Source organism: Coturnix japonica, chromosome 12 (genome assembly GCF_054131305.1).
Source record: "Coturnix japonica strain WE chromosome 12, WE-NBRP24, whole genome shotgun sequence".
Taxonomy (NCBI): domain Eukaryota; kingdom Metazoa; phylum Chordata; class Aves; order Galliformes; family Phasianidae; genus Coturnix; species Coturnix japonica.
Window position 1 is genome coordinate 7,369,452 of NC_140674.1, and position 144,179 is coordinate 7,513,630.

Genomic DNA, 144,179 nt, shown 5'->3' on the forward strand with positions numbered 1-144,179 from the left:
GAAATTGTACATGATGTTCCAGTCAAATTCTTGTACTGCAGAGCTGTTTAGGAAACAGAAAGCAACACTTAAAGTACTGCTTACATTGTAGATGCTGAATACTTTTATTAATAGAGTCAGTTGTTGTGGAAGAGTATGGCTTCTGTCCTGAAACTGTGTAGTTCTTTTAGCTACTTTTGCTTCTGCTTCCCTCTGCTATGGTCCCTGTAATATCTTAGCAATATGGAGCTCAGCATGAGCAAACCAGCTGAAAACATATTGTAGACAGTTCTGCCACGGCTTTGCTATTCTCAGCTACCACATTACCTAAGATCAGCAACCACTTTTGGTTGAGAAGAGTGGTATGCACACTTACAGAGCTGAATGTATATGTCCCGATTCTCTTTTTTTCACCCCTCCTGATCTCTTAGCTGTAATGTCACATCAGTATCCAAATATTTATGCAACCTTATATCAATAAATATTCACTCATTTAATAACTATGAGGGATTAGTTATTCCAATACCTCTCCAATAGGTAAATCCATATTTTACTGGGTGTAAGAAATGCAGCACAGTGTTTTGATCAATGCTATGAAAAGTTATTTATAGAGATAAGAATTAAATCTAGACAATATGCAGATTCTAGTAGATGAGTAGCTTTCCAGGGGATAAGATAATGTGTGAACTTTGTCTTGACTGTATTAACTATTCAGTGTTATTTCCTGCTTATGTACTCCTCTGTTTCAGTACACTATTGTAAATATTAGGGGGTTTATACTTTGCCATTTCCAGCAGTTGCAACCTAGAGTGAATTTCCTCATATTAGGTAAAGAAAAACCTAGAAATGCTGTGAGATTATTTTGCATTAAAACAAGCTTAAATGTTATGAAATCTTGTGAAGCTGATATGTAAGATGAAAGGTTAAGCACTTATGGAGTCTAGTTTGTGCTCCTGAAGCCATGATGAAATTAGAAGCAAAGCGCAGTACGTGAGACTGGCTTCAAAACCAAAATCCTGATCCAAATTGAAAAGATAATGTAGACTTCTAGAACATTCCTGTCCTTTTTGACTAGTGGAGACCTAAATAAGATCTGACTCAAATGGCAGAAATATGCAGCATGAACTTGTCAGAGGATCTCTTATTAAATTTGCTCAACTTTCAGAGACAAGCTCCATTCAGGGCAGCCCAAGCACCTTTACAGTACACCTGGGAAAGAGGTCTCGATGTTGATATCTGCTGCCAGCACAGATGCTCATGAGCAGCATGCAGGCCACACATCCACAGTAGGCATATAGGCACCCAGGGGTGTACTTGGGTGCAAGGGGTTTTGATGAGCAGTCCTTCATCTGAGTCTGCTGTTGGCATGTTGGAATACCAGAGAGTACCCCAAGGACACTCTGAATACCCCCAGAAGCAATTTGTGTGTTTAAGACTTGAATCTAAAGAATACCTAGAGGGTCATGGTACTGTCTATGACATACACACATGGCTTTCTCAATGATGTGATTATGTATTCGAAGGCAATATAATTCTAGAAATTGTAGAGAAGGCTATTGTTTTTTGACAAATGTAGAAAGTAAAGTGATCTTACCTCTGTCAGACTTGCTTTACCCACAGACTGGACACTTTTCTTGCTCAAGTATGCGAGTGAAATTGAGCATTTAATAAAACACTAATTAGAGTAAATACTGTAAAAGCATTAACCTCCATAAGGTGTTTAAATTGAATTCCTGGGTACTTTGGCTCAGTTCCAGTTTTCAATGAGTTCCGATCTAACAGTATCAGATCACCAACTCAAAGGCTCTGATTTTTAGTTTATGGAATATTCCCGTTAATAATGATACCTTAGACATCCATTAAGTCTGGAACATTAATTTTATGGAAAACTTCCAATACAACTCCATTAGATTTTTTTTTTTTTTTTTTTTAGCTAAATTAGCAGCATAGGCTTTTAACAAATGTCACAAATAGCTATATTTAATAGGAAAGATTGTCCAAATTAAAGCCAGACCAGAATAGAAAATACTGCTCCCTCTGTTTAAGTCATGACCTTCAGAATCTGTTTAAAAGTTACAAAATAATGAAGCTCTGAGTGATTCAAATACCTTGTTGTTTGATTGTTGTGTGGGCTTAAGTGGGTGACTTCTGAATCACTGAGGACTTATGAACAACTAAGGTTTGCAGTTTTTTTCTATCTTTCTTCTGGTAGGTGAAATCCCATTGTTTACACAGGGTCATACAGTACTTTTGAACATTTAGTTCTCACGTAAGTGCAGTGTATTACGCTATACATTTAAAATACCATAAGAAGCACACAAAAAATTTGTAGGGTATTCAGAAGCTTTATTTTCCTTCTCCAGTTCTCATGTTTGGATCCTATATGGCATGTATGAGCTTCCCTGTTTTCTCCACCAACTTCATAGCTGCAAATCACCTTCAGCTAGATGCAGCAGAGTAGGACAAGAATAATCACACCTTCACATTCTATGAGAATCAGCTACTGGGGAAAAGGAAAAAGATTCAGATCAGTGCTCATAAAGGAAAGAACAAGGGAGGCTTAGACATCATGTGCTCTGCCTGGTAAAAGTTGCTCGCCTACCAGCAGGCAGAGAACCTGGCAGCACAGCTTCAGGCTCCGTGAGTTCTTGTTCACAATTGATACTATGGGAAATGGAGGACAGATTTGCCACCATGTCCCAGTTACAAAAGAGCATAAATCTGAAGGGAATCAAGTTCCAGTTACTTCTTTGCTCTCAGGTTCACTTATCCCATCTGAACCAGCTGCCATTTTTGCTGTTAAAGGCTCATCCAGAATGAAGGCATTCAAAACAACTCGAAATATGTTAATATTGTCAGGGTCAGCCAGTGTTAAGTTTCCACCAGCTAATGTCAAACATAGACAGAACTAATGTTATTAAGTTAAATTCCTTCAAACTGGACTTCTTTATTAGATCTCAGTGAGACTGAAACTTTAAGCCAAAAACAGAGTGCATTGCATTCATTTTGTATGCACATGTATGTCAGACTGTGAGAAATTCTAGTTAGAATTTTCCATATAACCTGAATAAATTATGAAATGTAAAATTACTAAAGTCATATGACATATTTCAATGTATAAAGCAGGAGGGACAAAATTAACATTGATCTTTTGGCTGTAACTCTGCATTTACTAGCTTCCAAGAAGTAGCTTTTAGTGATTATATGTTCTCATCTGTAACATGTTCATTTTAAATCATAAAGTGATAATAATGCTAATCACATATATAACTTTTTTTATTTTTGCATAACAAGACGTTTTTGTGTATTACACTTCATGCTTTTGTTCTTTTATTATTGTTTCATTCTCTCATTCTCTCTCTCTTTTGATAAAATCCAGTCGCCGTCCCTTACCTGTTGTTGGTACACTGATGTGGAGAGAGGCTGACATCCCTGCAGCTCTGTACTTTTGGAGATATTTCTCGTTGTTTGGTTTTTTGTTTTTGTTTTTGTTTTGTTTTTTGTGTGTTTTTTTTTTTTTTTTGTTTTGTGGGGGTTTTTTTTGGTTTTTTTTGTATTTTGAGGAGGAACTAGAGTCACTCTTGGTGAGTCCCAGAGTAAATGTATCATTAGTATTCACTAGATTACAGTTTTTGCTTGTGCTACTGACAAAGCCCAGTGTGTATTCTTGTGTTAAATCTTAATAGTCTTTTATTAATTAAACTATATAAATACTAGCATCACTAACACTACATAACAAAACATTATCAGTAGAATCCTGCTTACTGTGAAATAAAGAATTGTTTAGTTTTCTCTGAAGTATGGATTTCTTAAAGTGGCATTTGCTTCCATCTTGTAAAGTTTTTTATTAACATTGAAATGATCTACTTAAAGTTATAAGCCAAACACTCTGAAGGTAGGCAATCAAAGCTAGTAAAAATTATGAATAAGAAATTGTTTTGTTCTGCTTAGGAATCCACAATCATAGCTATACTTTGTGCTCCACATTACTGGACAATCAAGATAGCCAACTTCAGGAACCAGCTCTGTCAAGAACTTACAGTATCCACTGCTTTGTTTCCCCTTGTATGATAGATAATATATTTTTGCCATACAACAGGTCATTTCCCCCACTCAGGTGATGGACAGAAATTAACTCTTACACTCTCTCATTCCTGAGATTAAAGAAGTGTTGAGGATGCTGCTTCTCAATCATTTGAGTGCACACTGAGCAGAAAGCTCTTTACGGGATTTAGGTTATTGAATGCGGTCACCCAGGTTTTAGCAGGAAATGTGAGTTAACATTTAATACCATATATAGCATTTTGAAATCCTTAAGCAAGGGTTGTAAACATGCAGTGAATGTATTATTTGTGTTACTATAAAAAGCTGTAAGGGATAAATGTTAGTTTGGAAAACTAGAGTAGAAAAATTATATTCCTGTAAGATAGTGATACAATAGTGTGGCTCTGCTCCCATGTAGAGTAGCTTTTAAGGTAAACCTTCCACAGTTCAAATGAGCAGTTTAGTAATGTGTTGGTACAGCTTATACATTTGAAGTTCACTAGAATAGTAAAGAGATATATCATAAACAGTTACTTAGAATAGTTGTTTTACAGATATAGTTCTAAGAGGTTATCCCATGTTATCAGAGTAGGTGAATCTTCCTAATCTTCCCAGGACTTTCAAATGCTCTATGTATATGTTATTGTGTACATAAAGTCACAGATCTTATTTGCATCTAAAATAACTATAAAACCTCATAGTTTAACAAGATTCCAGTGTCTTCTTGGATGCATAAATGAGGTTTTCTTGTGAATAAAGTAAACAACCTGGAGACACCAATTCTTTGATATTAGGATATCCTGTTTTATGTCAGCAATCCAAGCATTGCCTGAAATTTTTCTAACTTACAGTTTTCAATTTTGCTTCAACAAGAGGCTTGATCCAGGTCTCAGTGGAATCAATAGGAGTATTTCTGTTCACTTAAACAGGAGCAGAGCCAGGGCCAAGGTCAACAATATTAATTTGCTATAGCTTCAGGCAGACATCCTCCTTTTTTTTTTAAAGCAAATCTTCACTTCACCTTGCATGTAATTTAATAACTGTGTATAAAGCTTGAAAAGTTACAGTTTCTCCTAGGGATCTGAGAGGATCTAGTTTGGGTGAAGTGCACATCCTGTCTTCAGAGAGCATACAAGATATTTCTCTCTAGGTGGGATTGGTCATTTCTTTGAACTGGGACCTGATGCAGTGTTTTTTCACTGTCTTTTCCTTTAAGGATTAAAGTTTTTTAGTCCTGTCTACACGAATCTTCAGTAGTTGGTTGGCATTTTTCCTAATGCAATTGCCTAGATAATCCACAGTCCTGAATTGAAATTAGAAAATCATTTTCTGTCTAGGCTTCCAAGGTTCTGTCTGTCTGTCTGCCTCAATCTCTTCTTATTTTTTTTCTTCATATACTGTCTGTCTTTTGGCAGGCTTAGAGATTCATAAAATGTTACCTTCAGCACATCAATACAAAAGCGTTGGCAAGCTGGTGACAGCTATTATTTCCCAGTGCCTCAAATTTCAAAGTTCTGATTTACTGCAGTGTCCTCTCCTTTTCTTGTACTTCATTTGTCTCCTGGGTCACTACTGCAAAAAATTAGCAGTAGTTTAGCTTTTTGATGTTTAGCAGAACTCCTAGGAATAAAATAAGCCAGGACTTACCAGTCTAAGATACATGTAATCATGTTATATAAATGGGGATGAAAGCAAAAAGTATTCAGTAAGTTTGGTAAATAGAAGGAACATATTATAAAGCAAAGGAAGGTTCCCAAAGATAACAGGCTGCAAAACAGTAGAGAGAGCTCTTCTCAATTTGAGAAGTAGTAAGTGGTTTATCTTGTCATGATGACATATTTTATGTCAAGTGTAAGCACCATCACTTTTTTTCACCTTCATCGAGTTTTGAAGCTAAACTGTTGGTTTTATCAGTTGAAATACAAATGTGCCTTGATTTCACATTTCTGTAGGGTGTACCCATAGTGTGGTATGCGTTATTTTATAAATATAATAATGTGGATCTGATCCAGTAAAAACACAGCCAAGTGCTTGCTACTTGATGAAGGAAAGATGAGACCTTACATCAGTGCCTCGCTAAAAGTGCAGGGTGCTCTTTTCCTACAGATTCCTCAAAGGAGCTGAATGCCATTCAACTGAAAAACTGAAAGTTCTCTGTACTCTCAGCATTTATGTCTTTATTTACATCAGTCCTATTGTATTAATTATATTCCTTAAACCAGGCCTTCTGACTGAGAGGGCATAACTGTCAAATAGTTACCTGTAGTGCAATAATATAGAAAAGACTGAGGATTCCTATTGGAAATGTGGCACATTATTCTACTCTTGTTGCTGCAATATACATGCAAACTGTGGCAAGAATGCTCAGTCTGATTTCATCTGCAGAGTAATAGGTATAAGAAAATTGTATCCACTTTGCATATAAATCTAAAAATGGTGATGTGTATCATTCAGATTGTTTTTCTGAAAAGTAACTCTGAATAATTCTCTTTTTGAATACTTATACTGAAATCTCTACTAAAAGAAGATTATAGGCAATACAAACAAAGAAGGAAGTTCTTACGTTTCACAGGAAGTGATTGATGACTTGTGGGGGAAAAAGGCTCAAAACCAGTCAAGTTTCACAGCAGAAATACACATCCCATAGAAGTCATTAATAATCCTAGTTGTGATAAATTTTGGCTGCAATATGAACGCAAATATTTTGTATTGCACTTGGGCTGAAATTCCACATTCAACTGCTCTAAAGCAGTTTCCAAAAAGGGGAGTAGTCATCATCAGCTGACAATGACATCACAGGAACAATTTCTGCCACCATACCTCCTGTGCAGCTACCATACTCATAAACTAACAATTAATAACACCATTTGAGATACAAGAAGTTAAAAAGTTTAGAACAGTGACAAGTTTCATTATTAATCTTTAAACTCCTACCTAAAAAATAGAAGTGGGGGATCTGTCTGTGGCTTTAGCTTTGAATCAAATGATTTCTTTCTGTCTGTGAATTGAAAATGGCATACCAACAAAATAAACATTCTGATCTTTTTTGGCAGATTTTTTATTTTTATGAGAACTATGAGATCAGGTTGGCAGTGAGACAGGGAAAATGAAAGAAAATGTGTGTCTCTGAGGGTGGTGAAGCGCTTCAACACATTGCCTAGAGAGGTTATGGATACCCCTTCCTTTGAAAAGCTCAAAGCAGGCAGGGTCAAGTTGGAAGAATCCCTACCCATGGCAATGGAGCTGGAACTAGATGGTTTTTAAGGTCCTTTTCAACAGTCTTGTGATCCTATGATGTGTTTCCAAATTAGGAATGTGTTTATGAAAGAAAACGTAGCTGTCGCAAATACGCTTAATCTTTTCTCTAAACTATCCTGTTTCTCGAGGGACAATAGCAAAGGATCAGAATGAGCATTTATGTCTTTCTATACCATGCAGAATTTTCTGTTTAATGTACTGAAAAAGATATACAATAACAGTCAAAGGTGACGTTGCACAAAATGTGTGATGATGCACAGGTACTTTTTAAACTGTGGATGTAAAATATTATCATAGCCTATTAGTCTACAACTGTGCAGTAGTTTCCTGATCAAAAGTCAATGAACTCCAAGTTTCTATATTACTTGGATGCTTTTGAAATGCCTTCTTTTCTAAGGAAGTATTTATATTTCTTTTTCCGTATGTTTGTAGAAATTTTCTTCCTGCTTTTGTGATTTTGCTAGGATCAACATTTAAAAAGTACGGCTGAAAAGATCTTTAGTTTCAATGCCTCTGCGTAAGTGTAATGATACCTGAAGTAGTTATGAAGATATTGTTTAGATATTGAACAAAATGCCCATGCCAAATTTTCCGGACTTATCAAGGTCAGACATCACATGTTTTTCTGAGGATAAAAGCTGTATATGAAACAGGAGATGTCTAAAAAAGGCGCAGCAGACACTTGCTCTCTCTTTTGTGAGGCTACTGTGAATGCTAATCAGAACGTTTGAACACTGACTGAAGCAGCACATGTCAATTATACAGTTACAGACAGTAAATAACACTAGGATCATCAAACCTGAGCTGCAGTTGGCAGACTTGCTGCAGTCACCCAATGGGACACAGAACCATGAGAAGGAAAAGGGGCCCCATGACAAGAAGGCTGTTGCCCTGCTGGGTATATTGATCCTGGGCAAAAGCCTAATAAAAGCAAATAAGGAAATTTTCATTCATCTCTAAATTCATGATAATATTGAGAATGTCAAACTCCTTAAAAATGCTTCCATAAAGAGTAATTTCAAATTCTGGAATCAGTATAGGAATTAGAGATGGGAGAATTTATGTGAATAAGATGGGGAACAAGGAAAATCGTAGTTTGTGGTGTCTGCCAGTAGTGGTTCTTTGGGAGGGCTGGAAAGAATTGAAATGATTGTAAGAGTGGTGTGTCTTAACAGCTAGCAACCTAGCAGCTGGTTGATAGAGACATGATTTGATTGCAATTTGTCTAAAGTAAGCAGTTATTTGGAGACTGAAGTAGATCACTGAAGTAAAATAGAAACTGCACTCCTCTGTGATCTCCTTTATCACCCTTTGAATCCTCTGTGAGTTCCCTTGAAGTTCTCCAGCATGCTTCATTTTTCTTCATCCTGCCCTTTTCAAGCAAAATTTAATTCATGTACTTTGGTTCAGTTCTGACTCCCTGTGTGGTAACTGCTGAGACACACCCTGAACCACTGATTGAGCACCTGGGGAAAGGACCCGGTCAGCCCTGGGAGCACAGGTGAAGGCAATTTAGTGGTGACTAGTGATCAGAAGGGGTAGAGTCTGCCTGCACCTCTCTTAGACTTCACTTAAGGGTTGACTGACAGTGTGGAGGGATCTCTGGTTGGAGATCCATTCCTTGTGGAGTTTTCCTTGTGAGCTTAGACCTTCAGAGATGGGTGAGTACTTTCCGTTTTTCTTTGTAATGCTTTTTCCATTGTGCTAGTCCTTTTGTCATTGTATCTTATGCAGCATCGTTTCATTGTGTTGGTCTGTTTGTCACATTCTCGAAGTCTGAATGCTTGGAAAGTCTCTGGCAGTTTAAATGCTTAGTTAAGCCTCCTAAAATTTTAAAGTTATCTTAGAACGCTGTAATAATATCTTTTGTGAAGGTCTCAGAAGCCTGCTTGTCTTCAGTAGTAAAATGCATATGAATAAAAACAGTATTTCAAAGTGTTGCTCCACCTGTGGTTAACTTCACTTTTTCAAGCCCAAATATAACTTGAGTGTATGTTGCTAACAACTAGGTAGTAAAAGGCATGTGTCCCCATATAGGGTAAGTTTTGCATAAGGCCATTGTTTCTCCTTAATGTGATAAATAAAGCCGAATTTAGATATGCTTTAGCTTAGTGTATTTCTCATGAATTCTGTGAAGTTTAAAAAATAAAAAAAAAAAGTTGAGGATTGTAGAAGTTTCTTGTTAAACTCCGCTAAGGTACAGTTGTTCTTGCACTGCTGAAGAACCAAGGGCAAATAAAATTGACACAAACTTTAATGATGGTAAATAATGAATTACTGAATTGTGCAAATGGTCAGAAGTGGTGAAAGTCTTTTTGCACACAATTAATACCGGATCTGACCTTTTACAAACATCAGTTGTCAATTTGTTGTCTTCTGGCAAAGCTCTTTTGGTAAATGCAATACTTTTAAAGGTTGAAGTCTTCAGTCCTTGAAATGTTGTGAAGTGTAGAAGAAATTGATGCAGAGAAATCATGAGTACAAATACAGGACCGTTCTTTTCTTTGTCTTATTAAGAGACCAATGAATATTGAACAGCTACAAATTGGTCTGTAAATTGTAATGCTCGTTATGACATTGCCCTTATTTTTCTAATCATTGTATGTATTTGTTACTTTTTTCCAGCAATGAAGGTGTTAACCCAAGTTGCAATTGGAGAGTGGTAGAAAATTGGCACAGCTGTAGGAGGTGAAGAATCAGGAACAGGTGAGTCAAACTTTCTCGATAGAAACATCATTGGAAAAAACAACTCTAATCTGTTTTCAGGAAAGAATAGAGAAACTTCTGGTAGCTGAATAATGGTCATAAGGCTCCAGGTAGGATGGATTTCTAAGAATAGATGGTTTTCTGTTTCAGGGTAGTAGTATGTATAGTGTGATCTTTGAGAATTTAGGCAGCCAACTGGCTGATTAAGTTGGTTTGTTGCAGTTTGAGCAAATGTTCTTTTCCAGCTCAGTGTTCTACAACATTGCCCTGGAGGACTTCTGAAGTGGTGTGTGTGGACTCTCTAATTATAGAGTTGTTAAGTGTATGCAGAATTGCTTATTTTTCGGCATAGAAATATTATTGGTGTAGAAGTTGAGTGTTGCTGTTATCTAAGCCTGTCTGGATATTCAAAATGTGAACTAGGTAATTCAACTTTTTTATGTTTTGGTAGTTGTTTTTTGTGCCACACATCAGGAGTGAAGCATGGGTGCTTTAGAAATGCTTAAAGTCTGTGCGAGAATCCTTAAAGGATTAGAAGCAAAGTAAGAAATGTAAAGTCTGTTGTGCTTCATAGACCTTAGCTTTGCTTCCTAAATAATCCTTTTCAAGAAGAAAACATAATTTTTTTATGTTTAATTTTTACACTGTTAACTTGCTATTGTTTTTGCTAACAGTCATCCTTAGGCATTGCCCTGGTAGCACTTCTGAGGACCTATGTGCTCTTGGTTCCCCTTCCAATAACAGCTGGCTTGCAGCCTGTTCTCTGCTTGTGTGATACTTGTTTTTAAAAGCTAAACATTTGTATAAAATGTGGAAGTGCAGATCATTTTGCAGTCAAAAGCTTTCTGACAAGCTCTCTTTCATTTTCTACACCCAACAGTAATTTATGCTGTAACTCACAGCATAGAAGATGGAATCTTTATTACAAACAAATGACTGAATTGTTTAAGGCTTAACTCTTCCTTTTTGAAAGTGTAAAAGGTTGAAGGTTGTTCTTGCAATCATGAGTTTCACCCTTACATTTAGAATGGCAAATGTGTGTTTGACCATATGGTCCTGGCTCAGTAGAGACCCCAGGTGCACCTTTTATCTTGCTAATACTGGAAGAAACAGCTGTGTCAGTGTTGTTCAACATTTGCTACTTAACTGTGAATGTTTCTCTCAAGTAATAGGTTTGGTAGCTTGGATAAACTTGTATGGTGTTGCATGCCTTCTATAATGCAGATCTTAAAACTGTCTGTCCTGAGTTCAACTGAATTCTAAGTAAGCCTCATGGCAATGGAAAGGTATAATAATTTATTTGAACAGCTTCTCAGCTTTCAATGAGGCAGAAGACTAGGTATGATTTTCTATAGTGAATAGGTTTAAAATGAAACTTGTTATTACTGTTGTTTGGTCTAGAAGCCCTAAGGATGAGGCATTTGCATTGTTCAGAAATACTAATTAACTCTGTAGCTTGTAATAAAATCATAGAATCGTTAAGGTTGGAAAAGACCTCTAAGTTCATTCAGTCAAATTGTCTACCTACCTTCAATATTGCCCACTAACCCATTTCCCTAAGTTAATACTACCCTTTCTTTAAACAACCCCAGGGATGGTGACTTGTTATTGAAACCTTATTAAACTTTATCCTTTAATGCTTAAAATATATATTCTTCTGCAGTGTATGTTTCTTTAGTACATGTTACTTGTGTATGTGTAAAACAGGAAAGGGAACAAGGAGGAATAACGATGGTAGTTATTCTGGCATGGCTATTTATTATAAAGGGGACACAAACTTCTTATGGAGAAATTTGGAGGTAAATCTAGTACCTTCAGAACCAGCTCTATGTGTTTCTTTTATCCTGCACCAAACGTCCTTTGTCTCAGATGGCAACAAAGAAATCTCAAAAATCCCAGTCTTTTAGCAATGGTGCTGTATGTTCCTCACTGCTTGTTGTCTTGAAATCATAGTACTGAGAATCAAGAGTCAGTTGTCTGCTGTAATCAGATTGCGGTGAAATATAGATGTGCAGCTAGTGAGGCAGTTAGATATACAGGATGTAAGGCAGCATGGGAACAGTCTGCATCTTCCCCAGTCAAAACTGGTAAAGTCAAAGGAGCTTTTTAACTGTGTATGATCTATCTTTTAAAAAAAAAAAAAAAAAAAAAAAAGACAGAGGGAACTTGATGTGCCTGTTCACAGTCCATAATTGAAAAGGATCGCAGTCAGTGATGAGGGGTTCCAGAGGAAGTACTGCTGTGACTGGGGTTAAATCCATTTTTATGATTAAAAAGACAAAGTAACCAGCATACTAATAATGCTTTCAGTTTAAGACATAGCAAATAGCCCTTTGGAAAGAGCAAGTTTATACATAAGAATGCAGTAAAAATAAAAAATAACAAAATAGAACTTGTAAGAAGAGGAATGTGGTTTCTGTTTTAAGGAAAAACAAACAAACAAAATAAAACATCTTTCATGTTGATATTCCACTGGGAGAAGGAAACTGGCTACTACTGAGGTCAAATGCTGGGGCTGCTAGTATGTGCATGATATGTGCTAGAATTTTTGTCAGTAGTGGACACCATTGAAAATGTGAGCAGTATTTCCTTCTGTTTTATTTTGCAACATGCCACTATGTGGCTGTGTGCACAAAACACGGAAGAGCATGTTATCACTGAGATAATTCCACTCTTGGAGAGGAAGAATAAGGGTGGTGAATGCCATTCCTTATCCTCCTGATATCCTGTCAAATAGGAATACTTGTCTCTTGTTCTGCTTAGAGTAGAATGAAGAGTGGCATCATGGAACACATCATCTCCATTTGAATAGGTTTGAATCAGCTGGAGACAGTTTCTTATAATTAAGATGATAAAGAAATTAGAAAAGATTAGTTAAATCTTTTCTAAGATATTACTTTTGTTTTAGGAGTGTGTGAGGTTTTAGGGTATAAGGCTTAAAGAAGCACGAAAGGACAGAAGTCAAAGTTAATAGGAGGTCTGGAATGGATGCCAGAAGGCTAATGTGTAAAATCTACGAAGGATTTGGATTAGCCACTTCAGGGACAGGAAGAAAGTCCTACAGTGAAGGATTCTGAAATGAAATAGTATTGGCACAGGGAAGAATCTGCGTAATGAGTGTGTGAGGAAGACAATAAATGGATTATAAAGCTGTACAACTGATAATATTTAACCTCTATGGCATACGAAGTGATCTGTTATTCTGATTATTAAATTAAAGGTCTAATTTCAATATTTCTGACTTCGCTATAAAGATGAGAAACTATTATCTGATTAAGAAAGCAAGTACTTCTCATGCAATGCAGAATTAACAGATATTTTTGTTCCTCTTAACAATATATTTGTTAACATGATAAGTTAGAATTCAGTGCATGTGTTCTTCCATTCACATATCTTTGCTATGTGTGTGTGTGGAGGGGGGGGGGGGAAGATGTCAATTTCCTGAAAGTGTATCGTATCAGCAAATTCACATATTGCTCATGCTTTGTTAATGGGCTTATGTCAAGTAAACTAAATTTAGAGAAAGCTAGTGGGTCAAATATCTGAATGCTTATGATTAATAATGTAATGATTGTTACTTGAAACAGGAATTAGTTACTGGTAGAGGGTGGTGTTTTTTGTGTACTAAGACTCAAAAAATCCTATTCCCAAATTTAGAGGGTATTTTGAAGCTAATAGATTAAGCAGCCTTAAATACATCTGAGGTTGTGTGACATGTCAGAGTAAGACTTAGGGTCCTGAGTCTTTTTTTTTGTGAGAGAGAGATTTGTATTTGAAGGTTTTTCTTCCTCAGTCCTTCTGGTTCTTAAATTGAGGACATTTAATTGTTTCTTCTTGGTCACGTCTTCTGAACTAGTCACAACTTGTGCTGCCATCTTTTGCACTACGATGCTGTTGAGCCACATTTCCCTTCACAGACAGTATTCTAGCTGAAATCTTATCAGTGCTGCAGAAAGCAAAAAGACACCATGCATCTTGCAGTCCACGCTCATGTTTATGTATCCCACTGTGATGATTGCCCTTTTGGAACAGCATGACATTTTCTTATGTTCTCTGATGCAGCTACTCAAATAGACACTCTGAGGAAATATTTGAGTCGCAGATAACACAAAAGAACATGATTAACTGCACTCAATTCACAGTGTCCACAGACAAGGAACCTTTAGTTTTTCAGGTCTTTTTTTATGTCCAAGTTGTTATTTAAGTAACTTCAGGCCTTGTCATTTCATCCTGGTATTAATTTTTTTCTTGATGAACAAGTATTTTTGTTTATCGAATGTTGTCTCTGATTTATATACTGGGAATTGATTTAAAGCTATAGTAGCTTACGTTGTGCTGCCTAATTGGTACTATTCAAGGTGCATATTTAAACAACAGTAATCTAAACAGAGATCCTACATAATGGAATGAAAGGGGTAGTCATGTGGTAGACTCAGGTCGTTTTTTGGATAAAGGATACATGTGTTATGAGGTCCACTGGGATAACGTTGCACAGTCTGGTAGTTCCCTCAATGCTTCTTAATTTGATGAATGGTAGAGATTAAAGAAAAAAATGGTGACATTTTGTTACTACTGTAAAATTACTGAAAAATCCTATGCTACTTTTCCTAATCTAGCAGTCTGACGCTAGCTCTCTGCTGCCAGGTGCATCTGTGGTATAATGTGGTAATAAACAGTGTATCTGTGGCACGTATTGCAATGTTTATCTGAGTAGCTCAAGAAATAGTTGGTACATATTAAAGGCTTAGTGCGATAGGAATTTCTCTATTTTTTTTCCACTTACTCCTTCCACCCCCCCCCCCCACCCAGTATCTCTTATTACCCTAATCTCTTCTTTCTTTTCACCAGTATTTTGTTAGTGTTAGTTTCTTATGTTTTGGATGGAAAGGGAATTGAAAATTTCTGTTTGGTTGCTGCAGTTGGAATTACTAAGCCAGTTAGAAATGTGTTATCTGAATGACTTCCATCTTAGATTAATTCTTCTAAGTAGAAAGTTACTAATTGAAGAATATGTGCATAATATCTGGAAGTAAATGAGGTAAACTGTTTCCACTGTGTAGTCAAAGTACAGAAGTGAATACAGCCTGACTTTTTCCTTGCTGGTTACTAATCTATTTTACTTGTAAAACTGAGTGCTGATCAGGTCTCTTTATATTTTTCTTTCTCCTTTGACCTTGTAATGTAATCCGATGGCAGACTGAGATTTTTAAATGGTCAAGTGATGGGCTCTTGCAGTGGAATTGAGTGCAGTCTGAATTTGGTTCCTTTTTTCTACATAGTATCACAGACCAGCTTCAATGAAATCTGATCACATAAGAGTTAATGGCTTTTCCCCCACCCATTGGACAAAGAACAACCTCTGGTGCATTTAAAACATTCATTATACAACTATTGAAGCATTCTCTGTGTCCTGAATGCTTAGAAAACTGTTGGAAACAACCTATTTAACAAAGGAGGCTCTCATTCATTCTACTTCATGTAACTTTAAAAAAAAAAAAAAAATAGACTAAGCCATTGCTTTTATAAACCATTTAATACAGTTTATGATAGCAATAATCCCCTTGAAATTGGTTATATTACTGTAGTTTGTTATAGTGTTAACTGCCCTTGTCTTCAGCTTGGTCCATTAACTGAAAATCCAGCCATTATCTTATAATAGGATGATTCCTCCAGGATTATTACCTTACTCTCAGTTTGTTGAAGATTAATATTCTTGTAGGATAGTGGAACAGTATCAAAATGTGTAAAATAAATAAATAATATAAAAGTAAAACTGGGATTTTTTTATTATAAGTGATATATTTATGCAAGGTATCTCTGAGGCTTACACATAGTGTCACAAATAACGAAATAAACTAACGATGGAAAGCAGCAGGTTTTTTAATGAAAAAGAACATTTGTTGCCCCAAATAATTAGTGGCAAGTGATGAGACACGAGGAAGGTAGTGTTAAATGTGACAGTCTTAATAATGGGGAATTAAAATTTGATTCCCACTGTTCTGCTCAATGGGAATTTTGCCAGCGACTTTTTTGGAAAAAGATCCAAGGCCAAGAAGACAAGGAGAGAATTATGCTATATCTTTTCTAAAGCATTGAAATGAGGTGAGAGAAAAGAAGTCATAAGCAAAAGACTATTCAAGCTATTGCCATCTCTATTAGGAAGAAAAGCTGTTCAGTGAATTTGCAGATCTGTTCACTTCTGATGGTGGAAATCCTGAAAGGGCTCCTTAAATTATGTCCTTACCATACTTTCATGACCTATATTTTCAGTCCCTGAAGTTATCTTTTTTTCTTTGAGTAATACAATGCCAAATCTGAAAGGGATTAATTATTAGCTATGCAACACAATTAATCCTGCAATTCACTCTATCAAAATATTCTGTCATTCATAAAATTCTGGTGTAAGCTGTGAAACTACTGCTTCCTCCAGCTGCATCAGACTTGCATTTTCTTCTCATACTCTTCTTAAATGTTGTCAGTTCGTCTGCTAGGAGCTGTCTACCCAAATGCAAGGAAATTATGAAGCAGCGTAAGGATGCTTAGCGTACAGCCTCTAAAGTGTACTCATGATTGCTGTTACTAGTGATTATTTGAGACTTGCTTTGTCTGCAGTGTGTTTCTCGGAGCAGGGAGATTTCTGGAAATCCTTTTTCCTGCTTTGTACAAGGTATCTTTATTTTGATTACTTCCCTGAGACTGAAGAGGAAAGCTTGACAACATGAATTTACTTGTATTTATGCCTGGTGTGTTATCAATCTTTTTCACAAATAATGGTACCTACCTATTACAGTACAAAATATATTTCTGTACATTCGAGAGAGTTAAACTGGTAATTCCATATGATCAAGAAATCGTATATTTGGAAGCACATTGCCAGGTGTTTGCCTGTGATCTCCTGATGAATAGCAGATTAAATAATAAGTGCTGCATGTTCTTTTATGCCTATCTGCTAAGGAAAGCTGCGTTATAGACTGAAGCGCTGTCATTCTTCTGGAAACAGTTGTATTATGGCTGAGAAATTACTCCACAATGCACTTCTTTTTTTACTGGTTATGGTTGTGTTGTATATGACAGAAGACTAAGTCATGCTTTTGAAAAACATGCGTGTTTGTCTGTGCTTACTATGTGCTTTTCTGTATTCTCTTCTGCAACTAAAATCTAGCAGAACTCTCTCAAGTCTGAGATAATGTACTCTTTCTTTAAACCTGATGTATTCAGGAAGCTGTGCCTTGTTTGTCTCCAAATAGGAATCTCAAAGTGCATTTTGTATTTGAATTATAGGTAGTATGTTTGTGTCAGCATCGTGTGTTGGTCATGAGTCTTCTGGAGCTGTAGTTGTCTAATAGTCTGGAAGCAGAAATGGCTGCTATGTTCAGTGATATTTATTCAAGAATTTTCCCATTGTGTTCTTTTCCTTCTCCAAAGCAATAATTGTGAATAATTAAACAATCTTTAGAACACTCTCCGTTTATTTTCACAAAAGAGGACATCTGAATTAAGCTCTCATTTGAGTTCGTATCTGTATTCAGGTGTTGTCTCTATGTAATGGAATTGAGGAGCAGCATCAGCGTTAAGACTGTGGAGACTTAATAGGCAGTATGTACAATGTGATACCCCAGCTGCTCATAAGGACGCAACTGAAAAATCTCTCAAGTCCTACCTGACGTGATCATCCAAATTGGTTGAGCATTCTTTTGCTTGAATGAATCAGCCAGGAACCAATGTAACCACTCTTGCTGTGGTGTAAGCACTTCAATCAAATTGTTATTAGGTCATAGATAGCTCATGCTGTGTTCAGTAAGCAGTTTGCAGTGGTTTATTTGATCAGCTGTAGTTAGTGATGAAAACTTTCTTGTCATATGGTGTTTAGCAGTATGATGCCAATCTACCTTGCTAACTGATACAGATGGCTTTTGTAGGTTACAAGGTACAGTAATGAAGCTGCTGTAGATCTTGCTAAGGGTCCTTTAGATGTGTAGATCAAAACTCCTATCTATTAGGGGAATCGGAAAGGTTGGAAGCTATACTTTATTTGATGCTTTCAAATTATTTGACACGATGTATTCTGGGGATTGGCAAGGCCCCATGTTCATGTAGCTCAATACTATAATTTAAATTTTCCTTCTTATGATAGACTCCAACATAATAATAATAGAGGGGAAAGAATAGTACCACTTATTCTGGAATTGAAATTATTATTCTGGAATTGAAATTATTCATCTAATTTTATAAGTCAGGTGAGCAATTAATCTTCTGAAGAACAGTGGCAATGCAGAACAGTTGCATCCAGCTCTGCTTCTGTGTTGCTGTCAAGGAAGATGTGTTTGAGATGGTCGTAACTGTGTATATACAATGTGTTAGGGAAATAAGTAAAAATACTACTTTGCATTTTCTAAAACATCTGTGATGAATAAGATGCTTGCAGAAGGACAAAAGAAATATGAATTGAAGTGCTTGCTTGGTCACTGAACAATTATGAATGGCTATGGATTTGTATCAACGTGATTCAGAAGTTTTTAATTACCTTCTGCAGTTTTCAACAAAATGCATGTTGTTAGCATAGGTATATTGTACTGAATCTTAGCATGCTGGCCATAGTAAGTATTTCACTGACCAGAATTTTATCTAACCAAAAAAAAAAAAAAACCAAACCCCAAAAATCTAAAGTTGGTTATAGTTGCCACCTCTGACTTTTCCACTTTTCTCATGGTCATGTGCTCTAAAATATAAAAACCTGTTTATTCAACAAGATACTTGAGATAAGCATGTCTGAGCATTCTATATTATATTTAGGTTAAATACTGTCTTCACGGCTTCAGTGAAAACTTTTTTTTTTTTTTGTCAGTGGCTGAGCTGAGCTCTATTTGGGAGCCTGTGTGGCTTCTGACCATAACAGTTGTGGTCAGAATTATCAGAAGTTAGTTTGAGGAGTTGGTTCTTCAAAAGCTTAATGACCTGTGCCTGGCTGAAAGCCAGACAGTTGTCACTGATCATCAGTAGTCTGTCAAGTTGTTTGAATGCGACATCTCATTATTTCTCCCCTATGTAGAAGGACTGAACAGTCACACTTGACTCACAGGCACAGATGTACAAAAAGCTGTAGTGTCAAATGACCCAGGGATAGCAAAAATATATGGGTATTATTGTACTGAAGCTATTAATGACGGCAGTGCCTAGTGATGTTGTGTTGCAGGCCGAAGTGGGAAGAGAATGTTTGTGGAGATTTTCTCTTCCAGCTTTTTCACCTCCTCAGACCTTCACTTAAGCTAACTGGCACTAATACTAATGCATGAAATGTGGACATAAAACAAAGAAGGGCTTAACGTGGGAAAATGTAACTCAGCTGGTTTTGTAGAAGTTTACTGATTTTGAAAAATGTTCAAAAACTAAAATGATATGTATTGAACAGCTGTATAGAAATAACTAATTATTTTGCAGGCTCCTTTCTGTCCTTTGATCACTCTGATTTGACCTGCAGTTGTAACATGAAATGTGTGAAAGTAGTAACCTTAATAACTAATAAAAAATAATCCTGTTTTCTGTATTTGTAATGGAGACGCTCTAATGTCTACTACATTATAGCTGCATCCTTCCTTTAGTGTTACGCTTCTCCTGCAGGAAATCATAAATCTCCCAAATCAACACAGTAATTTGAACAAACTGATTTTGAAATAATGTAAGGATAAATGTGCCTGTTATCCTTTCATACACTGACACCAATGGATAATCTGAAATATATTAATCTCAGAAAGGCAACACTACTGAGTAGTAACTTCACCCATCCTACTTCCATCTATCTCTTTCTACTATGCATATCTATGCAGAAGTCGAGATGAGATTCCAGAACTGTGTTAACCTCCTTCAAGATACTGAACCACCACACAGTAGAAACTTTTGTATGCATACAGTCTGCATATTTATATCTCATACTATGATGCATATGCATAATTATTTTAACATTAACAGAAGTAGTAATGAATATTCATGTGTATCAGTCATGTTCTAATTAAAATACTTAGATATTGACATGTAAGGCCTAACTTGCTGCTTCTGAGTTGTTAAAAGAAATTGTTCTAATATTCCATATGTTAAATGGGTGTCTTGCTAAAAGCAGTAGTAACAGGAACATCAGTGTAAATTAATGTAATTAATGTCCCAAAAGAAAAAGACTGTTTTAGAGCATTGTATGATGACCACAAGTGGTCTTCTCACAGATGTGCTGTGAGAATGTCTTCATGTCTGTTTGTGTCACAAGGTCACTAACACAGAGGGATTAAGATCTAAATTTCAGTAATTATTTGGCTACCAAATGCTGTAATACAGTGTAGTTTTTACATATATGAAGGTGCTGGGTTGAGTTTGTATGATAGGATGGAGAACTTTTTGTTGTGTAGTTGTTACTTAATTTTGAACAAAACTTTGAAGGAACTAAAGAGATTAAATGCTAAAGATGATAAATGTACAGCCAGTCCATAATTAGCAGAATCATCTGAAGTTAGGTGCTGGGGGCGGAGGTGTTTTAAATACCAGCCCATAGCTACCTGAATTGCACTCCATCCACCTGTATCTCATTCATAAATACATTACAAACAAGCTTTGTCACAGAGCAGGGAACAAGTTAGCCTGAGTTGAGGCTTTCTGTCTTAGTTTCAGTCCCTCTGATGAGGTATGATGATCGTAGTATGGAAAATACTGTAAAGTTGTCACTTTCAGAGTTAAGGATTTCTTCTAATGTTTATGTGATTATGGGAAACTTTGAGGGCTGTTAAGCTGTTCTCCTTCTAGTTGTCCTTTTCAACCCTGTATTTGCTAATTTGGTCTCATTTGTACCATTGTACTGCTTTACTTTTGCTTACGAATGACATTCATTTTATTTTTTTTTTCATCTTCTAGATGGAATGTGCTCATTGTGGTAGAAGTTCAGTGTTGTCTGAGTCTTTGTCAATGCAGGGTATCTCAGTATCGATATCTCTCAGCCAGTTTGAGGTGCAGAACTCAGTATTTTTCTTTTATTTTTTTTTAAAGGAAGGTTGTGTGGTTTTTAATGCTTTAGGCATTTTCCTAAGGTTGTGATATAACTTATTATGAGCTCCAAAGTGACAAAACAATGTACAAATGTACTCAAACTGTAATTTTTTTCCACTGGGTTTTATATCGTTGCCTTGCTGATTTATTTCAAAATGGTGGGGAATAATTAATCCAGACTAGTGTAAGTGATAGTTAAAAGTGTGTACCTTTTCAGAAGATACCTTTACAAGCTGACAAGAAAGAAAAAGTCAGGAAGTTCTGAAACTCCTGCATAGAGACACTCAGTTTATGTAAACCTAAATCATCTTCAGCCAGGAATAGTTGTTAGCATATATTGTCCAGGTCAATGTAGAAGATGCTCTATTTTTCCATGACTTATTCAAATGGATAATAATTTCAGTTGATGTAGCTGAATCTGTAGTGCATTTTCAACTGAATATCTTCACACAAGCAGAAACTAGAAGAAATTCCGTTCTTAGTTTCTTCATATTTTATACAGTAACACATATACAACACTAGAAAATGTCTTGTCTTGGTGGAGATAGTCAGTGAGAACATGTGCAAGTGAAAACAGATATTGCAATTTTAAGACACGATTTTCTAAGGATTTCTTACTGTTTCACAACTAGAAATTACTACATCAGTACCTGAACTGGTGTAACCAATGAGTGCTCCTTTATTTACCACACTGCAAAACCAGCTTTGATGTATGAGCTTCAACCTCCATTTGCTTTTTGAGCCTTCAAAATTGACTTGATGTGTTGCCTGTCTTGTGGATTACATTGTTAACAAACTGATGTATGTATTTTCATTACTGTAGTATTCGTGTCATTTGTGAGCAGGGGTATTTCTACTCTATTATTACTAGTTTTTTAACATTTAGTCTACCTGATAGATAAAGTTTACTACTTGGAATTTGTCTATGGTTTCAAGAATTCATAGGCACTCTGTTAGAGAATGTCAAATATTTCTCTTCCTCTTTTCTAAGATATATGTAAGTTTAGCATCCATAAAGATTAAGAAATATGCACCAAAACCTAGAATTTTCAGTCTTTAATAAGCCAAACTTGTAGAAAAGCAGATATCAAGCAATACAAAAACAAAGAATCAAAATCCCTCCTTCCAGAAAGTACTGATCTTATGATCATTATCTTGTTTTCCTCAGGTTGGAAATCTATGAGAGCATAGGTTTTGTATTGACTATTAACTGCAACTACTGGCATGACTGGACAATAATGAAGTTTCCGATGATTTCATATGGAGAGCTTTCTAGAATTAGCAAGTTAATAGTGTGAACATAAATTTTGTGTATGTTCCAATGTTTGAGATCCAGCACCTAAGAAAAATATATTTTGGGTATGACAGCATAATTAAAATATTGCAGAAAAAAGCCAAGAGAACAATCCAAGGATAATAGTATAAATATTCCTCCAAAGGCTCCAGATGAAAGGGGCCACATTCCTTAGTTTAGTGAAAGATGAATTAATCAGTACCAAAGACTAGGTAGATCTAGTTGCACTTATTTAGTTGCTTATATAGTTGCTGCTATTTTTATGAAATTGTAGAAGGTCTTGGTTCGGAAGGGACCCTCAAGATAACCTCATTCCAACCCTCCTGCCATGGGCAGGGATGTTTCCCACTGAGTAAGGTTACCTGGGGCTCCATCCAGCCTGACTATGAACACTGCCAGAGAAGAGAGATCCTCAGCTTCTCTGGGCAGTGCCTCACCACCTTTTGAGTAAGTGGAGATATTAATTCTGCTACCTAAACTAGAAACTGCCAGCGTAAATGATAGTGAGTCATGTCTAAGGAAAGACCACAGTAAAGAGATAGGATTGAAGGGGTGGGAGTCTCTGAAAACCTGGTTCCCCAACATTGAGGCATGCTGAAGGGAGTAAGGGGGAAAATATCTATTGCTTTCACAGTTGCTATGCGGCTCACATGGCTGAATCACAGTATTCAGTTTCTGGTGTTATTATTTCTGAACTGCTAGAAATAAAGATTACCACAATTATGAATTTACAGATAGGAAATATTTTGTTATGCTTGAATGCAGATAGATAGCTTTCAAACCCTGACTTTATTCCAGTGATTATAAAGCTCATCTTTACAAGCAGCATGAATAGAAATGATTTTACTTTCCCAAGGTCTTTCTAAAGGTGACTTTTTTTTCCTCTTCAACATCTGTTTGATTGGAATGTGACCTCATCCTTCCAGTACCTCACACTCTACTGGTGTGTTTTGGTTGCATTAGGCAAAAGCGATCGTGGGAGGTGTATTTCTCAGTGATGAGGTGTAGAACAGTTTCTCAGAGAAGAGTGAAGGAGCAGAAGCAGCAAATTTCTTCTGACCTTGTGACCCTTCAAGTATTCACATATGCTGGCCCCAGTCCCAGCCCTTTTGCAGCTGGAGTGCAACAGTACACAATGGGACTGGAGCATCCCCTGGAGAATTCCATAAAAGTATAAAGGGGCAGGAAAACAAAAAAATGAAATTAATGTAAACTATGTGCTGGGGTATTGAATGAATCCTCTGAAATGGGAGCGTTGCCAGTAACAATGTTGTTCAATCAGCTTGTACAGTCTTTGTAAAGAGGACGGTTCTTAGTTTAATGTATATTTATATCTGAGGAAATCTGAACTAGTCATAAGGTTTGCATTTGTTTGACATAAGATGTGAATAGGCCAGTTTTCACATAAATATTCAGCCTCTGAGATGGTAGGAACAGCTAAGTTATAATAAATCCCATCTCTTCTGTAGTGTTCATTTAGTAGTTTGATCAAAATGTTATTTTTTTCTGCCATCCCTTTTCTACTCTCATAAGAAATACTCAAATTAATATTTCAAGTTCCAGTTCCAAACTGGATGTAATTTTTAAAAGAAGTTCTTTCTCTGTTTTCAGGAATTTATATAGTCTAATCTCCTTGCTCCTGATTTTTTTTTGCCACGTTATCTGTTTCTCCAGTTCTGCAGACTGTTGGTTGCTTTGCTGTCAAGGTAACCTGGTCTTCAGCAAGTAAAAAGGCTGGTGCTGGCATACTCTGTCCCCTGACGAATTTAGGAAGTTGGATTTGGGTGGCAGTGCTACTTAAAGAGAAACATGCATGAACTCCTATTCTGAGGAAATGTAGAGAGGAGTTTTTTCTTTTCTGTAGAAGATTGTGGAATAATATCAAAAGTCCACCCTAGAATTTAGCTAGCATAGAACTGAATAAATATATCCAATTATTCAGTACTTGAAAACAACCATAGATTTGAAGTGTGCAGAAGTGAATATCTTCCTTAAATGTGTGTGCCATTCGTGGTATGGAATAAATCAGAAAATGCATCTTACTGCAGAACATGGTTTTGGGGTTCATATATGAGTTCTGTAATTATTTGTGGATATGACAATTAACTGGCTTTAAAAAAAAAAAAAAAAGCTTTGTGAAACGTTGCTCAGTGTAAGATGTTTGCAAAGGTTAAAGATAGTTTATTCTTTTTTTTTTCTGCTGTGTGTGAGTTTAGCTGTACCTGGTGTATATATATGTATTCCAAGAAGACATGCTCCCTCTATGTGGTGTCAGTAATGTAGTTAATCTCAGTAAATAACCAGTAATGTTGGTTTTTGTTTGTTTGTTTGTTTTTTCTCCTAGAACAACAAAAAAAAATGTTGATAACACACTGTTTATAGTTGCTGCTAAGCAGCATTGTATGGAGCCAAGGCCATTTTCAGTAAAGGGCTGAAGGAGCTGGGAGGGGACAGAATAAGAACAGCTGACTTAAACTCGCTGAAGGGATGGGGTATTCCCCTGTTGAGCAATTCTCTACTGGTTCACCCTCTTAGTCCAGTGTTCTGCATGTGACAGCACTGAAAGAAAAATAGGTATTCTTTTTGTCTAGTAACAGAATACTTCATGAGAAATTTAACACAATTGAAAGGGCTGCCCTAGAAGGCAGACTTCATGAACTGAATGGCTGCACTTTTAAAGAAAATTGCAGCGAGGAGTGAGACAATGGATCTTTAGTCTTTTGTTTGGAGTTTTAGTGGTTTAAGAGAGATCAGTAAAACTTGTGGTTTTATTTTGTGATATTGTGGATAAAGGTAACGTACTTCTAATTACCACATTATTTATGCTATAGTTTGAAGTTCTCTAGTCTGCAAAAAAAAAAAAAAAAGTCAGTTTCAATTTCATAAAGTCAGAAAATGACTGGAATAGATGACCAAATTTACAGTTTAGGTTTTTTAGCTTACAGTATCTCCACACTTAAAATAACATGAATTTATGGGTTATTGCTGTCATTTCTTCTCAAATGTACTTTGCAGGGTAGGAATGAATGAATTTCACAAACAGTAGCTGCTAAATACCTCAAGAAGGTATGTTTGCTTTTCATTGCTTTCATCATGTCCTCCCTTTGCTCTCTACAAATATTTGTCAAATTTTGTTTGCAAGAAAATTAGAGAAGGAGAGTCATGAATTTTCACAGAGCTTGTATTTGTCAGAGAGTTCTGAGGGAAATATATACTCACAGAAATTTATACAGTTTTTCTCAAAGGCATCTTGATGTTTTTAATCTTCTAGGATACATTCTAGCAGTGAAGAGAGTAGTACAAGGTAAATGTTTTAGTAGCATTTTGTATCCTGACTGATGTTTACTTTTCTTTAATGAAGTAATTTGTTTTTTTGCTATTAGTTGTGAACTTTGCCATTTTCTCCTGCTGTGACATTATGACAGTGTTTCACGACTCCTTTGATAGAATGGCAAAGCAAAATACAGTTGATCATTGATGTAAATAATGGGAGATGCCATTCTACTTAGCTCCCAGTGCCTTCACACCAGTTTCTGAACCTGGCCTCCCATCGGATTTTATGTTGAGCAACCTGGCCAATCCATAGCCTGTTTTATTGTAAATGTGAGCAGCTTTTATCATCATCTTCCAGGTTTTGAGAATGTAACTTTCTTCTGCCTGCACTCATTAAGTTTTTCTCACCTATAGCTGTGTACAGAACTTCCTTTGTTCTACCACAGCTATCTGTGGGAGTAAGTAAATTGATGCTTGCATTGAACCCAGCAACAATTAGAGGGTTAACATACTAAGTTTGCTGTTGTGATTACCAACATTTCCTTGGATTGTTTATTGTTGTCTCTGTCAGTATTCTTAATTTACTGTTCCTTAGCACAGGGTACTAGGTTTCCTTTGTATTATTACTTTGAAGTAATTGAGGCCTGTCACTGAGTGATGCTGTTTCTGGTCTAGAGACCCTGTGCATTACTTTATTGTCAAATGGAATGTGTCATTGAATAAGTTGAACTTCAGAATGAAATTCAAGTCTCATCTCTAACTAGAGCATAGCTCAATAATGAATTTGAATACATACATCGTAGCTGTTTGCATATATAAACAAATAATGAGAGTAAAAAACAACAAGAAAAAAAAATTAAACATTTTTGCTAGGGGTCAATTAAATAGTCCCTGAAAAGGCCCAAAATATCCTTACTCATCTTATACTCAGCAAAGATAGTTTAGTTTTAGTTATTACTGCAAGGAGGGAAAGTAATTCAACATGACTCATCTTGACTTCTGAACAGTGTTAGTGGTTTTGAATGCTGCTGACCACAAAAATATAAGAGTTAAATTTTTTTTTCCTTCCTCAATCTATTGGGTGGTGTTCATTGGCTCCACTGTTGATGTGCTTGATATTTTTGGAGAAATTGAGCTGATTGTTCTGTTCATTACCTGAAATAATACTCTACAAATGATGATTCCATTAGAAAGCGAAATTTAAACAAATGAAATCAAACTAGATTTATTTATTTATAGATAAATGAGGCAGAAAATATCTAATTTACCTACATTAATTGTTCTGTATATTTAGTGCTATAGAATGGAATGCTCTCTGCCTAGAAAACTGATTTCATTGCAGACCCAAAGTATGTGAAGTCTGCTTAAGCTTCTATCTTTGCTTCTTTGTCTTTTACAGACCCAACCAGAACTGCATATGGTGCAATTATAGTAACTATTTTTATATAGGTCTGTTTTACGTGTTATCTTGTGCTTGAGTAGCAGTAACTGCTTAAAAGAAGTATCTAAATCATTCACTATGATGAAACGTAGAATGCATTTCATCTAAATAAGCAATTTTTCCCTTGAGTTAGAACAACTCTTTTAACTGGTTTTTGTTCTTCCTTAGTTGTGCTATCAAGAAAAAAAGTCTTCAAATTCTGCCAATGTATTTGCTGCTTAAGCATGCAATCCTAGGCACAAAGCACATGGGTCTTAATCTGGCAAAAAAAGATAAATTAAACATGACCATGAAACTGACTGATTTGTCTTTTTGTTTACATGTGCTGGAAGGGGTGGATTGTTCAGGAACCAAGTTGTTGAAGTGGACAGGCTTAAAGTAGCTAGAAGGGCCATTAGCTTTACCACCAAAGGTAGAGGATAAATCCTGGCAGCAGTTGATGTTCCAGGATAAGGAGCAGACTGTTTGCTGATGCAGAATTAAAGCAATCAGGCTTTGTCTGACAATGAGTTTCAGGCAGCGTAAACTGAACCAGTGCAGCTGACTCCAGGGTGAGCTGAATCAGAACTATGGTCTCAGCAGTAAGTCTGAGTATCCAACTGCCAGAGTAGCAGGGAAGCTGCTACCTCCTGTTACCTGCTCAAGAGCTGCAGCTAGAGAGAGATGGAGTAAGGGGAATTGAGTCTCGTATGTCATTAATCTTAAAGTAAGCTTAAAGCAGTCACACATTTATTTCTCTTTCAGTACTGAATTAGGCTATTGTCACTACACTTTCTGTGGCTTTCCTGAGAGTATCTTGTGTCCCAGATGGAGCTATCAAATGTCTATTCCTGTGAAGGATGCTGTTTACGCGTTTGATCAATTTGGACACCTCTGTTGAATAGCCTATTAAAATACTGTATTGATCTTAAAGGTCACTTATTTGGAGTCTCAAAACTGGCAGACAGATTTTAATCTTTCCTAATTTTCTTGCAAATTCCACAGAATTGCAGGTTGGAAATTCTAAACTATTTCTTGAGCAGTTTCTCTGCAGTCAGAAGGAATGTTTTGTCTTGATTACTCTTGGCTTCCTGTTGTAGCGCATATCAACACACTCTCTGGTGGAAAAAAGTAAAATTGTATTGAGAGAATTGATAATGAATCATTTTCCACTAAGTGCTTTCATATGGGACTTCCCTTGTTTTTATGGTGCATAAGGATTAATTTACACCAGCTTTATTGAATGTGTATCTCTGAATGTCCAAATTTGGAGTAATGATTAGTGAAGGATTCATTTTTAGGAGCTCAGAACATTTCCAAAGGGAGGGAGCAAAAAATAAAAGGCCACTGAAGTATTTGCTTTTGCTGGGATGGAGCTACTTGAGACATAAAGGTGTTGAGAAGCTTTGCTGGCTATTGTTCTAATAAGGTGAATGTCAGTGGTGTCAACGCTGTACTGGGGAAATGTCACACATGTCTGCAATTGGCTACCTCTAGCTAGCTGAGCACAGCTGGAAACCTGGAAAACAGATGTTGCTTTCAATCAAGTAAGGGTCAAAGCAAACTGGGGACTTAGAATGTCTATATTTCTCTATCTTTGGGTTGTTTCTATGGAGCAGTGCTTATTTTAGCAGTCTCTCTTAAATGTACAAAATTATGCCTATAGACCAGAGCAACTAAAAACAGTGGGCATGGATCCAGGCAACTCAGGAAAATTACTGAGAAGGGTATGAAATAAGCAACATCTTTGGTTAAGTTGTGAATTTCACCTGGTAACTCTGTAATACTTAGTGGTATTAAACAGTTTCCTACTGCCTGAAACATAAAAATTTGAAGCCACCTGGCTAAAACCTGCTTTGTCAGCCTGAGAATAGCAATTGGTTTATGACTTCTTATCCTAAGAGGTTTCTCTATTCTTTATATGTACTCCTTTGCCTACCATCCTCAAAAGATTGAATAGTACTGACTTGTGGTTGGCACAGGGAGAGGAGAACTTAGAAATAATGTACTGTATCGGTTCCAGTGTGGACTGTTCAGAAGTTTTGAAAGTAAACTAAGACTTTGCCTTCATAGCTACAGGTGTGTACTGTAAACCTTGACTTTGTTTACAGAAAACCAGTGTTAGATTTCTTCTCCTGTTATGAAGGAGGAACAGCATGTGGAGGTTAGAATCTGAGAATGGAGTAATGTCAAAAAAGGCAGAAGCCTTCTGAGCAATCTATTAATGATGTTCATGGTAGGCAAAAACTTCATTACCTCTGCAGCTGAGAGTAACAGGGAATGAAAAATCTAAAATCATCTTAAAGATGTTGGAGAAACTTCCAATAAGGAAAACAACTCTCCCATGGATATGAGAAGCAGCAGGTATTTTGCCTTAGAGCCTTTCTGTTGTAAATAGACTAATCTAGTTGCATATTTTTTAACTTAGCTTAGAAACAGCTTTCCACATTTTGCCTCTTTCTGTGTTTTGTTTTTTGTTTTACTATGCAGTCATTGTGTAAACAGCAGCTTTTTAGTTCAGTTGGACAGCCAGTTAGACTTTTTGAACTCTACTACCTCTGCCAACAGCATAGCAGTCTTAGTTCGAACACAGCCTTTAACATCTCTAGAATTTATTTTGCTTCTCATTAGAGTATTTGTTCCTATTGGAGGTTACTTCTGTATATTCTCCTATGCATTGCTATCTCACTTTACTCTTCATTTGTGATTTATTTATACAGTTTTCTTCACAGGTTTGTCTTTTGTTTTTGTTTACCCTTTCACTGATCTTTATTCAGATCATTTAAATCTTTTTGTCCTCTTTTCACTTTTCTTTATGTTGTGACCTATTTATATATTTGGACTCCCATTGAAAGTAAGCTCTAATTGTAGCCTTGCTTACCTGCATTTGGAAGACTTCCAATGACAAAAATTCCCTGGCCTGTATAGGTAACTCACTGCAGTGCTGCACTAGCATTCTAGAGAAAACAATTGTACTATGGGTGTTCTCTAGTTTTCCACAGCTTTGTTGTCCTTTGCCCAAGTCTGAGCATTCTTATCAAAATGTCAAGTAGCTGAACCAGTATAGTCTGGCATAATGTTGTATGTTTAGGTGGTAAGAAGTCTCTAGTTGGAAGCATAAATTGATTTATCCAGCTTCTCCTATGCAACATCAAATGTGAATATCATAAGAAACAGTGATTGGGGTGTGCTCAAATAGTCAATGGAATTTTCAGTGTAATGAATGACAGGATGAAACCCATTTTCAGATGACTGTCTTCATACTCCTGTATGAGGGAAAAAAAGTCTTGTGTTGTCTGCATTATAGTGTACTGACACAGGAAACTTGTGATGTATACAGAAATTTTGTACGGAACTTTCCATGTTAAAAGTATTTTGTTTTATTAGGCAAGCAACTGGAAATGTACCAAAGAAACATTAGTCAGGATATTTTTCATCAAATATCCTATTATTCTTTTGTATCTTCTAAAGATTTTGATGCCTTTACAGCTTCTTTAGAGATGTGTACCATAAACTGTTAAGGAAAAGATTCCAAACTCGAATAATTAGACTGGTTATTTGATGTTCAATGTTCTCTGATGAAGCTAGGCTACTTATGTACTGTTTAGTTTTCACAATTACTCACTCCTGTTACCAGAAGAATGCCAATACGTTCGTTTAAGGCTCATATGTTTCTGAAATGGGTGTTTGCTTTCTAGAAGCTGGCCAGATTACTTCTTTGTTTCACATATATTATAGTGCTAAGTGGAAGTGACTTGAATTTACTATTGACCCGCTTGGGATTCTAGCCAATATCAAGCAACAAAAAGCTCTATATCCCTCACCAATTTTTGAATCTGCTTCTCTCTAGAGGTGAAATATTTTTAAACACTCATCCAAGAAATAATTTGATTGTACTCCCAGCTTATTCCCTCTCCTCAGGAGTCAGTAGCTGAAATTGATTCTATTCCCAATTCAGCCATCTTGATTTTATTTTGCATGCATAGAAACTTGTCAAACATTGGGTTAATTCAGTGCAAGTCTATTTGGAGTTAAATTAGCCCACTGTTGTTAGAAATGAAAATAGATCTTGACAGACTTGAGTATGACTAGTCATAGAAGCAAATGGCATAAAGAGATGATTATTTAAAAAATGTGGGTAGTTATCTTGGAAGTATTGCTGTTGACCAAACTGATTTTTAATTTATTTATTGTTGGAAGCTTTAATTATTTTTCTTTCCCTCTGATTGCATAATTTTCTGATATATTGGGTTCACGCTGTGTATTGGGAAAAATTCTTTAACATGAGTGGTCAAACATTGGAATTGGCTTTCTCATGTGATAGTTGATGCCCCATCCCTGTTACTGAGGGATTCCCAAAATGCCACTTACATAATTCAACATTTAGTTAGTCTTGCAATAGTTAGGCAGTTAAACTTTGGAGGTTTCTTCCAACTGAACTATTGATTTTTGCTTCAGCAGACTGCTTGTACTACTAATTCTACTAGTTTACTTACAGGTTTTATATATGCCTGTACTGCTTGATCTTTCCATGACGAAAATGGGACTCTTGCTATATTTCAGAGGTTGTTCTGGCTTCTCTTTTATTATTATTATATATTTCTTTAATTTAGTCGAAAAGTTGTCTTTGATTTCTCTTTACTATAAACACAGGAATTTAGAAACTGAAATGTAGTGGACACTTTGAATAGAATCTGTCTAAATTCCAAAGGAGGCAGTATGCACATCAGAATGCAGGTCTCAACGTGGAAGACTGCTCCTCTAGAATCTTTTGCTTGTTTATTTGTTTTAGTTTCAGAAGCTTTTTTTAACATGTTGATCCTTTTACCCTGCTTCAAGGATGGCAATCACCAAGATTTCAATTTAGAAAACTTTTTCCACCTGGAATTTCAGGATACTTATATAGAGAGGCTTTATCATCCATATTGTAATCTGGCCTAGATACTGGAGTTAGTATCTTTACTAAAGAGTAATACAGTAATTCTGAGCCTCAACTCTTCATGAAATTTTACATTTTTGCACAGTTGAAAAATGACAGTTCAGATCTTTAGTTCCAATAGTTTCAAATACCAGAAGACTGCAAGATGCTTTTGGATTTCAGCTTTGAATCTATAGTATTTAAGACGTTATTTGATAATTTTTCTGTGCAGTTACTGAATTTGTCTTGTATGAAGTTAGACTACGTAGTCCAGAAAGACAGATTCAGCTGTTTCATAGAATCGTGGAATGGTTTGGGTTGGAAAGGTTCTTGAGGACCATCTACTTCCAAGCCCCTGCCCCAGAGTGAGCAGGCAAGAAAACTGACAATTGTTTTCATCTACTATATAATGAGCCTTTGTGCAATGGTTGCAATTCATGTGCAGTCTTCAGTTGTTAATGTCAGTGTTCCATATGAGTTTGCCAAATTGATATAGCAGTCTTAAACTTCAATTTGCAAGAGCAATGGAGAATGGAATTCTGTCTGTTTGGTCAAGGTGCCCAAGTTGCTTGAGTAGTGGTTGAGTCCTAGCTAATGTTTGGTCATTCTCTTTCATTGATGAAGAATAGGAAACATCTGATTCCCTTATACTAATGTGATTAATTTATCCAGATAATGCTGCTTTATTAATTTCATGTGTTATCCTGACAGTTTTTGTCGGAACACTCCCTGTTTGGTTCTCATCACAGTATTGTTTGACAAGTGAGCCTACTTGGCTTTTTCCCTTCAGGTGTCTGAGCACTGCTTCCACAGCAAGAAACAGTCTTCTCATTTGGAAAGGCAAAGTGGCAGTGCAAGTTGCCAGTACTGCTTCAGTTCCAATTATAAACGTTGTATGGGTTTTCTATATATCTGTGCTACACTACATATATTGCACTGTTTCTCTAGAAGGACAAGATAATGCAGGTAGCAAACAGTTCTTATAGTGTGTTTAGTAACTATGGCAACCACAGAATGAGCTTTAGAACATAAAGATTGGCTCCTTTGCAGATTAATTGCCATGCCCTTTTGTCAGACAATCCAGAGTTAATAATCTGGATTTATATATGCACAGAAAACTCTCACAAATGTCCCCAGTCCCCCAAATGATTTGAACAACAATAAAAAAAAAAACAAAAAACTTGTGCTGCAGGCATTCCTTGGGCATTGTGCCTCATTGTCCCTATTGAACTTGCTCAGCTGGTAAATAAAACTCTGCCATCCATTATCTGTGAGCTCTGCCCATCAAACTACATACCTTGATTTTTATACATCATTAACATTTTATCTTTTAAGTATGTATAAAATGTGTCTGCCCTTTCTGATGGGTAAATGACCCGCCAGTGTCTTATGGCTATTTCACTGAATTCAATCATTCAATGGGTGGCAAAGCTGAGCATTAGAACAAATGTTTCAGCTCCATATCAGGTTCCTAGTATTAAAGTGACCTTGTTCTAAGGCCATCACAAGTTATAACTGAAATGACAAATTAAAACTATTAAAGTACTGAATTTGTGATGAGTAATTAACTAAATAAGTTGTCTATATATAGTACAATCAGAAGCAGCTGCTTTTAAACAGGCAGATGCTACCTATGTCTCATCTATCTAATCAAGACATTTTGTTATGCTTGATATTGGTCTTTGAGTTTCTCGAATATATTTAATGTAAGCCAGAAGATCTTGGTGACTGTGTGTTTTGCAAAAGCTTCTGTTTGCATAGTTGGTGGTATCCATTGGAAAGAATAAAATATGATTCATACTTTTCATACAACATTTAGAGTAATCCATTTTAAAGTTGTCTTAGAATCATTATTTTTCATAACATTCCCATCTACCAGTAAGATCTTTTTTTCAGAACAAGTCAAACAGCTTAAATAATATAGTCCTATTAGTGAGTCACAACCTCATACTGAAATACTTCACATTCAGAAGGTTAGTCTGCTTCTGTTCTATGATCTTAGCAAGGCAGTGTTCTACCATATCTATGACTGACTGAGATCTCAGTAGACTTCTTTTTCTTCATTGTTTGCATAGATCTATAATTAAAATACGAAGGCCCTGCCATTTGTACCTATTAAGATCATAGATGCTGTTGAGTAATGACGGGTGATGAGCAGAAATAATAAAGGAGCTGATTTGGAGGAATGACAGCTTATTTTTTCCCCAAAGAATAAGGTCCTTGATCAGAGCATTTAGAGTTGGAGAGAGAATTTGAAGAGATGAGCTTCTACTTAAATACTGACAGTGGGCTCTGCCTGCAAACAGCTGCAGAGGAAGAAGTTTTGTTTCATTATTACCTATTATTATCATGTCAAGGGATTACGTATTTATAATATTGGAGGGAAAAAAAAAAAAAAAGGAAATACAAAACCCTCCACAGGTGTTTGAGTTGTCTCTTATATCCTGGATTCAGATGTCCTTGACCAAAACAAAAAGTCAAAGCATTGCTATCCAGAAGACAGGTCTCCCCTGTGACTCCTTTTGATGATAATAATAATAATAAAAATAGATGCCTACATTTGTATATTGTTCACGTGCCCTGAAATGCTTTGCTCCAAGGAATCCAGCTCCTGCTCAGTCCCCATTAGCTTTCTTATGAACGGCAATTGTAGGTGTTCTCTTTAAATTAAAGAGGAAGTAGTACTCCCTTAGGCACCATCTGATAGCTGAAGTTGCTTGCCCAAGACACTAAACAGTATGGTTCATCATTCTCCTCTGGCTGAGGACAAGTAAATTCACACTGTTCTGTCCCAAGGAAGAGCCCCTCAGTTAACAGCTATTTGGGTACAAGCAGGGCATTCTTTTAAGGCACATCTAGTATCCAAAACTATTCTGCTTATCTCTTGTTAAATCTAGGTCGCTATGCAACAAACAACGCAATATTTAAAAGGGGAACCACTAGCAGGATCAACTCCAAGTTTAAATTATCCAAGTGAAAGAAGCAAGTTTTTGCTGGCAAATCCAGCCAGCAAAACTGATTTCTGCCTTTTTCTTTTTTTCTTTTTTTTTTTTTTTAACACAGTACTTTGAGAAAGATGGGAAATAATTCTAGAGTCTGAAGGTACCTCTGTGCTCAGCATTTCCTACAGGCTAATTCTGACCAGCACGGGAGTTGGAGAGGTTTAGATGCTTCCTAGAATGTGTAGAAGGCCTAGAAGCCTCTTATGGTTTTGAATTTCACTTTGGGGACAAAGTCCTTAAGTATGGGCTTTACAGTGCCTAAATTGTAGGCAGTGAAGTCCTTTACTGAACCTGGCCCCGTGCTTTCTTATGAGATGGTCATGGTTTTATTCCCAGCAGAAACCAGGTGTGCTTACATCTGTGCATTAGAGTCAAAAAGGTTATGGGAGAATATATTCCCCATGTATTTTATTTCCTTTTCAAAAACTCACCCCCCACTATTTATTCAGTCATCCTTCAAAATTGTGGATTAGGAAACGTATTGACAGAATACTATTTCACACAACTATTTTCTGGTGAGGTAATTAAAAACTGAATAACTATTACAGCACTGGTTACTAAGTTTGCTTAAAATGAGATTTTTATCCATAGTAAGAAATGCATACCCCAGTTTTGGAAGAAACTGGGCTGGAGTATATGGGCAAAATTCTGGTCTTATGTGATTAAGTTTTAAGAAATGTATCTCCGTATACTCAGAAAATTACAAAGGCCAAGGAAATGCAATACTAATTCTTTGAGAGAACTGTAGGATGTTGATTAGGAAGAAATGCTTCTTGTTTGCAAAACAACTGCTTTTCTATTGACAGACTTTAGTTTTACGTTGTCATCAATTCTGACAAAGTGATTAAAAGCCATCAACGTGCTAGAATGAGACTCTGATTGTGTAAGACATTGTGGCTCTACTTTTTCACCCAGCTGAGGAGCTTGTTTGTGTGCTTAATTTCTTATTATTGAGCCATAACTCTTGGACTGTTGCTTCCATTTTGCAACACATTAACAGCCACATCATGTCAGACTGAGCACCAATCCATCCCTGCCTCTTGGCTTCACAGGACAACATCATGCATTGATGTTTTCCCATAGTAGCTGACAAATCACTAACATTTAGCAGCTCGAGGATTTTTTGGTCATGGGTTATTTTATTTTGGTAGGGTTTTCTTTGCTGTGTTGTATTTTTTGTTTATATATTTGTTGTTTCAACTCTTCTCTCTCTGGTTAATCCATGCTGAAATCACTAAATGCATTCCCACTATGAGCATAAACCCCCTTGTTGTTAGCCCAGTGTGCAGATGAACCCTCTGCTGAGGCCTAACTAAAAAAGCCCACGTACAGTGCCAAGCTGGGGCATGGGAAGCACTAGCTGATATGTAGGGCAGCTTAACGTGAAACTGAGGCGGAATTTAGACTGCCTGATTATAGCTGTACTGCTTTGAGACCTCCTTGATGCAATGAGTGATACCCCTGTTTCAGAGAACAATTTAAGCATGGAAGTAAATCAAGTGCTATTATCTCAGTGGCAGTCCATGTGACTTCTGCTTGTTTCTTGAAAGCTCCTGTGGAGAAGCGTTGCTGAAATGCCAGAGGTTAAAGTACAATGTTCCAAAGCACTTGAAAGAGACTGTTGGAGATCAGAGAGAGTTTAGCAACATGAATCCTTGTTCTCACTTCAGGGTTACAAACCTTTTGATTCTGAAACCTTTTGACTGGCTCAGAATCCACTCAAGTCTGCCTTTTAAGAAGCTGAAATATATGCAATTTGCATACCATATACTTTCCCTTGAGTTTTTTCCCCTCCTTTTTTCAAACATAACAGCCAAGGTTCAGGGGCTGTGGCCAGAAAGGAAGGATGCATTCTGTTTTCCTTTTCCTTTGGAAAATGTACAAATGGGGTCTCTGTAATGAATGTGAAACCTCCACTGAGCACTATGAATCTGGACTCATAAATTATACCTTTAGCAAAAGAAACTGTAATTGCTAAAAGCCTGAGTGACTCATGCTAATGCTTCGTATTCTTTGGGCAGTGAAGTTGTCCTAACTTTGTTATGATTTTCTGCTAGGAATTTGCATGGCTTCTAGGAAAGAGACACTTAATATTTACACATATGTAAAACATGCCCAGAACCATGTTAGTCCTTCTGTCTCTACTGCATTTTTAGTACATTATCAGGATTGGCACCTGCCATGAACACAGGAGTTTCAATGTAGTCAAAAGACATTGTGAGCTGCTAGATTAGGAGTTTAAATGTAACTAGCAGCACAACAGAGCCTCAGGATCAGGACCTGACTCTTCAAACTGATAGAGTAATTTGTGGAAAAACAGCGCTTCTGCTTGTTGGAGATTAAATAAATAGTTGTTTAGCCTAAAATCTTTTCTGAAAGAGTTTTTGGAGTTTTATGTGTTCATCTAGAGTAAGATTGGAGGCAGCAGGAGCTGTAGCAACCATGCCCTGAGAAAGTTCATGATCTCGAGGGACACTGGCCTGGCAAAGTGGTGAAGGTGTTTGTTTCAGTGTGTGTGATTGACCATTGTGTGTCAAATGACAGAACAGTAAGAGAAAATGTGAAAACTGAGAATTGATTTGGAATTTGCTTTTTCTGAAGAGGTTCTTGCTTCGTAATCTGATGCTGAATTTTAGTTTGTCTGCCAAAGATAAAATGATAGCATCGGTGCTGATGAAAAGAGATTTACAATGGTGAAGTGTTTCTCTATATAAATATATATGTATTTTTATCATGTGGGTAGGGAGGTTATTGCAATTGTATGTGGAAATCTAAAGTCTTGAGACAGAGATAGGCCTCTGGACCAGAGGAACTTAAAATTGTCAGTTTAAGCATTGTGAGATACCATCATGTCCCTAATTCATTTTTTCTTTTAATCAACTCATTATCAAAGCAAATATGGCCCAAACACAATGGTATAACTGTCTTAAGGTTTCCCCACTTCTGTGTATTTTTCTGATATGCTTTCTATCTACTTTTGAGTCTCTTCTCATGAATGTGAAATAATAGCCAGTGTGATCTAATGTTAAATTGCATCTAGGTGCAGCTTATTAGTCAAGATGTTTTTGTTTGTTTGTTTTAAGAACAAGCTAGTCCTCTTGTACTTGACTAGATCCTTGCTGCTGCTTTTTAACTCTCTCCCTTGAGTTCTGATTTGTCCTAACGTAGCTTAGAAATTTCAGGTGGTTTCCCTCTTTCACCCCACTTCCCCTTGACAGAACAGAGAGCAAAATCTCAGTCCAAAACTCTGCCTAAGGATAGTGGGAATCACAGTAAAAGGATGCACTAAGCATATATAGATTCTGTAAAATAGTTAATATGATGACTTTTGTGACACAAGGATCCCTTGAGCGATGATAGGAAATGGTAAGGTCAGGCAGAAAAAATGAAATGGATACTGCAGTTTCTATTTTCTTCATGACTCCAGAGGCACTGCAGCCAGCTGTTGCAGATTCAAGCTGACTTATAATTTGCTTTTGAGTCTTGTAAGGGATTTAGGGGCAGTAATCAGTCTCTCGTGAGGTACTCACTCTTGAAAACTAGCATAGATACAATACGAAGGCTGTATCTTCAAAAATGTTCAACTACTGTATGAAATGGATGGTCATATACCTTTATGTTGAGGTCTAGTCTGCGTGCTTTTGTTTTTGTTTTGTTTTTGGTGATGCCCAAGCTCTGATGCTTTTTGGATTAGGTAATATTTCTGTGCACCCTGATGTTCTGCAGCTTGGTGCTTGTTTCATATCCCCAAATTACTTATTTCAGCTGTTTGGGGAAAGAGCCTTAGCAGAGTATAGTTCCAAATCACAGAAAAATGACTGGATCTTCTTATTTCTTAGAGCTGTGTTAAAACAGGGCTGTCTAAACTGTCCACTGATATGCAACAGTACAACTTGAGAAGCTCTGGAGAGCCAAGGGCCATTTTTTCTTTATAACTAGAAGTGATAAATTACAGTAACATATGAATTTGATTGCTTTGGGTTTAACTTTCAATAGTACAAATATTATACTGTAATGGTAGTACATGAAAAATTATAATGCTTTAAACATGATGTCAATATATATAAATATAGCAGCTTTTTCCTGCCATAACTATGTCCTGCAAAGTGCATTTAAAAAACAAACACACACACAAAAAAAAGAAACAAAACAGATATTTAAATAGACATATAGTTGCTGCCTTCAGCTCTGAAGGGGGAAATTTGAGGGTTACAATGTACTTAAGACAGGACCAGTTCTGACTTCCTTGGTTTGTTTTTTTTGTTTGTTTGTTTTGTTTTTGTTGTTGTTTGGTTCTTTTTTTCTTTGCTGGTAAGGCAAGCTTTTTTTTCCTGTTGATTCTGACAACTGCTTATACTTAAGCACCCCTTTGTTGCTTCTATTTGGAGTAGATTATAATGTAGCTTTGATATTTATTTTTTGCTTGTGAGGCCCATTCATACATAGTTTATCAGAAGTAGGCATGCTGAAAATCTACCGGATGTAGCCACATAAACAGTTGGCATTGCCAGTGGCAGTGATCACTTCAAACCCCTTGAAAAATCACCATTCCCAGGAGTTTTAAAAGATCACCATTCTTCTAATATTCTTTGAATTTAGCTGTAAGAAATTCAAATGCTTTCAGGAATTTATTCAATATTTCAGTAGTAGTTTAAGAAAAAAAAACACTAGATTTTTTTCTTCCAAGGGTAGGAGGAAAGAACAAGTCAGTAATATCCCCAAGACTTTGTCTCTTTTTATTTGATGAAGCCTCAAACTCTGAATTTTTTACTATCATTCTTCAAATTAGCTGTACTCCACATGATTTAATAGCATATTTCAAGGAGAATATCATCACTGGAAATTAAACATCAAAATGAATAACATTTTTGTCTGAATGATTGAACACCGTGAGTGCTCGTACCTTATCATCTTTGTACGAACTGTCTTCCCAGCAGCCATGTGGTCACAAAATGTGGGCAAGGAAAGGGACAGAAACTGTAGCTTACCTTTGACAGCTTTGTTTCCTCAACATTTTTCTTTCTTTCTTTTTTTTTTTTTTCTTAGAGTAGATCTGATGTAGTTACAGACAAAGGATGTGTCATTTCAAGGCTTGCCTCAGAACAATAAACTTTTCATGTAAATGCTTCATTGAATAAGTGAATATATCTTGCTCAATATCTTGCAGGAACAAAGTTTTCAGTATGTCAGTATAACAATATGCAAAATTGACATGTTGAGAGTATAAGTATTTTCTGACCAAAGATGCCTAACAGTTTAAAAATAAATTTTTATAATCTAATTTATTGTCTGGATAGATTGTTATTCAGCTCTTTGCTACTGCAATAATTCATTAAATATTACAACCAATTCAAAGTGTTTTGTAGAAAATAAGTGCCTGGTGTAAATACTCAGTTTATTTGATCTACTCCCATACTCAGAAAACAACTTTTAACATCTTTAAACCACTTGAAGACAGAATTGTTGTCTAATTCAAACAATTTGACATAAACAGATCTTTTTAACAAGTATAAAATAAATTATTTAAAGGGCATTTCCTTTCTTCTGAAATGAATATTTAGCCTGCTGTGAAATCAAAGCTAATCTTTACCTGTTGTGCAGTAAGATGAGAAAACAGAGTAAATGTTTCCTGCAGCTACTGTGCTATACCAGAGCATCTGCCTCTGCATGAACACACTGCCAGAGAGCCTTAGTGAGCAGTCAATTTGTGCATATGACAGTTTTATTACTTTATCAGATATTTGCTCAAGGACTATTTTATTATATGCAAATTATTGACATAAATTGAAGCAGAATTGATTTATTAAGGAATCTGAATGCATCTTACACCATTTGGTATGTGCATTTTTATTACGTGATGTGTTTAATTCTAGAATATTGGCTTGTCTGAGAGCTATTCTTGTAACTATAGTATTTGTTAGTGTAAGGATAATGCTGATTTATGTGCTTTTAAGCTGGGCAAACTTCTAGCTGGTTTGAGCTCAGCATATGAAACAAATAGAGTTCTGACGAGATTCTGGTGTTAAAAACAAGTGTTTTTAACAGACTTGATGTTTGATAATTCAAGAAGAGAAAGTTCAGATCTTTATGTATGGACAAAAAGGGCTTCTGCCACCTGGTTTCCTCAACTAATTCAGTACCCAGTCTGTTCAATTCACTGGGTAGTAGTTCTTTACCTACTTTGAAAAAAACAATTGCTTCTAGTTTGTTGTTTTTTTTTTGTTTGGTTTGTTTTTTTCTTGGTGCTTTTTTTTTTTTTTTTCTTAAACACGATTTCTGATGTTTTAATAAATAAATGAATAATTATTTTATTTTATTTTATTTTATTTTATTTTATTTTATTTTATTTTATTTTATTTTATTTTATTTTATTTTATTTTATTTTATTTTATTTTATTTTATTTTATTTTATTTTATTTTATTTTATTTTATTTTATTTTATTTTTTCAGTTTAAGCACTGTAATATGCTGGCTCAGGTTCCATGTTGGTTGGGGAAAAAAAAAATTCTTAGATGCAAGTTTGTGAGACTTACAGAGGATTCTTCACTATGTTTTCCGTCTGAAGTTTGAGTTACAGAGCCCTGAGAGAGTTTTGTATCCTTCCTTTCTGAAAAATTTCTGCTCCATCTCTTTCTACTCACACTTAGCTGGTAGAACATTCATTCATGTTAGAAGATAGTCCCTTCTTCTCATGTGAAATTACAAAGATTTTCTGATTTTTACCTGTATTGGAAAGTAGTGATTTGCTTGAACCAGGGGAAGTATTTCAAATGCATAATGTAATGCATAGCAAAGGATGGAAATTCCAGAAGTCTCTAAAATTGTATGTTTTGAGAAACGTAGGGAAGAAAATGAAAAATAGATTTCGAAAAATTTGTGTCAGAAATGCTTTGCTACATTCTTTTTTCCTCCATAGGTTGTACCAAAACACTTGCATTATTTTTAAGGGGATAAATTACTGCTACAGTTTCTAAATTACAATGAATACAGTTCAACACTTCTTAAAACTTCTTAAATGTGTTAATTGCACCTGATCAAAGTTCTGTCTCAAAGTTGACCAGTATGTTAAATTTTCATTCAAGCCCAGACAAATTGACCTGAGATTTTTCATGCATTCCAGAGCTGACAAACTAACGTTCTAAGGAGTCTTTAAAGATTTTAATGGATTTTCCACCGATGCATAATTAAGTAAATTACAGATACAGGATGTAAACTTCATATTGTTTTCTCAGTAATCCCTCATGGTTTTTGGTTTATTTATTTATTTATTATGAATTATAAGTTATCTACTCAAACTGTACCTATATGGAGAGAATTATTATTAGGATTATTTCTTAGGTTGAAATCTCATGAAGTCATAGTTCATACTTCACATCTTTTTATTTTATTTTTTATCTGAAAATAAAAAAGATACTTATGTACTATACAGAAGTGTGTCCAGAACTTTCAAACCTTGGAAGACTGAATGATTGACTTAGCTCCTACTGCAGTGGTACAGGCTGAAGGTCTGCTATTACTAGCTAAAGGTCTTGATAACATCCTTCCTGATAGGATGCTTATGCTGCCATTCTGCTGCATAATTATCATTATTGTCATCAATTCATACTTTATTTAATAGAAATAAAAGCATTTAATGGAAATCAATAAATATATGCTAACATTCAATGATATACATCTTCCAGATTTGGTGTGCTGTCCAAGAATGGAACTTGATAATTAAAGAAAAGCAAAAGGCATTTTATGGAGAACATCATGTTACTGATAGTCTTGTAGTCCTTTTAAATTTGGAAATACAGACTTTGTGGAGGAACAGACTATATAAATTTTCTCTCTTAAATGTCACCTTAAAAATAAGGAGTATATATTAGCTGTGTGGTATTAGGGAGCTATTTTAATTCCTAGCCTAGACAAGAGCTTTTCTCTCAAACTCTTCTGAAGTTGATCTTACAATAACTCCTCCTGGGTTTTCAGTAGTTTTTCTTTGTACTTGTGCTGTTGAGAGCACTATTGCAGTTTCAAGCTGCATTTTTTTTTTTTTTTTTTTTTACTTAACATTAAAATAAATGAAACTCCAGCTGATTTTAGAAGTTGTCTTCAAATATGCTGTAGATTCCAGACTTTCATCTTGCTTTTGGGGAGTTCTCCCTATCATGAATGATACTTTGAGTAATGAGTATTTTGAATAAAAAACATAGGAGTATTTGGCAGGCTAGAACAAGTACACAGTTCTCTAGTACAAGTGGTGTGTGATGGCATACTGTACCTAGTGGCTTCACAGTATGCAGGGATTTCCAAGCTTCCCTAAGCACTCAGAAGTGCAACTCTGATGTAAGTCACTATCAGTTGTATGCTGGGCTGTCTACAAGACAAGCTCCTTCTACCTTTTCGGCATAAAGCTTTTCACCTTCTTTGTTTTAAACTAAATTTATATACTACATAAGTAATACTCATGGGTATAAAAATGCATATATGTACCTAACTTGCATGCAGTGTTATGCAAAAACTGTAGCAGTAAATACCACTGTATATGTTTTCCTAATACTTACATAATTATATGAAAAATCCCCTGTGTTTTTGAAGGAGAAAGAACTTCTCTCTTTCCTTTTCCCCAAATTCACAACTCCCGACTTGATATGATCATTCAGTGATACAAAAACTTCAGTGTCTGATTACTTCCCATAGTATCTATGGGTGCCTCTGAACCACATCTCTGAACTTCATCCTTCCCATCTTCTTTGTCTCAATTAAGAGATTTCAGTTCTTTAAAATAAACCCTACAATGCATGTCAGATAGAAAATATAGCATTCTGTTTAATCTAGTGTTTTAAAGTATTCTAAATTTCTAGTTGCTTTATGGAGTGTATAAAATTTATTTCCCATTATATCATTACTTAATCACTGCTGTCTTCTGAAAATAGTTCTCTGATCAGTAAATGATCCAGTTTCAATCTAAAAGAGGAGATATAGACTGGATATAAGGAAAAAAATTGTTACAATAAGGGTGGTGAGGCACTGGCACAGGTTGCCCAGGGAGATGATGGGTATCCTGTCCCTCAGTACGTTCAAGGTCAGGCTGCACCAGGCTCTGAGTATCTGATGGAGCTGTAAATGTCCTTGTTTGTTGCAGAGAAGTTGGACGAGATGGCCTTTAAAGGTCCCTTCCAACTTGAGCAATTCTGTGGCTCTATGATAATTTGTACTGATTGCTTGACAACAATAGCGCAGAATGCTCTGGCATATTGTAGCTTTTCATTTACATCCATAATTCACACTATCTACATTTGTCCTATGCTTATGTGAAGTATTAAACTATTTTAAAGTAGAATCCTCATAGTAAGTTGACCCGTCTCTGAGGAAAACAAATCTGGGACATATGCTGAGGTTAAGAAGTACACAAAGGAAGTATGACCTTGAACCTTAATAGCATCTTCAGTTTCACTATTGAGCTACTGTTGATCTGAACAAATATATTATAAAGCTTGTATATGTATTTTATGGGGTACAGAAGACATACTGTATGTCTGTTTAAGGCCTTATGAGTCAAACCTAGAGCCTTAAAATGAAACTCAAATGAATAAGGCAAAAAGGACAGTAAATTGTTGACTTAATGTCAAAATTGAAAAAAAAAAAAATCACATTGAAATCCATTAAGTTTTGACAGTTTGCAATTTTTACATTAATGTAAAGTGATTGTGATTTATACAAATCTAATCAATGCATATCCCTTATAATATTAAAGACAGTATGTTTTGATGCCCTTTTGTTCTAGCATTATATCTCAGTTTACATCTCTCAGCCCAGTCTCATATGGGTGTTTCCAGTTGCCCAAAATAAGGCTCCAATTCTGCCCTGAATTTTTAATCACGTAGACTTAAGTAGTGTACATATGAACAACCTTTTTGAAGTTAAAATCTGCATAGTATGCATCAATGGTAATAGCAATGCTTTCACACACTAGATTTCATATTTTCTGTTCATTTTTTGTGTTGCTGATGTTGCAAGCAGATAAATGTTTTGTTTTTTTTAAAATGCTTAAATAGCACTTCATATTTTATAAACTTCCAATTTTTAACAACAGTACGTGGAAGTAAAGGCAAGATATTAGAACTAATAAATAGTTCATTTAGCTACTCTGTTTACTTTAGTGGTTAATGTCACTTAAGTGGTAACTTATATGGAAGTGAATGATGCATGATTGCTGACACAAACTGTTCATGCCCTTTGCGATGTTATGTCTTTGAAGTGTTTCCTATGAAAAATATCCATGTCTTGATAATAAAGAGACTTAAAGAGGACCACTGATATGATTACAGTTGAACTGGAAGCCTAATTGAGTTTTGACTTTCTCAGAATGCTTTTCAAATATTCTTCAGCAAAGTGATTTCAAATTTGTTGTTGATAAAAGTATCTTCTTGCACCTCAGGCAAGTAAATAAATTCCTTTCAAATGAGGCCAAAAAAACAAGTACAATTTGTTAAGAATACTCAAAATACTATCTTCTATCTGTATGATGTGGAAAGACTGTGAATAACACAATTTCTTTGAGTGTTCATAATCAAGACTAACAATTTATGATATATTGATCAAATATTTATAGTCTTAATAGTACTTTCTCTAGCTCCCTCACCTCCTTAGAATTTAACTCAATTATACATATGGTCAATATTTCTCCTGCTCAGAAGATTAGCCTGTTAATCACTTGGAATTAAGCAGGAGTTGGATAAAACTCGTCTCCCACATGCAGTGCATTTGGCATACTAAGAAATTTTAACTAGCCATGATTTTATAAGAGAATATTTTCTTCATGCGTAAACTAAGCATTGTTTTAATTGTTCAGCATATTGAAAAATAACAATGTCACTAATTCACAAAGTGTTTTTCTTAATTATGTTTGTATGCATATTTCATAAGTCTAAATTATGGACAAGAGAGAGGCAAGGCTAAGACAAAAAAAACCATAATTCTTCACAAAACATAATATAACCAGGCAAGGTCTTTAATAATGGTTATTACTAAGGTGATTTATTATTGTGTTGTTTTGTTGTTTTTTTTTTTGTTTGCTTGTTTGTATTGCGGGCGGGAGGTCATAGGGCTAAATAATGTCTTTCAAATAGTTAGAAAATCTCAGTCTGTATTATCTTGTGGTAAACCATTCTGTACTTCTATTAAACTATTCCTCTCTAAGTATGTAAGAACATAGTTGAGGAAGATCCATCCAACAAAAAGTCGGCTAGAAATGCTCGTCATGTTCATGTAAGATGTTGAGGCCTCGTAACAAAAGGGACTTGTGGCTGCTCTTTATTTCACAGCCTGGCCTCTGTGGGATGGTGACTCAGTCATTCAGCTTCTCAGAACATATTGGGGACAGCCTGTATTTTCTGCAGACAGCAAGCTATGTGCTGCATAAGCTTAACATTTTTAATCAAAATAAATTTTATATTATGTGTTTGCAGAATGTGACTGAAGGTCTGCTAAAAGAGTCTCTGTAGTTTCAGGGAATTTAGGAAAAATTTTCAGTCTGAAATCACCAAAGTTATCTTGGAGCAAAAGAGTTGAGAGGTCAGAAAGTGCTGTAGATACATAAGCAGATGACTCAGTGTGTTGGATTATATATGGATTTTACCTTTACTTGTATGGAAATTCTATTTTGTGATTCCAGTGGGTTGGCCAGCCTAAAAGAATGATCTTCCCTCATAATAATACTAATGAAATATCTCAACAGAAAATTCATTATTTTAACATACTTTGGGGAAGGGGAGTTGTCTTTATGTGGTTGGTTATTTTCTTTTTAACTGTTTGGATCAGCCAAACCTTGCTGATGAATACTTTATCTTTGAGACCATGTTGAATATAGTTTATGCAAGTGAAGGTTAGGAAGAAGATTTTACAAAGACCAGCCAGCTTAACTTAAAAGTTCTGTAAGAGTACTGAAGGTATCAGTCTTTTCAAACTCCTGAAAAAGTAAGGGAGATGAGTAACAGTCAGCATAGGTCTGTAAGCAAGTCAAGTACAACTAATGACAGTTTTTTGGTAATGTAACAAATTCTTTAGATAAAGTGTCAGCAGAAATTTACTTCCATGCTGACCCTTACGCATTGTACCTTGGAGTAAAGTGTCAAACTCTCATGTGGGTGAGGTGTTTATGTATTTGTTTTAATTTATCAGTTTTATTGGTTGTGGTTTCCCCCCCAGTTCATCCACAGTGACAGGTCTCTAAAAGTCTGTCATGAATTTTAGGGGCTATTCAATATTTTTATGAAGGCCTATTAAAGTTGCGGATGACAGCAATGTGAATTGAGCCAAGGATATGCTGAAGAAAAGTAAAATGTTCAAAATGACTAATTCAAGATATACGTTAAAAATGTATTGCATTTGTCCTCATTGAAAATCAGTGTAGATTTTGATTAAAAATAATCTATTCATAGAATTAAATAAAACCAGAAATCTTCCTGAGAAAGAATATAGAAAAATACAGGATATGGCATATCCTAAATCATAATTAACAAATATTGCATTACTATAAGAGAGTATGCTTGTAATATATCGCAGTGAAGATATATATTTAAGGTATTAAATATATATTTAAGGTATTAAGGTATTAAGATGCAATGCTCAGACTCATGATACATTTTGCAGCCTGCCAAGTTCAAGAAATCATTCAGTGCTATACTTAGCATTGGGAAGGACTGGCCATGAAATATAAATTGGCTGGACAACTCAAAGGGAAATCAGCAGGAAGAGAATGAAGGGAACAGAGATGTGAAAGTATGAAAAAGTTTTCTAGTGTTCAGGAGATTAAGGAAACTCATTATCCCTCAGTATTAGGGTGGGTAAAATAGGCAAAAATGATCTTAAAATATACAGCAAGGAAGATTTAAATTAAACAAAGAAAGACTACCTAGTGATAAAAATTATGAAGCAGTTGACTAAATTATTTCAAGGATTACCTCTCAAAGCTCTGTTTATGCCTACAGTCTGTATTTCTGTTATGTGAATGAAGCTGTTAAACAGTGACGCGTTCATAATTTTATGGATATTTCAAATCCAAACCAAGCTCCCAGATTTTCTTACTAAATATAAATATTGTAAATTCAAGTTGCCAAAGTTCACAAACCGTATTTTTGTAAGTTTGTCTTGTCTTGCTCCTTTTTAAATGATTGAGTGGGAACTATCCCCAGTCCAAAATTTGAGTGTGGAAATTTCTGGAGAGGATTTCAACTCTGTATTCAGGTTTGAGTTATGCATCCTAAATCCCTATCTGATTTGGAGCTATTTTGTGCAAGAAAGCATTTGGAATTAATTTTTTTTTTTTTTTCCAGGTTTTAATTAGAAAAAGAATCTCACTGATTACATTCTCCCCTTCAATTAGCTAAAATAATTTTGCTTCTGGGCTTATACCTTGCATGCCAAATTGCAACTAAACATGGATAGTTAAGCCTGATGGTAATATCCCTGAAAATAGAGGCTTAAAATGGAAATGCTCTGAGATTTTAAGCCACACAAGAATGAACAATAATGCTGTAATGTTTAAGGACAATCTGTAAGACTTTTTTTTTTCTTCTTCTTTCCTTTGTTCCCTGAAGAGCACTTAGTTTTATATAATGCATGAATACTAAGATTTGTGGTGGGAATACTTCACATCTACAAATGGCTGTCCCACTGGGATTTGTAGCACTGTTTTAGATTTCTGTTTCCTGCTTCAGATTTCTGGTTCAGTTTCCTGAAGTTTCACCATCACACCAAATGCCTTTTCAGGAGAGTTCTGTTTTAGCACTTTTCTGTATTACACGCAATTCTCCTTATATACCTGGATAGGATTACACTGAATCACGCTGACAAATTAATTAAAAAACATGGTCTTGTCATATGAAAAACATATGTTTAAAAAAAAAAAAAAGGTAGCAAGTCATCAATATGTACTACATGTATGTTATTGTTATCAGACATAATTGTTTATATTAAATCTATTATCTTTCTTGGAAGAGATAATTTTGGGAGGGAGAATTTTGTATTCATAAATGAATGAAACTCAAAATACTGATTAATGAATGCACCAATGAAAGTCAAGCTAATGCTGTGAAAATCAAGACAGAACCTGATGACTATACAGTGTTTTAAGATCTTGTGCCCTGTTTCAGTTTCTTTGTTAGTATCTCTTTTTACGGATGGATTCAGTTTAAAGCAGGATTCTTTGTCAATTAAAAAACAAAACAAAGAAACAAAAGATAAACATAATAAAACCAAGAAAAAACAGTCAGAAACAAAAGAAAAAACAAGAGTTATCATCATCTTCACTCATCTCAGATTAGATTGAATCCATAAGATATTGTCACCTATATTTTTTTGTTGAGCATTTGTTAAGTAGAACTAAAATTGAGATTGGGGACATAATCAAATATGAATAGAAGTAAGATGGTGTCCTATCAATATTACAACCTGACCAAGACTTTGAAAAATAATTATACTGTATAGAAACCACAAGATTTGGTTTAGGCTAGTCTATTTTTTCTTTGTTTTTTCATTTATATGAGAGCTACTCTGAATGAAATGCCTCCTATTTTATTATGTTGGCCCAGTGTGTCAGAGGTATTGGTGGCAAAAGCATATAGCTAATGGTGGTGACTGTGTTGAAAAATAGTGCCTTGTAGCTCAGAAATTGCTCTGTCGAATAGTGTTATTGTGCTCTTTGTATCTATTGCAGTGTCTAAGGTAATACACAGAAGGTTTTACTTTCAGAGCAACCTACATACATAAGGTATGCATTTTAAGATGCGTCTTTTAGATCATGATTGTTGTATTAATGCTTAAACATCTAAAGAGCCAATAAATAAGCTTTTAAATACTGCCCTTAACCAAATTTGGATACAAATTCTGATTTACTAAAGGGGTGGTTTGGAACACAGAAATTTCATCCTGGAAGAAAGGATACCTTCTTTCTAGAGCTAGCCAAAACCACATTCTTCAGAAAGGCCCATAGCTGACAGATGTACCATGGTACATCTCTATATGCATCTAATTCTTATTTTGAACAGCTAAAGAATGTGCTCCAGGGTTTAGGTCAAATTGTAATCTTCCTCTGAAAGTATATATTATCATTAATTACACTAATTCTGCTATTCATTGATACATTCACAATGGTTTTAAATCTCATTTTGTCTGTGGAATCTACATGTAGGAGACTTTACAGTTTAAGCTCATTTGTTTTCAGTATCTCATTTTGACGGTCTCTTTGTTGTCAAGTCTGTCATCACTTAGTTGTTGGACACTCCTTTGGCATTTTCTGTAGCAAGCAGCATAAGCGTGAACTCATGTGCTTGAGTTATTTGATGTAGACCTCTGTAAATAATATATTTGTTTCATCTCTTTGCAAGTTATTTTCTTCTTTATCTTTTGCTCTGAAGTCAGCAATCTGATATTCCTCAGGTTGTTAATGTCTTAGTTAACTTTGTAGTCACTGCCTTAGATTTGCTGTATGAAGTACCCCAACTAACATATAACAATAGAGAAAGAAAAAATCTTTTTCTTTTTTTTTTCCCCCACAAATGCCGATATTGAATAAAGAATGGCAAAGAAGGCCAGCCATAAACCTGAAAAAATAAAATATTAATTAAGATAACCTGGGGTCCTTCACAGAGTGTCTTTTTCATAGCCAACAGAATAGATGCTTGCTCTCATATGACTCTCTGGGCTCTGCATTGGGTTGGTAAGAGTGTAACATAGCACAGTAATTGTTTTAGACAGAAATTAATTCCTCACTGAGACTTAGGGGAAGTTCTAGTTAGTAATCACTGAGACAATTGCTTCTAAAAGTAATCACTCAAAGAGCTGAATGCATTGAATCATAAAGAGAGCTCATTTGCAGTAGAGACAGCTTGTGCTCAAGTAGTATTAGAATTCTGTCGCCAGATCTGCGTTTACCAATTTTGGATGGAGGGAACCACGCAAGGTGCAGCTAGATAGTATTTGTTCTAATATGAGCTGATTCAACAAATTGCTGCTGCTGCTGAAAGGGTTATTTTGGCTCATTTCTGATTTTAAAATCGACCCACCTCGGATCTACTCTGTCACTCATATGTCCCCGCAGCCAATTACTTCTACCCAATAAACCTGCAATAAAAACATTATTAACTCTACTGAAGAGCCTGGTTCTTCCAGCAGCAACAGTCTGTTTCCATTTCCTTTGAAAGAAGATTAAAAAGCTCTTCTGTGATGAGCTCTTTTTCAGCTGCTAATTTTTCACCCTTCCCAGGGTGAGCCAGTTAATTCCTTTTGGCCTTTCTCTATTCAGCAGTCTTTCCTCCTCCCTTTCCATTGCACATACTTCCTGCAGCAGTTATAACCCTCTCTTTATTATAATTATGTTGCAAGTGCAGAGCACTTGGACAGCTCACATTTAGCAACTAGGATTCTGTCCTGCCTCAGTCAGCCTTCACTGAACAAGTGTTTTGATATACTTTGAGAAAGCTACATAAAAATTTTAGTTTCTTTTTCCTGATACCTAAGTTCTGATTAGAGCACAATGTGGCCTGCTATTTCTCTTTTTCTTCATGACTAATGCATAACAACCACTGTAAAAGAAAACTAATTCTCTGTGTAGCTGTGGTACAGTTTAAATGTCCAGCAAACTGGAGGAGAAATGATTCAGCTTATATCGGGCAGTAATTTTCCTTTTCAAATGCAGTACCATTTGTAGGGATTAATTCATTAACTGTCTCAACGAATATGGATCTCTAATTTTCTGAGTACCTTTCTGTAGATCTCATTTGTGGTGGCTTTGCTGTTTGAGATACTTCTTAGCAACTCTACTTTTATACATTTTATTTCAGTCATGTCTGTTTATCCTGAAGATGGCTCAAGTGCCAAAGAACAGAAACGGGCATTGGTCCAAGCTTCAACTAGCCTATGAACTAATCATAACTGTAAATATCACACGTTTGGTGCAGAGAAGTACAAATGAGTAATGAGGTTTCAGCCTCTGCTGCAGGCGGTCTTGTAATGAATGTTTTATAATGTAACAAAGTATGTTGCTACTTCCATCTGTTTTTTGTGTGTTGGTTTTTTTTTACCTTATTTTTATTTATTGCAAGTAGTTAATTTACGATCTTATGATTCTTTTCACTCATTCTAAAATGCCACTATCTCATGATCTTGTACCTTCCTACTCTCCTGTGATTTCATCGCTGTTGCCATCAGTCTTTGCTTTCTGCCATGTTCTGCTTCCCTCTCCATGCGGCTTCCTTTCTACCTGCACTGTTAGTAGTCTGGCAGGTTCCTTAGAGCTCTGGGCAATTTCTCATCTTTAAAGTTGGAGATGCCCCCTTTGTAGAAGTGCAGATGCAGTGGCCAGATTGAAATCATTGGAAATGCAGACGCAGCAAGGACAGAGCTCCTGGACCACCAGGGTTTTAGGAACTTGCTGGGAGTTGGGTGGAAGAGGCCACTAGAGGATGATAGCTCTGAAGCTGCAAACGAAGAGTACCCTGGGTGGAAGATAGTCTCCTCTGCACTTGGAGCAAAGTCAAGGGAAATACAAACTCTCCCAAATAGGAGAGATGTATACTGTTGCACACCTCAGGTGAAATAAATTGTAGTTAAGCTTATCTAGAGTGAGCAATTATGAACCAAGCAAAACATTTATCCTTTAAGCAGCCTTTCAATCAGGAATTTTTTATATATGAAAGAACCCTTGATTGTGTCTTCTGAATAGACTGGTGAGTTTTTTTAGTCAGCAGTTGCTGAAGTGTATTGTTCATTTTGGTGTAGAGAGGGGAGATAGCTAGGCTGTATCTTCTTGAGGATCAAAGCCAAATAGTTGAATTTAGAGCAGCCTGATGGATGTTCTTACCTGGCTGCGAGCTGGTTCTGTAACAATTAGCTGCTTTTCACATTGGATGTATATCTATCTGTGAAATCCTTCCTATTAGTTTTGGTTTTGTTTTTTTTTCCCAGCTATCACAAGTTGCCACCCACTTAGCACCTTTGCACCTGCTTGTGTTAAATTGATGCATAGGCTGCATGATCAGTACAGTTTTGGAGACTCTATGCCTGTAACTATTTACGTTTCATGGCAAGGTATCATTAAGAAGTCCTCAAAGGGAACTGCATGTCTATACAGTAACTTGTAACTTGCATTAAGACAACTGAAAGTGCCTGTTTAGTTAAAGTTATGTGCCACAAATGAAGAATTAGGTTATAAAACCATATCAAGGTATTTGTCTCTCATTCCATTCTTCTCACTTGGCTGGCAAATCCTGGGGTTCATTTCCTGGTAAAGAGGCTTCTATTGGATACAGTGGCGACATTGAAAGATAAATGTAAAGGGATCATATTTACATTGTAAATAAACCTGTTCTGCTCTTTCTTCTTGGTTCTGAGCCATTAGGAGCACTCTGTGATTTGTTAAGCATTATAAACTCCCTGTTTTCCTTGCTCAGAAACTGAGAAGCTTGTTAGTTAACTTCCAGCGCTTCAAGATGTTAGGGATGTTAAATAAGCACTAAATGTGGGCAGTACTGTGTGATATTTGTTTATTGGAAATATCCATTCAATTTTTTGGTCTATTTTATACTTCTTTGGTGATTCTGTGTGCGCCTCAAGCTGGAATCCAGGCAAAGTTTGTATTTTATGCCTTCCACAAAAAGAGCTGGGTAGGCCTTGGGTGGCAATAGGAAGAATTAACACAACACTGATGCAAGCTAGTGTTTAGCACTGTAACATCTTAGATTCCAAAGCAGTTTCAGTGAAGCCCTTTAGGGGAATCTGATGGATCTCCCTGCAGTGTGCTTTGCTGTACTGTGTAGATGTGATTCATGTCATACTGGGAAACACAGAATATCCCATGTTGGAAGGGACCCACAAAGGATCACTGAGGGTCTTCCTTCAGCTCATTTACTGAAAGTGACTACTTGTGTGCTAATCTCCAGTACATTCTACAGTATGGTAGGAAAATGTGTGAGGATAGATCAAAGTGATTGCTATGGTTAGGAGTAGTACTGGTGGGGAAAAGGCAGCCTTGCAGACATCTTCTCTGTTGATACTTCTTATACTGGCATAACGATATTCTCAGTTGGAGTAGTTTCTTCTCTTCGCTGTCCTCTTCATACAATGGGAGAAGTCCTTCTCTGCATGAAGAGTTAGGAGTTATCCAAGCAGCTCCTGAAGGCTGTCAGTGACAGATGTCATTCACAGGACTCCACTGGCAGCAGAGGAAATTAGGGCTCACACTGGGAGCATGAAGAAGTCTGAGGTATTTTGCAACTCCAAACCATATTAAGGGCTGCCAGCCTGCAGCCCAGGAATTCTCTTAGTGAACAGGAAAATAATAACTTCTGGCCAAACGGGTCATCAGTTTCATACACATCTCAGTCTGACCTCAGTAGATCTTTCATTTCCCTGTACTGTTTAAGTAAACACTTCAGAATCAAGTGCTCGTATATACAGTGTTTGCTGAGATAGATTTTAACCAACAATCCAACTGAAGACAACAGCTCTTTTGGGCCTTTTAAAGCTGGTCAGTGAACATGTTTGCGTTCATTTAGCTCACCAGTGCATACTGATTGCAAGGGAGACATTAAGATGAGACTTAAAGATTGACAGTAATGTGAAATCTTGTACTTGATGGATTGAACAGTACTTAGGAAAAATTGTCATGTTCAGAACTTGATCACCAAACCATCATCTCTGTACAAAGGCTGAGAACCTAATAGTGTGTGCTTCTTTTTTTATTGTTTCTTGTCCTGCATCTTAATGAAGAACAAAATATCTCCAGATTCTTTCTAATGTACTGAGAAATGGTTACAAATAAATAATTAGCTTTGGCCCTGTTCAGATGGAGCATTATTGCTGTACTTGTTTAACTGAAGCCATTGAAAGCATCTTGACTTCCTCTTTCAAGCCAATGGTGGCTTATTTACAGCACTAGAGTTCAGTAGAGAGCAGAATATTCTGTACTGAATGTCAGGAGCAGTTGTTACTATTTCTTGGATGTGAACTTAATGGATGAACAGCAGTGAGTTTATTTGCCAGAAATATCAAATGCTAACGAACAGCTTGCTGTAGTCCTGGCCTTGGCTTCTGTCATTAACCTGATTAGAACAAAAATCTCTGCAAAGATATTGGATGTTCTTTCACTAGTGTTAGAAGGTCATTAAACAATAGGCATATTTTACAAGCTCCATTGGGATTTCTTTTAATTTCAAACAGGTAGAGAGGGATTTCATGTTTCATTTTGAAATGCAAATTTTTTTTTATATATGTTGGCAGTTTCTCAACTTGAAGCAGAAAGAGTCTGAATTGACTGCATTTTATTTGTTAACATTTTTTGTGGCTTTTTTTGTTTTTTAATTCTAACAATGGAAGCAGCTTGCAGTTTTCTGTTAAAGTGTAGCATTCACCCTTCAAGGAGCACATGAACCTATTCTGTTTTGTTTTCCAAGTTGTTTGTTTTATAAGACAATGTAGTTTTGACCACAAGGAAAAAAAAAACCAAAACAATATTCATTGCACCAAATATATCCTATTCTGATCTTTATTACTTATTATAATTGTTTAATTGCCCACTGTGGCACAAAGCTTGGTCCTGGTAGTTGAAATATTGTTAGGTGGATTGGAGGAAAAATAAGAAGTGCTTCAAGACAGTTTATAGCAGGGATTGTTACAACTGCATTGTATGTGTGGTCATTTTGTGTGCTTCAGCATTACTATAAGCTCCTTTTCTCCACACATGCCCATCTGTCTCATTTACTGTACTCAAATGCTTCCATGAGTTGACCAAGCAAGTTCAAAAATGAATGTTAGAATTTCATAGCCTCAAGGTGCAGCACTCAAATAACTTCTAATGAGGTTCTGAGATTTTTAGCTATGTACAGGTATTTTTCACCTCCTGCCTGTAACTTATTCTACCCATATGTTTTATGTCTTTGTCCCAATGCAGATATTGCACATGTGTTTCATACAAGCGAAACGGTGCTATTGTACAAGTCCTGAATTTGGCAACTATTTGTTGTCCATCTCCTATTATCAAATCTTAACTTCTTATGTTTTGGCATTAGTTACCTTAACGTTACCAGTGATGAGAGGTCACTTGTCATCTCAGATTTTCTGGCAAACAGTAAACATTAACTGAGGCTTCTCCAGCAAACTCCCCTGTGTCCTGGTTGGTGCAGCTGTGGGGAGATGTGGGGCTGAATTCATCCTGTAAAATTCTTAACTTATGTAAAGAAAAAGTGGGGAGTGGGGAAGATGCAGGCTTCATTGCTAGGAAACACTGCAGTTCATCTGCTAAGTATTGTAGCAAATTGCCTTCTATGAGTCCCGTTAATTCTGGTCACAGTGTTGATTGTGGTGAGGGCTTTCACAATGTTATTTCATCTTTAGTATATAAGCAGCAGCAGGCTGGTGCTGAGAAGAATGTACAGATGCTTAAACATTTTTTCCCAAGACACTAGCTTTTACTACTTAAATATCCATATTAACTACCTTTCTGCCTTCATTTTTAGACATTGAGGTAAGAAGCCTATCCTGCAGTCCAAGTCAGCCTCCAAGCTGACAAGACCCAAGTAGTCTGCTGTCAAAATGTTCACTTCCTACTTGACAGTATCTGATGTTTTTATGTGGCTTCTGGCATAAAATACTGCAGTGTACAGTGTGTTAAGAATGAGGAGTAAATAACATAGAAATTGCTGAGGTAGAGTAACCACGAGACTCTATTACTAAATAGTGTGAGAAATTCTATATGACCCATAACATTTTCATATTTAATTCAATAAAGTAATTAATTATTCAGTAGATGAACCTGCCACAACTTTTCCACTCTAGTGCATTGGCATATCACATAGTCAAGTGTTCTACTGGAAATGAGCAGGATCACGTAGTCATTGAAATATATGTCATACACTCATCTTATTTAGTTACATCTGGGCAATTAATGGGTCAAACATATTTTGAGACAAATGTCATAATCCTAGTTACACTGAATGCTTGCTTTGCAACACATGAATTTCAACTGAATTCATTGAGGATGTAAATGAACAGAAAATTTGTCAAAGGCTGTTATTGGACCATGACTCGTGCTCGTGCCAAGTCATGTTAAGGGCATGGTTGCTTTCTCTAGCCATCCTGGCCTAGGCCTCCCTTCAGCCCAGCTGCTGGAGCATGATGTCTCTGCTCAGACTGAGAGATATTGCTGCTGCCTTCCTGTATGTGGATTCAGACAGTAGTGAAGCTGAGCACATCGTCCAGAGGCACACTGATGAAGCCAGGCATTCAGGCTGCTGTGGAAAAGCACCTATGTATAGCAGTCATGTAAAACATTAACATAGGCAAGCAAGTCTTCCTTCTCCTTTTCAGCTGGCACAGGCAGTCACCAGTTGGAGGCATGCACGCTGCTTTCTGCATTCATAAGCACATATGCATGGATCCCTCAAGCAGCAGCATTTCTGCCATTTTCAGTTGCACATAAGGTCAAATGGCAGCATTGTATTCCTGCATCGTTTGTGTTGTGGGGAAGAGCAACAGCAAAACACTGCAGAGGGAGAGATTACAGTGAAGACTGTTTGAACACAGGCCTTGCTCAGACAGAGCAGCTACAGATTCTCTCCCTCCCAAGCACTTGCTGCCAGATGGAGGGAGCTGGCAGGTCGTAGAGAGGGAGAGGTGCTGCAGTGCTTTGCAGCTAATGAATTAACAACATATGCAGCAGGAAGAGTGAGGTGGGTCCAAAAATCATATCCTAAATAATTCACAGAACTCAGCATATTTATTGTGAGAAATTTATTACAGCATCTACATTTGTTTAAACTGTGATTATTTATTTTTTTTTTAATTTTTAATTTTACCTTTTTCATGTTAAACAAAAAAGTGAGAATATAAGTGTATAGTCTCCAAAACTCTCCCTCCCCCACCACAATGTTTATTTATGGTTCTGCTGGCAATAAGTAAAATTGGCACCTAGCTGTAATTACTCTGTGTGATCATGATTCCAAGAAGTGTATTTGTGTATTTGTTCAATTTACCATTCTGGAAATTCTTAGAATATATTCTATCACAAAAAATCTGTGCTGAGTGAACTGAATTCCACCCTTGTTTATTCTCTTTTGATTACAATATAGTTTCTTATATTGTGTCTGCTTGTTATAGGAAAATCATACTGAAATATTTAAGATGGTTCAACAGTGTTATAAGTATGGGAACAGGCATCAAAAAAATCATAGGGGATGAATGCTATTTGTCAGTTTGTAGGGAGATTTATATGTTGCGAAGTTTGCATCTGCTCAGACAATAACACCTGGCTGCAGGTGACCTTTCAGCAAGTTCCCCCTTCCTATTAAGCCTTTGTTGTTGCTTAAAATAAAGTGACTATTCGATAAAACTCAGCAAAATGCCTCAGGGCGACTTACTTCTAAAACAAACTGAACCCATCAGATAAAGCCGTCAGGGCTTTAGCTTTATCTAATGCTGCACACTCTTTTATAAATTGATTCACTCTTCTGCCAACCCAACATGTCCATGAAATAGCTTGGCTGCTGCTACAAGTACAATTATTATTCCACCTGAGGTGATTTGTGTGGTCTTAGAGCCTAGCAAACATCCATTTATACTCAAAGAGATTGTAGATACAGTAGGCACAAGCCGGCATTCGTGGCAGGTGATGACTGGCAGCTCTGCCATACCACAACACAGGCAGAGCAGCCTGTGGCCTGATGGCAGGTTGGTTACTGGCTGTAGGGAAGGTCATTCGCATTTATGGATACCTGTGTGCATATATGTAAGAAAATCGCATTTACCTGTACTCTTATAAATGTATCAAAGCCACATTCAATTATGTCCCCATTACAACTTTGTAATTACAATTGCTTGCTATTAATGCAGTTATTTATAAATGGGGCACTTCTTGTAAGATTTTTTTCTCTTTTTTAAAAAAATGCCCTTCTTGGAGTGAGGAAAGAGTCAGTTTTTAGGTCAGATGGAAACTTATGACACACCAAACAGCATGATATTTAGAGCACGTGACTACTTGAGATCACTGTGGATCTTGTATTTTCATTCCCTCTCTATATAGGTCTGAGTACACTTGCTTTCCAGGGTAACGTGAAACGTAGGATAAATCTTCATCTGCTAAGCTTAGCAAAGTACAGCAAGGGTTAAACCGAAACATCTCAAAATGCAAGGATTAGAGATGTAATCAAAAGCAGATATTAAATACAGAAACATGCATGGTATCTGAAACTATTTAAGTTTATTAAAATTGAAAGAAAAAAAAAATTGGCAAGATTTAAAATTGATAATGTCCATTCAACTTCTTTTTTTGAGAAAAAACATGTAACCAATGCAATAAATCAATGAGATGAAGTTAAGTACCATCCCTATAAAATCATATCATCTCCCATACATAATTAAACAGCTTGCCACACAGCAATTGAAACCATTCAAAGAGGAGTACTGAAAACTGTTATTGTTCTGTCCTGTTGGAAGAAGATCGCACAGATTGTGTTGCTAGAAAAATTCTTAAAATGAGGACCTAAAGGTACTCTTTAAAGCCATCTTTATTTAATTAATTTAAAGAAAAGTAAATAAATATGGGTTAGTTCTGAGCCTAGCAATTCCCAATGAAGTCATGGAAAATGTGGTGACAAAGCATTTTTGAAAATTAAGTCACATGTAGTAAAGTTCATGTGATGCTGGGAGCAAAGGAAAATAAATACATAAGCAATGGAAAGTAAAGGTAATGGATTAGAATGTTATGGCAGCACAAGCAGAGTTCACTCACTCCAGCTCAACCGATGCCCATGTTCAGAGCTGTATTTTCAACCACTATCAACAGCATTCAGACAAAAAGTTCTTGTATATTATTTACCATACTTTGTTTGCCCTTTCTGTGCTGAATGGAAGGACCCAATTTCAGCCCACAAAAAGCGTTACTGAGCTTTACCATCTGTCAGTGAAAGAGTGAAGCCTCTCGCCTCTGTTAGACATCTAAACCAAGAAATGAAGGGTTATCAAAGCACTTGCTGAACATTTCTGGAGACCAAACAGTGGGTGTGAGCACAGTGAGGTGGTGGGTGGTATCTTCTAGTAGTGGCAATAGTGCAGATTTAAATGAACACAGCATGCAGGCTCTTGTTCATCACTGGCAAAAATGCATAGCTTGCGGTGGTGACTACACTGAAAAAAAATAGCTGTTTATATCTGAGAATTTGCCATATGAGATAGTGTTACTGTGCTTCTTGTATCTGTTGTAGTTTTTGTAGAAGGAAATAGGAGGCATTACTGTTGGAGTAACCAACATGCATTTGTTTTGAATGAGTTTATGTACCATATTGAATTTTGAGTGGAAAGTCCATATGTCCTGTATTAACTGTACTGCCTTGTGTGGAATGGGTGAGTTCTCAAATTAAGATGTTTCATGTGATGTTGACTGTCACACAAGTACTGAAGTTCCTCTGAAGCTGTCTGAGCTTACCATGCTGTAAACCTCTGAGAAAGGATATGGCTAAGTCATAGATAATTTAATGCTTCATCTGGCCTTTGGGCTACTTGATAATGGTTTAAGTGTAGATAAATGCATACAGTAAAACAAACCAGTTATTTTTTTTCACAATTGGCGAAGTGCAATGCTATTTGAAGTGTGAAAAGAATTCTGCTGAAAGAAACTGTGAAGTGGCAGAACAGAGCTTTCCCCAGAGAGAGAATCTGCAATATCAAACGTACAAACTGTAGGGTCTGCCGAGTAGGAAAAGGTACAAGAAAATCTCATTTTGAAGAAGCAGAGATCAATATTTCCTGTAGCAAATGCTAGCAAGTAGGAGCACCAAGAAGAAAGATGCTGTAACATTAAAAGAAACAAGACCTAATATATTACATGCAACATAGAAAAGGACTGCAGTATTTTTTTACATGATTGGTGGGGTAAACTCAGTACTTTGAAAGATATGGCCAACTGTACCAGCATCTTAATAGAATGTACAGATGAATAGCAGTCTCAATTTATCTCAGTTCAGTTACTCCAGTGTACAAACTAGATATACTGGTAATTAAATTAAACTTGTTTGTTTCTTTCTTTCAGTACTTGTTAGCTAAAAACCATTTTTTATGACTTAGCAATAACAAGCATTGATTTGTGCACCATGTAATGTATTTGTTCTTACATGTATCTCACCCACGCCCACCTACGCTCTGCTTCAAGCAGTCACAATGCTATGTGATGGGGGGAGCACAATTAATTTTTAGCATGTAATCACTGTGAAGATAGGTCATAATCCCTTTCAGCCAGATGTAGTCCCAATTTCACACTGATTTTTCTGGCACAATGAATGAAATATAGAAAAATTGGCCTCAACTAAAAGCACTCCCCATTAAGTTGCTTTATTATATAATATAGAGTGATTTATACCTTGTGCGGTATATACAGTTGTAGCTGGTTTCATTTCAGACAAAAATGTTAAATGAACTAATTAAGGAATAGGGCCTAACCAGATGGCTTTGTTGCTGCATCAGTAAATACAGGCCAGTAATAAATGATCTGCAGATTCCCTTTTAAGCTATCCATGGGTAATTCTAATTAAATTTCCCTACTAGAAGTACACCAAAATATCATATTCAGTCTGAGGTATCTGATCCAGAAGAAATGCTTAAGTGTATCACAGTGTGTCAGTCTCAGATGTTAAAGGGAGCCTCAGGGGGGCACAGCGGGCTGAAACCCTGGTTCCCTCCAGAGCAGCTGAAGATCCCTGACAGGCAGGAGCATGTTGGTATGGTTGCTTTCCCACTAGGAAAGTCTTAACAAAGTCATGTTGTGCGTAAAGTGTCAAACTATGCTTTAGACAGAGCTTTATATCCCATATAAAGGCACAAGGGGGGGAGAGGGGGAAGTAATTTACAGAGTTCAGGATGACTGTTTCTGAGCGAAGTTAATCTTGAGCTAATTATCAGAACAGTGAACTGAAGAGTCTGACACATGCGCATGCGCTCCAGATGGCAGTTCTGGTATGGGAGATTGAATCTGGCCTGGAAAGGTACATAGAGGAAATCATCACTCCTCTCTTTTGTGATCTGCTCTTACTAGAAATTCTCATTAACAATTCTGGTGCAGTAAATAAAAATTTGAGTCACCAGGCTTCAGATGGAGTGAGCAGGTGTTTGTTTTTACCTGGCCAGATTTTAGTCAGCCAAGACAGTTGTTTTTGCCTCGTCTCCCCTTTTCTCTTTCTCCCTCTCCACCCCTTCTTTTTCTTTCTCTGCTTTTCCCTCTCTCCCCTCTCCTCTGTTTCTCTTTGCTTTTGCTTTTCTTTCTCTCATTCGTGCACTCAAACACTCACTTGCTTTCCCGCTCTGACCTGCTTCCATTCTCTGTCCTTCCCACTTATTTTCTCCACCTGTCCCCCCTCCTCTCTTTCTCTCTCTCCCGCTCTCTTTATTTCACTCTGGCTTTCTGACTTTGTGTGATTTTTATTGTATCACATGAAAGAGAAAGATGAAAATTTAAATTCCACTTTTGGTTCTGGAAGAATCAGAGCCATTATATATATATATATATATATGTGTGTGTGTGTGTGTGAGTTACAATTCTGTATCAATATCCAGTCTCAAATTAGGAAAGGTCCTTGTATTCTTAAGAAAAATTCAACTGCTCTTAGTGAGAGCACCTTAAAACTAGAAGAAACATCAGATTCAGATGTCACCTAGGCTGGTATTAACAAGACTTGGAAAACTGGTGTCAGAGTTTACTGCATGTTCTTTATTTAGCCAATCCAACGTGTTAAACAGCTATACAGTACTGCTTAGTTATTGCTGACATTTAGCTATCTGTCTTTGTAAATACAGGTACCAGGAGTTATGGAGTGCTTGGAGCTCCTGCCCCTTTGGCAGGGAGGTACTTTTCAGTAACAGTCCAAGAGTGACTGAATCAGGAATATGGGCATTTTCCTGCAAGCAATCAAGGGTTTTGTTGTTATTTTTTTCCAAGGAGCACACAGCACATTCCTAAGGCAGGTACACAATATAGCTAACACTGGGCAAAGAGTCATTTCCAGTAACCTGATGTGACCTTCCAGTATTAGATTTTTATGAAACCATATGTAGTTTTCAGACTCTAGCTTCTGCCTTTGTGATACTGAGAGAAAGTGATCATTCACCAGAGTGCAGTGTTTACCAGAGGTGTCTGCATCAATAGAAGCTTCAGCTTTGGAAAACTGGAAGAAAGAGCCCACTGATAAAAGCGTGTTTAAATCCTGCTAACACCTACAATATCTGCCTCACCAGTGTGGCAACTTAATTAGCAGGACACTAATTACTAGAGGTGTGGGATCTTCACAGCTCCACCTTACAAACAAACTTCTTTTTCTGAAATAAAAAGAACCCCAAGCTCTTTGATGGCCTTTACCCAGAATCCTCCACTTTTATTCCCACAAATTAGTTTATGTTTTGTCTCCGAAGGTCTTTTATTTCTTGTGTGGATTTAAGGAAATCTTCACTGCTCCTTGTTTGTTTGTTTTTTTCTTCTGATTTCTCCCATCCTTTTTTCATTCACTACATTGATTGCTGATCTATCTGGTGGGTCCATAAAAAGACTCTTATCGGGTTCTGTTCACCTTTTTACCTCCTGACTTACAACTGTCTAGTGTGAGATTAGAAGATTTTAAAACCCGTTCTGTTTGTTTGATTCTGTTGAGCAGGATTCCCTCCTACATCACCCTTACATCACCCTTCTGACTAGTTCCCAGCTTTGGGAAACGTGAAATACTGAATTATTTATCCTTACTTAGGAAAGCAGCTCAGCATACTTGAGCCCTATTTCTTTCCACTGTTTAAGTCCCATCCTGAATTTAGACAGTCAGTTAAACAAACAAACAAAACCCAAAGATTAAATGATTTTATAAATATCTTTATGATGCTGTGCTTAGCACTGCAGAGCCTCTGGAGACAGACAAAAGCTAGGGACATTCTATATATGGGGAGAAGGAAAAAAAATCCAAAAAAAACCCAAAATGAACTTAAAACCAAAACAGCTCTGGTGCTCCCAGCACCAGGGAGCTGAGAAGGGCAGTGAGAGAAAGAGCAAAGAGGTGTTTTGCATGCTGTAGTTCATTTCTTCTGTTTTATTGTGTCAAGACTTGAGGTTTTTGCATATCCACACACTTGAAATGTTGGGAGAAGTGGCATACCTTCACTGTATTTAGTTGACGTGGATTTTTTTCAGCTTTTCAAGGACAAAGTGAAGTATAACAGGTAGTCTGTGCAATACAAAGATATTGAATATGATTTTTTTTTTTTGTTTTCTCTAAACTGAAATAAAAGAGGTGTTATCTCCTTCATTCCCTTGATGCATTTTAAATTTAAACCCAAGACCATAGTATGTATCTGACAGCCTTAGGTGTGAAGTGAAATCTATTTGAAACTGAAATTGAAATGAATCGCTGGGGCAGGAAACATTTATGAATATTTTCTTATGGGAAAAAAGAGCGTTGTCAGATTTAACACCTGTCATGTCACTTCCATGAATGAGATGCACATCCTAACTTGTGATTTTGAGAGGATCCCGGTATGTTAATCGTAAGAGGAGGATATTTGTTAAAATAATATCCTTCTTTAGAAAAAGGGAAGAGATATAAATCCTTCAGGGGATCAGAAAATCGTGAGGATGATCCTGTTTTTTCCTTCTCATTTTAGAAACAGATTCTTTATGTAAAAAAAATAAGCTCTTTAACACATGTAGAGGTTAAATGGTTACTTGGGAGGATATTAGCTGACTATGCACAGAACAGGAATGCAGTTAGGTGCAGCTAAGGTTTCTAATTTTAGGCTCTGATTTCAAAAAATGCTTCAGCATATACATAATTTCGCTTACAACCGGAGAGGAAGCAAGCATAAAGTTTAAGCACATGCATATGTTCTTGCTAGGCTTTCTTGTGCAATCTTTGAATAGATATTTTTTTGTTCACAAGTCCTTATATAAATTGTTGGTACCTCTTAAGCAGGGCAATTTTGTTTGTTGTTTGTTTTGCAAATATAGATTTCCTTTTTTTTTTTTTTTTTTTAAAGTAAATATTTTTCTGTGAAGAATTATTTTTGCTTTGTGATAGATTAAACATGTTTCTTAGGGATGATTACATCTTTTAGAGGATGTTTAACGTGCCTTTAAAACTGAGTTAGCCTTTCTGTTCCTCCTTTCAGTTTTCTCTAAACTTTATTTCTTGTTCTATTATTTTTTGTTACTATTATAGTACTGTAAACAGTGCATGCTGTAACTGAACACAATCTTGCAGAGACCTATATGGCTTTCCAATGGGCAGTTTCTTCTTGCAAGTCATTTCTCTAAGGAGCCTTCCCTTCCTATGCTGTGTATCATTTCAATATGTTCAGGCCCTACCATATGATACATTATAAAGATACTGTTTGTATGTATATTCTGCTTCAGTATCATTGAAAGAAAAACTTTTTTTTAATAAGTGAGAGAGGAAAAAAGACAGCTTTTTTCAACAGTTGCATATCTTACATTGCATACGTTAGGCTTGTGTCTTATAAATACATTGCTGGAAGTTGGGAAAAAAGGAATTTCTTTCCAGGAAGTTTTACAAGAGAGTATTAAGAACCAAAATCACTCAGCTGTAATCAAGTGATAAGATAAGAAAAGTAGGCTAGTATCTGGAGTAATTCATTCAAACATGGTGTCATATCATGATGACTTTATGTTTAAACTTATTCAGCTAAAAAAAAAAAATATTCTTTATGTAAAACAATTGAAGAGACGAGGATTGCAAGAAGGTTTTGGGGCAGTGCAGGTGTGGGAACTTCTTTGTTAGGACAGCTTCTGTGCTGGAGGAACATTGTGTGGAGAGCTTTCTTAGTATCTTACTTGCAAATATACGATTGCCTACTAATTAGGTACACCTAAAACTATCTTATCGCTACCTAATTAAGATAAGAGATTATATCAACTGGCTACTTTGATACTAAGGAGTTTTAACTTTTTGCTCATAGCATGTCTTGTCCCATTTTAGCTCTTGAAAACTTCAGTGATTTTTAACTCTATTGCACTTACCGAATTCAAGTGTATATTCCATTATATGCTTCCTTTATACAATATTAAGGAAAAAATAAATTCAAAGGATATGTTATGTTATTAATAGCTATGGAATTTCATATGTGACTCATACAAATCATGACTGGATGAATGAATTACTCAATTATTTGTATATGAGTTTATGCATATATTCACCTTCAGAAACAGGACAGTCCCTTTGGTTTGGGTATTGCACAGGTTTAAATTTACCTGAAACAATGCATTTTTAAGCTAAAAGATTATCCATGTCTTTTAAAATATAGTTTAATTGAGTGAGTGTTACATGGAGCATTTATTTTCGATATTTACCTGCAAATAATTTTGTTATTATTATTTTAGGACACTTTAAGCTTTTGAGAAATATGGAGTGCAACTTAGAAAGCTTAAATTACCAGCTTAATCAGATATGTGAAATGTTTGTGTTCAGCAAAGACTCTCTGATGCATTTTAAACCCATTCTTTCATTTGCTTTGTGAATTTCCCTGATTAACTCTGAATCATAAGCTTGTTTTGATTCTAAGAAGAGTCACTGCTAAATAAATGTTTTTAATTCTGGGCTGGGAAACCATCAGAAGACTATAAGAGATTAATTTGTCAGTTCAAAATGTCAGGTCAAAATGTTTTTTCAAGTATATCTGATGATCTTATCTTTAAGACGCTCATGTCCCCTCTGCTAGCAGCAGGGATAATCTGTTCAGTAGGAAGAGCTGTCTCTGGGCCAGCAAAGTGTGTCTGTACTATTATAGGCATACTTGTTTGGATGAACGATATGTCTCTTTCTGTGCACTGGGTGGTATTTGATTGTGTGTTTCATTTCAGTGCAGTGTCTCACTGTCATCTTAGCAAGCTCTCTCCAGATATGGAATAGATTTAAAAAGGACAAAAAAGGAATTTGCTTTCTTTTCTATATATAGTTATATCCACAAACACATAAAATATTATCTTTTTTCTTTTATTTATTTATTTATATATTGCTGCTGTTGTCATTGTTGTTAAGTAGTTTCCTTTCCTTTTTTTTTTTTTTTCTTTTTGCTTTTATTAATAATATTAGTGTTCAACAATATGTTTTAAAATGAAAATGGCAGTTATCATCTCTTTGGATTTTTGTGGCAGAATTCTGTGCTAATTTTATGTATTTGTCATGAAAAATAGAAGGAAATATTTGGATATCACTGAATGTACCCATATATACTTATTATCACAGTTTAGGTATTGGGAAAAATGTGTTATTTGGCATTTTGGAAGCATTTAGATACAGATATTGCAGGTAAACCAAAAAACAAAGAAACAAAACAAAACAAAAACAACAGCAACAGCCTTAAAACTAAGTAAGATATGAAGATATTACTACACGCACACCATTTGGCTTGTAGAATCTGCCTGGGTTGGTGTGGTATCCACCCATGAGTCCAGTGCAGACTTCTAGAAGCTGGAGATGTATGTAGTTCTGAGAAGGAGCCTAAAGCTTTATCTGAGGAATGAAAACTCTGACAGAAAAGGCTGGTTTAAAGCCCTGAGTTATGTTATGGTGAATTATATTATTACTGTGCAGAAATTTTTCTATTTTTCCTTCTTAGAATCAAACAAACTACTCAGTGCCCCCCAGGTATACATGAATTTTTAACAACTAGTTATCCTGCTACCCATTTTGAAGCAAAAGCTAACCCATAAAAATAATAGAGATGAGAAAAAGAGAAGTTGTAATGATACCTATGACTTTGCTATAGCCAAAATACATACACAATATTATGGTTTACTGTAGCAAGCAAATTAACATAGCAGTGAGCTTTCTGTACCTTTCCAATTAGGGTATATATCAATGAATTTTTATGGAAATGTTGTGTTGTTTATATTTTTTAATACATTATGAAATGTGAAGATACTCTGCTACCCGGAACATAAGAGTCCCTGAGGCTCACACGCATTCAATAATCCAGTTGTGCTAATAAACCTTTATATGCTATGTTTTGCCTGCTCAGCTCTTAGCATGGCCTGAGAAGATCAACCTGATTAAATTTATGGGAAAAAAACAACTTGAAGAAATATGTGGTAGTAAGTGGAGAGGAGAAAGGAAATTCTCCTGTTCTTCCCACCAACAAGACAAATGATGAAATTCTTTTTCTTTTTTTCTCTTTTTTTTTTTTTTTTTTTTTAACTCAGTGTTCCCCTCCATTCCTGGAAGAAAAATTAGTCTGAGGGAAAAGAACTTCAAAGATAATAAAGAATGAAGGGAAAGAGGAATTGATCTTGGATACAAGATGGGATTGAGTTATAATATAACAAGTTACAGGTCTTTTCCTACTGAAAGGCAGAACCAATTGATTTATTATCATGACTCTCAGCTTGCTTTTTTTTTTTTGGAAGGAACAGTAGACACTAGGTAGCACGTCCCCTTTGATTTGCCACACTATGTCTTAATTACCAATGCTAGAAGTTCATGTGGTAGTGTTTTCCAACTTCAAAGGCTTCAGCAGCTTAAATGGCATGAGTGAATCACATTTGTACGAACGCAGAGTGACAACAATGTGGTGTCTTCATATCTTAGAAATGTCAGTTCATTTTTTTATTTATTTTACATCAAAGCGAAAATAGGCGCACAAAAAAGATAATAGGTTTATTCGGCGTTCTTTTCTTTTGTTATCAAAGGAATCGAAAACATCCTCTGTTTCAAAAGCTAGGATTCAGAGCTAGAGTGGAGGTGTTATTTTGGGTTTTTTTGTGTATTCTTACTAAAAAGTCAAATGAACTTCAGATTCTTTTCTTAATAATTTTTAGAGTCCTTCTCTTGCTATCTTTGATTTATACCAGCATATTTCCAGTAAAGTCTGTTTAGTTATCCTAGGGGAAGTGTAATGTAGGTGGAAGAAAATTTGGGCCATGAAGTGCAGGACCACAGATAGAATGGCATGGAGAATTTTAATTCTATAAAGTCCAGATCAACAGACCATTTGGGTCATTATGAATGTAATCAGACATTTCTTAATGTTAATTCCATTTTATGATGAGACATAGAAATAGGAAGATCCATTTTGATGGAATCATTAAACAGAAATCAAGGAATTTGCTTGCTTCTATTTTCTTGTTTCAGTTGTGAAAAAAAAAAGCCTCATGCTGATAAAATAATGGTGCATGATACACGAACAGAAGCAATCAAGTTGGTGGGAAAGGCTGGAAAATTGAAGAAACTTTAATCATGTTGGGGATGGGTAGAGGATGATAACCCCAAATAAATAAGTCTGTGTTGGAAGACCAGTATTTACAATCTTATAGTAAACTACATTGTATTGCAGTAGAAAACTAAGATTGCTCAAATTCTTATACAGATTTCATTAAATAATTATTTAATAATGAAAAAATACACAGCATGAGTTTACTCCCTTCTGCTTATTCAATCTAATGAGGATTCCTCTCTACCTCTCTTCTATTGCATGTTGAATTATCTTAAATAAGCATTACTATTTATGAGTGCTCTGCTGGAGTCTAAAGAACCTGATGATTTCTTCTGCAATGAAGAATGGTTGAAAGGTCATTACACTCCTTGCTGTTTTATGAAATCCAGTCTATAATCAGTGCATCAAGTAAAAATGTTCTATTTTCCTTAACTGATGATTGTCAGAGGAGATGGATTCAAATACGCTTAATCTCTGTATTGTAATAAGGAACAAAAAATATTTTTATTTTTACAAGTGCTCTGACTGTGAACATAAATTAAAATAATCAGTGTCAAAGAAAATGAGGATAATATTACAATAAAGGGTATGAAAATGAGGGAGAGGACACATCACACTGATAATAACATCATAATACGGTTATAAAATGATGGAGATATTCTTGTCTAAAGATTAAAAAAAAAAATCTTTTAAGCTTGAAAACTGTTTGAATTTGTAAGTAATATGTTTAATAGTTCAGCATGTTAAGTTCTGGTTTGTTTGTGCTATCTGCCAGTTCTGCCACTGTCAGGACATTCTTATGCATGGTGTAAATCTGGTAAGCTTTTCAATGTCTTTTTTCCCCAGAGGAAGTGCCATCGTGATCTAATAGCATTTCTTTTGTTCGTTGTGGGGAAACTTTCTTTCCTCCTTTACCTTTCCTTTTAAATTTTAAATTTAGGAATTGTTTAATTGAGTAATTCAAAATATCCACTGGTGCATAATATTAAAACACTTGCACAGTGCATTGCACTTGTTCAGGACATGCCTAATCAAGAATGTGTTTAATCTCAGAGAACTGATGTCAAACTAATGGCAATAAGTGTTGTTTAATTGGAATGGTAATTCTGTAAATAGAAGACATCCATCTTCACTTTTGTCAAATTTGCATCCAAACTTTGCATCCCAATGAGCATATATCACGCAGCTGGGAAAAAAGGAAAAAAAAAAAAAAGGCTGATCTATTTCAAGTGAAATGAGAACAAACAAAATGTGCAGTCTGCGCTGACCTTCAACTCTGTCTTGACCACTCTTGTTTTTCTTCCATTTCTCTTCCTCTAATGCATACCTGTTCCTTAGACTTGAAGCATGATTTGGATTTCTCAAAGTTTACAGAGCAAGCATTGTATGAGGCTCTGAGTGAGAAGATCTTAGGCAAAGAAAGAGGAAAGAAAACACCTGTCTTTCCAGCTGACTAATAGTTCCTTTCACTCTCATTTAAGCTTCTTGAAGCCTGCCTCTACTGTGTCATCTGTTCTGTGTTCTTTTCTCTTCATCCTGAATGTATTCCTTGACTATTTTCCATTGTTGAAACAGGTTGTGTAGATAACCAAAAATCTGTTTCTATCTGCTGTATTCTATACACACACAACCCACCCCTTTTCCATGTGAAGAGGGATGCTTCTCTTCTGCCTTTGTTTGCTTAATTGCCGTGGTTTATCTTTTCTCTGGCATTTTCTAAACCTTCTCTTGCTTAATGGTGTAACCCCATGTAATCTGCCTTCCCTGGTGCGGGTATAAGTGCTATAAATAATGAGTAGTGGTTGTTCATATGACTGGATTATGTGGTATTTATTATACTGGAACAAAGTAAAAACCTCATAAAGAACTGTGTAGCAATTCCTCACATTTGAGTGAGCCAAGTTCTACAGATCCAGACTGCACCAATTCAGGACTTTTTCCTTTTCCTTGTAAAATCAAAGTAGATGCCGAGTCTGTTGCGTTATGCATGTTGCTCATGCTCTGGGTAGTTCTGCTTAATATAATAAATTTGTGTTTTGCAAAGTAGTCTGTGATGGATATTAGATTTATGAGCTGGAAAGAGAGGGTAGGGCTTACTTTTTAATCAGTAAAGAATAAAGAAGGCAGTAATGTTCCTTTTTTTTTTTTTTTTTTTTGTGCATGTTGCTAGGTCAAGGTTTGACTTAAACAATGAACAGTGAGAGGCAAGTCTGGTCACTGTATTTAATGGTGATGGGGATAGGAATTCACTTTCCTCCAGCTTTTGGTAACCTGCCTTAATAAAGCCCTGACCTCTGCTTTCACAGTGTCATGCACAGTAGAAATAACAAACCATGTAAAAGCGAAGTGTGGTGGCAGGATCTATTGGGGTTAAATTCTTCCAGCAACCTTTAAAAACTTGATTTTGTAGCAGTAGGAAGAAGCAGGATGTCCATGGCAATCAGTACAGTGATTGTGTCATACAAACTTGCAATAGAATAGGTAATGCTTTTGCTCTCAATTTTGTTCAAGAAAAAATGGAGAGAGAGAGGGATCATTTGCATTAACTATTTTAAGATGTCTTTTGAAAAGACTTTGATGCAAAGTTTAATATTTATGAGGAACAGGATCTCAGTCTGTTACTGATATATATCCTCTTCAGCACTAGTTCAGTTTGTCTTTTTGCTTTACAAATATTATGATGTTAATCAAGTGAAAACAGATGGGAATATACAAATACATGAGTGAGCTTTGTACTGGGTGCTAGTTTGTCCTATTTTGTCCTCAATAACTGCAAAAGGTAATAGAAATTACCTTGCTGTATGTACAGCGATGCCCCAAAACTTTGCTTGAGAACTTAAGGATCAGGATCCTTTCTTTCACTCACTTCAGTTTAAGTGACCCAACGTGAATATAGCATTGCTTCTTTAATTTGGAAGAGTGCTTTAAGATTTAATTAAAGTTTATAAAACTCTTAACTAATCAGATAAAGGGCACAGTATTGAACAAAAGTGTTGTTATCAGTGAAAATTCATGCCCTTCTCAGAAAACAAGTAAATAGATTTTTGAACAATATGACCTGATTGGGTTTTTACAAGTTTTACAAGAGCATGTGTAGTTGAAGGAGAAGTAGAAAAAAAAATGTTTTGGTAAATATACTTTAAAAAATAAGAAAAAAGAATAAGAAAATTTTCATTAGGTCACCAAGTTGTCTCATTTAATGCCTATATAGACTCCTAAAGTATTCATACTGCAGCCTAACTGAAGGGAAATAACACAGGATTAGATGCAACCTCTTTTCTTTCTGTAAGATAGAACTTTCAGGAGTAAACAGGGAAAGAGTCAACTGCTGTTGCTAAATGGCATCGGCTGTTTCACCTCAGTGAGGCCCCAGCATAGATAGAACTCTGCTCTGTGTAATTCTGGTGGATCTCAATATTTTGTGACTCCATGTATTTTGTGGTAAGATAGAGATGGATTAAAAGACTGGGAGAGATTGAAATAGGAAGGACAAAGGAATGTTTAGGACCTTGCAGGGGCATTCATAGCACAAGGCATAATTAAGAACTTCCTATAGCTGTTCTGCACTCATGCACTACAGTTTGAGATTTCAGCTCTTCATGACAAGCCAAGATAAAATGCATTTGAAAATTTGATTCTTTCTGTGGAATAGATAATGTCTTGCTGTTACTCATCTGATCTTCAGTGCAGGTCTGCTGTAACATCCAGTGCTGTTTGTGTGTGTCATTCTAATCTGCAGAGGCCCAGCCTGAGATCAGAGCTCCCTCGGGCAAGGTGCGATAGTAACAGCACTGCCACTGGCAAGTGAACCAAAACTGTGCTGTGAGAAGCTCTGGAGACTGCTTAAACTCAAGCTGTGAAAGAAAGGCAGAAGGGAAAGGGAATAAGGTAGCAGTGACTGAGCAAGGTTCAGAGCCTGCGTGATCTGACCTCCCTCAGATTACATATCCACTGAACAATTTCTTCTACCAGAGGACCATGCCTGCAAGAAATCACATTCTACGTATGAGTGGAAAACTGTGTGTGTGCATGTGTGTATATAAGTATATGTGGGACTACACTTGAAAAGAAGCTGGGGAGTATTAACAACAAGAGAAGATAGGTAGATTTGGAAAGGATGTGGGGAAAGACTTTTGGCGTATGTGAATATGAAGGTTGCTGCAGATGTGCAGAAAAGTTGTATGTATAAAAAGGAGACCAAGGGAAGAGTAATGGGTGACCACTGGAGAGTCAGGAGAGAAGGTAAATTGTGGAAGAAAGGAATTTATTAAGTATTGCAACTGAAACTATGTCTGTATTGCTTAGTGCTCCCCAAAGCAAGTATTGCAAGATGAAGAATAAAGTGCAGTGGAGTTCAAACAAAATGTGCTTCATTGTTAGAACAGTGCCTTAAACCACTTGAGATATTACAACTGTTACCTGTGGTATCATCAGTGTCCTGGGATTATTTCATAAATCAGGCACTAAAACGTAATAGAGTTGAGGAGGTTGGTGCTTTATACATATAAAGAAGAGACTGAATTGTAAGAGAATTAATGCTACCATTGTTACAGCCTTTAATCTATTTTACTACTCCTTCTGTGAACAATTTGTCCTTCAGAGAAGAATTCTCTAAAATTTTAGAGTAAGCAAATTTTTTGAGGTTTTGTTTCTGAGTGTGAAACGAAGGCATTTTGTTTGTCATCTTCCTGAGAAAAGAGATAAGATCTGTAACAGTTTCTTTGGTCTAGCACAGATTCCAATGGGTTAATCCCTATGGAAGCAAGTAAGTACAGTAAATTGCACTCAGTGCAGATTCAGCTATGTATGTGCTTCTGACTGTCAGAACCACATAATGACCAGTCTAATTTGTATCCCTGATACTAATTGAGTAATTGCAGGTGAAAAATAGGTGTATCTCCCTGGACATCATCATCATCATAGTATCATAGTCTCATGCGGTTTGGAAGGGACCTTAGAGATCATCGAGTCCAACCCCCGGGATTCGAGCCTCTGTGTAGCAGAGCGGCACTTCTACCACTTGCACCACAGGGGGATTCGAACCTGGGCCCCAGTGTTGCAAAGCGGCATTCCTACCACTGCGCCACCGGGGCACACATCATGGAACAAAAAAAAGGTTGGATAGTTGACTGAAGGAAAAACAACATTTAAACAAATTCTTGATTTCTCAAATAGGGTGCATACTTTGTTGAGTTTCTTAATGAGAATTTCAGCTGTTTTCATTGATGTAGCTTGGAAGAAGTTGTGTTTTTGTTTTTTACACCTTAGCTCATTGCTTTTTATTTTTGTGCACTATACACTGGACTCACCTTCTCATTCAGAAGTTTCTTGTGGGGTAATTACTCCAACCCAATGATTATGCCCAGTCTAACAAAGCTAATGAAAACCTGCCCTTCAATCTAAACTGTAATCAGTTTATAACAAGCTCCCTTTTCCTGTGCTTCATTACTGTGACAAAATCTCTTTTTCATACCTCAGAATGATAAGGCAGGGTGGAAAAAAATCATTTTCCATTACCAGGCATGCATGAAAGGGAGATGGGATTAAGCATGCAGAATTGATTTATTTGCATTCTTCTACTGCCTTGGTTGCCGCATCTTTGAAAGAAGTTAATATCATGTCTTTGATTTGGCCTCTGGAATGACAGACCCTGGCAATCAAGCATGCTTATTATAGCAGTTAAATAATCTAGACAATGGAGTCCCAGTTTATATTGATTCATTTGGAAATGTGGTGGACTTGTAGCAAAAAAAAGCATTTTGAAATCTGTCAGCTGGACATATGGCAGACTGAGCACAAATGCATTTTGGAATTGGTTAGCCCTCTTGACAAAGCTATCTTTATATGCTTTTCTTAATGGGTGTGATGATTGCCCTAACCTCATCAGCCATTTGCTTGTCATATTTCTCTTTTGCATACTTTTTTTCCATTTTTCTTTTTTATTGTCTCCCACTTTCCTGAAGGCTGCTTATAGACAGAGCCATTGGTGCGAGCAGAAGGTGATGACATAACTATAGATTTCTTATTTGCTTTAACAACAGTACCCAACTCTAATGCTAACCTAATACCTCACATAATTTATTTCAAAGATACTTATTCACATATCTCCCAGCTTGATTTCCCCATTTAGCTCTCATCCTCTAGGAATCCCAGTCTGGTTTCTTTCATTGTGATTTTGTTCATTCTGAATCTGCATAGGGGGATCATTTTTTGGACAAAAACAACGATATGCCAATATTATTTCTTTTTGTTGATCCTGAAAAGGGATTTTAGCCTAACCAAAAATTCTAAATGTGTCTAACAGCTCCCCTATTCAAATTTTTGCACTAAAAAAGAAAAATGTCTTTAAACATTCTCTTGATTATAGTAGTAGAGTTCTGCATTTTCTGCTCTCAGAATGTAGAGTTGTTACATGACATTATATGGCATTGTAGCTTGAGCTAATCACAAGACACGTTTCCAGTTAACAAAATGGCAGCTGGAGGCCTAATAGTAATAATAATAATAAATAAATAAATTAAGGCCTAGTCAAAACTGGAAGCCAGCATTTAAATTGTTACCTGTTCAGTCCATCGGTGGAGCTTTAATGAAATTACTTTGAAGATACATCGAGCTAAGTGAGAGTCTGATGAGCTCCTGAGCCTCTGAAACTCAGCTGTGGGCTTTCAGTACATTTTTCTGTGTTCCAAGGTATTGAGAGAAAAACAAGCACAAAGCGTACACACCTGAAAATGAGTGCTTTTTATTTTTTTAATAAGGCAACCTTTTCAGGAATATAACTGTCTAAAATGCTTTAGAAATTGTGAATAATACTGTATTCATATCTTTCTGCATCTGGTTTTGCATTAGATAGATACACATTTTAAATACTAAGCAGGAAGCAGCAGGATGTACTCAGAGGTACAATAGCAGTGGCAGGTATCTCAGCTGAAGCGGAATATTGATCAGGCAATCAGGGAAGCCGCTCTCCTGCCTCTCTGTCTAGAAGAACTTTGATACCCAACTCAATGTTAAAACTGCCAGCCTGTCAGTGATTTCAGATTAAGTGTCTGCACTTCAGGAAAAGGAGTCCATAAATTAACTTCTAATGCTGATGACATTCAGAAAGCAAGAGACTTCCATTGGCATTCATGGTTCAGCACCTTTGGACTGGCAGATTTTAAGCTTGCATTTGCCATCCAGCCCCACAAGCTACAAAGGAGGTTATGACTTCAGCATTGTAATATTTCAGGCGGCTTTGGAAAATAAACTGAGCTTAGTTACAATTTCAGACAGCTAGCAAAAGGGAGAATAAACCAGCAATGTGACTTTCTTTAGTAAGCATGCTTTTTGAGGTAAGCCCCAAGAAAGTCCATTACCTGTTTCAACATATTCAAGCACTGCAGAATTTGCCTTTTGATTAGTGTTGGAATAGGGCAGTTTTAGAGTCTTTGTTCACTCACTGGTAGGCATCTAAAAATAAGACAATCATATTGGGTAGTAATGTTTGACTTTTGGCAGTCTGCACCACTCATCTTTTTGCAGAATTAACAGTGAAAGTGAAGCAGAGCTGTTTGTTGGAGGCCAAGTAATTCTTGTTCCGCAAGAATTGGTTATTGCTGTTGTAACATGGCAAGAAATGAGAATTTTAGTGTAACTTCTACGTTAATAATTTCTCACGTGTGTTCCTGCAATTTCTTTAAGAGGGCAAAAGCAGTAAAATGCAAGATGGTACAACAGAGTATTATTTTCTTCTAGCATTTCTAAAGCAACTTATAAAAGACAACAATAAAAAGTTAAAGTCTTACTTAATTTTCTACAGACAAGTTAGGTCTTGGATGAAAACATGTTTCCATTTTATTCTATATTTTAAAACACCTTTATTAAGTGTTTATGTGTAATTTAAACAAGGATGCCATATCTACATACCATATCCTGAATAAAATTCATACTACCTCTGCAGTAAGGAAAATATTCTTGCCACATCCTGCAGTAAAAGTCTTATATAATTAGGAACAAGAACATGGCTCTCCAAGTTTATTGCTTCTCCAGGAAATAAGTCAAAAGCATCAGAAGCTTCCAAATATGGAAGCTGAGCTTTGATCTGCTGAGCAGTGTGTGGGATGAAGCAGTTTCGTGGAATCTAAAAGGAAAATAAGAAGAGCAATTTTATGTAAACACTACCTGACTACAGAAAGATTTTCAAGTTCTTATTTAACAAAAAGAGCGAACATGCATCTTTGCACATTTGTGTATTTCCAAAGTAGCAGAAATTCAAGCAACTGGGAAATCAAGGAATGTACTTAAAGTAAAACATTCGAAAAGAAAAAAGAGATAATTGAGGAATTACAATTGGTAAACACAGCCATGAGAAAAGGTAGTAAGTTTATGTTTCATATGTATTGCCTCTCCAGTGGGATGCATAGCTATTTTATGCTCAGAGAACACTGATTATGTATTGAAGTGATGAATCACGCGAGTTTCTGCCCATGCACTCAGAATAACTTTTCCCAGAGAGGGTTCTCTAAGGAGTCTGGCTGTTTTGTTTGGACTCTGACTGGTAAAGTAAAAATGATCTCCAGTTATTGATGTGTTTCTCTGGACTAAAGGTGTACTGGAATTAGAAATTGTCTGTAAAGAATAAAATGTTACAGTCCCGTAAATAATCTTGGCATCATCACTGTGAGGAAATTAAATGCAGACATTTTTTTCTGAACAGTTTAATCTTGTGAGATTTCGTAGTGCAGTCACACCATTTTCTATTTCCTTCATATTCGTAATTGTAGCTACTAATTATTCAACGTAGTTATGTGTCTTCTTTCTTCCAATGGTCAAAGATACTAATTCTCTTCATGAATAATTTATTTTAACAATTGATTGGGTAATGAGTGAAATGACTGGATATATTTTTCTCTGAAGATATTATACCATATAGTCATGAATATAGTCAGTCATATGTGCATATGAAATTATTTTGAAAAAAAGTAGTTACAACAAGTAATTGTCATAAGACTGGTTATTTTATTATTATTGTACATGAAATTCACCCTCAGAGGATAATTTTTGTGCTGTAATACAATGTACATATATCTGTACTCGTATGGTGAGAAGAATTCTTTTTCTTTATTTACATATTTAATTCTTGGGTAAATGAAGAGATGGAGAAATTCTTATCCTTTATATATTTTCTCTGTATTATCAAATGTTTATTTATAACAGAAGTCCTCCTAATTCTGCTAGAGACTGTCACCTTGTTGTGCTGGATTTTATATATACATCTGATGAAAGGCAGCTCTTGTACAGATGATCTCAGCCTTAATCAGCTAGGTAGATAATGAGTGGCAGAGGTGCAGGGAGCCACAATTACCTGCCTGAGTAATAGACTGTATAGGAGAAATCAGGAATTCTATTTTCGTGTTTATTGCTTTACTCCAATGGGCAATGCTGTGCTAATTGCCTAAACATTTGCAGAAAATCAGAGTTCTGTCTGCTTCCTTTGATGCTTTTTAAAAGTTCAAAATATGTGGTCTTAAAATTTGAGTGAGATTTATCTGAAAGGATTCCTGTTTCTCTTAAATTCCCACTGACGTTCTTTTTAGAGAAAATCCTTAATTTTCAATAAATGTTGTTATTTGCTTCCTAACATTTCATTTAAAAACAAACAGCAAAGAAAGTCTATATGTACATTCAGTCTGTCTAGAGCTGGAAATGTAGAATTTCAGGTGAGCCAAAGAATATATTTTAAGTCTACACAGAGTCTGATATTTTTGAGAATTTCATGGTCTTGTAGGGATGCTCATGGAAGGAAGAAAAAAAAAAAAAGTGGAAGTGTTTGACAGTGATTTGTTATCTGAATCATTTGTTTAGTACTGCAAAATATAGTCATGCTCCTTTGCACTTGCTTCATTTCTCTCCTAGGAACGAGCATAGCCTGTAACAATGAGAATCTGCCAAACATATTATGACACTACAGATTGTTATTCTCTTTCTAGTCCTAAAGTAAATCTTTTACAGGGACAATCTGTGCCCGTTGCCTGCTGTTACTGAATTGCAAGCAAAAGGGCTGGCTCAGAACAATTTCAGTCTCCTAGAAATGATCATGTCCATAGGAAGAAACAATCTCTGCATAATTTGACTGGCAGGTTATCTACTGGCTGTCCTAAAAGAGGGGAAATGCACAGTAAACTTCAAGGGTTAAGCTTTTAAGTATGAAAGTCTATTAGTTGGGCCTCAACACATTACAGAGTCCTTTTTTTTTTTTTTTTTTCCTGTCTGGCTTTTTATGCTAATCTGTACTTTTATAGTTCTCTTCTGGAATGGTATCTGTATATTTATGGCTGCATTTATTATTTCAGTTTGAATCTTAATTACTATTTTTTTGAAATTAAAATGTGATAATATTTTTGAATATATTTTTAAAAACATTCCTTTTGTTTCCCAGATGAAGCAGTCCAATTTCTGTTAACTCTGCATTGCTCAATGAGTGAAGTATCTGACTCAAATGCTTGTGTCTCTCATTCTGCTTAGAGGCAGTTCTAGTTTAGTGCTCTTTCACAATCTCTGTAAATATTCCTGCCATCCTTCTCCTCTCAGTTGTACACCATGTATTTGTTTGCACTGCAAACCAGAATTGAAAAAGTAAACATTAGGATTATGACTTCCATAAGAAAAGAAACTCTAGAAATTCACATAGGGTCAGTGTGAAATCTGTGTTTAGTTTGGTTCAACATCAACAGACAAGGGCTAAAGAAGTAACATTAAGTAGACTCTAAAATAAAAATTTACTTGAATTTCTTGGGAAAAAAATAATGAAAGCTCTTGGTAAAAAGCTTAGAAATAAGGCTTTGTGATAGATAATTTTAATTCCACTAATTATTTTTTTAGTGGTCATAATTGCCAGGTTTGTGCTAATTCAATTTTATTTTTATCCTTATTTTTTCTTTTTTGAGGTTTCTTGAGATCATAATTTCAGAAGAAACTGTTGAAGTGTGACTGTAACCCTCAAACCAGACTGTTCTTCTTTGCTCTTCTTCATTGTTCCATTTGTTTCTTGACATTTGGGCTACTTCGTACTCAGCAATGAAAAATGAAAAGAAAAAAAAAATCACACCATTTTCAAAGACAAAATTGGTTGATCTTTTATGTGAGTTTTGTTTCCATCCTGTAATGATGGCAATACTTAGCTCGGTGTATTTGCTGTGCTTTGAGATTGCACTATAAATAACATTTTTGATTCAGTAATGAAACAGTTACAAAAATGAACTGTACCGTTGAAGAGTTAAAATCTAGTGCTGGTAGGGTGACTGAAGGGTGCCTGGGGTTTTAAGATATTGCCTTTTCCTTCCCAAAAAAGATTGTGGGTGAGTTCACATGTTGCTTAGGTACTTTTAAGCTTCATTTACTGGTGGCACGGGAATTTAGGCAGTTTGAAGTTACACTGCTTTGGCAGTAGAGACTTTGTAACATGAAAATCAACCATGAGGATACTTCTTTTGTTCCATTATTTTAAATGGAGTATATACAGGTATTTTCTAGAAGACATAGCAAAGTAGACAGCATATCCCTGGACACAGAAAGAACAAAAGCTGTCTGGCTGTTAGACCAGTACTGGTTAACAGTTAGGTTTTTTGCTTCTTTATACATTTTTACAAAGCTGAGGTTTTTCATTTTATTTAGAAAAAAAATGCTAGATGTGTTTTTTAATCCTTGGTTTCTGGAAACCTTTTTGCCTTTCCGCAGAAACAATAAGGCTGAAAGCAAACAGAAAACCAACTTTTATTTGATGCAGTGCATGAATCAGCAGCGTGCCATAATCAGTAAAAGTAATGCTGAAGATTAGCCACAGGTTGCAGTACAAGCAGAATACTGGGCTCTGTGTAGTGATCTTGCCTCCCATTAGGAAATGTTGTCTTAATGCATATAACAAATGGATGAAATTACAGTTAGTAACTTACCTCCCCATCTGGAACGGTTAAGAGATTGTAATAAGAACAGGTGCAGGGATGGGGACAACACCAAGAGTGTTTAGAGGTGGGGTAGGGCAGGGAAGCTGCCAACAGGGCACTAAAAGGAGAATAAGCATTTCAGCTCTCTGAGGAAAATTGCAACTGAACTGAGACTGAAAGGGGAAGTTCTCTGAGAATGACAGAAAACATGGGATGATTTAGAAATTAAAAAATAAATAAAAAGATACCTTTGCTTGTAAATAGAACTAAGGGAGACGACTTTTTTTTTTTTTTTTTTTTTTACCAGACTACAGAAGAATTTCTATAATAGGCAGGTATTTTCGTAAGCTTGATAGATCAGTAGGGTTCTGGCAGATTCTATTAGAAAAACAATGTTTATTTTTAAGCATACCACTTGGGAGATGGTCTTTCTTAAGACTGCAGTTTGGGTTATGCTTGATACTTAAATTGTTGTGCAGGAAAATATGGAAAACTCCTCCTATTTTAACTAGACTATGCTTTGATCTGGATAAGAAAATATTATTTAATAGAAAACATGACCTGGGACAGTGAGCAGGTTTGTTTGTATGAAGTTGTTCTAAGATAAGGTGGGAAGTCACTGATTTGTTTTCTGTTAGGAAAGCTCTCTGTGGCTGACTTCTTTAGCCAAAGGAAAATAGAGTGTAATTTCCATGAATATGCAGTTTGTATACAAGATAATCTTTTCATCTATAAATACCAATGCAAATAAGACTCCAGAAAAATGAACAACTTTCACAGGTATTCACATCACAGTGTGAGCGCCTGCTTGCACTTTTTCCGTTCCTTTTCACTGTTACTGCAAAGTGCTGCAAAAAAAAACAACAAACAAACAAACAAAAAAAACCCCTGAGTTTCCACATCCCATTCTGTACATTTTGATTTTGTCACCAGCTGTCAATACTTAGTAGTTCCAGCACAGTCACTTTGACATTGAAAGAAAGTAATTGTAATTCAACTCAAAACTAAGCAATAAACGTGCAGATGACAATTGTTATTGTCAAATCTGCTTTAGGCAGAACAAAATTAAGCCTCAGTATAGAACTGTGGGCACAGGAAAATAGCTGTCTTCTGTTAATAGTTTAAGGGTGATAACATTAAGGAAAACCTCTTAGTAGTAGTCAGTATTTGTTAAAAGGCTTTATATTGACCACTTCTGTGTAAAATGGCTAAAAGAGAAATACTAGATCTTAGTGACTGCTTAAAGTAAAACAGAACATATATATTGGATATGTTTAATTCAGGGCGTTCACCCAGATTCTATCAAAAGTAGGGGTAATTATTTTGAGAATTTAGGAAAAAGTAAAACTACAGTTTGTTTTTTTTTCCAGTTTCAGTATTCCACAAGCTGTACTGGTTGCCCATCTCTTTTTGTACTTAAGTCTAATGTAAATCTTCAGATTGTGTGAGTGATGTCTAACCGACTTAAATATAATTCAGAGATTCAAGAATAATTGGAATTGGAACTTAAGAGGACTTGCTGTATTTCTTATCTGTACACATGAGCTGCACAGCATGGGCAGCAAGCAGAAAGTTTTTAGCTGCTTTACAGGTCCACCTTTTAAGGCTAATGTGATTTTTATACTTACAGGATGAATGATGTGGTTACTGGGAGGAAGACAAAGACCACTGGAAAGCACCCACACATAGACAGTGGACAAAGGAAGAAAGGTAAGACCAGTTCTAGGACCCAGTCAGCATTATCTTTGGTTGCAAAAGCCCAGTGAGAAGTGACTTTTCATTCTGTGCTTGTATAATGCATACTAGCAAGATTGCCTAGTCAATGATAAGTATCATAATACAGCTGAGCAGTGTAGCAATTAAGTTGAAGGTACAACAAAGTAAGAGCTAAATATATCATTCTTCATCGATAGAGCATTATATATATAGACAAATATCACTGACTCTATTTTATTGGAGGAGGAATATATGATCCTAATATTTATCGAAGTGTGGGTTATTCTGATATCTGTAATAATTCTCTCCAGTAGATTAATTCACTATAGGTACTAACCAGCCACAGTATACTGAACACTTAATAACAGTATGAAGATACTCCATTGTCAAACTTGGGGTTTAATCTGTTGATGTTTTACTGTGGCTTTAATATGTAATTTTTAATACATAATCATTGAATTCACAAGGAAGAAAAAAAATAACATTAAAAACTTCAAGTTTTCAAAAGTAAATCTCGTATACCCAGTTCCTGTGATATCTTTTCGGACAAATTCTGTTGTATAGATGGTGAGCAAGGCTCATGCTTTAAGGGTTCTCAGATTTAGTAGGCTGTTTCATATGACTAAAGGCAGGAGGCTGAAGGCCATTACATACTTCATATAATCTAATCCATTATGTAGGTCTGAAATCTCTCAAGTATGGCCTATATTTGTTTCTAGTTGTTTCCATCAGTTATTATTTCTGTACATAGACTAAAGAAGTTGGGTTAATGCTTTACAAAGTGTACATCATTCTCAGGTTAAATATCAATAAACAACAGGCAATTCCCATGCCAATGAAACTTCTGCAAAGTTCAGGGCGATGATAAATTCAGCTTTATTCAGTAACCTAATAGCTTCTTGGTATGAAAGGTTATTTCACCTACAAACATCTGCTTTTAATCTGCTTTTGCACTATGACTTTTTAAACGATACCATCATGTTTTGGACTTTATCTCCTACACCTGTTCAGATTTTATCAAAATTGTTAATATTGCACTGCTTTTTGCTACTCAGAAAAATGATAGTTTATAGCTATGCTTTTTTATTGCCTTATTTTTAACACTTTTACCTCTATCTTGTCAATGGTACAAAATAATATGGTGAAGTTCAGGCCACGTTAGTTATTCTTTAAATTATATGACTCGCTAAAAAAAAGAGTAAATTAAAAGCTCTCTTTTACTAAGGGCTAGTTGAGATTGTATATCCAAAATAAAACTTCAGTGTGTTACGTCTTCCTCAAACTAGCTAGTAAAAGTCTGCATTTGAAAGCTGATATTTTTACTGGGAACAGTGCATGGCACAAAACTCGGTGTTGAAATCTCCACTGGGTGGGTTTTGCAGATCACAACTGCTATGGCAATTAATATTCAAATGCTTGTTAATATGCAAACAATTCTGTCATTCTCAAGACAAAGTATTCTTGGAAATAATTATGTTGTTGATTTTCTCTTAATATGGAGACAACAGCCCCAATTTTAAGTGTGATGTAGAATATACATATGAATAGGTGATGGCAGTTAGAGATGACCTGTCTGATCTGTGAATTTCTGAATTTGAGTTGGGAAGGTCATTCATTAATGCCATTCGGCTAACAAGTGAGCAATTTCATGGAATTCATTATAGTCCCAGAGCACCAGCGCCTGCATTTATTAGTTTCAATACGCAAAATCTATTACTATTCATCATCTCCAGTCAACAGCTGAGAAAAGGATTCTATATACTGTTTTTGTCAGTTACACTGAAAGATCTGTTTGGTGCCTTATCATGATAGTGAATTTCCAAACAGATATAAGCTGAGGTTTCTCTTTTGGCAGTTCTGCTGTCAGGTAGTATCTTGCCTCAGATGGCTACAGTGCACAAACCTCTTGCATTCAGAGGATAATTTTCATAACAGAAGAATATTTTTTGAATTATGAAATATATCTTCATCCACATCTACGTACACTTATTAAATGTGTTTTTAAACACAAAAGTTCTTAAATATTCTGTCAAGTTAAAAGTCTCTCTCTTAACTACTCAGTTATTCAGTTTGTGAAGATTCTTTGCACAAACTGTGGCATCTGTTAGACTGGTGGTACCCTGCACTAAGTTCTGCTAGGTTCCCATGCTCTTCACTCCTACGCACTCAAGGGAACCTAATGATCTGTGGCATTTATGTGCTTATCTTACTGGGATCTGCAGGCCTGAGTGGAAAACCAGGAGCAAAAAGAAGCTTCTTATATGATTTATCTACCTGACATAACTTTCTAATATCATTACCTTCCTTCTGTAAACAGACAGAATATACAGGTGGGTACCTCCTTTGTCTCTTAAAAGGGGGGCCTAGACAAACCAACTGATAAACTTCATCACATAAATTAGCAGAATTTACACAGATGGTAAGTCAAAGTGGTGAAGACAAGTTAGAAGGCCTCAGCTTTTCCAGACAGAACTCATAGCTATAAACCACCCTTAGGGAAGTGGCAATGCCAGTTGAGACCTTACTTTAAAAACAAAGAAACAAATAAAACAAAATATCCCACAAAATACTATGCTTGCTTACTTTTCATGTCTTTCATCTATAAGATGCATTCCTCTAACAGCTCAGTCCCTGCACAATGGGAGCAGGTGAGCTCTACTGAAGAGTAAAGAACACCTGATTAATTTAAACTGATAAGGCTAAGAGGACTAAGTTTTGCACAGTAAACTTCATTGGGCTCTCAATTTCTGTATTTTACAGCCTGATTTATTAATAACTATGATTTACCTTAATATGTAATTGAAAATGATGTATTGGAGTACAGGAAATTCTATTCTAACATTAAAATTATTTTTTTTTTGCTATCAGAGAGATCTGGGAAAGGTTGTCAAGAGGTTGTGTAGTCTCTATCACTGGAGATATTCAAGACCTGACTGGAAAAGGTGTTGAGCAACTTGGTCTAGGTGACTCTGCTTGATTAGGACAGGGTGGATCAGATGTCTTGCAGAGGTCCCTTCCAAACTCAGCAAGTCTGTGATTTGGTGTATAGTTTTTTACTTCACGAATAAAGATAGTGTCATGATTCCAAGAGCCAAATATCAATTCCCTCATGTATGGCTGCCTTTTCACTAAAAGATGTTAAATATTTTCTCATTATCTTTCTTTGATTTTAGCTACTGAGGGAACACAATCTTTCTGATTTAAGTCTTACTAATGAATATCTAGGGTAGGGGGAATGGTATTTCCAAAGCAAATGGTCAAACATGCATTTAGTCACTACTGAAAAGCTAAATTCAGCACATATTAAATAAAGCTATAAATAGACAAGGTCTTTAATGTTCTTTATGGCATAGCATTTGCAGGTAATAATGAAAAGGTTTCATGCATCCACTGACATTTTTAATTAGCTTAAAATCTCAAGAAAACAAGCAGGAGAGCACTTGAAATGCATGGTACCTAGGGTTTGCTCGTGCTACTAATTATACAGATGAGTAAGAAATGTGAATGAAGCAGGGGTTAAACAAAAATAAGTAGCAATCTGCTGTTAGGAAAAGAACAACAACAACAAAAAAAAACATGTATAGGAAAGAGTATAACCAAAGATCAAGCAATGAAGTAGAAAGATCAGTGTGGCCTAGGTCTGTTAAACTCCCTGTTTTCAAACACAAAGCAAATCCAGGTATGAGCTCTGTTTACTGTAAAGAATTTGTGTCCACTTTCTACATGAGGTTCTCTATTACATAGCAAAAAGTGACCTTTAAACTACCTTGACAGATAGCAGCTGAGTAGAAAATTACAGTCATTAACAGAATATCTAGAGAGCAGACTATTGTTAAAATATAAAAAAAAAAAAAGAAAGAAAAAAGGCAGATGTTAACAATTTGCAACCCCAAAAGACAGCTACAATAAAACCCCACATCTCTAGTGCTCTGAGAAACTGTTATTGAGATTCAGCACAGTATACACAAGAACAATTTTTTCCCTTTTTAGATCCAAGCTTTATGTGGACAAAGCCTAGAAAGTATTCAGATTATTCAAACAAGAAATGGTTATAAAATGCTTTGACTTTTATCTGCAGAAAATGAAGGCTGTAAATGAAGTCAGTTTAATCTTGCCTGTTCTAAGTAATTCTGTTATTTGAAAAGTAGAATTAAATATTTAATATTCTCATTTTAAAGCCAATGAAAAAAAAAAATCTAGAAACAATGCTTTTAGAATTTCTCTTCTAGATGATAGATGACCCAAAGAACAAAGCCAGTTAACGTAAGCCTTTCTTTCTCAACTTCTGCATCAATACAAAATTTTCTGAACATAGCCAAGGCTATATTACGCAGATTCTTGCTCTGTTTATAAACTGAGGATAACTATACCACAATATCCAAATTGATTTCTGAGCCAGGTTAGTTTATTATCCAGAGAAGAAATCAGGTAGAATCATTCACTGCTTAATTTTAAGTGATGAACAACAGTGCATATCTTCAATTGCATGATATCTTACCCGAACCATTTCACAGAGTTTGGGCACTCTCCTACCAAAAAGATAATAAAAATTGGAAAGAATTTAGACTACCACCAAGAAAGAGGAAATAGAAGTAACAAAGGAGAAGAATACCAAATTGAAACTTATCAAGGAAAATTATGAGAATACTATAACACAAAATGCAAAATAAAGAATAAGAAGATAATAAGTAGAAAATGGTTCAATATTTTGCGCTCACTCACGAAAGTGTGGAAGTCCAAAACTCTATGTCTACTTTAGACAAGTGAAAAATATATTCTACGTGTGAGGAGAATTAAATTTAATGCACTACCTAAGCTTCTTCCTGTTCTTAGATATAGCTCTTCTTTGCTTCATAAGTTACAGAAAATGAATATGAAAAATTACTATTCTTCAAGTATGAGGCTTGAGAAACACACTTATGTTAGAAGAAATGTTATGATTCCTTATATGAAAGATTTTGTCATACAATTTGTTTTGTTAAAAAGCTTATTTTTACATAAATCAAAGCCACATTTTTTTTGTTTCTGTCTTATTTGAGGCATCCCACTGTCTGCAAATATCCTTGAGTGGAGGCCTCTCCTCCAGATGTTTCAGGAATGTAGCCTTTCTCTCTTTTTTTCTTTTTTTAATCACTAATTGCTGTATCTTTTAAGGTGGATGGTTAAAAGTTAAGTGCTTGAGAGAATGTGACTGGGCCATGTTAAATTAAGGCCAGCAAGGGCACAATCTGGGACGGTAACTCATGTATTCTTCTGATTTCTGACCCTGAACTTGCCATATAGTCCTTCCCATAAATTATGATAGCCTGAAAAGAATTACAATGAAATATTGTTTTGGGCAGCATCAGGCTTCCCCTCGAGTCTTAACAGAGACACACTTGGAAGCAGAGTGGATTTCCTTTGGATCCTCTCATTCTTCAAATACAAAGCTTGAAGCATTTCAGTTTTGGGCTTCTATCCCATTCATCTCCTTGTTCTTAAGAGTTTCCTGAAACTTCCTGTCTCCTGTATTACTAAATCAAGCAATGTACTGATTAGCTTATTACTTTGTCCCTATCTTTTATTAAGAGCATACTGACTAGATTCTTGTCAAGATTTCGTTTTCTTGGTTGATGGACTTTGTGTTTCTGTAACTGCATCATCTTTAAGACTTTTTCTGCAAATATCAGGTGACAACTTTGATGAGGAGCTATGAAAAGCCCTCCCTGACCTCTCTTATACCATGGAGTCATTGTTTAGAATGATGTGTTTATGTAAAGCTAAGGAAAATTCCATACTCGTGATAATGTCTGCAAATGACTGTACTGTTGTATCAAGTACTTATACTGAACAAAAGGAAAATAACAATCTGCAGGAAATCTAAATGCAGTGAATTCTTAAGAACTAAAAATAGCGTAGGAAATGAAAGAATTATCGGTTTCATGTGAATTTGCACTTCTGATCACTGTGTGGACTGAGTGTTCTTATGAGATTCTTTGGCTGAAGCACGTTAATTCCTTTTGTCACTACCACTCTTCTAATTAAAATAAAGTTGGCAATTTTATTTCAGGCAACTTCTTGCTTTTGTATCACAAGTGGGATTGCAGGCTTACATGAGCAAAAGGAGAAAATACTGTCCCTACTTACTAACCTCTGAAAGCTGTTAGAAGGGAATAACTGACCCAGCCTCCTCCTGCTTTGTTTATAGCTGGAAGTTTTTCTGAACAGCAGTCAGGCAAGGGATTGAGAATGGACTGAGGTAAACAGGGGTGAGGTGTATCTTTGAAGTAATCCATTTGCCTTTACTATTTTTATTATTGTTTGTAACACTATTTTATCATGCATCAAAACGCTTTTGAACAGCAATTAGTTCTAATTTGTTTTCTGAAAAAATAACATGTAAATAAAATTTTAATTGATTATAGTGTATTTGATTCACTGTTAATAGGTCCTTATTTTTTAAAATCAACAGCACACTCTACAGAATGTGGCATTATATCTATCATGAATAAAAAAAGTTTAAGTGGAATCTGTGTAAGCTAAGAACAAGACAGATTCCACTAAAATGTCAAGGCCCATTTCTCTGTCCTAACCAAGGTTTATGAATATAATTAGCCTTTAGGGTGTATGAAATCTGCTTAAAATCAGCAGTTCTCTTGATATGTTTACCTGCAGTAATCACTTTGCAGGTCTGGCAGTTTACTTCTTGTTTTTGAAAATGAGAATAATAGTCTGTAACTAAACAGAGAAACACAACAGAAATATATAGATGAAAAAAAAAAAAAAAAAAAAGATCAGAGGTTCCAAGTGTGTTTTTGGTTTTTTTTTCTTTGTGCAATATTTTTTCCTTCCCATCTTTTCTTGTACCTGATGTGTGATTGCAGATCCGTACAAAAAATAAAGGCCTAGGTGACTTAGAGCCTGACTTGCAAGTGGGAATCCCACTGAGGTCCCTAAACAGTCCTCTAACTACACTAGGAATTAAATGTGACCCTAGTTACAGAGATAAATTTCATTGTATAAATTAATTCTACACTCTTGTTTTGCCTGTAGCTGAGCTAGGCAGGCTGCTAGAATGGCATCAAGAGGTGCAAGTCATGCTGGTTTTTGTTTAATAGATTTATGCCATTTCTATCCCTATAGCAACAGTGCAGCCCTCATTCATATTAATTAGCTCTTAATTCAGAAGCTTTATGGCAATTCAAATGATAGCACATAAAACATAACTATTTCGTTATTACCTCTGTCAGTTATTTGTGAATTTCTCTAAAGGACAGCTTAGCTTTTTATTTTGATTTTGATGCATCATGGGGATAAAAAAGCTTTATATGAACATAAATTTACAATCCTATTATTTAGGAGGGTGGGGTTTATTTGGCTTTTATTTATATATTTATTTATTTAACTTTTTCTCTTAAGCTGGAAAAACTGCTATGAAAGCAGACAAATAAGAAAATTCTTACCCTCCTGTTTCTTTTTTAATAACTTGTTTTCAATTTCTGTTTCAACTTTACCAGACTCAGTAATTGTTGATGTAGGTGCATGGAAAGAATCTAAGAACAAAACAGAAAAAAAAAGAACAGCAGTAGATATTCAGTGCTGTGGTGATATTGTGCAGAAAACAGGTAATAGAGCATCTACCAAATCCTTCCATTTGATTTCTACATATAGAAAAGTCAAAGGGCAAATTTCCTACTGGAATATGTTGAATCATTTAATGTTTATGATGGAAACCAGGCAGGCAGGCCACTTGGTTACCTTCCAGATGTTTACAGTGGGCAAACTGCCCAGGCCAGCTAGCTATGTACCGAGTGCTTTCATTCTGCATTTGAACACTCCACAGATTTCACATCCTGACTTTCAGTCTCGTGTCTGTTTTATTCCTGTCTGATAACTGACACTGTTCACCAGAAGTGGACTGAATAACTGATAAAGTCTACTACTATAAAACTCTACATTAAATTTCATATTATGAAATCCCTATAGCTGTGTATGTCATGGAAAGCAGAAGGCTTTCACTGTGTGTGTGTATATCTATACACACAATGTGTATCTATATATTTTTATATAGATATTTATATATGTGTGTTTATACATATATATTTTTATATAGATATTATGCTAAATAAACAGCTTTATGTATTTAATATATAATTTGCCAAACCTGGAAATTCCCCTTAGTGGAGAGGTCACCTAATTGACTATTTAATGAAACACAATAAATACAAAGTAGAACTGCTGCTGCAATTGTTACAAGAACAGTGAGGAATCAGAGCACAACTGAATTGAATATTTAGAAGTATTCAATAAATAATGAGTACAAAATAAAAATGTTGAAGAATGAAACTAATGTAAATCTATGTTACAATCAAAATATTGAAAAACTAAGCTGACTGCATAATTAAACCATTAATGCCCAGTTTGCCAAAGTTAAAAGGAAACAATTCTCCACACTGGGGGCAGTTAAACTGGAATGTGCCTGAAAAATGAAATTTCAAGGTTTTCAAAAATCCAGTAATAAGAAGCACACATGGAATACAGCTCAATTAATCCATCATTTCTCCTACCAAAAAAAAGTTTTGTGAATTGTCTATATTTTATTTGCATGTGTTTCAGTATCTGTGCAGCTTTCTGAATGTGCCCATCACAAGTGAAATCTTAACTGAGCCTTTGCAAACATCCTGTGATTTTTCAATAAAGCGAGAGGGAGAATTTTCGCTGTTATTGTGAATGCAGGTGATCAAATTCAAAGGCATATACAGATTCACAAAATTTTCTCATATATGAAACATATTTCTTTGTGTGAAATTCAGTGTTAGAACTTAAAATTGAATTCCATGCCCTCACAGAGTAAGAAGGTATTTAAAAGCACTGAAGATTTATTACATGAATCTCAGTGCTGTATAGTTGTAAATTTATTGTAGATGTGCGTTTGAATGCTTGCTGATCCCCAGTTACTTTACTTTTGGATTTCTGGTCATAAATGTGAACTGTTCATAATCATGGATCTGTGATAAAGACAGAGCATGATACAGCCAGGGATTTAATCAGTGTCTTGGAATATCAGTCATTTCTAATCCGAAAATGCAATACTAATGCTAAAAACCTGAAAGGTTCAATCTCAGCCCATAGTCAACATGAGTTTTTTGTTTGCTTCTAAAGGCAAATGATGAATTTTGATCTGATTCTGATTTTGAACTGTATCTGTTCTTGACTTTTAAAATTCCCCAAATTGCCTATATTCCTAAAAATTTGACTTGTATTTTCATGAGGAACACAGAATTACCCCGTTTTCTTTACTGAGTATTACAGATTTTCCTACAGTATACTAAAGTAACTTCTCTCTCTCTCTCTCTCAGGTCACTGTTTTCTTCTCCTTTCTGACACTCAGCCACTGGTTTATCAGTTTGCTGCCATGGCACAAGAAAGTGAGGGGAGTCATTTTTCAGCCCTCCTCTGGGTAGGTTTTTTGTCATAAGTAGCGCTGTTAACCTTGTGATATACAACTTGACAGTATTCAACTTGTACTGAATTACGTCTTTAAGCAAATGAGGCAGCATTTCTTTCATTTAAAATGTTTGCTTGATTAGAATTCTGGTTAAATGCAACCACCTCAGATAATTTATCCTTACAAAAGCTCTGTCAAAAAAAAAAAAATATATATATATATATAACTCTAGACATGATTAACACCTCTGGAGGTAATTCCATGTAATTGAGTCTTAAAGCTTTTTTAATCTATATGTAGCCACTGAACAGAAGCAGTGAAATTTAAAAAGCTGTACTGAGCTAGGACTCAGGAGACCTAAGCAAAAAAATTCACGTTCTCTTACTTCTTTATGCTGTGCAATAGGACTGGTGTAATAGGAAGTAACAAAGTCTTAGAAGCTATGCTTTTACTAGGCTTGAGTTTATTAGCTGACTGTCCCTGTTCTGTAGTCTGCTGTTGTCCTCCTACATAACATCAACTACATTCCTTCAAAAGTTTGGGTTAGTATTTCCACTGTCTGTCTTGACTGTTTAAATTGCATTTGCTGTAGGACTCCAACTTATTGTGCATGTGCTCTGTGCTATGTCTGACCTGTGTTTTCAGGTGAAATGATTATCACTTTACAGAATGTAAATGAGATTTCTATAGTCATTGTGTTTCAAGACCAAATGGCAGCATGGAGTCTAACTGTACATTGATACTAAGGCACATAAATCGCAGCTATTATCAATGTTATAAATTGCTTCCCTATTCTGTGGCAACAGTTGCGTGGCTGAGGACAAGTCCGGGAGATTACACTAGAGGCTGTAGTCATGTTGTAGTCACGTTGCGTACAGCTCCAGTGCAGGGCTGGGGAAGACTCTCCCCTGGTCTCTTGGGGATCTCTGGATGTCGCAGAGAGGGGCTCAAAACCTGTTGCGGAGTCATGGGGTCCCACTGCATCCCATGCTCCCTTATCTGTGTTCCCCCAGCATCTCAATTCCCTGGAGTCTCTTCCAAAATTTAGTTTCCTTCTGGAATCTCCTCTCTAGGAAACATCCAGTGTTTCCTAGGAACTTCCCCAGTGTGTTTCCTCCAATGAATTCTTCTATTTAAAACTTTTCAAAGTATTTTGCACTCTAGATTTTTTCTCAGTACAAAGGCATAAGGAGCTGAAAACAGTTTGCAAAGTTATATTTACTAAATTATTGGTGGCTGGATGGAAAGAAACAAGCTAAAGAAAATAGGTTGTGAAATACAGTAGCTTGTAGTAGCAATTTAGCTTAGAGAACTTTCACCTGCATTAGCTATAAAATGTGTCTGCCAAATACATGCTGCTTGGAGCCAAGTTTCAGTATCAGACTGATTAAATTAACACCTCTGCACAACACTACTGTATGATGCCAGACTTTGTAACAGTGGAAGTTGATTTATGGTTGACTCAATTTTAATGATCAAATCCAGGATCATTGTTCTTGAGTAAGTTTAATGTCTGCCATGACAGAAGCACCTACGGCCATTTAATTCTGCTGCCTGTAAATTAATTAAATAGGTTGTATATAAATAAAATAGCATTATTTATATCTTGTCTACTTTTTATCTTCTTCCTAGCCCATAGATATATTTTAGGACATATTTAGGAAGAAGTGATTGCACTATATTTTATCATTCTTTGTCTTGTGCCCATAGAGATTTTCTGGATTTATAGACAGAGACATAAACTTTGACGAATAATAGTCTATCTGTGAAAGCCTACTACCATTCAGTTCAATATTTAGTTGAAATAATTCCTTGCTGCAAATGCTACTTTGCATTTCCAAAGAGTTTTTTTCCACTAAAGAACCTACCGGTGCTTTATAAACACTGGCTTTGAGAATCCTCATAGAAAACGCTCAGTAAGGGAGGAGTACTTCAGCTATGAAGTAAGCTTGGATTTGTTGACATAGCTGTGTACATACAGATTAGTTAATCTACCTTTCTATACAGTTTCTTGGATCACTTCATTCCCAGTTTAGCTGTTGAGTGCTTAATAGAAAATCCTGCCACCACTGTGTTGGTATGTGTTGTCTCCATTTGAAAAGGCGATAGCAACAATCAAAGTTTTTCAGTGTTAGCAGTTTGTGCCAGTCAACTTAAAATAGTCACCATTGTATATTCACCTAAAATATGTATTTTTAAAATCAAATCAAGCTGTATTCCTTGAAAATAGAAAGACTTTAAAGTAGAAGTCCTTTAAAAATACAACAGTTCAGACTCGTCTGAGATTTCATGAGTTCTGTAATAACGCAGCTGTTTTCCTCAGGGTGTTCTCACAAATTCATAAAAAAATCTACTTGTTATGAGCATTCTGGAACCGCAAGGAAAGCAGCTGTGTTTTTGACAAACTGGGCCACATTTTCAACACCTCTAGCAAAAGAGACATTTACAGAGGAATTCTGTGCATTATATATCACAAGCAACATTTATATATTTTTTAACAGTATCAACATATAGTGCTTTAAGCAGAAATTTACACAACAAAGTGGACAAACTGAATATTGAATTGAGCCACAAAATGATATTAAAAACCTGACCTCCAGCACAAGACATGCCCTAAACATAAAACATGCCACCCAGTCTGAACTTAAAGACTACTGGGGAAATCAATTAATAATATAAGCATGTTCAATGTGAACTTTCATCAGTTAAATTCAGAGGGTTTTTTATTCTTTTGTTTGCTTTTAATTCATTCCTGGTACAAAAACAGGAAGAATGTTTGACACTAGTATAGGATTTTGCTGAATCATGCTTTCTAGAATATTAGTGAAATGTACAGTCTGAAGAAAACCAAAACTTTAATGCTTTCTGTGTAGCCCAAGGGATTATTTTATTATTTTTTCTCTATTTTCTCAAGAATTTTTACAAAAGTAAGTTTTCTCATTGCAGCAGTTTTCCTTTTAATGTTTAACTTTTCAGTCGTTAAATTCTTTCCCACACATACAACCCAGCTAAAGTGTCTTTCATTCACTGACTTCCCTCAGCCTCCTGTTGCACTCCATGTTGGAAAATTAGCATACAAGTAACATAAATATTGCCATTTCTTATTGAAATTTCTTTATATCCAGATATTGCTATATTTCCAAGTCAGCAGTGCCTAATCCATTTCCTCCTTTTATGTCATCCTTTTTATTCGTCTTTCTTTGATCTGAGTCCCTCAGGATATAATTTCTCCTTGTCCTTTTCTTTGATCTTTATCTCTTTATCTTGTTCTTTTATTGTATTCAGCTTTCTTAGTTGCATCTCCCTTTTGCTCTCATTCACCTTAAGATTTCCACTGCAGTGCTTCATCCATCAGCTTTCTGCAACAGCTTTTTTACTTCTGTTTTTTGTGGGTTTTCTTTTGGCTATTCAGGACAGTGCTTATCTGGTTTCTCTTTTGATCCTTGTCTATAGGCTGTTCAATGTCATGTCATAGTTTATTCTTCTTTTTCCAGAGATACCTTATTTTTCCATGCAACTTAATTTTATTCTGATGTCTGGCTCTTCTACTTTGTAGGTTACTCTTAGCCTCAGTGCTATGGTGCCAGAATAAGCTTAGGTTCCATCCTGACTAAAATCAGAAATGTGAATAATAAGTGAACAATAATCTGTTTATTCTCATCAGATGATAAATAACTTGTCCTCGTGTACATGTGTTCATGACCATTAGCAGCAGATCGTTCCCTCCGTAGGAATTTGGTTTACTTTACCAATTTTCATTGCAAGAAAAATTTGCAGAGTTTTTGAATTTTACAGAATAATTCTTAAAATTTGGTTTCTATTCTAATAGAAATAGATCATGTTTATAGCAGGGCAAAACTTGTACATGTCTGCTTAAGTCAGTAAATTCACAGTAATGTGAAATATCCTAAAATTTGGACTAGGAAATACAGTTCCAGCCTTTGACTAAGTTCTACTGAAGAATGATTAAAATTGTGCTTTTCCTTAACCAGCCTCTATTGGCTTAGCAGGAATAATTTTAGAGAAAAAAGAGAATGTTTTCCTTAAGTTTTGCATTTGTTTTAAACACAGTCACATGCCCTTACATGGCAAATCCCTGTGTGAAGAAAAACAAGAAAACTTAGGTTTAGAGGCCTGATTTATATCCCCTTGTATTTCATCAAGTTCTTTTGTAGGAAAACACTGGGAATATCAAGCCTTTAGGGTCAGATATAGCAAATTAGTGAGCTATATGAATGGCTTAATGCAAAGCATAGTATAGTCAGTGGAGATATTTCCATTAACTTCAGAAGGACTTGGATTAGAATTGAAATGCATTAAAAACAATATAGACTAAAATGTTTGCAAGTAAAAATCAATGCAGACTTGTTAAGTGTTGTGAATGTGCTTGCAGTTTCCTCCCATTAGTCTTAACAGCAGTTAGTCCTCAAAATGTGTCTATCTAATTTACTTAATAGCTTATGATAAGGGTTTACTACTCCTCAGCTACAGTTAATGATGTTTTGGTGTTTTAATATCAATCTAGTTCTTTCCTCTAGGTAGAGAAAGTAGCAAATAGGAAGATAGTATATGTTTAAGTAAGACTGGAAAAAGAGACAATCTTCAGAATACCTACCATTCTCTTCAACCCACCTCCAGTCACAGTTAAGTAGGAAGCAGCCTTGGGGAATTAATGTAGACTGAGAATATTTCACACCAAAGAAGAAATGATAAAGTCATTTTAAAAGGAGTAGATTGTCATGCTTACATTGTCCAGGGAGTAATTCTATATATTCTCTTAGTAGTTTAAAGCATCTTTTCATTAAAAACTATTATGTTTTCAATGGGAAATGGGACCTTGGGCAACCTGATCTAGTACTTGATTTAGAGGTTGGCAATCCTGCTTGTGGCAGAGTGGGTGGAACTTGAGCCCTTGACTTCCCTTCCAACTTCGGCTATTCTATGATAAACAGTGTTTTAATGGGTAGTGAAAAGTGGGTTCAATCTTTACTTGCTTGTCAGAGAGCTACGTTCTGCTTAATACGGTTATAATATAGTGCTCTGATGTTTATGGTTAGATAGATGTATCTTTTATTACATTATGCCAGTAGACTCTAGAATACAAAAGATTGTTGTAAGAAAACTCATAGAAAACCTACAGTACATTTCTCTTATAAATGAAATGTCAGACCATTTAAGAGTCAGAGTGTTGTTCACATTATCTATTGAACAATAAGTCAGTCCTGTGAACTGACTTGGTTAGTGTGAAAAAAAAAACGGGATGGCCATTAAGTCCAAGAAGAATTAATACGTATTTTATGAGGGATGATTGTGGAATGGCCAATTTGATTCCAGTGGTATTTTTTTTAAAAACTACAGAATTACCTTGAAATGAAAGTAATTTTTGTGTTCCTCTGAAATCTGTAAAGCTGAAACTTCAAGGACGTTATAAATAATTAAAAACAAATTCCAGCAATCAGATACAGGATTATAGTCACAAATTTCAGAACAATTATATATGCAAACTTATCACGCTTTGTTTATGGAATAAATTTTTAATATACATTAAGTAAAGTCTGTTTTATCTGAGTAAATATATAACATTTCAAAACACTAATTTCCAATTTTCTTTCTTTTTTTTGTACCAATATCTTTCATTAATTAATCAACCAATTTTTGCTTGCAGAGGAACTGAAGACAGGCAATTTAAGACATACAGTAATGTAAATATGGGGCAGCAGGTTGCTTTTCAGACTTGAGAGGATTTCTTTTTCCTTATGCATTTATCAGTAAATAGGTTTGATAAAAATCAGTTCTATAACATTCTCCTGAATAAACTGATAGTACAAGCTGAAAGTCTGTAGTCATCAAACTTATGTTATAACCAGCTATGACTTCAATACTGAACTTTTCCCATTTAAACATTTGTTTTAAGTAAACGGTTCTTTTCTCCTTCAAATAAATCAGTTATTAGATTCTATAAAGACTACTTTATAAATAGTCATGTTTGTGGAATCATATGTGTAGTGTTTTATCATCAGAAAACCATTTAGTTTGCATTCTGCAGTACTGCTGAGAATCCTACAATAAAACTATGACTGTGACTGTCTTAATTCCAGTTCTATATTATAGGACTTTGGCCGCTTCCACAGATACCCATCCTTATGTAAGTATAACTTGGAAAACTGCATGGCATAGAGATTAAATGAAATCACATTCTGTTTTAGAAATAGAAAATTCAGGCTTAGTGCTCCATCATCTTTTAGACTGTCCACTGTGGGAGTGTCTGCAAGATAGCATCTGACAATTAATTTAGCCTCCGATAGAAAATGAACTGATGACTTTCAAATGGTTTACAATGAGCAGGAACAGTAATGTAAAGTTATCATACTTTTGACAGTCTAAGACATGAGGTTAAGTACTGAATGAGCGAGACGATTCATCTACCTTTTCTGCCCTGCAAGTAGTTTCTTCTCAAATATGGGTGAGCTTTAAGTAGGTTGCACTTTGCTACTTGTAGTTCTTGTATCTGCAAGTTTGATGTATTTCGGTAAGAATAAATATAATGTTCTTCTCTACTTCCTCAAGTGAGCAACATAGAATGAGTTTTAGGTGCTTTAACTTGTGTTATGTCCTTTTTAATATTATATCTGTCTGATAAATGTGTAGGAATTGATGTAGCATACCATTTGCCATTCCAATATCCATGACATAGTGCTTAAACCACTTAGGTTTGTATCATGTATCATATTTGTTCCCTTCAGCTACATATTTAAATGCTTATTGGCTAAATTATTTCCTTCTTTTCATAAAATGTTTCTTCTATGTTAACTCCAAAAGATTTCCAGTAGAACAGTTTTTCACAGGACTTAAAAAAAAAAAATTGAGAACACTTTCCAGAGGTGGTCATGAGCAAATGTAGGGTGTGGAAACTGAAGCAGCCTCTGTGGTTGTCATCCTCAGAAGATGGAAAATCTGCTTGAGAACTCTGGGAAGTCCAGCAGTTTCATAACACTTTGTACTTCACTTGCTGACCAGGTACTGCATCACATATTTTAACATCTTATCTGATACCTGTAACAGATTTTCTAGGAAGTATCATAAATCCTTGGTTCATTTAAGTGTCAGAAAGAGGATTACAAAGATGATGAGTTTTGGAGCTGTTACTGGTGGTTAAAATGTGTAATACTAGCAATACTTGTCAGAGTGTAGAAGGAGAAAGAGGAAAAAATGGACTTCTATTTGTAACAACACATTTTCTAAGCCTAAACTTGAAAATACTGTTTTTAAAAAAAAAGAAAGAAAGAAATGAAAACTCTGAAAGCGATGACCATTTCTTTTTATTCAGACTTAGGTCATTTGTTATAGTCTTCCATTTTAGCATTTATGTTACAGTTACTCAGAACTGTTCTGTTAGATGTGTATTTTTTTTTGTTTTGTTTTGTTTTTTTCTCTAGTGAAACACAACAAAATAACATAACAGAGCACACCAAAAATGTGCAAGAATAAGCTCATTTTCACATTCCTTGCATACAACATTAAAAAATACTCCTTATTTTTTATATACACACATATTCTATGCTTCTTTGAATGTTATTCTTTGAGAAACAATTAAGACATTAGGTGAGGAGTATGAGACGGAGTCCCATTACCATTTCAATTGAATCAATTTTAACTTTCTGTGAGGGCAACAAGATTCCTAATCTATGTACAAGTCTATCAAGCAATATGAGAACACATAATAAACCTTGCAAAAGCAATGATCTATCTTCTGTTATCCAGACTTTCCAATCTGCAGACCAGTAGCAAGTGACTACTGAAAAATGTTTCCCTTCAAATTTATTTCACTGTTTGATATGTAAGTCCTCTGTTCTCACGCATAAGTGTATTCTTTGATTCCATTTATTACTCTTCAATTTTATATGACAGAAAAGTGATATAAGAGAATATAAAAAAGTTATCCCTTTTTTTCGTCATCCATGTACTTAATTCAAATTATTCAGGAGATAAGGTATCATCACGTAAGTCCCTTGACTTAGAGATTAATTCACACACTGTGAACATTCTGGCCCACTGAAGCAAATCTGAAGCAAATAATGCTTTTGTAATTATCCAGGTCTCACCAGGGAGATCTCCTTTTACATGGTAGGTAGTGAAGTCTGACATCTTGGCTACCAAAGTGATTTATTAAGCAGGAGAATTTGCGTGGCTGATAAGGCTCTAGAATATTTAGGATAGTGGGTGGATTTTCCAAAAAGCAATATTCTGAAGTATATTATTAACTTAAATGAATGTTAAATTATGCACTTTAAAATAGTGGCATTTTTACTTAAGATAGGAATTACTTTGCCTGGGAAAAAGTGGAATTTGTGGTTAAGATGTTAAAGTGGTGTTGTGCTTGAGTGTGTGTGTATATATATCTGTATGTATATATACATATGCATATATATATATATGTATATATATTTTTTTCCTCTTCTGCATGCCAATTTTGTTTCTTAGCTTCCTCAAAAAATTAAAGGGAAAGTGTTGGTGGGGTTTGATCCGATTCAGAGAGCCATAACTACTGATTTTTAGAGGCTATTTCACTTGCAGAATAGTTAACCCTAATCTTAAGAACTCAGGTATTGTCAAAATATTTCTGTTAGTGCTTGCAGTCACATACAGAAAAAATGTATGTTTTAGGAAAACTAATGTTCTCTGTCATATCAGCTTTTTAGAAAAATCTCCCATATTATTTCACTGCATATTGTGTCCTTCATTTTGGCCTCAGTGTTGTAGTTGATAAAGAACGCCCTGACTTTCCTATAGCCCTGCATGAATTCAAAGGGGTAGCTGTGTGGCTAATCCAAGCATGATTTGTGGACTGGTTGCAGATAGGTAGGTTTGAAATTGAAAATCAACTTTTTGCTTTATCTCATGTTCTAAACAGACCCACAATACCCTTGGTATTATGTTGCCCATGACTGACCATGGTCAGGTTTTCTACCTTCTGGTGTAAATTTAGCTCAGCAGTGTCTAAGAGCCCTATGTGAAATACATCTCTGGGCTTTTCTCCTCTGAACAAAGTATTTGAGGTTGAAAACTGAACTGTCAGGACAAGGTTATCTATTTCATGCAGGACCATAATTCTTCTTCACTGCTTCTGCTATGAATTATTTCTCAAATTTGAGCATGAGTCACTGAGACCAGATTGCCAACAATGTGGGAAGTATACACTGGTTACTCTGCATCTTGGAAAACAGACACCTTATGTTTAGGATTATGTTTGGATGTTTCAGAGGGGTCATTCTTAAGCTGACTTTAAAGCATTAAGCATGGATCAAACTCATCAAGATAAAAGAAAATGCACCCGAAAGCTCAGAAAAGATGCTGGAAAAGATTTGTAGTGAGAACAATTGTAGGAAGGCTAGATCATTCCTCCCCATCAGCCTTGCGAGTTTTGTTGTGCTTACTTTACTCCTGATGGTTTGTTTCTAGAGCAGAGCTAGGAACTACCAGCCCTTGGTCCTCGTGTACCAGATGCTTTTTTCTCAAGTCTGGGATATTGTCATCTCCCCTGGGACTTTCATGAGCTTTTTATGTGCTAGAGTAAGAAATACAAGCATCTGAAGAAACATTTCACTGAATTCTGCTACCTCAGCAGTTTCTGTCCCTGTTGTTAACTTTATGTCTTGTAGTAGCTTGACCTTTAAGCATAGCTATTTGCCAGCAAGAAATAATAAAAGGAATAAAATTGTAGTTACGTAACATAGTGTCTGTTTTCAGATGTGCATGTATGAACACGCACACATGCATGCACACACACATACCCTCATAAAAGAATTAGATAATCCTGGAGGAGCTTAATATTCATTTTCCAATCCATTACAGTGACTGTGAGCAAATGAGATGTTTGCATTTCACTATGAAGAATCTCTCTCTTTTTCTTTTGGCAGAACTGGCTTCTCCCTCCTACAGACAGCCTTTCCCTTGCTGTAAAATCTTTGTTTAATGGCTGCATTCATTATGCCGCTACAAAGACAGCTCCATCTAAACGTGAGTTTCTTCCTTCTCTTGTTTTTGTGCATTACTTGTGCTCAGTTTTGCTCTCAGTTCACTGATCCCTTCAGCAGCCTAAACAGTTTCACAGTATTCAGGAGTTCACAAATACAGATGCAGCAAAGCAATTCAGCAATGGTATTCAGCATTTGCAAACCTCTTGCCCCCTTCATCATTGCTGTATGTGGAGAAAAATATTTTGACAGGAGTTTATGTGTATGATTTATATACAGTAACAACAGAAAAACAAATAGGACTTAAAGAAACAGTTGCCTGGAATACTAATGTATCTCTTCCATAAATAATTTCTCTTATACCTTAAAGAAAATATCCAGGTAGAATATGGAGAGCTTCCCAAGGAAAGAGTCACTCTTTTAATTCTTCTATAAGTAAATACGCAATAAAGGATTTGGGCCTTACTGTGTATTTTATGGCAAAAAAGATGAAATCCTGTGCAGGTAGAACATGATTGATTTGTGCTCCCTGTTGCATGAGAGAAGTTCCTTGGTTCTGACCAGACAGCCTGTGATTTCACCTGCAGCAACCAGGTGGGATAAAATACCAGGTTCAATCCCACCCCATATATGTTTTTTTAAAATATATTTTAGCTACAAAAAGATTTATTTCAAGTCTGAGCTATTTAGAAAAATACTGTGTGATGTTGACAATATTCTTGTTTTAGTAACTTGGACCTCGATCTTGATAGCAGTCTTCCTCAGCAATATATTCCTAGTGATCCCAAAAATAAATCCAAAGCAAATTTAGAATCTGCATTAGCCTTAATAGAATTATGTCAATTTGCATCAAGTTAAAAGCTGTACCAGGAACTTCAGCTGAATAGCAGCTTGGCTGCTATGCTGACCAGGATTCTGTCAGATAAAAATAACTACGTTGTGATCCAAAATTGAATCTTGGCCATTAACCAGTGTCCATTCTCCTTAGGGCTCACTGAAAGATGAGTGTGGCCAAAAGGAGCATCCATGTTTTCTCTGCTGGGTTTTTGATGAGGCTGTCAGAATTAGGAGACTTCTACAGTGACAAAACCATTCCGTTGAATCTATCCAGAATTCTTGTTTTGTTGTTGTAATGACAGTTGGTCTGTTGTTTCTGGGGTTGGTTTTGTTTGTGTTTTTTTGGGTTTTTTTTGCAAAAGTACTTGTAAGCAGTGCTTGAATTAACAGAGGAAACTTGCAGGCATAACTGAATTGGAGCAATTGAATTGGAGAAATCAGACAAATACTGAACTGGATTTTATGAGAGATTCTCTCATGAAAGCGAATTGAAGAGAAAAACCAACAAGCTATTAATTATCTCCAGAAAATGAATAACTTCATTAGCCTGGTTTTATTTCAAAAGATGTAAAAGAAAGGAAAAAAAAACACAGAACCAACAAAAAGCATGTCAGCTGCTGAATAGCAACCAGAGTGAGTATTTTCAATTATCTAACACATTAAATCACTTTAGATTGATAGAGTAAGGTGAGCCATTGTTTAGATGTGCAGTTAGAGACAGGAAAAGATATTCTAATGCGTCTCAGAAGAGGTATTTGTAAAGAAACTCCATCTAATACGAGTAGTTAAATAACACAAAGAGCAATTGACAAATATTTTCAGGATTAATATCAATATACTCTCTTTACAGTTATATTTATTTTGATATTTGTTGTTAGGTAGGAGATGAGTGACTGATGCATGTTTATGAAAGTGCTCTGAATGTCTAAATTTTCATAGATGTAGCTGTGAATCATTCTGGCTTAAATCCATCTTGAAAGTATGTGTGTCATTAGCTGCTATGCTGGCATTCATTTCCTGCTCCATTGCAATGCAGTGAGAAAGTAAGGCTGTGACATGCAATTTAGCTGATCATCATGAAGAACAAATATTCAACGTAATAAAATTAGAGACTGGAAATTGTTGCCATAAAATATCAGGAAATAGCCTCATAGGTAATTATTATCTAACCTAAGAAGTTTGATTGGCTCATCAAAAATCACAAAGTGGAAACCAAAACTGCAATATGCCTTTCCTTGCGTTAGCAATACTGCTCAAAAGGGCAGCTGTGTTTTGCAGAATAAAGGAGAGTAGTTAGGAGCAGAAGACAACAGCTTCTCACTGGTTGCCCTCTTTCCCATGTGTCTAAGTCCCAAGAGAGACATTCATTTTTACCATCAGTTGAATGCATTCACAGTACAGGTAATTCCAGTGCTTTCTCTAAGGGTCATATTAATGCAGCAGGAATGTCTGTGCCTTGGAGCCTTTGGCTGCCATAGCTAAAAGCTTCTGCCCAGCAGGAAAGATAGGAAACACTGCTCTAATCTATAGGTAAGAAATGATCATTAGCAGTGAGCAGTAAGTAAACAGTATAAAGGGCCTTATAAAGGACACAAAAATCCCTTATGGTATGGAATTATTTATACAAAAAGATAAACAAAGAAGCCCATGCCACAGTTTTCACATTTTTCATTATTATTACTACTTGCTGATATTTAATGCTGTGTATTTGAAAGGCTCCATCATGTTTCAGTACAAGCACATGAGAGCACAGGTTGAAACATAGCAATAACTGTTAGGATTTTGTTGATATGATTTCTCCTTGTGAAATCTTGTTACGATGTTTAAAACAAATGAAATATTAAATTCTTCTCTATGGCCTCACTGATGACTGTTTTGCAGAAGAAGTAAATTTTCCATTATATAATTCCATACATTGAACTGTGTACAATGGCAGATGTATAATAGCAGAAGACCTTTCACAGACTTTAAGGCTTTAGAAAGCATTCACTCTGGTGAACAAGGATGCCAGCACCAAGCTGGATAGAATAAATCTCTTTATTGTTACAATAGTGACAAATAGAAGCTAATCAAGTGTGTTAAATCCATCTGAGAGTTGCCCAGGTGAGAAGAGATATATTGCCAAAAAAGCAAACCCAGTGTTGCATGATTTGTAATGAGTTTGCTGGTACCAACATTTAGAGTCTGTGCTCCTCTGTAAACAACCTCTACCATTACAAGTCTAATAGGAACTTCATTATTTTCCTTAACCATTCCTGTTCATTCTGAAAAAATGACGTAACTGCCACCACTTTGGCTTATATTGATAAAGTCACTTCTTTCTGAGGGAACTCATGCCTCAAAGCCTATTTCTCATGGTTTTAAACTATTGCCAGTTCCGTATCAGGATAGGAAGAGCCAGTGCCAAAATTCCTCTCACAGATGCTTCCAGTGTCTCCAAACTACTCACACTTACAGATTCTCAGATGTGGATCAGAAGCCAAGTTTCTCAGTGTTGCATCTAAGCTGCTTATTGGAAAGTATCACCTTTATTGGCAATAAGGAATATCTGGGACACGTTTTTAGAAATCATCAGTTTCAGATTTAGAAAGATGATGCAGTTATGAATTGTTGATGTAAATTGCTATCTATAATGATGTCTGCAAAGGGGGTATTTTCTAAAATCTATCAATCAAGTGGGCTTTTTAGCTATGAGTATTTCATATTTGGATTTATCGAGAAAGCTTGCAAAGAAAGCTGTTACTGGTAGAGAGTCTGTCATTTCCTGAGCCAGTTCCCTGAGAAAGTGTGAGCATGTGATAGCAGTGGACAACAGCCCCTATTCTCCCTGGTGTTTCTTACCTTCATTTACTTTCTCTTGATTAAGAATTTAGTTTTCTCTCATTGTAGGTTTTAAAGGCCATGCAAATTAGACAGTGGTAAGACAGGGGGGTGCCAGGGATGAAGAAGCTGCATGTTTTCAATATGTGAATTTTTGTACCCTTACTAAATAGAGCAGTTTACTGAACTTCATTTTCTGTCAGCAACTGGTGGAAGAAAACATACATACTATTCTAGAATATTATGACTTCTTGTTGTTTTGTCTCTGCATTCCTGATAAACTCCATAAACACAGCCTTTCTTCTGACAGCAGCTCAGATGATATTCCATCCTCTACCAAACTTGGCCTAACAAGTATTACCCACGATTTTAAGGGAGTTCCAAAATCAGCATGTTCACACATGAAAATTCAGCTGCTCCTCTGAATTGCCTTCATGGAGCCACAAGATATCCAAATGATTCCTGACTGTTGACATTGCGGTATTTTTAATCCTAAACTGTTCTGCTAAATTTGTTCCTTCAGCATACCACAAACATCCGCTGTACTTCAGCCTGTTCCTTCTCAGCTGACAGTTAGTCACTTGCACAGTATCATAATAACTAAGTAGCAAACAATTCATCATGAACTCAGGCTGTCAAAAGTGAATGTTGAGTTAGGATTTTCTATTATTAATTAAGCACAGTTAAATGACAAATAGCCCATCTACAGTGCGGGTGATAACAACTGGCACATAGCAATTACACACTGTGGCAATTAAATGTAATGCAGCAGAACTGTGAGGATCAGCAAGGTCACAACAGTAAGATGTAAATGACTGATCACGAATCATATCAATCAAAGGTATTTTTTTTCACTTAACAACATAAAACTTCCTAACTTGTCTCCCGTGCTATGTTAGCTGCTTTGTTAATAACATTTATGTTATTAATATATACAGGTCTCCCTCAGGTCAGAAAGATAGTTGCCTACTTAGCTGAAATTCAATGAATTCAATTAAATGCTGCAGCCTTGGGCTACTGTTCTAAAATATTATTCATTCGGAGGCTTTCTTACAGTCTTGGAATTTTTCCTTAATAGCATTGAACATCCTCAGGGTCCTTGTATGTGAGGAAGGAAGGTCTGGGGTCTGAAACAAGGCATATTTTCAGATTCACCACCAGATGTGTTTGTTTAAGATAAGACCAAATACATCCAAATCTGACAGAGCAGAAAGGAGAATAATTACCGGCACCATAATGGAAAAGTAATGTGTCCTGAGCTTGATCTTCAGCTTAAGGAAACAGAAAGCAGCCTGCTATTTTAGTTGACTTATGTACATGTTCACCAGTATATCTGGTCCTCTACTATTAATTGTATTTCTGATATCTTTTGTTTCTATACCTGAAAAATGATGACCTGTGTGTTTTTTGCATCCAGTACAGTAAATACTGACTTTTATAAGCAGCTTTTATTATTTCTAGAAATATTCCTTATTATTTTCCTTCATGCAATCATGGATAAATCTTTATCAAAAACAAACAAACCCAGAAGCAATGAAAGATTTACAGAATTGAAAAGATTCATGGTGGATCATTTTGTTTTCTTATTTAAGCAAATGATGAACTTCATTGAGAAATCCTAAAACTTTTGCAGTCAATAAAGAGAAGCAGGAGAGAAACATGATAGTTTAGAGCCTTGAATTTTTTCCATCCAAATTCATTACAAGCCACAGATTAGCGGTTAAGACCTAGATTTTCCATACACTGTATGTAATTGAGTGTTTTCCCTTGAAAGCTTTAAACTTACAACAAAGATGATGCTTATGAATTAAGGCCTGAAGGCAAAGAATGTAAAATATGCTTAAATGCTAGTGTCTTTTATTTTACAGGCTATGCAATGACTACAGAAGCTATAACTTAACTACTTAGCTTTAGAAAAGCTCACATACTGGATTTTACCAGTACTTACCAGCATTCTGTGTGATCTGGTGGAAGAAAAACAATGTAGACTACTTATAACCTAGAATTTGAATACTCCTTTATGGCTGTAGGTAAGTACTGTCAGCTTAACAAAGTACTTGGTGAGGCGTAAGTTCTAATTGTAAAAGTGCAATTTCAGAGAGTTTCACAAACTAGAAAGCCCAGAAAGCTAAGCTTAGAGATAGCAGAGGTGGGTAATGGAAAAAAAAAGGGTAATTCCAGCATTCCCTTTGTTCTCATTACAAAATCAAAGTTCAAGTAAAGTCGCCTACCCAGCCAAAGGAAAGGTAGTGTCATCTACAAAGCCCATTATATTTATAGAATGTACAATGTCCTTAACCAGAAGGACTGTGTTATATTGTATTTTTGAAGGATTTTTTGAATGATTTTTTTTTTTGGGGGGGGGTGCAATTCTGTTTAAAGGAAAAAAAACTTGTAACACTAATGAAATTCAAGCTAACAGTACAGCTGCTGTGCTTTAGTAGCCAGGATATAAATTCTCCAGATTGAAGAAATTACAGTTTTACACCTCTTCATTATATTCATTTTGTTATCATGGGTCAGATTCTCAGCTGATATAAGTAAGTTATTTTTTCCTTGCTGAATTCCACAGAATCATAATTTACAGTGAATGAAGATGTGACTTATTGTTTCAGCATAAGTGACTGCTGAATTTATAGGGATATAATTGTGATACTTGCAAGTAAATAAATAAAAAGCTTTAAATTTCTCATTTGTAATAGAAGTGCAGAGTGTGGGGGGGGGGAGGGAAGAAAAAAGAAAGGAAAGGCCATGAAATGATTAGACAGCTTGTGTGACTAATAGGAATACGGTCCCTAAAGGGAAGGAACATCTTACCAATACAAGTGCACTCAATTAGAGTTTTAAATCAGAGTGTAATTATGTTTTTTAGGGGGCTTTGGAGGGGGGGAAGAAAAGAAAAAGAAGAAAGGTTTTCATCTTCTAGGTGGCCTCGTTTTAGCTAAAAGACAAATTTGGGAAGTGTTTTTACTAAGATGATGGTCTACATCCTTCATGCATTTGGACTGAATCCAGCCCCCAAAGGGCTGGAAACAGTTGTATTAGCTTCCTTGTACCAGACTTTAAAAACAACAAAACAGTATAAATACAATAGCAAAAATGAAGAGCCCACACAGCAGAATAGCCCATGTGCTCACATTATAGAATCACAGACTCCTTGTAGTTGGGAGGGACCTTTAAAGGTCGTCTAATCCAACTCCCCTGCAATGGAAAGGAATTCTTATACATATCTTAGCATTTGGAAAATGAAAGCATTGTTTACTCCAATTACGTATGAAATATAATCACAGAAAGGCTTAGATTTAAAGGGACTTCTTTAAAAATCAGGAAACGTTCTAGATTATTGCTTAGAGGTGAGCAGCACCAGTGGAACAACAAAAGAAAAACAAATGATAGGAAATCCCAGTGTGTGCAGGTCTGAATGGCTGCTTCACTTCTTTTCAGGTTTTATGCAGGCCATGCTGTATTTCCTGCAATTTGAATCCTGCACAAACTATGAAGCTGTAACTATTTTGGTGTCTCAGCGCTATTATAATAAAATACTAATGTAGCTCACATTAGCCTAACCTAAATCCTGTAATAATTAATTTCAGAGGAAAGCATACAGTGCCCGTCTGAAAACTATTTATTAATTACCTTTTGCTGTGATTTTGTTGATCACCACAAGCTAAACACAGTTAGTACTTGGATGCAGGACCTCCTAGTCCTTCTTGGTGCAATGGGAAGTGTTATGAATAGCTCAGCAGGTGACTTGGAGTGCAGTGATGTGGCAGTGTGCAGGTTGAGACTGGAACCGAGAGAATGATGGCATACTTTGTTTGTCTGAACTGAAAAATGAGAAAGAAGAAATAAATAGAGTAGTCCACTGTAAACATTATGTTTTTTCCGGCATATTGTTTGATTTTGGGTGGAGGTTGTTTAATATTTTCAATGAATGCTTTTTATTTTTCTTACCACAATTTTAAACATGGGATACAATCTCAAAATTCCAATTGAAAGCAGTCTATCTTCAGGATTTCTGAGCAAAAAAGTTTTGAAGTTTCTGAGAAATGCATTAGAATGCAAAAATTAAGTGTTTAAATGACAGAAAGCAAATAATAAGTTACTAAAAAGATCTGCTTGTCCAAAATCCAACACAATACATTAAGCAAAGAGAATTTCAGGCAAATGAGGAATAACTACTATGGTCCAGACTTGCCTTTATCTACAGTGTCTGCAGGCTATGTCTGAAAGAAGCTCTAGAGGAAGCTGAGCCATAATTTCAAATACATATAGGTGCTAAAATAAGTCACTTAAGTTAATGTTAAGCTTATCTTCAAATACAGATCCTCTCATGCATTATAGCATCTAAGATATCCCCGAACTTTCAGGCTTTAGGGTTTCAGTCTGTCTAGCATATGCTCAGCTGCCAACTAAGATTGATTCCAACCCAAGTTACCACTAGTCTCAAATATCCTATCCTTTAAGCCCTAAGCAGGCCAACAGCCCACTTCAACAATTATAAAGGAGACAGCGCAGCTGTACTAGTCATACCCACTACTCTAACCCAATACTCAACTTTTTAATAAGCTATAAGTTAACTAATCTCTTTACATAAGGACATAAACCTGATATTTTTCTTCCCAGAACAGTACTTCGGTTGATCTCCTGTAAGATCCTATACAGCCTGTATCTCTTTCTTCTTCTGAAGCCATTACCATTCATAGGGGAAAGAGACCCGAACCTCTTTAGTTAGTGCATCAGCCAGAGAAACTTGCAAGTCATTTCTTTCCCAGTGAAAAAGCGGAGAACAAGAGATAGAGCTACCTCATGTCCTATTGCTTGTGATACATGCAGAGAAGCAAAGGGAACACCCTTGTGCAGAAATGTAATGCAAGTTCTAACTAATCTAAGCTGTATTATTTTATTCCTTACCTTTCAATTATTAAAAAATGTTAGCCTATAAAGAAAGAAGAATAATCAGCACAGACTTGAGGGGGGCACTATAGAAACGAGAAGCTGAAGTCAAAACAAAAGTTTCTTAAATTATATGTTTATCAGATTAAAATAAGAATCAAGGAGAAGGTGGATTCCTGAACCCAAAGAGGAAACTGACAGTGTAATAGAGGCAGGAGCTGCATTAAACTGTGCTGTGATCTCTGTTTAAAAGTATCACTTGGCATTTTGTTATTTGCACCTACTCTATGCCAGCATACAGCTAGCAGCTAAGGCATGAAGGCATTTCTAGCTTTCTTAACTATAACTGCAGTGAAAATTGATTGACTGTATCCAATGTATTAGAACAGATAACCAAGTAGATAATTGCATACATATCTAACAGTCATTGGAGTGGAAAACTGTAAAAGTAAAAAAGAAGAGGTAGAGGCATGGAGCAAAATGTGTTTTGGTGATTATCTGGGAAGATTATTAGACTGGGCTTTTTTTGAGATTGTACAAGAAAAGGAAATTTTCACCCATGTAATCTGAATGTAATGAATCCTTTATTACACTTCTTTCATCTACTGGTTTGACTTTCCTCTCTATAATAGGTTTGAGTCCTGCTGTTTTAACCTGATGCCTTCATTTAATATCAACATTTATTTTGGAGTAGAAGTATTATCTCTTTACAGTAATACGTTTGGAATTGCTTTCCCAGTTATAACCTTAGTACTTCTATCAAAACAATACAATTCTAGCAGTAACCAAAATGATCTTGCAAAGGAAGGTATTCATGCTTCCTTATTCCTTTCAGAACAGTTTATATCAGTAAGCCTAAGACTCTAATTTGCACTCCAGAATACTCAACATATAGCTAGGGAATCAAGTGACCTATAATCTGAAAAAGTCCAAGCTCACATAAAACAAAACCATGATTTGTAAGTAAGTGTGCTGCAACTGTTCCCATCTTCATGCAGCGTGACCTCATAGCAGGAAGCATAATGCTTTGACATAAATTGAAATCAGATGATATTTGTTCTTTGTCTTCATGTTTTTAGTAATTTCTAATTGTGACCACGAATCACGCTATTAGAAGAATAGTGCAGCAAGGTTAGCACGTAAATCTTGTTATTTCTATTGTTGCCATAATCAACTTACCTGCCTTCTAATACATAAGTCAGGATTCTGTTGTTTGAAACAGCCTTAGGTCCTAATTGGAAGTAATTTCTGTGTGGTAAAATCTACAAGACTCCAACAAGACAGTTCTTGCACAGGAAGTTAAGAGTTAGTTCCTTACATTGCTCAGAACATATTCAAAGTTGCTCTTAAAATTCCAGAGTGTGAGCAAGCTTCACATCTAGTAGAACTCTCACAGCTTCCTGCCTAAGTTTTTCATCAGTAACACTATATGACCTTCAGGAGCCACCCCTCTGACTGCATTACTTTAAAAGATCATTTTAAGAATGTAAAATATGAGCATGCTACAAGTTTCTAAAAGGACTGAATTCTTGGCTGGTTGCTGAAAACTATTCTGCTTTGCTTCACTGTAAATACACTAGTACTACTCAGTCTCATGTTTATTCATCAATACATGTTTAATTCAGCATTAAACAGATAAGGTCTTGCACAGGGCATAAGCAGTCCATCTTTGTAACATTGCTCTAAGGCTAGACAAAATCGTGGTGCATAGAAAGAAATACTAAGGAAGAACACTAGATTGTGGTCTAGTTGGTCTGCAGAAATACAGCACAGAAAGCCACTTGAATATCAGCACATACCTGTTAGCTCAGTTGGTGTTTTTTAGATACTTGACACAAATCAGATAGCATGAACATGTAATCTGGTGCTTGGTCACTTTGTGATGTTGGTGCTTTGCCTTATCTGAAATAACAAATAATTATTATTTTCTATAATGGGATCAAGGTGCAAATAAGTTACATTGCCATCTCAGCTTTTTAGCTATGAGGCGCAAGACTCTATCCCTACCCCTGCAACTGAAGGGCAAATTGTTTAGGGTGATATTACCTGGGTCCAGATGGTCCCACCTACAGCAAAATCTGTAGAGCTTGTTTATTTTGCAATGTTTCTGTACCTTGATCTTTTAACAGCTTTCTGAAGAAGGAGGGGGAAGGGTTGCTAGGCACATTATTTTGTATTGTCCTCATTGAATGGTTTTCCCTTACATTGGTGGTGTGTTTTTCTTCATTTCAGTTTTACTTAGTTGTTTTCCAGATAAAGAACTGAAGACACTAGGATTTTATAGAAAAAAGAATATGATTATTAGGCTACCTAATGATTTGCTTTCCTTTAGGGGTGGCAACACATGGAAATTATACTTACAGAAAAGGCAACAGCTCCTTGAAATGCAGCTCTTCTTCAAAAGGAAAATCTAAAAGCATTACTGGCAACTGTATATTTACCATTAATCAGTGATTCCATGGTAAATCTACTTAGCCTCACAAGGTAATTCAGATGGGAAAGGATCTCTCAAGAGGTGTCTGTCATACTCTGGCGTAAAACACAGTAGCTAATGAGATCGGGCTGGGTTGCTCAGGTTTCATATTTACATTAAAATATGAATAACGCCTTCACCTTGAGGCCACTTAGAAGGAATACAAATCACAACCCTGCAAGTGTAGTTCTATGGACTATCTTCAAGACATGCCCAAGCATACCAAACAAATATATAATTTACCAAATAGTAGCTAGCTTACTACATTTTCTGGTAGGATGCCAAAGTGAGGTCTCTGTGTGGGTAGGAGATGGTCAGATTTGGAAGTTTATTATGGAAGTTACTCGTAAATATGCCCTGCTTTTAAAGAAAGTTTTAGAGAAGACAACTCTTCAGTAATTATTTCCAAATTAGGTTCTTATTAAAGTTAATTAGAGCATAGTGCAGCCACAACTGGTGCATCCAAATGCTGCAGACATTGCAACTCTGGCTTTGACGATGTTAATACCACAAGACTGTGCCTCAAAGAGCAATTCAAATCAATTAACTTGAGAGAAACCCATGTTTATGATTTTCATGTTTGTTAGCAGGTAAAGTCTAGGTATTATTGTGGTCTAGATTACACCTTCGTGTGAAGACTACAAAGGGCCTGAGCCTTGCAAAGACTGTTCTTCAAGCTGGTTAACAAGCAATTCTTTTTTACATACCAGAAGTAAGGTCACTAACCACTGGGTCCCTGAGATGTCTTTAGGACTGGATTCCTTGTTATATTTGTATTTTAAATATCTGGTTAAAACAGCACAGACCTTTTTTTCTGTCTCCCTTCAGATATGATCTCTCATATGAGCCATACATCTCACCATATGAGCTGATTACTCTTTTTCACCTTTGTTAGTTATTTACAATGAAACCTTGGAATGTTGATTCCCTTACAAATCTTTTCTGTTGCAAATACAAGCACTGTAAAAGAATTCAGCCCATGGAAACAGGCTTAAGCTACTGCCATTTACTGAAGTGCCAGCTGATTAAGTTTAAGTCTGGTAACAAAAACTAACATGCTGAAAAAATGAAAGTTTAACTAAACTTTACAAAATATAGCAAAAGCCATGAAAGATTTTAGTGCATTTGGACAGTCAATAATGTAATTTCATCTTTAGCATAATGTATATATTTTTAAGGATCAAATGTATATGCTTTACTAAATGAAGTTTTAAAAGAATTCTTAAAGTCCAGTTAGTAATGTTTGATAATGTTTGAGTCTTGCAGATTTGGAAGGCAGCAAATATCCAACTCTAGCTGTCAAGATGGCATTTTCAGCAAGAAAGTAAGGCTACCATGATATTCATCTAAGTCGGTGTTTTACATGGGGAAAAAAAGAGGGAAAAAAAAAAGGTAGGGAAAAACAAGGCACGTTTCTGTACTCTAGCTGAAATTTTCTCTGTATACTATACGCAGAGGATGCACATGTGATAACTTCCCATTAGCAGAAATATCCTACATAGCCCATGTAAAAGATATGTGTGCTTTTATAAAAATGAAAGAAAGTAACCTCTAAACCTCTCACTGTCAGTGACCCCTTTGTTCACATAAATCAGTATAATATGTGCTCCTGCATCATCACTGTTCCTATGCTGGAATGACAGTACATATGAGCAGAGCATGAGAAATGAGATTTTGAGTGCTTTATGGGTGTGTCAAAAACTGGTGCTTTTTCTGAATGCCTTTTCTATCTTCTGTGGCATCTGCTTGCAGTTAGAAATGCAAGAGTCACCAGAAAACTTAATTCAGTGGTAAAGGATCTCCCAGCAGAAATTCACTGGAGTAGATATTTTTAACCAGTCCTTGATTTCTCAGGCATTCTCTAAGTTTGTCTCCAACACAGTCTCCCTCATTCTCATGTAAAAGTCTCTCCTTTTTGTGAAGTCATTAAGGTAAATATTTAGATAGTTGTGAGGTTCTGCACAGTTCAGATTCGTACACGCTGTGAATGTGAATTGCTCGTGTTATCTTGTTCTGTCAGTAACTGTCTGCCTTGCCAAATTCCAAGTAAGTGCAGAAAGCAAAAACCTCATTTGTCTTATTCTATAATGTAGTGCCACCATTATAATCGCAAGGCAAATAAATAGTTTACTGCTTCGATTGAGGTAAGTAAACATTAACTATTTTTATTAACTAAAATGGTGAATGCTGACAGCAGAGAAGCTGAATGGACTCAAGGAAACCATTACAAGACACATGGAGATGTGTGCCATGGTGAGAGACGGGCTGCAGCCTGGGAGACCCATCAGGACTGGAGTTGTCAGGAGTCAATGCTCTGCAAAATCTTTATAGACTATATGACGTTAAAAAAAAATTGCAGAAAGGGAAAATGCTTTTGTCCACTTGGCAACGGTGTTCTACGCCAAGCAAGCAGCCATTTATAAGTCCTACATGAAATTAAAAAGGTCAAGATATTGTTTTCCATTTCTGACTTTAACTGTGGTTTCAGTCAAGGACATTGGTGGGGAAGGTATACACCAGTTTCCTTTTTCTTCTCTAAAAAAGATGTTGTCTGAAAGTTCTGGTCTGGGAGAGTGGCAGCAGACAGCATGTTTGGGGTTAGCCTGAGGAAGAAATGAGTGTTTTGGGGTCACACCAAATCACAGTTTAGTTGGTCGGGTCATTTGAGGTCACAGCTCATTTGGACTTGAAGCTCATCTGAGGACACAAGTTAGAATTTGGGGGTTTTGACTTGACCTGTAGGCTGCCATGGGTTTATGATTTTTGGTTAGTGGTATTCCATGCCATATCATCAAATAGTGCACTGGGAGTTAAAGAGTCAGTGCTCCAGTTCTGTATGCTTGTCACAGAAGAGATGAACTATATTCCCTAGAAGAATGTTTGCTGTTCTGTTTCGGCTATCTGTGCAGAGGAAGAGAAATGAGCCTTTTGCAGATGACAGGACACCTCTTTATTTGACATTATGGCTTGCCTCTGATCCCGGCTGTATCACCTCAGGTAACTCAGAGTAAGGCCTTCACTTTTCAGGTACCCTTTTTCATTTTATTTGACTCATTAGCTTCAGTTCTAAAATACTGTGTTACGTTGTGTAATATTAACATATATTATGTTGCATTCTCGTATCTTATTTAGTAAATTAGTTTGTCTCACCTCACACTGTTGCAACTGTTTTCTTGTTTTTTGGCCCTCCACTCTATCCATTCCACCATTTCAATTTCCCAAAGCATGGGCAAGTGTGTTACCCTACCCCACAAGACATGGAACTTGACAGGAAAAGCCCATAAACTGTTTGTATGGAATGACCTAAAGTCCCAGCTAAAAAACATTCTGGACTCAAACAACCTCAGGTGACGTCAGATGAAGGTAGGTTGTAGCTGGATCAGTTTACTGCAAATCTGAAATACAACCAGATATTCAAAGACCTTTTGTAGGATAGCATGAAATACATAACATAATCGTTCAGCAATACGTTATCCTACAATTCTTTTTCTTCCTGCTTCTCTCATTGCTAATAAAACAGATGCTCTTTGGTTTCAGGCTTTGGCCTATTTTGAGAATCTTTTTATGATGTTGGCTCTCTGAAACGTGCTGTGAGAAAAAGAAAAGCTATTGCTGCGAGGCAAGAGAAGGGCCTACAGGTGAAGTAGCCTCTAACAGTAAGAGCCTTAATCTCACCTATTTGTTTCCTCACTTCTTTTGTTTTTGTAAAGTAACTCTGGTCCCTTAGACACATGGTATCACACCTTTTCTGCCTCTACTTAAGCATTACTGTGATATCAGCTATAATGGGACAGAAAGTACCACGATAATAGCAGGGTGGCAAGGTCTTTACTTGCAGTAACTGAGGACGATCCCAAATACAGCAGCTACGAACGCAAAAATGAATGAAAAGAGTGGCTTACCTTTGGAAGGCCTCAAATAGACAGTGATATCCAGTGAGTGGTCCTCATCTCCTCTGCCAACCCTTAAATAGAGTCTGGGAAGGGGCAGATCCTGCCTCCACCCCTTCCGGTCACTCCAGTGAACCACATGCACCTGAGCTCCCCTGGGTTGGCCCTGCCTTCCCACCAGGTGCTCAATCACTGGTTCATGTTGTGAGTCAGCATTTCAGCTACACCAGCCAAAGTCCTTCATTAGTGCAGCACCAGCTGATGAGTCCCATCATTCATAGGGGCTGCAGAGCAGGCATGGTCTCAGTGCCTGGTGTTTCTATCGCTGTAGGAAACATGCTGGTCCTAAGAGGAAAAAGGTGTGGAAGAGCTGTTATTTCAATGAAAGAACCTGACAGAAAGGAGGTGAGTGTTCGGGGAAGCAGTGAATGAAATGGTGCCAGCAGAAAGCAGGCATTATTTATTGCTTGTGCAGTAATTGCTCATTTTTTCAAACTGTTAGATTCCAATTGGGGCATCAGATGTAACACTCGTGCATGAGGGTTTCAGATAAAATGATGTGGGTGGGCAAATTGACTGTAATGATCTAAATAGTCAAGCTATTCCTACAATAGGGATTGCTGATAGATAACAAAATGCAGAGTCATGGAATCAGCATATGGAACTCCTTGGTGTGCTGTGGTCTGACCAATATGACCATATATTATTGTGTTCTTTAATGTGATATAAATTCTGGCGTAACTTTACTAGTTAGATACTGCCTACAATTAAATAGTTTTGCATTAAACTACCGTAAGCAGTAGTTCCTTCTGGGATTTTCAATCTGTAGGCCCAGCTGTGCCTTAGCTGCCACTAACGAATATGGTGTGTCTAATTGAAGTGGGAAGGATCACACCCAGCCTTATGGTTGCAGTGCTCAGCTGTATCACTGTTAGCAGTGGAGTAATCTCTTCAAAAACCCAACAGTTTTACTGGAATCTACCAGCTAAGTCCTGGCTGAAGATGAGGACATCTCTGTAAAGCAGGGCTTGCTTTTTTTTTTTTTTGTTTTTTGTTTTTTGTTTTGCTTTGGTTTATGGTAGGTTTTTTTTGTTAGTTTGTTTTTGTATTTAAAATTCTAAGCTAAAGAGTGAATCTAGCAATAAAATACATTTCTGAGTGCTGATGGTATCTACTACTGCAGCTTTGAACTGGCTTGGTTACAGATAGAGAAGTCTGCATACAGGAAATTATGAGCAGTTTGTAACACCTTTGGTTTCCTGTTGGCTTACGTTGATTAAACTGATTTTTAAGTTGAATTTTTCAGAATCCACGTGCGCAGCATTACACAGACTGCCAAGATTTCTCCTGTCAATATCAAACAATGAAACCTGTCTGAGTATGTGCATGTATATACCTTGTCATGCTTACATGCGTAGCAGAATATGCAATCTGGACAGCCATGATTTATTGAATAAAGTGAAGTCTTGTCCCTGTGTGTTTTTCTGAACTACATCTTGATGAACAACTTTACAAGCATGTTTATATCATGGTAGAAGACAATGTTCTTGCCTTCACTCACTTACTCAACAGTGTTATTCTTTTCCTGCTCTTGGTATTAAAAAAACTGTTGGGCATTAGCTTTCACCCCACACTAAAGCTGAAAATACACAAACAGCATTGAGGCAGCGTTGGCTGCATGGAATGTAACAAACCTGATCGATGGGAGCAGCTGCTGGCCTAGTGAAGGCCCAGTTATTTTCTTTTTTTTAAATAAATAAGATTGGAATAAAATAAATATATGATTTCAAGTCTTGTGTTTGACACTGTCTTTAGCAGGAAGAAAGCTTAATTTCTATCATTGCTTACCAGTGGGTACGGAGTGCTGTTGGTTTTCGCTGCTATCGTGAGCCACAGTACTAGCATCTAAGCATATGAAGTAAGTTGTGAGGTTGTAAGGAGGGGGATTTCAATCCATAAAGCAAAAGCAAGATGGTAACAAGAGCAGGTAAGACTAAAAAATGGAAGAAAAATGAAAACAGCACCCTTAAGGGAAGTAAGAGGCCAAAGGTCAGCAGAGGAAGCATCACTGTTGCTCTTTCTGTATGCTGAGTGCAAGAGGCATGATATGGGGGTATTAGTTTAAGGCTGTGTGGACTCACACGTGCTGGCTGGATGCTGGAAGAAGAGAGGGTAGCTGAGAAACTGCCCACAACAGTAAAGTACCACCAAGTTCAAGGCAATCAGGAGCTCCAGAAAGGTTCAAAATAACGATAGAGGAGGAGCTCAAATACCGAAAGTGAATCTTTCAGTGCCCAATTTCTGTCATCAAATGACCCTGCTCACTAATTAGTGACCTCCGATGACCTTTGGTGACCTCCGATGACCTTTGGTGACCTCGAATGACCCCTGTGACCTAATTAGTGACCTCTGTTAACCTTTCCTGTGTCCTCAAATGACCTTTGCAAAGCAAATTTTTCGATCGGTGACCTCTGACCTAATTAGTGACCCTCCAATGACCTTTTCGTGTCCTCATATGACCTTTGTGAAGCGAATTTTTCGAGGGGTGACCTATGACCTAATTAGTGACCTCAGTTGACCTTTGGTGACCTCAGATGACCCCTGTGACCTAATTTGTGTCTTCCAATGACCTTTGTCGTGTCCTTATTTGACCTTTGCAAAGCAAATTTTTCGATCGGTGACCTCTGACCTAATTAGTGACCTCAGTTGACCTTTCCCTGTCCTCAGATGACCTTTGTGAAGCAACAACACATCATCAGTGGGGTAAAACTAACCTGTCTAAACCCTGTTCTAACCTAAGTTCTAAATCCTGCTCACGTTCAATATATATATATGAGTGGGTAAACAATCCAAAGCTTGGTCAATTCTTCTTCACAATGATAGGAAGAGCCAACATAGAAGGATCAAAAAGCGACATCACTATTAACTCTTGGCCGCCACAAGCCAGTTATCCCAGTTGTAACTTTTCACTAAGCAGGTCACAGGGGTCACCTGAGGTCACCAAAGGTCATCTGAGGTCACTAATTAGGTCAAAGGTCACCACTCGAAAAATTTGCTTCACAAAGGTCATCTGAGGACAAGGAAAAGGTCATCAGAAGTCAATAATTAGGTCACAGGGGTCATCTGAGGTCACCAAAGGTCATCTGAGGTCACTAATTAGGTCAGAGGTCACCGCTCAAAAAATTTGCTTTGTGTCCTCATATGACCTTTGTGAAGCAAATTTTTTTAGCGCTGACCTATGACCTAATTAGTGACCTCAGATGACCTTTGGTGACCTCAGTTGACCCCTTTGACCTAATTTGTGACCTCTGTCAACCTTTTCTGTGTCCTCAGATGACCTTTGCAAAGCAAATTTTTGAGCAGTGACCTCTGACCTAATTAGTGACCTCAAATGACCTTGGTGACCTCAGATGACCCCTGTGACCTAATGAGTGACTTCCGATGACCTTTGTCGTGTCTTCATATGAACTTTGTGAAGCAATTTTTTTGAGTGGTGACCTCTGACCTAATTAGTGACCTCATATGACCTTTGGTGACCTGGAATGTCCTCTGTGACCTAATTAGTGACCTCTTATGACCTTTATCGTGTCCTCAGATTACCTTTGCAAAGCAAATTTTTTGAGCGGTGACCTTTGACCTAATTAGTGACCTCAGATGACCTTTGGTGACCTCAAATGACCTCTGTGACCTAATTAGTGACCTCCGATGACCTTTTCGTGTCCTCATATGACCTTTGTGAAGCAAATTTTTTGAGCGGTGACCTTTGACCTAATTAGTGACCTCAGATGACCTTTGGTGTCCTCGAATGTCCCCTGTGACCTAATGAGTGACTTCCAATGACCGTTGTCATGTCCTCATATGACCTTTGTGAAGCAATTTTTTTGAGTGGTGACCTCTGACCTAATTAGTGACCTCAGATGACCTTTGGTGACCTCGAATGACCTCTGTGACCTAATTAGTGACTTCTGATGACCTTTTCCGTGTCCTCAGATGACCTTTGTGAAGCAAATTTTTCAAGCGGTGACCTTTGACCTAATTAGTGACCTCAGATGACCTTTGGTGACCCCTGTGACCTGCTTAGTGAAAAGTTACAACTGGGATAACTGGCTTGTGGCGGCCAAGAGTTAATAGTGATGTCGCTTTTTGATCCTTCTATGTTGGCTCTTCCTATCATTGTGAAGAAGCATTGACCAAGTTTTGGATTGTTTACCCACTCATATATATATATAACGTGAGCAGGGTTTAGAAATTCATGTTTTACCCAACTGATGATGTGTCGTTGCTTCACAAAGGTCATCAGAGGACAGGGAAAGGTCAACTGAGGTCACTAATTAGGTCAGAGGGGTCACCTGAGGTCACCAAAGGTCATTTGAGGTCACTAATTAGGTAAAAGGTCACCGCTCAAAAAATTTGCTTCGCAAAGGTCATCTGAGGACACGAAAAGGTCATCGGAAGTCATTAATTAGGTCACAGAGGTCATTCGAGGTCACCAAAGGTCATATGAGGTCACTAATTAGGTCAGAGGTTACCACTCAAAAAAATTGCTTCACAAAGGTCATATGAGGACACGACAAAGGTCATCGGAAGTCACTCATTAGGTCACAGGGGTCATCTGAGGTCACCAAAGGTCATTTGAGGTCACTAATTAGGTCAGAGGTCACCGATCGAAAAATTTGCTTCACAAAGGTCATATGAGGACATGACAAAGGTCATCTGAGGTCACTAATTAGGTCACAGAGGTCATTCGAGGACACCAAAGGTCATCTGAGGTCAATAATTAGGTCAAAGGTCGCCGCTCAAAAAATTTGCTTCGCAAAGGTCATCTGAGGACACGAAAAGGTCATCGGAAGTCATTATTTAGGTCACAGAGGTCATTCGAGGTCACCAAAGGTCATCTGAGGTCACTAATTAGTGAGCAGGGTCATTTGATGACAGAAATTGGGCACTGAAAGATTCACTTTCGGTATTTGAGCTCCTCCTCTATCGTTATTTTGAACCTTTCTGGAGCTCCTGATTGCCTTGAACTTGGTGGTACTTTACTGTTGTGGGCAGTTTCTCAGCTACCCTCTCTTCTTCCAGCATCCAGCCAGCACGTGTGAGTCCACACAGCCTTAAACTAATACCCCCATATCATGCCTCTTGCACTCAGCATACAGAAAGAGCAACAGTGATGCTTCCTCTGCTGACCTTTGGCCTCTTACTGCCCTTAAGGGTGCTGTTTTCATTTTTCTTTCATTTTTTAGTCTTACCTGCTCATGTTACCATCTTGCTTTTGCTTTATGGATTGAAATCCCCCTCCTTACAACCTCACAACTTACTTCATATGCTTAGATGCTAGTACTGTGGCTCACGATAGCAGCGAAAACCAACAGCACTCCGTACCCACTGGTAAGCAATGACAGAAATTAAGCTTTCTTCCTGCTCAAGATAGTGTCAAACACAAGACTTGAAATCATATATTTATTTTATTCCAATCTTATTTATTTAAAAAAAAGAAAATAACTGGGCCTTCACCAGGTCAGCAGCTGCTCCCATCGATCAGTTTTGTTACATTCCATGCAGCCAACGCTGCCTCAATGCTGTTTGTGTATTTTCAGCTTTAGTGTGGGGTGAAAGCTAATGCCCAACAGTTTTTTAAATACCAAGAGCAGGAAAAGAATAACAATGTTGAGTAAGTGAGTGAAGGCAAGAACATTGTCTTCTACCATGATATAAACATGCTTGTAAAGTTGTTCATCAAGATGTAGTTCAGAAAAACACACAGGGACAAGACTTCACTTTATTCAATAAATCATGGCTGTCCAGATTGCATATTCTGCTACGCACGTAAGCATGACAAGGTATATACACTCACATACTCAGACAGGTTTCATTGTTTAATATTGACAGGAGAAATCTTGGCAGTCTGTGTAATGCTGCACACGTGGATTCTGAAAAATTCAACTTAAAAATCAGTTTAATCAATGTAAGCCAACAGGAAACCAAAGGTGTTACAAACTGCTCATAATTTCCTGTATGCAGACTTCTCTATCTGTAACCAAGCCAGTTCAAAGCTGCAGTAGTAGATACCATCAGCACTCAGAAATGTATTTTATTGCTAGATTCACTCTTTAGCTTAGAATTTTAAATACAAAAACAAACTAACAAAAAAACCCACACCATTAAAAAAAAAAGCAAGCCCTGCTTTACAGAGATGTCCTCATCTTCAGCCAGGACTTAGCTGGTAGATTCCAGTAAAACTGTTGGGTTTTTGAAGAGATTACTCCACTGCTAACAGTGATACAGCTGAGCACTGCAACCATAAGGCTGGGTGTGTTCCTTCCCACTTCAATTAGACACACCATATTCGTTAGTGGCAGCTAAGGCACAGCTGGGCCTACAGATTGAAAATCCCAGAAGGAACTACTGCTTGCGGTAGTTTAATGCAAAACTAATTAATTGTAGGCAGTATCTAACTGGTAAAGTTACGCCATGATTTATATCACATTAAAGAACACAATAATATATGGTCATATTGGTCAGACCACAGCACACCAAGGAGTTCCATACGCTGATTCCATGACTCTGCATTTTGTTATCTATCAGCAATCCCTATTGTAGGAATAGCTTGACTATTTAGATCATTACAGTCAATTTGCCCACCCACATCATTTTATCTGAAACCCTCATGCACGAGTGCTACATCTGATGCCCCAATTGGAATCTAACAGTTTGAAAAAATGAGCTCTTACTGCACAAGCAATAAATAATGCCTGCTTTCTGCTGGCACCATTTCATTCACTGCTTCCCCAAACACTCACCTCCTTTCTGTCAGGTTCTTTCATTGAAATAACAGCTCTTCCACACTTTTTTCCTCTTAGGACCAGCATGTTTCCTACAGCAATAGAAACATCAGGCACTGAGACCATGCCTGCTCTGCAGCCCCTATGAATGATGGGACTCATCAGCTGGTGCTGCACTAATGAAGGACTTTGGCTGGTGTAGCTGAAATGCTGACTCACAACATGAACCAGTGATTGAGCACCTGGTGGGAAGGCAGGGCCAACCCAGGGGAGCTCAGGTGCATGCGGTTCACTGGAGTGACCGGAAGGGGTGGAGGCAGGATCTGCCCCTTCCCAGACTCTATTTAAGGGTTGGCAGCGGAGATGTGGACTAATCACTGGATATCACTGTCTATTTGAGGCCTTCCAAAGGTAAGCCACTCTTTTCATTCATTTTTGTGTTCGTGGCTGCTGTATTTGGGACCATCCTCAGTTACTGCAAGTAAAGACTTTGCCACCCTGCTATTATCGTGGTACTTTCTGTCCCATTATAGCTGATATCACAGTAATGCTTAAGTAGGGGCAGAAAAGGTTTGATACCATGTGTTTAAGGGACCAGAGTTACTTTACAAAAACAAAAGAAGTGAGGAAACAAATACGTGAGATTAAGGCTCTTACTGTTAGAGGCTACTTCACCTGTAGGCCCTTCTCTTGCCTCGCAGCAATAGCTTTTCTTTTTTCCCAGCAGCAGTTCCTACATTTTAGAGAGCCAACATCATAAAAAGAATCTAAAAATAGGTTAAAGCCTGAAACCAAAGAGCATCTGTTTTATTAGCAATGAGAGAAGCAGGAAGAAAAAGAATTGTAGGATAACGTATTGCTGAATGATTATGTTATATATTTCATGCTATCTTACAGAAGGTCTTTGAATATCTGGTTGTATTTCAGATTTGCAGTAAACTGATCCAGCTACAACCTCCTTTCATCTGACGTCACCTGAGGTTGTTTGAGTCCAGAATGTTTTTTAGCTGGGACTTTAGGTCATTCCATACAAACAGTTTATGGGCTTGTCCTGTCAAGTTCCATGTCTTGTGGGGTAGGGTAACACACTTGCCCATGCTTTGGGAAATTGAAATGGTGGAATGGATAGAGTGGAGGGCCAAAAAACAAGAAAACAGTTCCAACAGTGTGAGGTGAGACAAACTAATTTACTAAATAAGATATGAGAATGCAACATATAATACAATGTAACACAGTATTTTAGAATTGAAGCTAATGAGTCAAATAAAATGAAAGAGTGCACAAAAAAATTAAGTCCTGAAATGCCTGTTCTGTTTGTGTCAGACCTTGCTGCTGGTTTCCTCAGCAGCTGCTTCCTGATTCTTTATGTCATAGTAGATACAGAAGCACATAATAGAAGATGGTGGAATATCTCAGTGCCTCGACTTTTGCCAGTGAGACTTTCAAATCTTTTCTCACCTTTTACTCAAGAAACTGGATAATTTCTAGTGGAGCTTCACACCTCATACAGGTCACTGGTATATAAGGAATCTTTATAAATTCTCTTTCAGTAACTAACCATCCAAACGACAGGGAGGAATCTGCATTTAAAAATATGTTTCTGATTTAGGAGCACAGGACTGTTTCATCAGGAATCCAACTCATTCAGATGCCATGAGCCTTCTAAACTAAGACTTTATTATTATTATTATTTTTAAATTTAAGTTGTATTATTGCTCTGATGCTGGAATTGTTTATATCCGAAAGCTCACACAGAACACTGGGCTTTTTTTATTCATCCTTTTCAACTCCCCTGCTACATATCAGTAGTTCCCAGAGTCCCAGTAGCCTGGGCTTAAAATGTGATGCAGTGAAAGAGATTCAGACAGGCTGATGTAAAATTGTAGACTGATTCTCTTTCAAATGCTTATAGGAAGAAATTGCTAAGTTGTTCCAGTTATTGCCTCATTGCTATCTGTGTTAATGGGAAACATTCCAAAGTGATTTTGAGTTTCTACTCTTAATCCATCAAAATACTTATAGTCTTGACTTCATTGGTAATGTTTATTTAACCAACATTAAGATCATCTCTATTTGCAGCTGGAGAAGAAATTATTTACCTCATGTCTTTTCCAGTACAAATTATGCGATTAGAACAGGCTTTACATTTCTGCTTTTTAAAACTGGGAATATTTTGAAGCTTGTTTCAAAATGTTCACGAAACATCTTTCCCATAATGGTAAACCTTTATGTAAGCACAAATGTACATCAACTAAGCTTTCATATAAATGGCCACTGGACTGGCATTTTACAGGCCATATCCAGCATCACCACTATCCTGCTCTGCCTATAGTACTTTTTAAGGAAGTAACAACAATACCTGTTGAAGTATCAGTGACGTAGCAGAGAATGGAAAAGGTTCATCAAATCTTCCTCTGATCAAAGTATCTTGACCTGATGTCTTTCTGGAGTAACAAAACAGTACCAGCTGGCCTTGGTCTAAACTGACAGCCTTAATATGCATCCTTTTCTCTTCACTGTGTAATAGAATGTTGGAGAAGCACTACAGTCCTAGAAGTCATAATTTGATATTATTTTAACATTATTTCATGTAAATGATAATGACATACCACAGTAAGTACACAACTACGATAAAATATGTCCAGAGTTGTTTGGGATTTATTTACTATTGCCTATTGAATTACAGGATGATCATCACATGGCCTTAGATATGCACCATCACCTATTTTGCATGACCTTACCAGGCATAAAACTTCTCTCCATCAGGAGAAGGGACAGCAGGCAGACAATATTGCCTCTCTCTTTCTTCTTTATAATAAATAAAAGAGGAGGAAAGCAAGACAAAGAGAGCCGCTCACCTCCTAGGTTCTCAAAGTTCTCTTGGAAACTTAAAGACCAAGAACACATTTTATATTACTCTGTTCAGTGTGATAATATTGAATAATATATATTATTTACAGCAGTATCAGGATAATGAACTACTCAAGTTATCCATCTCTAGCACGTCTAAAACATCTTTCATTTTCATACATGGTAAATCTCTAATTTTTAATTATTTAGGCCACTGCTTGTATTTTTAGTCTCCAAAATTCCTGTTCTATCCCTCTACTGGATCCCAGTGTCAGTAATACAGTTGTATAACTTTTTAGATGAATGTAGCATATCAACAACTAACATAAATAAAATCCTTTTTTTTTTTTAAGATTTCAAAATGAATTTTTTAAGCTAGCAGAAAAACAAATCTCTATGGAAATGGAGGAATGAAGCAAACATCCATTCCTATTCATAGTTTGCCATTCACAACCATTATAAACATACTCGTATGAAATGGCAGCTGAATCTCTCCCACATTTCACAAGCCAACAGATTGTAATTGTGGCCCTATATATCTTCTGTTAATAACCGACCTGTTTTACTCTCCTTAATATTTTTTTCTCAAACGCATCCAGTCTGCCCTCCACCCTGTCTGGGTGAACTGCTAAAGTTAATTTTCTCTTTGTGATATGGTGACAACTGATATATATATAACTGATTTCTTTTTAAACCAATCATTCCTTTACATTCAAGGAGAAAGAAAATGCTCTTCTCCTTCACAAGGCACTTTTGATATGAGTTAAAGTAACCTCCTCCATCACTGACAGGGAGTACTCTCACTGTTTCCTCAATGATTAGATGATCTCTGCTGTATCTGGGACAGAAAATCCCTGTGCCGTACCAGTTACACAGGATGTTCTAGTAAGGGGTCATTTCATAGGGCAGTATCAAATTAGTTTCCAAGATGATGACAAACTACAGAGTGGCCAGTTTTGCTGGCTAGCTGAAGACACTAATGAAATCAAGAATCTGTGGTTGTCAATTGCAGTGGTACTTGATTCTTCTCAGAAAGACCTAATCTGAGAATCACAAGTTGACAGAGAAAATGTGACAGTGAGAAGAATTTAACCGGAAAATCATTCATAAGCTTTTCCTAGTCTACTACTATATCTAACTTAATGGAACTAAAGTGTTCCTAGGAAGGCATACCTTTGCAATATATCTGTAGAATTCATCCCTCACAGATCAAGGTATTAATTTTGCTTTTGAAAAGTGTTCCTTAGGCTAGGGAACTAGAAAACATTACTTATAGGATTTACAGTTTAGTGAGTTCTTAGTATGTGAACAAGCTGGCAAGATGTAAGCCAAACTACCTGTGGGCTAATTGGTATGGCTGGAAAAGTTTCAAGGCAGATCTGAACATTGACTTTGGTTTGGTAGAGGCAGAAATGAGCTATTACTGATTCCAGGCTTCTGGTTATGACTTGAGCATGATTATCTCCTACCTTCCTTCACTGTCACGTTTCAAAATCTCACACGTCTTAACTTCAGTCTTCATGGATGGTAAGATGGTTGGTTTCTTCCGAGTGATCCATAAAAAGTCACCTATGTATCCTTAAAAAATAAAGATACAACACAGGAGAATAAAGAGCTGAGCATTAATCTGAAGGAACCCTCCCAGTAGATATCTGTGAAAATAGACATGAAAGCATAAATATAGTGAGAAACCAACCATTGTAGCAGTAGTTTGTCCTTCAATAAATCTATGCTACCAAGAGCCTCATATGTTAACTTAATTATCATTATTATCTAACAGTTAAGGAAACCAAGATTTTTGGTATGAGGGAGTTCTATTGAATTGAGGAGGGAAAACACTTTTTTTTTTACTCTATACGGCTTTTTTAGTAAGTTGTTTGCCTCTTTTCCTTATCAAGATTTGTCAGCTGCTGAAGAAATGCTTGTTTATTTAGTTTTAATAGAACATGGAGAGTTTTTACAATAGGTCAGTGGATATTCCCTTTATGAAACATCACCAGTTTGTCTATTTATGGAAGGAGACTTAAGGAATTTTGTAAAAATGTCGCTACTTTGAAGATAATACAAAGCAATCAAAGCCACCCAAAGTCAGCTGAATATTTTTTAAGACTGAGCCTAAGATAACAGGGGTGGATTGGAAGAGATTTAGATTTTGTATCTCACTAACAAATCCATCAGTGTTTTCCTATTTCCTCTGAAAACCTTTAAATAAGATTAATACTGATCTGTTTTATGTCTAGCCCAGTTTTCAACTCATTCTCCCTCTGACAGAGCTATTAACTTGGATAAGGCTTACAGTACTTGCAACCTTGATTTTTCTTACATCTGCCTTGCAGGTTTACATGTATGACTTTTCCCTACTGTAGGCTGGAATATTTGTAAGGCCTATCCTCTTTTATAAAACTCATAATCATATTAGATTTACAGATTTGCATACAAACAAAAACAACATAAGATGTTACAAATCTTTCCCTGGACAAGGTCAGTCACACTCACTCCAGAAACTATGCATTTAATTCTGGCCCCTGCATACAAAATATGTTTATTCATTTTAAAGAGAATTGTAAAAACACATGCCATTTGAAACTCATTTCAGAAGAAAATAGCATTGTTTGAAAGCCTTTTGTAAACAGAAGTCTGTGTTGGAAATACTCTTCTGTAATACAAAGTATAACTATTTTCACTTAGTATTTGATCAGTTATGAGTAGCTGATCCATTGTTTCTAATATGACAAAATAACCTGCTACTTTTGAAAAAAAGTGAGAGGCCAAATAGTTGATCTGACAACCTGTTACCTCCAGCAACTGCTACAGTGCCAGGTTGTGGGTGGAGTGCTTATCTTGTTTTCCGTATTGCTTTATATCTGATATGCAGCTCAAATTTAATGGCTTGGGATTGCTTGGCAAGTATTATATCTAAAAATGAAAGTATCACAAAACATGCCATTGATAAACGTTACTGAACTCAGTGTTTCTCATAACATTCCTCTATCACTTGTGATTTCCCTATGGAGTTAAATTCGAGCACTGATGTTAATGGATTAATATCATGTGTGCAGATCCAGGTGTGCTTTGTGTAGTCTCACTCTGAACTCAGCAGTGCTGGGGAACATAATGCAGAGCCACTCACATGTTGCTTCATTTATACATATATTTTTTCCTGGAGCAGACTGCCTTTCTCCAAACACTCTTTTCCATCTACTAAGCTTTGTCTATAATTATCAGCTCAAGTACCACTCAAGTGCATAAGATCTATGTCTTCCAATATTTCAATTATTTCTAATACTTGAGTACAGAAGATATGTTACTTCCAAGTGTTCAATTCACGTAAGGCTGTACTGTTTAAGTGAAGGAGGCTTGGTTTAGTGCTTACTTATGGATACGTACATCATACGATTTATTAATGGAAGCAAAGATGACAAGCAGGAAGTGGGCAACTGGGAAAATTTAGAGGCACACAGAACACAAGCAGCACAAAACAACTAACATACTGGTGTGGTCTGTAGTTCAGTGGAAATCTATTGGCATTAAATGCTGTTTGTAAGCAGAAAAGGCTATCACGGTATGCCTCTAAAATTGGCTTAGCACCATTACAAGATTTCTGCTAAAATCCTCAACTTTACAACATTATAGATTTGAAATACGTAAGTTATATGTTTTATGTTGGAATTAAGTAAGTTTTAATCAAGCGCTCATAATTAAGCATTTTCATCAGTCAACATTCTTTAACTTTCTCACTATCAAAAAGTAACTTTGGAGTGTATTTTATGATCCTGTATTATACCTCCATGTACTGATCCCTGCATTATAGATTCACCAGCAAAAGTGTTCAAGAATCCTAGTAATGTCAAAAATAAGCACCTAAGTAACACGTGTCCTTCTGTTTGTTCTCTGTGAAACCAAGAACATCTATTCAAATGACTATGGCATGATAGAAATATTGTAAAGTGTACCTACAAAGTAAAAATTGGCAATGTCTCTGCTTTAGTTTATTTTGCAAAATCAGAAGAAGAAAAAAAGAAAAGATTTCCTTATCACATCTATATTGGAAATAAAATTTCACACCTGCTGACACCAGTGGCAAATTCTGAACAACTTCAGTTGAACTAGGATTAAATTTCATAAGTCTGATATACACCACATAACATCTTCATCTGAATCATGTTTTCCATAAAGCGCTGAGCTTCTGTTGCTTGTTGTCTTTTTATTTTAACAAAGGTCCTAGCTATCCGACCAGATCAAAGCTATCCTGACCATTGCTATGATAATTATTAATTAGGTATTAGTTGTTATTAAGTTATTATTTCTCAGGTCCTTATTTTGTTTGAGCACACCAACACACTGGCTCAGAAAAATTGCTTCCCTCTGGTTTTCACATGGAAGCCTAGTACAACACTTGTGTGCACCTCAGAAGGTGATTTAAGGAGACACTATAAAGATAAAAATTATCTGTCAGTAAGAGATTTCCTGAACTGTTCATTCTTTGGTATTGTGGATGTTTTCCTTAAGGCATTCCCTCTAAGGGCCTAAATACAGAACTTTAATTCCCTGTGTAGTCATTAAAAAATACAAAACAAACACAAACACAGAATTCTGAATAAGTATGTACGTACTTTGATTCGCTTTTTAACCTGTTAACTGTCTTGCTCCTAACAAAATCATGTACATTAGAGGAGCACAGTTGGGCAGTGTGACAGCATCATACCATGGCCAGTCCGGCCTTCAACGCTTGGAGCAGCAGACTCCCACCGTTTTGTTTTGGATACATTTCCACAGGCCACTTTAGCATAAGCTTGACAGTTTTGGCTGATATTTAATGAAAGTTTGCTTTCTTTATTCTGTCACATTACACTTGGCTGTGAAGGTTTGTTAACTTTTATTTATGTGAGGATAAGCATGAGGGGTAAGTGGTGAAGGCTGACAAACCCTTGGTAACAAACCACCCACACACTTAGATATTTTATGGAGGGAGATATCCATACAGTATAATTGTACATAATAGTTACAAAGTTAATCTTTAACACTTATTCCTCTCCCAGGCCAGCTTCAGGATTATTTTTGATTGCTTTTTAAGTTCATTCAGCTCACAATCTACTGTGTGACAATCATATAAAACTGTGTCAGACTCTTATATTGGCTTTAATTGTAACACAAATGTAATGTGACATGAACAACGCACCCTGGTGTTTGAGGAATAAAGTGATACATCACAGTGCCAGTGTGTGAATCAGACTTCTCTGAGTGCCATTGTTATGGAAAATATGGCCTTCAGATGAAGCAAATGCAGCAGCTGCCCAAGAATCTGAGCTCAAGAGAGAGCCCTGTCCTGTCAGGGTGCTTGTCAGTACTCAATTCTTCTCCATGATCTCCAAATAATCTTAAAATACTACTAACTGACCTGCATTGACTTCAAAAGATTGTAATCAAATGTTTGTTCTGAAGGCTGTTCTGATATGCTGTAAATATCCTTTTATATCCCTTCTCCCCCCTCCCAACTGGGGTGTATTTGATCTGCCAGAAGCTCATCTTGTTTGGCATTTCCAGAATTTGTCTTCCTTCTTACTCCCCAGTTTACACATCTGTAATACCTACACATATAAGCATTTTAACTCATGGACAATATGTAAACATTGTATACATATACCTATTCTGTTTTCACAAATACCAGCTCATCAGAATTAGAGGCACTACTGACTTCTTTAACGCCACATTAGTTTCAGAATATTCTTTGGGGCTTCTGTGTCTCCAATAATCCCTGTGGGCAGAACCTCCACACAGATGCCAACAAGCCCCACACAAGCCAACATTCAGGGCTTGCTTTATGAGCTTGCTATTTTTCCACAATCCGACCAAAATAAGCCAAACATGAGCTCTCTGAACCCATGTGCAAGCCACTCTGGACTTGAGAGAGCATTTCAGGGCCCACAGAAGATAAGAGTATATCCACTGTGTACCTGCATTCCACCATCATAATTAGACTCTCTGGACTATGTGGTGATTACTAAGCCCCTCAGATGTACTGAAAGAACTCAGAATTACCCCCTGCACCAGAGGTGTTCATTTAATTAATATTATCAAACAGGCAGTAATGTTCTCTTGCAGAATAACCTGATTTCAATTACACTGCAGACAGGGCCCCGCAAGGCTGCAGAACATCCCTATTTCTGCAGATTACACTAAGTTAGTGATGACGATATTTTGAATATTCATCCTTTTGCAAGGATGTTGCTGTGATGCTGCAATTTAATGATCCCCAAGCTAAAAATGGTTAATGTTCCCATTGGGGGCCTCATTGTGTGAATTATTGACATAGTAGCCATGACAGAAATACCTTAAGAGGTTTCTAGAGCCTTCATTTTGGCAACTGGCATTTGTTTTTAATACTAGTCTCCTCTGTCAAGCAATTCACTCAGCCTTGAAGAAGCATTCTTTGTGCTAGGATAATGTCTTTATCAAAAAGCAGATGCTTCTTTCATGTTCCACAACAGATATATACAGAACTTAGGGAAATTACTACATTACAATGAATTAAAAAATACTGACTGATAACAAATTATAGAAAGCATTCAAACATGTATAGACTTCCTTGGTGTAACTTGCCTTAATATAACACTGGATAAACTTGGTGACTCTAAGGAAAGCAAAACTGCACAGTACAGCAGATACAGGAATGTCTGTTAACACTACGTGGTGATCCAGCTGTGAGGAAGTCTTAAGTCTTTACATAAATCATTTCCTGCTTTCTTATCTGTCTTTCATTCCAGCTAAAGAACACTTCTAGATTAGAGTTTAAAGTCAAACAACAATCTGATGATGTTCTTTTAACAATTCCTCTCATCTTTTATCCCCAAAGCAAGAGTAATGCCAGAGGAAAGCCATAGAGAATTATGGGTTGGTACACCTTCTTATACTGCATGGATAGAAGATAATTATGTCATGACATAAAGTGTAAGGCCCTGTAATGTAATTCAGATAAAAGGACTAGGACACAAACCTCTGGCAATGGCAGCTATCATCTTTATATCTTTTCACTCTGCTTAAAAATGGATAAGTAAATAAACATACAAGTAACCTCTTAACGACAGACTGAACAGGAATACTTCTGAACCAGCTCAGATTAACTTTGACAGATCACTAGAAGAAAGTCTTTTTGCAGAAGTATCATTAGGATGCTCAATAATTTTGTACCCTTTCCTCATTATGAAAGCTCATGTTTTTTGCATTTTTTTTTCCCTGGATTAGTGATTTTTCTCATGAACATTTCTCCGAGTATAAGAAATTGTCAAGATTTAAGAATTAAAATGGATTCTCATGCTCACATTTTATGTACAACAGAGCAAAAAATGTCTCTGAAATGCTACTGTTCTATGATGGACTAACTAGAAAAGGACATGACATATTTTGCTTTTTGCAATGCTTGTAATTTCAGAATTGTAACGAGAAAGAGAATAGATGGAAGATTAATGTGCTTCTAAGCCGAGACAAAAAGAGTTTAATGGATTTCTCTACTTTTGTGTGAGTTCCCTAACACTTTCTGATTTGTGGCACACACAGACATCAGCCATACCAGCAGTTACTATCTACCACTCTTCTCTGACATGACTCTGAAGTTGATCTGAAACCCCTGTACATTTTCCCACTGTCTTCCAAAAACTGTGGAATCTGACTTTGGACATTTCACTTGTCTTCCTGTTCTAGCCAGGATTACAAAGTCTAACATTAAGAATTCTTTACATATTCAGATCAGCAGGGATATTAATGTCCATACCTTTTGTCACTATGGATAAAGACAAAATAACAACATTTTAAATTGGGGTGGACCTCAACATTAAATTGCAGCATCACAGCAACATCATATGAACACGAACAAAAAATTCATTGGTTGGTCTCCACTGTTTACTAATAAACTCTGCAAAGCGATTTGAATGGAGTATAACAATTATTGGTAAACATAGAAAATAAATAAATAAATCAAGAGATAACAGCAATTGAAAAATTTAGATTATACAAGGGAAAATCTGGTAATCAAAGTGGCATGTACAAGCAATGCTTCTATAATAGCCACATTGTTTCATAGTCCAGGCATAACAGAGGGATTCTGTTTCATTGTAACACTCTATTGTGAAATGCAAGCTACAACTACTTCAGTGACCTCCATCCAGCAGGACTTGGTCTGAATGTTCAAAAAGTGATCCTCATGAAAGCTCTGTATTATTAGATCTACCTGATACACTCCCACCATTTGATAAATACTATTGGTTTTCTCTTCCATTTTTTCAAATCAATTTCTTCTCATCGTACTTTTTCACTGGCAGTTTTCTATAGAATACAGCAATATGAGCATAGATAAAATGTAATGATGAAGTGCAGCATCAGTGTTGCATGGGGCAGGGTGGTAAAATCTCCAATCAAAGTCAGGAAATAAAAAAAAAAAAAGAAGAGCATTTTATGAGCTGTACAGAATCAATAGAAAGAGCGTAGGCATTTCTATATTTTTTCAAAGGGAACATAGTTATCTTATACCAAACAATATCAACAAAAGAGGATAAATGAAATGCTATATTGCAAGATCATAAGGCAGCTGTACAACTGTAAAACAGGACTGAGATTCCTGCAGGAAGGTCTCTCTCCTAGTTCCTAGTTCAGCCTTCACATATTTTATGATAATATTTTAACCTCTTTAGCTAACATACTTATTGTTTGTTTTTCTTTTTGTTGGTTTTTGTTTGTTTTTTGTTTGTTTTTGTTTTGTTTTGTTTTTTTCCTACTTGGCTCTGAAACTTTCAGTTTGAAGAAGACACAGAAGAAATGAAAACCAAATAAACTTTTAGAAGTGTTCACAGTTTCTGCAAGAGTAAAGCGTGGCTATGTAGAAAGAAAGGACACTGACTGTCATGACTTTGACTTGACAAGCCCAGGTGGCCTTTTAGCTCACAAAGTTGCATTCCTCCTCACTCATTCACCCATTATTCTATCAGCAGCAAATCACATTGCTGCATGGAGAGGATCAAACTCTCAGAAGATGCCACAATGCACAAAGAAATTCATCAGCCATAAGGAGAGCACTACGAGCTGACCTGGCAAAGCAACAACCACTTCCACTGCACTGGGTCTGTGTGATGTTACAAATGATTTAGTGGCAGGACATAAGTGGTTTCAGTGTTCAGAAGTAGTGTCCAAGTAATCTCCATCTTTCTATGAACCCATACGCTATCTGAAAATATGCACTGTATTATCATTATTTGCAAATGTAATTCTGTTCTTCTGCTAGTTCAAGAGCATTCCTCTGTGGCTATTCAGCATTAATGTTTGCCATCTTTTCAAAAAATAGACATAACTATACCTGTCACATTAATTCATTAAATATACGTATATATATTTATAATCAGTCCCTAGTATTATTATCTAATAGTGCCTTACCTACTACTCTATGAACTAATCTACTAATTGACTTAGTAACCTATTAACACCTACTAGTAGTTTTCTAGTTACAAACAATGCACTGCAACGTAGACACCTTAAGCTGCTTACTTTTTAGGGCATGTTACTGTGAATACTTGGGCATTGTGAGAACACATTTCAGGTAAACTGGCTCTGGACTGGTCATCTCCCTTCCCTCCAGGCTTCTGAACCATATTTACTGATAGCAGCAGTAGATTTGGCCCATTTATATTCCCATCTTCCCCTTAGTCAGCAGTGACAACTTCAGAATGAACACAGAGGCTGTGTAACTCGCTTCCCTTTTGCCTGTCAGCAATAATTATATCATTATTATTATTCTACAGGAGAAAACAGCAGCAGCCATGATAAGTGTACAGTATGATATAACAATACCAGGTTACACGTTCATGGAATCTCATCTGCACAAGAATCATGAGCTTTCTTTCCCCACTGGTTATGCCAGGATCTCCCAGTGCCGTCAACAGTACTTCTCACTTAACACATCACAGTATCACTGTCTGCTGTCACTCCTGAATAATCTGCACCCCTCAGCCTCAACATTTCCAGTCTATTTCCATTCTCAAAAGCCAAGTCAGTGATTATCACTTCAGGCAGGGGGGCCTGGTGAAATCTCTATCCTACCTGTCCCTCTAACTATGTCTTTTTCTAGCCCCCATCATTTTAGTGTTACTCATGGAGATCTTCACCCACATCACGTACCAGAGTCAGCATTTTGCAGGCATAGTATTACCATGTTCATGTAAGTATTTACCTCCACACATTTCCAGAAATTCAACCACTCCCTCAACCCAGTATCGTCAATCCAGTTCACAAGCCACCCCACAGAAACACAGTTATCTCTTCCCACTCTGAAGTGCTATATAAAGAAAGGTAAGCGTTACCTCATGGTAATTAGCAAGGAATGATTAATATCTTCTCTATGTCTAATCTACTGAGCTCGCTCACTGGGTGACATAATTGGTGAATATCTAGATTCATATTCTCATATTATTCTATAAATGAAAAATACTGTCTTCAGTGCAACCAGCAAGCAAATTCTTTCCTTAAGGGTGCCTACCTATTAACTTTCCTATAAGGAAAATGACATAAGAATTTTCTTTAGCATTGCTCAGCTGCAAAAAGACCAGGAAACTCTATTAGAGATTTCCAGGCATACAGTTGGTAATTGTCCTTCTGCCAGCCCCACTTAAAAGAATTTAAAGGCTGGAAACTGTAAGTAGAGGTGTAACTCACCTGTTAGACTCAGGACCACGAATGGCTGCGTACAATGAAGCAGCTTGCAGTTAAGCAGTCAATGGAGAGAAAGAAAAAAGAAGCCACATGACACACAGGAAAAGAAAGAAAAAAATTGGTGCTTGGTGCTTCTTATAATCTTTCTCATGGGCTTAATTCACTTCAACTGCTTTGACACAACTGAATCAAATTATTAATCTCCTAGAGAACAGATGGCTGAGAAGTAGAAATGATGAAGGAAAGTTGATTTAACAACTAAATATATCCTGAAGAGAACTTTCTTTGTAGGATTCATCCAACTTATATCAAACAGTCAAAATCTTATAACAAATATTGAGGTATATGGGATATATAATCCGCTGCTGACATAATCCACATTTTTTTTCCTACTCTTTTTTTTTTTTTTCCCTACTTTTTTTTTTTCTTCTTCTTTTTTTGGTAGATCTGCACCCTTCACCTTAAAGAGAAATTCATGAAATTAAATGCTTCTATGGAAGGTCCACATCTGGGTCACAGTTTAAAGGCTGTTAAGATGATACCTTGTCAGCCACATGAATGAGCAGACACATATGCACACAACCAGGCACATTCAGGCAAGACATACCTGTCAGCCAGAGAGTCTTTGCAGTGATTTATTTGAATTTAGGGTTGACTCCTATTTTCTGTGCAGATTTCAAGGGAAATTGCAAACATATATATTCATCAGGCTCTGTCAAAGGAGGGACAGAAAGAGGAATAAATAAGAATTGAATTTGATTGAAAATCACAAAACAAATGGAACAGTCTAAATAAATACAGCATTTTTTGTAAATTACGACCTTTCATGAACTTGGTATACAGATGTTATGGTTTAAAGTGGCAGGTGGTTAAGCACCTCACATTCGTTCACTCATCCCTCTCCCTCTCCAGTGGGAGTGAATTGGAGGGGAAAAAAATAGAATTTGTGGGTTGAGATAAAACCATTTAATAAGACAGGGAAAAAGAAAAGGATCCTGTCTGACCTATTCCTATGGCCTGAGTAACTGCAGGACCTAAACATCTCAGACTTACTCATCCTCACAATATCCTACTAGAGCATTATTTTCCTGGCTTTTAAAGTTGGGAAACTGAAGAATTTGATGGAATAAGAAAAAGAAGTAATAGTAAATGTTCAAAAAACTTGTAATGTTTTAGTGGAAACTGCTGCCCAGATTAAGAGAAATATTAAGTTCCCTATTTCCTTTGATTTTAATGGAACAAAAAATACTGAATTGGGTTAAGATCAGTTGACAGCAATATTCACTTGGTATTACTGGATGTGAAATAAGAAGCAATACTTAAGGACTTGCAGGAACAGAAGTTTTTAATTAAAATTTCGCATAATGAAGTAAGTATATCTAATATATTATTATGTTTCCAAGTTTTGGATACGTAAAGCTTAGACAAAGGGAGGCAGATAAAGGTTAAAAGGGCAGACTGGGGCTCACTAAGGAAAGGCAAGTGCAGTTTACCTCTCAGAATTATGTCTCTTCTTCCTTTTTCCTGTCTGGTGGAAGGATTGCTCTACTGACAGGGTCAAGAAATGAAAACAGAATATATAACTTAAATTTGCAAATGTCAGCTCCATACATTCATACATCACTGAACATCAAGCCGTTAAAACATTCCCTTTAGGTTACACCTCATGTTTCAGCGTCATTCTCATTTACCTCTGTTGTAGCCATACATGCACTCAATGTACATAACAAACATGGAGTGTACTGTTTGTATCATTGCATGCTTGTGTATTGTGTAAATACATGCAAATGCATTTTTAACTTAGGTGTGGCCAGCTGGAATGATTAACGGTGAAGAACAGTGCATCTCCTCTACTTCTCTTCCTCTTTCATGCATTATGTTGCAAAGTCTTTCTTTAGTTTCATATTACCTTTCATCCTCAGAGATCATTTTGTATGTACACAACTGAGCTTAAATACAACCACTTCAAAGCACCAAGGAAATATTACATTGTAGAAAGGGCAGTTAAGGAGACAGGCAGCCTTCAGATTCTGTCCCACCAAATTTGCATCTCTAGTGCCTACAGAGAACAAGAGTTTCATTTTTAAAGCTTACTCTTGCAGAAGTACCACGTACAGAGGATTGTATGGTTCACAAAATGCTGACGGGCCAAGATTAGTTTTCGTTTGTTCGTGACTAAGGCAAAGGAACAACGAAGCAACCTTATAAGTTCAAGTCCATCAAGCTCAATCACACATCTCTGACAAAGCCTATGGAGAGGACAAACTCCTAAGCTTCCCTGTGTTCAAGTAAAATCATTTCTATGATGATTAGATAATCTTGTCATGTCCCCATGGCGTGTTCTACCCCTCTGTCCTGGCATAAAGGGAATTTTCTGGTACTGCTCCCTAATCTAATGTTAAGGACTGTTCATTCTACCTTTTTTTTTTTTTTTTTTTTTGCCTAAAGAGTTTGGACAGGTAGCTCCTTTTCCCTTTAATTTAGTACTCTGCATCTAAAGAAGATAAAAGGAGTTTAATTAAATTCCAAAAAGTTTGCCTAAATACTCTGTGAAGAATTTGTAGTTGTAGAAGATTCTTTGTAGAAATCTTCCAAATGTTGTGCCTCTTTATTATTGCATCCCCATTCCATCTCATTGTGTTTATGTAAGTGATCAGCAGTCTTATAAATAATACAGTGTAAAGTAGGAAGTGACATTGAAAGCCAATTGCTATACAAAATTATCAAGTGATGAGCAATTTTTATTTACTTCACTGGATTTTGGATCAAGTCATTATGGCAGAGAATAAAGAATCAGATTCATCTCTTTTCAGATAAATAGTAAAATTGCTACTCAGTGGCAATGGAAGCACAAAGAGTGCTCTATCACTATAATTGCCTTCATTTTACAAGAAAGCAATTATCTCCGAAGAATTCCATAAACAATGTGGATATAAATCTACAAACATATGACAGATATTTAACACACTTAATTTTTAAGTTTTCTTAATTTAAGAGTGCTCGATACCCACAGTGTTTGCACGGAGCATCCAGGTTATCTGTTTGTAAGAAAACATGCATGCAGAATTATAGTTTGGCACTATGTAAACCTTCATAAAATTATTATGAAAAGAAGCAAGCATTATTTATCTTTAAAATCCAGTCACTAAACTTGAATTTCCTCCTAGAAATTTTAATTAGCAATCTGAAAGACACTAAGGCAAAATATCTGCTCTTAGTTGTCTGTTCAGGTTAAATTAAATTATTTCTGAAAGTAATATAATTAAAATCCTTTTAGTTCTTAATCAATATTTTATTTACATTAATTTGCTTTTTAGTACTTGATTAGTTCTTTTGAAAGGGGTATGGTAGCTTATTTTCCCTTTATTATATACCCATGAGATGGATCTGTACTTTTGTGCTCTAGCAGCACAGAAACACTGTAAAGATGATAAAATTATATGTTTATTCAGGTGGGCAACTGGAATTCTACCATATCTCAAGAGAAATTCAGTTAATCTTATTTATGTATTTATTTATCTCAAGCTCCTATTTGAAAATATCCTTCATTGGAAATCATGTAAGATGATACATACTACGCAAAGGGCCTGATTCACCTAATTTCACTTAAGCCCCTATAAAATGGAGTGAATAAGAAAAGTAAAAATGATCATTCTTATTTTGGACTCCTACACATTCAAATTAAAAACAACAAACAAACCTAAAGCTAAGCCCTACAGCTGCCACTGCTCCACTGTTATCAGGAACTCCACATAATTGGCCCTCACCAAATGTGCTTAATGAGTAATCATACAACAGAGACTTGCATACCCTTAATGTATAAAGAAGCTGACATTAACCATGTCAACAACTATTAAAATGGAAAGGTATTTATTTCAACACAAGATTTATAAAGACTTTGGTTGGTCTCTTCTTTATTTTCATCATCATATCATATAAATTAATCTGAAACTATTCTCTGCATAGTGTCATGAGTGCTAATTCCATTCAGGCTTTACTCTCAACAGAACATGGTTAGTTCTGGTCACAGTGGAGGGACAGAATTATAAATTATATGTTATTACTTTTTCAGTTGTTCTAACTAATCAATATTTATTTCTCTACAAAGTCAGATCCCATAGAGTTCTTGGGAACTACAGCTGTATTGCCCTGGGGGCAGGAGATGTGGTGTGACTGATGTCTGAATACCTCTGTGAAACTTTTAATCTGCTGTGAGGTTCTCAGTGTCATAACAGTTTGGCAGATGACTGCAGCCAAGGAGCCAGCTCAGCATGAGTGATGCGAGGAGCCAGGTCTGGCCTGCATGGAGAAAGGCAGTGGCTACCTAGCAGTACTTGAGTTGGAGGTATCAGATGTAACAAGGTGCCACACCTTTTACACATACTGCTTAAGACTTGACAAGTCTATTGAAGACTATCATTGCTAGACACATAATGATGCTCTCTTTAGTCTTCACTAATATGAGCGTTACCCTTGACAGAACCAGAGAATCGCAGTTCACTGGAAAATAGCATTATATACAAGATATTTCAGTGCGTTGGGTCATACTAGACACCAACATTTTAAAAGATTCTCCAAAACAAGAAATGTGCTCTGCAAGTTTGAAAGGACAGCTCTAAATCAGAGATGATTCTCTGATAGTGCACACTAGAGAAAAACTGCATTGCAACATGTGTTTTAAAATACAACACAAGAAACTAGTTTCAAAAGAATAGAAATAAAACAGAAGGACCGAGTTTGGAGTTAAATCATCCTGCCATCTCCTACAAATTTCTACAGGCTAACTTATTTCTATCTCTTTTGCAAAGCACCATCATATGCCATCTTAATCATGCAGTAGAGAATTAGCAACCAAAGCCAGCAAGTCTTTAGAGGATCTTTGACATATGAAATAAATGTGCACGCATGCGCACAAAACCAGAAAGACACTACAGAAGAAATTGTGGATGAGTACAATAGTAACTGGTTCAGAAATATCCACAATATCCAGATATGCCTTCACTCAGTATGAGTAAGATTCCGAACACCTGACTACTCTAATTTGCTTTCAATTATACATCCTTTATCATATCATGAATACAACATAATTATATTCATTAGAACTATTCCTGATTACAGTAATATTGGAGGATCATGACCCTGAAGCCTTGTATTAAACTATTTTTAGGTCCTTATGTGTTACTTAAAAGCTAATATTACCATCAAAATAGACTTAATTCATTTAATAAATAATCGCGTTATAGTTTCAAATAAAAAATTGGATAGCAATTTAATTTGCCACTTGCCCTAGTATATTACTCTAAATTAATAAAAATGTTTTGTTTGGGTTTTTTGTGTTTTTTTTTTTTTGCTAATGCTTTTCATTTGTTTTTTGACCATTTCCTGATGTTTCAATTAGTTTTGTTCACGGATGTGTTCTAATGAGTGTCAAGATCAAGGGTGATAAAATTTATGACACTTACTCAGCCAACCCTTGAGCCCTGTTTGACTTCATATTCTTTCAGTTGACTCGATGTGTGTAAATGTAGCTAATCCAGCTACTGTTACTTATGTACTTAATTAATGTAATGACACTTATGGAGCTAGTCTGCATTGCTATTCTGCATCAAATACTTTCTCCTCCAATGAACATTATGCCAAAACCAGTAAATTTTTGAAAACAAATACTGACTTTGATGAAGTTCTGACAGGATTATTTCTAAGCTCTACAATAGGCTTCCTAGATGATGAGAGTAGAAGCAAAACAGTTTCTGGAGCCAAACATGAACATTTCGCCAAAGTCCCATTTTTGCCAAAAGTCTTTATGCACTTGGTTTTCATTCCAGAGTGACACAAAAAGATCTTCAAAGCCACAGAAAAACATTAACAAATAGGAAGCCTTCCAGTTAGCTCTAACTCATAGCTGTAATTGCCATCTTTGGCCTGAAGTGCTTTCTGTGGCTTTATAATATGTTCATTATTTGGATTAGTTAGAAAACCCTAAAAAATTATGTTGGAGATGTAAGAAAGAAATTGTTTGGTAGAACAGCATTCCAAGTTACAGCAAACTTTCTACCTTTCTTCACTAACTGGATGACACTGAATTTGCTGTCCTTAGAAGAGGAAGGCTCTATGCTCCTAACAGAGAAAGAGAAGTTCGGGCATGAAAGCCTAGAGACAAATCTGCAATGCTAGACTCTATGTCCTCTTACTAAGTTAATGAGGAGAATGAATGAGTGTCAGTCTCAGTGGGAATTAGTTAGTCACTGATTTTGAAATTTCAACCAGACATATGGTTTTATCTTAGAATATCCAAGTAATTTTAGTAAGTCTCAATAAAGGAGACAGAAACAAACACTACGCAGAAAGGAAGTATTAAAATGTCCTAAGGTAAAGGCAGGAAGGCTGAACCTGATTTGATAAGCGAAGGGCAACTGGTGGTTCAGAGGGGTCAGGCTGATGAAATCGAGATTACTGAGGGACATATGTTAAAAACTGTATAAATAATTCGAAGAGAGATCTTTGACATTTAGGGAAGCCAAAGATGAGGATGATACAGTACTGAAAAGAGACAACAGAGATATGATAGAGAACATAGATATCTCAATGGGAAGATAACACAGTAAGCACAGCCTGGCAACTGAAAGCTCTGCAGGCAGCATGGATGCGGACAGGAAAAAAAAATACTTAGTTCACGACCACAGATATAAAAATAGTAAACACAGGATAGAGTAACCTGAATACTTAACTTTCTGAAGTCGATTTCTGCAGCA

General features: G+C 36.3%; 4 long non-coding RNA genes across 4 annotated transcripts; 2 read left to right on the plus strand and 2 right to left on the minus strand.

Annotated features, from left to right (window-relative positions):
• The first annotated feature begins 8,850 nt into the window (after positions 1-8,850).
• LOC146758843 (uncharacterized) lies at positions 8,851-82,780 on the plus strand. Its single transcript, XR_014933522.1, has 3 exons — positions 8,851-8,942; positions 9,907-9,987; positions 82,701-82,780. It is a non-coding gene; the product is annotated as an uncharacterized LOC146758843 (long non-coding RNA).
• Positions 82,781-99,032: 16,252 nt separating this feature from the next.
• On the plus strand, positions 99,033-107,874 carry LOC107318008 (uncharacterized). Its single transcript, XR_014933523.1, has 3 exons — positions 99,033-99,230; positions 102,131-102,230; positions 107,713-107,874. It is a non-coding gene; the product is annotated as an uncharacterized LOC107318008 (long non-coding RNA).
• A 340-nt stretch (positions 107,875-108,214) lies between these two features.
• Positions 108,215-115,566, minus strand: LOC146758844 (uncharacterized). Its single transcript, XR_014933524.1, has 2 exons — positions 112,540-115,566; positions 108,215-109,671 (listed from the first exon to the last, which is right to left on the minus strand). It is a non-coding gene; the product is annotated as an uncharacterized LOC146758844 (long non-coding RNA).
• Positions 115,567-126,244: 10,678 nt separating this feature from the next.
• On the minus strand, positions 126,245-140,425 carry LOC107318007 (uncharacterized). The gene is made up of 4 exons (XR_001557103.3): positions 138,921-140,425; positions 138,035-138,139; positions 128,205-128,313; positions 126,245-126,435 (listed from the first exon to the last, which is right to left on the minus strand). It is a non-coding gene; the product is annotated as an uncharacterized LOC107318007 (long non-coding RNA).
• Between the last annotated feature and the right edge of the window lie 3,754 nt (positions 140,426-144,179).